General features: G+C 37.5%; 2 protein-coding genes across 2 annotated transcripts; both read left to right on the top strand.

Annotated features, from left to right (window-relative positions):
• Positions 1-1615: 1615 nt before the first annotated feature.
• Positions 1616-73482, top strand: LOC115425277 (breakpoint cluster region protein). The gene is made up of 23 exons (XM_030142700.1): positions 1616-3702; positions 36326-36489; positions 40677-40781; positions 42992-43177; positions 46230-46337; positions 46558-46618; positions 46739-46791; positions 46886-47026; positions 54247-54368; positions 54849-55014; positions 56099-56218; positions 56427-56502; positions 57978-58082; positions 58169-58243; positions 59751-59848; positions 59977-60108; positions 66832-66891; positions 67282-67391; positions 69410-69549; positions 69650-69784; positions 70700-70805; positions 71966-72125; positions 72207-73482. Exons 1-23 carry the CDS (start codon positions 2370-2372, stop codon positions 72294-72296), a joined length of 3846 nt encoding a protein of 1281 aa, XP_029998560.1. The 5' UTR covers positions 1616-2369; the 3' UTR covers positions 72297-73482.
• A 2983-nt stretch (positions 73483-76465) lies between these two features.
• On the top strand, positions 76466-102303 carry specc1la (sperm antigen with calponin homology and coiled-coil domains 1-like a). The gene is made up of 16 exons (XM_030142794.1): positions 76466-76645; positions 85839-86001; positions 86106-86244; positions 87049-88673; positions 89514-89721; positions 89838-89911; positions 90115-90290; positions 91250-91413; positions 91525-91646; positions 93000-93090; positions 94204-94293; positions 95623-95782; positions 96559-96661; positions 99247-99363; positions 99448-99507; positions 100994-102303. Exons 2-16 carry the CDS (start codon positions 85876-85878, stop codon positions 101081-101083), a joined length of 3345 nt encoding a protein of 1114 aa, XP_029998654.1. The 5' UTR covers positions 76466-76645; positions 85839-85875; the 3' UTR covers positions 101084-102303.
• Positions 102304-104690: the final 2387 nt, after the last annotated feature.

Genomic DNA, 104690 nt, shown 5'->3' with positions numbered 1-104690 from the left:
ATAGCTCCGGACAGCGGACAGTTTCATTTATAAGCAAAAGATAACCAGATATTTTCGTTATGCCCGAGCTACCCAGGGCCCTTCAGACATCGCGGGCCCCTGGGCAATTGCCCAGTTGCCCAAATGGTTAATCCGGGCTTGGGCTGAATATAAACATTTTAAAGGACTTTATTTGTAAATAAATCACATTATACAACGAGACGGCCAAAACATTCGGCCACCACTGTAAGGTTTAAAGAGGTACAGGAGGTTTTTAGATTAATTTCATTGTTGCAGGAATGCATATGTTGCATTTTACTGCTGTGGAGCTACGTAGACCTCTGGTTGTTTAATCTACAGCAATGCATCATATTCAGTAAGGTTTACACATGTTAATGGTGTCTCTGATAAAGTTTTATCACATTTGCCAACCCATATAATAACATCTTATCCTTTAGGTGTTGGTAAAATGAATATATATGGAGATATGTGTTTTTCACTGTCCAGGAGGAAAATGAAAATTGAAGCTGTCAGAAAGCATATAGTGGAGTAAAATGTACAATATCAATGAATCAACAGGGACACACTGAGGTGTAAATGAGCCAGAGTTTGCAAACATCCTGATGTTCATCTGAGATGTAGCGGAGTAGAAGTACAGTACTGCATAAAGTCTCAGGTCACCATTAGGGCTGTTGTTTTAGTAAAGTTAAAATGACCATATGCATTTGTCAGTCTCTCTATCAAGTTACAACTGGAATATACAGGAAATATGTGAGCAACAAAAAACAATTCACAACAGAAATATGAGTATTATAGAAACTGTACTGGTTCAACTGAACACAGAACACATAAAAAAAGCCCAAATCAGGAGAGAAAGAAGGTTGGTGTGATAAACCATAAGATTAAGGTTAGGGGTAGGTCTGTAAAAACTTTCAAAAATAGTGGACTCAAGAGTTCAATATGTACTAAATTACTGTCATAAACTTTTGTCTGTAGAACTCATTTGGTTCAGTTTTCTTCCCTTCTTAATAATGAGTACATGTATTTTTTTCCCTTGCATATTTTTGTTGTATCTTTATGAAGACTCTCAGTAAATATCAAAAATTTGCCTGCGATTATTTGACTTAGATAAAGTAAATATGTCACCTTGCAGAAAAACTCTTAGATTTCTCTGCAACTCTGGAGAGAAAAGATGTCATTTTAGCCATAAGAGATAGTATTTTTAATTTTCTTTCTTTCTTTCTTTCTTTCTTTCTTTCTTTCTTTCTTTCTTTCTTTCTTTCTTTCTTTCTTTTTTGGCACAACACTGTATAAAGTTGAAATAAATATAAATTAATAATAATAATAATAATAATAATAATAATAATAATAATAATAATAATAATAATAATAATAATAATAATTTTCTACTACATCATGTTTACAGTATTTGAATAAAGGTACTGATTTACGTTGCACCATGCATTTACGGCTCTGCACCTGAACGCACCACGCTAAACCGTCAGGTGGCGACACATTCACGGGATGCGGCTCAACGTTGCAACACAATGAACTTTGGTAGATCCGAGAGGATTATACGGAGTTTTCAGAGCGTAACAGCAGGAGTGTTGGGTGAAAAACAAACACACAGAGCTGCAGCAGGAGAAAGGAAGGAGAAGCGTGTTTTAAGAGGTAAAAACGACGCGGAAAGTAAAACGTAAAATGTTTGTAAATCTGGGACGTCGGGGTGAGGTTGTCCAGTCCACATCCACCTGAACTGGATCTGAAGACAACAACTTCCTCAGTCCTAATTTTCATCGTTGGACGTTTTCTGCCTTTAAAATGCGAAAAAACCCACTTTATCATTAGATTGTCTGTTTAGTATTTGTGTTTACATTTTAGTGGGAATATATATAAGTGCTGCGTTCACTGTAATCTGCTCTTCCTGGACAGTCTGCTGAGAAACAGGGCTCTGGTGGATAATCTTTGTATTTTTTCGCAGATTTAGTGTTATCTTAACTCTCATCCATGTGGCCCCTCCTCCTTGTGCTGCGACTGTAAAGGCTGACGAGGAGCCAAAACACCAGAGGACTGTGAGTCAGTCTGACACCAAACCCCGAGGAAGACACAGAACCTCCAGAGAATACAGGAGCACAGGCATTTACCTCACTGTTTGACGACTTTATATAAAGGACTGGAGAGTTTTCACCCTGATTTTTTCCCTTTTAAGGATTATTTTTCTCCTGTTTGTGAGTAGAGAGTTCTTTTTTCTTGCAGGATTCTCTGCTCTGATTTCCTTTCTTTATTGTTGCACCATGGAAGTTGTAATTTATAGACACATAAGCTTAGTTTTAGGATTGTCCATGTTTATGTTCTTGGTTGATTGATTGTTTTATGTCAGAGTAGTAAGAATGGTTGAACCGGTGGGGTTTGTGGAGGCATGGAGAGCCCAGTTCCCTGAGTCAGATCCCCCCAGCATGGAGCTCAACTCACAGGGAGACATTGAACAGGAATTGGACAAATGCAAGCAATCCATCAGGCACCTGGAGAAGGAGGTGAACAAAGAGCGCTTCCGGATGATCTACCTGCAGACTTTGCTTGCAAAAGAGAGGAAGTCGTACGATGGGCAGAGGTGGGGGTTTAACAGGACACCACAGGCAAGTGATGGGGATCAGGACAGCCAGATGTCCCATACAGATGAGGGGTCGGTGCAGGAGCAGCAGAGAGGGGTTATCAGCAAGCCGGTGAGGTGTAAACCACATCCAGAAGCAGAGGTGGATGGTGCATCCCCAGCTAAACAGAAAGATGGGATGTCTCCAGTCCGTCAAGACTCAGAGCTGCCGGATTTCCCAGTTGGCTCCGTGGCAGCGCTGAGATCCAACTTTGAGCGCATCAGGAGAGCCAACTCTCACACAGCTGGGGATGGCAGAGGGTTGTCAGTGATGGGTGGTCCAGACAAACCCTTCTATGTAAATATGGAGTACCATCACGAGCGAGGGCTGGTCAAGGTCAACGACAGAGAAGTCTCAGACAAGATTAGCACCCTGGGGTGTCAGGCCATGCAAATGGAGCGTAAGAGGTCCCTGCACTCGCTTCCAGGGAACCTGTCTGCTGCCACAGGGGACATAAATAAGTCTGTTCATAGAGGGAGGTCCGCTGAGGGGAACTGCAGCTTCAATGGGTCATATGACGAACCAGAGGTCAACAGCACAAACTTCCAGAAAGACAATGTGGGCCGATCAAATGGTGGGAAATCCACAGAGTGTCAGCCCTACACTACTGTATACGTTGGGGGGATGATGACTGAAGGGGACACCCGGGTCATCCACATCCGGGACCACGGTATAGACGAGGACGCCCACCTCACCTGGCCGAGGCGCTCATACTCTCCCGGCAGCTTCGATGACGTAGGAGGAGGCTACACTCCAGACTGCAGCTCAAACGAGAACTTGACATCCAGCGAGGAGGACTTCTCCTCAGGCCAGTCCAGCCATGTGTCTCCCAGTCCCACCACTTACCCAATGTACAGGGACAAAAGCCGCTCACCTTCCCAGCATTCCCAGCAGTCCTTTGAGAGCAGCAGCCCACCCACGCCTCTGTCTCAGAAACGTCTGAAGCAGCAGGTGATGGTGTCCGAGGCTTCCATCATTGGAGTCCGTAAAACGGGTCAGATCTGGCCCAGTGATGGGGACTCCACCACGTCCAGCAGGACCTCTCATGACAACAGTGTTCAAGGAGATCTGGGTAGGTCTGAAAAACACACTGCACCACACAGATGTCCCACAAGCCTGTAATTAGAAGGATTAGACCAGAAAATGGATGGATAAATGTATGAAAAAGCACTAAAAGACACATTAAAGACCCCTCTAATCACAAATGATAGATGTCTGAACTTGTACATCTAGCTTTGATCCAAAATAAGTCACTGATGTGTAAAAATGCACCTGCAACCTCTTTAATGAACACTTTGACCTTAAACACTAAATCTATACTTAAAGGCATTTTATTTTTGACACGTTTTTGTCTGTTTGTGGTTTTCTTAAGTAGAAACGAACTTCCACATGATGGATGTGGCCTACAAAAAAGGAGGCCAGGTTTGATTAAATCCATCTTTTAGTCTCATTAATGAGAATTTATTCCATCCGCTCAGCCTTCATCCATAATGATTGTGTTGGGGGAGTTAACTCTTCCTTGTTTTAGATCAGTCCAGGATGGAGGTGATGCAACAGATATGTGTGGTGGAGGAAATATTCAGATCCTTTTCTGAAGTAAAAGTGCTAATACCAGTAAAATAATCACTGTTAATATGAAATTTTTGGATTTATTTAACTCCTGCATTAGTGTCTATGCTGCTTTTTACTGCTCTTTATCTTTAGTTGAGCTCAGATTTGAACAAATTTATAATGCTGTTGGTAGTTGAGACTAATATGGTATGTTTTTTATGATCATGTGTCTGTAGCGTTGCTGTCCTGTGAGAACAGTGTACAATATTTCTCTCTGAAATTTAGTGGAGCTAGAAGTATAAATAACTACAGCTGAGCCTAAAACATCTCCATTAATGTTCTGGAGAGACATTTTTTAGATGCATCAATGTATCTCCATAAGAACATTGGTCTGTCAGTTGCTCGGTCCCCATTACATTAGAAAATGTGATGCTTCAGGAACAGTTTAAGAGATTGTCTTAAAATTTGGTACAAACATTCACTTGGACTTGAGAGTTAACTGATTAGGTTTGTTAGAGTTGAGGGGCAAGGTTGCCATGAACTTACAAAACAAGAATTAAGATTATGATGCAAGAATATTAGGATGCAATAGATTGAACTTGCTAATTTTTTTAGGATTTTTTTTTAGAGGCTTTTTTAATTTCTTTAAGAACTATGTTTGGGGACAGGAAAAAGCCTATTAATGGCCTATTAATCAGCTCATATCTTGCTTCACCCTTAGAAGATTTTGACACTGAAAATGCATTATTCCTGTCTGAAATTGACTACTTTCCTTTTATTAAAAAAATACTGTGAACATTTTGTCTAAGTAATAAGAAGATAAATCAATCTGAATCACACATCAAAGTTAAAGCAATTAATAAATAAATGTAAAAATCAACATCAAACTAATTGTAAAACAATGTAGGCAAGAGCAATTTTAGTATCTTTTGAGCTAGATTTTATTTCTCCTCAAAGTCAGCATTTCCTGTTGAGAAAGCTAATAGCTGCTATCAGCTCCAACTTCAGCTGATACCAATAGTGGGGGAAATGTTGCTTCAGCGTTTTTCACCTCAATCTTTTAACGGGTTATGAACAAGTGTTAAATGAAGCGACATCTCTACAAGTTCTGTCATGTTGAAGCAGTGAAGACATTAGTCCCTTTTACACAGCACTTCTGTTATGCGAATGTTTAACTTTTATTCTGGAATGATATCTGTGTAAACAAAATGGTGGGATCATTTGGTCTCACCTCTATCGCGGCTTTGTAACGCCTCTGGAGGTAGCAGCAGAGCCGTGATGAAGGTGGACTCATGATTCTGGAACTAAAAGGAACATCTCTGGTTCAGCAACCAAGGTGTGACGTTTGATGACGTATTGCGTGTGTGACCCTTGCACCGGGTGGATTTAAAAATGAGTGCAGGCCATGTACAGTAAACAAACGTATCAACGCAACCAGAAAGATGTGAAACTGGGGAGATGCCGAGATCTGCAAGCTGTTTTCTCTTTGGGCGGAGGACTCTATCCATGCTAACATTTCTGGAATGGTGAAAGATGGGCCGACTCTGGAGAGGTTAGCTAAGAAGCTATGCTTGGAGTGTTTTCGATACACAAGTTATATGACACGCTGTATGCTGTGTCACCGTCCCTTTGATTCTGGAACGCAGGTCTGCCGTGTAAAAGTCCAGGCTGTCTCACCTCTGGTACTCTTTTGGGCTTGGCTGTGGAAATCAGTCAGTGGTGGAAAAAAGGAGGGATCACCATCTGGCCCTTTTTCCGGGATCTCTGTGTAAAAGTGGCTGTTGTCATTGATTCTGGAGGAAGTTATGGCGATGTCACTTCTGCAACTTTTTAATTATGTTATGCCCCGGCCTAGGGGTTCACCAGGGCGAACATAAAATAGTCAATCTTGTCCCCTCTCAGCTCCCAAGCACACACGTCAATCACAACTAAAGTTCACAGTATTTATTTTTTTTAAAGCAACTAAAGAAGGGTTAGGGGAGGGAGCGGCTAAAACAACAAACAAAATATCTTCTTTACAGTTCAAACTAACTTACCTAATCAAAAATAAATGCACGAAATCAAATACAGAAAAACGTACCTAACTTCCTAACCAAAAAACAGGAGAAAATGGGAAAACAAAAGAGCCGACCTCCCCTACCAGAAAAAGGATCGAGTTTCCAAAAACATCAATTTACAACTATATACAATCGAATTTAACACAGCAACGCACGAAGACTGACGGTCACACACACAGCACACAGGGTTGAGAGCTGGGAGGAGGCAAGAGAGAGGACGAATGGAAGCTTCAGGGCCATTTTTAAAGGGGCCGGGCAATCTTGTTCCACCAGTCAGCAAACTGCAACACAAACCAGACACAAAAGGGCGCAGCACACCTACAGGATGGGGGAGAACACACACACTAAATAGAACACACATACATATACATATAAATAGACAAATTATGACCTAGGGTCATGACAATGTGTAGTCTTTCTGTTTACATACTTTCAGTCTGATAAACATCACGTGTAAATGGTGGCAAAATTAAAATGGCATCAAAAGTTACTTGCTCATCACCATTGACTATAATAAATCTTTTTCTGAAGTCAAGTAGGACAAAACTACAAAGGGCAGGGCTTCACCTCTTTATGATTTAGGTGCAGCACCCAAGCTACCTGAACCAAATTTATATGAAAATAATGTTCACACAAACAACAAAACATAACTTTTCCTAGCTCTAATGGTTGCCTTTTGATTATTGTATAATGTTAAAGGTAAATTCACTTTATTTTTTGCATCAACAAGTTCAGTCTCTGCATTTTACCCATGCTAATGCACACAGCACCTAGCATTAGCATTAGCATTTAGTGTATTTGGATCAGTGAGCTGCCATTAAAGACACTCAGATACCAACTCCATCTTCATCTGTGCCCAGTCAAAGGCACTAACGGGAGAATTAACCTATGTTCACCTGTTTTCTGATGGGGGGGGGGTGTTGGAGGATGCTGAGGAAATGTCTGGTGCCATGTCATGTTGCCATCTTTAGTAAGGATAATGATTGGAAACAATGTGATAAAATATAGGAAGTTAAAAGTTAAAATGACCAGACCCAGACTGTAACTAATCCCAGTGAAAACCCAGGACACATCCTATAATGCTGGAGTAAAAGTAGTTACATTCCCCACTGTGTACATCTACTGTAACAGTAAGCCAGCGGTTCTTTGAGGAGGGCTTTCTTTAGCCTTTGTGAACGGGTCTGCGCTCTCTTTCTTGGCCCCTTCTGCTCTTTGCCCACTGAGTGCTGTAGCTCAGAGATGCCCTGACTCAGACAGCGGTTGCCCTCAGGCTTCCCAGTCGCTCGGCCTTGTCCACCCTGAGTGTTTTTGTGTCAGCGCACATCAGCGTTGTTGTCCTTGGTGCAGAGTAATTAACTTAAAGGGGTTTGTCTAGCGTGATAAATTTAGGGAGGCTCTTTGTTATGGTAGGCGGCTAGGAAAAAGCCCTGACAACTCACTCAAAAAAGAGGATCGAGGGGGCTTAAAGTGTGTCACGCGGCTTCCAATCAAAAGGCTTTTCCTGTTGTTATGTGTGAACACAATAGGAGAATCGCTCATCGAGAATGAGTATTGACACAGTAACAATATAACAATGTTAAGTGGGATAAGTGGGAGAGTGGTCTGGGCAACGTGGTAGTGCCAAGGACAGAGGCAGAACTGCAAGAACATTTGTCAAAGAGAATGACACGAGAAAACATGCATTGTTGCCGATTTGTAAAACAGCAGATTTGAGGCCAAATGTTCAGCAAAGACGGATTGGGACACAGAGCACGCATTAGGATTGGAGCATGAAGGTTTTCTACCACTGCCCTCCCAAAAAAGTGTTATCCAGTGTTGGTCAGATTAAGCAGATGAGCAGAATAGTGTGTTGTTATATAAGGTGATCGAGTCCAAAGCTCTTTGACACAAAGCATGTGACAAACAAGCAGATAGTCTGTGATATAATCAGCATGAAGTGTAAGCTAGCACGCTGCTCGTATGACTGAAATGTCCAAATCCATTCGATCTGGGTCTGTGTCACATTACTGTGCCATTTGTCACTCGCAGTAATGCAAAGGATGTATTGTCAGGATGTTTTGGGTATCTTCTTTCACACTGAAACTGCCTCTTCCAGTCATTGCTGAGAAAAATAACCAAGAGTGAATACATAGGAGACTATTCAATGAATAAATGGCTTTAGGGCAGACGTTGCTAACATACCGCAAACACAGACAGTCTGAATTTGGTTAAATGAAATAAGGTTTTTTTCTTTAGCAATTTAGTGTTAGACATTAAATTTATGGGTTGTTTGGATAGAGAACTAGAAAAGGGAGATATTTTGACTTTTATAGCTATTCCATATGGCGTTTTAAAAAGTTGCAAGTCTAAAATCCAATAATCTGAATTGTAAGCCTTCAAATTTCAGTGCAGCAGGTCTCAAAAATTAACTGGATTATAAATGGCACATTTATAACAGTGTAAAGATGAAGTCTGGTTATAGGGCAAATTTTGTATTTATTGCATAGCTGTGTGATATGGACAAAAAATAATTCTTTGTTTCCCAGTGTTTTGGAGGATTTACAGTTTTAACCTTTTATTTACAGGCTACATGAATTGAAGACAAAACTTCTGTCAGAAATACTAAAACTATATGCTGTATATGACTGGAAAAGCATATTCACACTTGATATATTACAAAAAAGCAAACAGGTTGCATTTAGATTTTTTCTTCAGTGGCAAAGGTCCCTACAGAAACAATCTTGATTTTGTAATTTAGGCATTTTTGATGATTTTTGGAAATTAAAATCTTGATAAGTCAAATTAGATCAATGTATTACCTCGTGTTAATTGAAAGTTGTTGAAAATAAGGCTGCACAAACTGTTTAAAGTCATGCTGCAGTTATTGTGGACAATGTAGGCTAGTTATTACAATTTGGGACCATTTGCTTGATTATTGAGCAAAATGCATATAGTGATGCACTGATCAGTTTGGGAAATGTATAGTTCCAATTCAAACACACAAACTTAAACTACTTAAACTGTAGTCAGTTTTATTTTGCATTTTTACATAGTATCTTTCTGTATTCAATACATATATTACACCTTTTTATCTCAATTTTTTGCTCATCATGTCTATGCTATACCTGTGCAATGACTTGAATGCATGCATGCCATACATAGCACAAGCTGACTTTGTGATTGCACCTTGATGAATTTTGCAGCTCTAGTTGAAAATAACAAAACTTTATGGGAGAAAAGGCTCAAATAATTTCAAGCATAAAGGTGTTGGAGCCATGTGACGTTAGAACACCATAAAACTGCTATAAAAAGCCACCAGCAAGCTTCAGATTTCATGTAATGTGCAAGTAGTTCTGTGACTCTGATTCTGTTTTATATCCTTGGTGCTGATTGTGCCATGATGAATCTGAAATAGGGCTTAAATTTTATTCATCAGTTTTAAAAATGCAACTTGTTGAAACCTGGAGAAACTGTTTTTCCATATTGGCTCCATCTATGATGAATCCTACATCTTTTATAATGCAGTAAATATAATCTTTCTGTCAAACCCTACCTGACTGTAATATCTCTCACACCTCAGTTTGTAATAAGAACTTCCTGCGTGGTGTTATTTCTAGCTTTCTGCTGAAAAACATCACAGGTGTGATTTTCTCAGACCTGACAGTCATCCTGGAGATTTTTCCGAGCCTGACAAAAATGGGAACCTATTTGCATTTTCATAGATTTTACAGCATCACAACAGTTTGCTGCGTTGCTATGGAAATGAGGTCTGAGGATGAAAACTGACACATGTGGCTGAATAAATGGAAAGTAAATGGGTATAGTGGGTTTATTACAATCGCCTGTTTTCACAGATTTAGCACAACACATCCATGGACTGACCTCAGTGGAGATCCCCGATTTAATGAACCTTGTCCTGTTTTACACCAACTGTTCAGAAGCCTGAGGTGTAGTTTTTGTCCAGGCGAGACTTGTTGCTGACATAATGGTGCAGCTGCTTCATGTGGACCTTGCTTTGTGGATTACCAGAAGTCTGGATTTATCTCTGATGTTGTAATAACATTACCCTGTGTGCTTCTGGATTAGGGCCTCTGGCGGGGAGCTGGTTTGTGAGGCAAGTTTTTGTAATAAACTCCTCTTTGTTGTGGTCGGTGACTTTTAGGGAGCAGTTTTTTTTTCGGTCGTGTTTGTCATAAAGCAGTGTGGCAGTCCCTGAAATCTATTAAAGTCTAGTAAAGCAAACACAGTCACAGTCGTGTTAAAGAAGCTTTGTGCCGTTGTGTCACTATTTGAGCTTCATAAACTGTACAATACAAGACACATTTAGTCTAAATTAGGGTTTCTGGACTGAAAAAAATTAGTGTGTATGTTTATGTATCATGTCATGGAATATGTGAGTGATGCAGAGGGTGAGCGTTGATGCTGCTGGTGAGTTTCTTCTTTTTTTTTGTTTCTGGCGTGGTGACAGACTGCTTCTACTCGGGATAAATGACTAACCGACCATCAGAGACACCTACTAACTGCCACAAACAACCCCATACTTGCTCTGCCACCACTCAGCTGCATTGCTCCGTGTAATCTTTGTGAAATGGCTGGTCTAAAACTGACACATCTCTAGGGACTTTTTTTTTCTATGAATAGAAGAATAAGTGTTGTCTCCTTGTTTCTGGTTTCTAGGCCAATTGTCAAGCATAGCGGCGAATGGAGCCGCTGATTAGCTGTGGGCCTTTAAGGAGGCCAGCTCTCTGATGGGTCTATTTTGTCATAATTAATTATCATCATGACACTGACATGCCTGTGGCCACAGTTTCCTGCTGTGCATGAAAAGGGTTTGAATGTATGGAGCTGTGCCTTATGAACATATATATTGTCTGATGACAGAAAAACATTGTCTAATAATGCATTCTACTATTTATGTCACTGCTGCAAATCACCGAGCAGAGAAGGAAATACAAATATATACCGTAGATTGTCATGGGGTTGTGCTTAAGAGTGTGATATTTCAAGCACAAGGCTCCTCCTAAGACTTCTGATAAACACCATCTACATACCCACAATCTATAAAACAAAACCCATATGTTATATCACTTGTTGTTTATTGGTGTTGGGGCTCCTGTAGACTGTGAATTTTCTGCAGTTTGATAGGTTCAGTGCAGCTGCAGTGTGCAACTTGGGTCTAATAAACTAAAATATGACGTGTATGCAGACTGTGCAATGGTAACTTTGAATCTCAGTACTGAAACTGAGTCTATGATGCGGGTAAATGTCCAAGAACAAAACATCATCAGTGCATGTCGTCTACCTTTGCTGCTATAGTTGTGAATAATGAAGCTAAGCTAATGATTGTGCTATTTATATATACATCTGTTACTGTGTTTTTTACCCACAATCAAAGATATTATTGTATTTTGTCATCTTTGGCATGGGATGGCCCAAAATTGCATATTTGATATCAATCTTTAGTCAAATAGTATCAGAAATACACAAAAATACACAGTCTGGACAGAAAAAGTCTCCACCTGGATTTAACTTAGCAAATAGGTAATAACTGATGCAATGAGTAGCTTCCCAATTCTTAAACAACCATCAGCTTGATAGGGAGCATAAAGATTGAACTGTGTTTCAATGGAAAAAGGTCATGTGGTCTGATGAGTCCAGACTGATACTGGTCCAGTACAGTACAAGCCTGTAGGGGCAGTGTTATGATCTGAGGTTGCTTCAGTTGGTCAGATCTAGGTTCAGCAATATCATTTGTCTAAAAAATGGTGGAAATCCATGCCAACAAAATATTAGACTGTTGGACTTTTTTGTTTAGTCAGGCTGCGTAGAAAGCCATCACCAAGCACACAGACTCCACCCAGGCAGCTAAATTCCCCACATATCATATCATCAACATATCGTCCCCAGCATCAGCTTCAGCGTCATGGAGATAATGATTCAGAGCAGTTTCCTGTTGTGCTCAGTCTCCATCAGCCCAAACCTGCCCTCTGAGCACAGGCACATATTAATCTAAATTATGCAAATGCACACAAATATGATCAAAATTATTATTTCAAAAATTAAATATGACAGAAAAGTGAACACTACCTTTCAGGCTCTAAATCTTGTCACTGTAAACGTATTTGGTTAATCAGAATAAAATCAGATCAGTTTTGACCAGGATATGATTTTTTTTTATTTTTTGTAAATTCATCCTACAGTAGCAAAGAGGATTTTTTTAGACCTTGACATTTGACCTAGAGCAGCTAAAATGGGATCATCAGGTTGACCGGCTAGACTGCTAAACAAAATAACAATGATAATAGTGAAGTAAAGTCCTTTCATCCACTGTTGCCCATTAAGTTGTAATAAAATATATTTGCCACTTCTCATGAAATGTTTGTCGACAGTCTGATTTATCTTTGATGGATAAGGTGTAACTGGGACTCGGATGTGTATAAATTGGATTAAAAAGAGGAATGTGTCTGAAATGAAATTATTCCAACTTTATGGTCAACAAATAAGACCTGTAATAGTTCATCCTCCATATTATATGCTTTATGTGAAATATACTTTCTTATACTTTCTTCTTGGTCAGCGCTGTTTAAGTAACTTGAAGATGAAGATGAAAAGCGTCAAGTGCAGCTAATCACATTCGTTCTGTCATTCGTTTGATGCCTCATGTTCTTTTACACGGCACAGATTCAAGCAGGAAATTTGCATGAAAGCAATACAAACAAACATAGAAGAGAGTGAATGTGACAGAAAACAGAGTAATTCTGAATTTGAGAAGGAGACATAACAAGTTGCTCCCTCATAAAAAATAGAAAACTGCTATCACATGGATGTGGTTTGGGTCTTAAAAGTCTGACACGGACCAGCAACCACAAATGGTGCGTCAGACCAGTTTCCCACAATAGAATCAAATGCCTACGTAATAGTCTTATCAAATAAGATAGAGAGAGGCATATTTGTTTTGTACTTTATCCGTATCTGTAACTTCAGATACTGACTTAGAGGGACGGTAGTAGCTCAAAAAATGAAAATCACTCAGTCATCTTTATTTTCTAGGTTTAGTTTGACATTTGGTTACATTTTAATTGAGTAATTGCTTTGAAGTGATTCATATTTACTTGATGTTTTTATTCATTATTTAACATAAATGTTCAGTTTAACAGTAATCTGATTACCAAAAATGTTGTCATCGATTAGGTTTTTCCTGCTCAGAACTTATTTTATTTTCCTAATATTTTCTAGGGGTGTAATGGTACAGAAAAATTTAGGTTTGGTATGTTTTTAGCTTATTAGCTTACCACCCGACAGGCATCCAGCGTCGTCATCGTCTGTCGTCGTCCGTTACAAAATTTTCAATCATCTTCTTCTCCGCAACTACTATTTTGATTAACTTCAAACTTGGTATACAGCTTCTTTATGATGATATCAACAAAATCTAGTGAAATTATTTGGATCCAAATCTGATTCTGGATTTGGTGCGACTTTTAAAAAATTCCCCCAGTATAAGAGATAGGAAGTGGATCGATGCAACAACTCCGTAAATATAAATGATATCAAGTTGCAATTTCTACAGTACAGCCCTGATGGGTAGATGAGCAAAACATAATGTCCACGTGCTGATCAGGATCTTCTTCTGGATCCGGGAACTGATGGAAAATTTAACATGGGCTCTTACGGGGAAAATATTTCAATCGTCTTTTTCTCCAAAACTAGTTCTGATTGACTTCAAACTTGGTATACAGCTTCTTTATGATGATATAAACACAATGTACTGAAATTATTTCCATCCGAATCTAATTCAGGATTTGGTGTGACTTTGAAAAATTTTTCCATTATATCAGATAGGAAGTGGATTGACACAATAAATCAGTAAGTATCAATGATATCAAGTTGGAATTAGAATTTTTTACAGATCTGATTGGAATATGAGCAAAACATGGGCTATTTCTGTAATATAATAAATACACAGAACTGGGTGATAATAAATGGCATCTGGATGCATTTCCCAAAGCTTTTAATTGGGCCAGTAAGCTACAGGGCCATTGGTCCTATTTTTGTTAAAGGGGTCTTCAGTTCGATGCATTTTCGATATGTTTTCGGTACAGTGAAGGAGACCAATTTCATTAAAAAAAAAAAAAAACTTTATTGAAGTAAAAAAGCAACATATTCTGAACAATTAAGTGTCACTCTACAGCTTAAGTTTTTATACTACTGTGTGGGTCTTAAATGTGTTTTGAAATTTGACGTGTTACCAGAAATATAACCAGTCCTCACGAAAACAATATCAGCACACTGCTCTTGTTTTGTCGACTTATCTCTCTCCATTGACGTAACTGACAGGGAATCCAAATCTGAAATGCTCTCAAATCAAAGACCTTACAGAAACTGGAGGGTCTTCCAACTCTGGCTTTGTACCTGTGATGCTGCCATGCTGGTTCACCTTCAGCATGTGTATGGTGCGTGGACCGTTTAAAGGTCCGTCTAGGATATCAAATATTGCACATTGGTTCTGCTTGTGGCCACCCTGCTCATACTGTGTGTGTTCTGCTTCAAGGTTCATGTGGAAACTTAAGGCGAGTGTTTGCGTTCTTCACATAGGCTTCATGTATTTGTTCAGTACACCTCTGTGTTGTACTGAATGCCCCTGAACTGAAAATGTTCGATACAAACGAGTGCACCGGTACACCCCTAATATTCTTCTTAATTTGCTAAGTGTTTAATTGAAAATTTGCACAAAAGTAAAAGAAGAAACAGTCAAATCAAATTATATATCATTGTCTTTTTAATACAACACAAACCTTCCCAATGTATTAACTTTATTTATGCTAATTATCATTGAATGTAAAGAAAATCTCTCATTATCTGTGTGTGAAATAACCTATAAATAACCCTTTTAACACTAATCTACTTTATAAGAGGTATTTCCAAAAACAGTGAATGTTTTTCAGCTCCCTCAAAGCTATTGCTATTATGTCAGTTTTTAATTATAATGGCCTGACTTAATTTTCTATTTATGTTTCTATATTTTTGTCATTACTATTTTTATAATTTGATGAATGCTGAAGTGACAGTTTACAAATATAAATAACCAGATGTGATTATGCACATTTTATTTGTGATTTAAACTTTACCATATCTTCACTTTATATAAGCTATTTATTCATTGAATGCACAGAAAATGTGTTATCTGTGCATACTGTGTGCTTCATAGTTAGTGTAGCACAGTGAAACAGGTCAGCCAAAAGGGAAATAATAAATCTTCCATTAGTCAAATTATAATCCCTCTGGAAAAATCAGGAGATTGTTTTTTTTTTTAGGATGCATTATCTGATCCGGCCTCAGATGGGACATGGCACAGTTTGTGTAGGTAGACGGGTCTGTCTGGGACCTGACATTAATAGAAAGTGTCTGTGTGAAAAGGTGATGAGGTCTGTCTGAGCGTCCTGGCCTCGGTCCAGAGGTTGGCACGACTTGCCGCCTCAGCAGGACTCAGAGCGGTGCCTGTCCACACTCACCGTTTAATTGCAGACTCATGAATATTTGAGGTCTCTCAAAGGAAGCCCAGACAGGCCTATCATTGTACCTGGATATCAACATCTGAGGTTTGGTGGTTAGCATGGCTCAAGAATTCAGCCTCTCCCTTTCCTAGAGTAAATGTAGGGCTACAAGAGGAAGTGCAGGCAGCTCTCATGGGCTTTGCCTCTGTATGTGTGTGTGTGTTAGTGGAGTACATGTATTTGCACTATTTCAGATACAATATATGAGTAACTCTGATTTATTACAGTCACAGGTGCGTAGTTACAGATTTCTTTTTTTTTTTCTGTGTAAGTCTGCATTATTTACACTGAACTCTTCATAGGACACTCACTGAAATACTCTGAAATTCAAAATTTCAACCTAAGTGTGTTATTTGAGGACATAACAAGATTTTATTGCTTTTGTGAAAATTTTCTTCTTTTTTTTTTATTATGTGGAAAATCAAGGTTAGTGAAATTACCATATTTGGTTCCTGACCCATAAATGGTGAAAAAAAAATCCAAGAAGTAAATATGAAAAATACAAGAAAAACACATGTAAGGTGGAAGGAAAATGTATTTTAGAACATTAGAACATCACTTTTAGAACATTAGACCAACATAAGTGCTGATCCAAACACCTGTCCACATCCACATTATCCCTTTGAACATCATTCCTTACATTAGTACCATTACTTCATGGTACCTAACAAAACAGGTACACTCACTGTTCATGCAGAGGTGGACCTTACAGACCCTGTAGACCACACTGGACCTGAGATTGTTGACTCACTGTAACTGTTGCTATCACTGTCTTGTAATGTATGCAGAAAGTACCAAAAATAGTCACTTGCCCGATAAAAGGTTAAACAAAAACCCCATTATTTGCAACAAAAGCTTATCTTTACCATGTGTATGAAATGTAAAGTAGTATTGGACGTGTAATCAAATCACCAGTGGATATCCGTAACTCTTTTTAATGCATTACAAATGGAAGTACATTTTGTTTATGTTGTACACAGGTCAGCCATAACATTATGACCACCAACAGAAGTGGTAATAATGTTATGTTAGTACATTGGCACATGTCAGTGGAATACATTAGGCAACAAGTGAATATTTAGCTCTCAAATTTGGCATGTTGGGAGTAGCAAAATAAGCAACATTTAGATCTGAGTAACTTTGACAAAATCCAAATCATGATCGTCAAATGACTGGGTCAGAGGATCTCCAAAACTGAAGATTTATTTGGATGATTCTGCCAGAAGTGGTGTAAAGAAAAACAATGAGATCGCAAACCAATCACACATCTGTAGGATGTACTAGACAGCTAATCTGTAGAGTTCCCATGTCACAACATCCAGGACTTCAGGGATCTGCTGATAATGCCTAAGTCTGGTGGAGTCCATGCCTCGAGTCAGGGCTGTTTTTGTGGAAAAAGGGGGACCTACATAATGTTAGGAGCGTGGCAATAATGATATGTTCCCACCAAGGTTCTAATAGTTTTGGATTTTTCATTATAGTTTAGTTTTATTTAGTTTTGACTTTTTTTTTTTCCTCTAATTCAGTTCATTTTAATTAGTTTTTAGAGCAGGTTTGCTAGTTTTTCTTAGTTTTTGTTATTTTCTAAATGCTTAGTTTTAGTTTAGTTTTAGTTTTGTCGTCTCTTTTCTCTTCTTCTCCGTCGTATTCAAATAAATCCCAGACAGGACTCTGCTGCTTTCTCCCAACTTTAGTCTTCATGTTTCCAGGTAGAGTGGGGACCAGAAGATGACTGGAAACCACAAGTGAACACAAGTGACGGACCGTCAAGTGTCTTATGGTGACAGCAGAGAACATTGCTTGAGGGAAATAAATCGATTTTATATCAATCTGACATTGACAAAGACGAAAACTAAGGAAATTTTATCCATAATTTTTATCCGTTTTAGTTTTGTAAACACACAATACAGTTTCAGTTATGTTTTTTTTTCTTTTAATTATAATTTTTATTCATTTCAGTTAACGAATATGTGTTTACAATTCTAGTTTTTGTCATTTTGTTAGTTTTCGTTAACGATAATTACCTTGGTTCCCACATATTCTCTACTTGATTGAGATCTGGTTATCTATCTCTTAGGTATAGTCTAACCACTGCAGACCAGGAACACGAAACAAGACCTGCAGTGTTGGAGATGCTCTGACCCAGTATTTAGAGATCACCATTTGGTCCTTGTCAAAGTTGCTCAGATCATTGCATTTACCCATTTTGCTGCTTCAAATACATCAGCTCCAAGGGCTAAATATTCACTTGTAATAAAACGATTTACATTATTACCACTTCATCTGTCAGTGGTCACAATGTCATGGCTGATCAAAGTGTATTTAATGCTCTGCTGCTGTTTAAATAATTAAAACACAATTGTTAAAAATATATCCATGAGCTGTTAAAATGAGGACGTAGTACATTTAGATACATCTCAAATCACTGAATCATTAACAGGTGAATTGTCGTCAAATCTTGAGGCCAGTGATGACCCGTGTCTACTATCAACACATGACACAATACAGTTACAATGGGAAACACATGACATGTTCACTATTATTTGTATTTTATCTTTTCTTTTTCACCGGTTTCATAAGAAAGAAGGTGAAAGCAGCCTTTTCTGGTGGTATTTCATCACACTGCATTTGTGTTTACTTACATAAATGCTAATATACATTGACACTGACTCCTGGTTCAGTTTACTTTAGGTTATTGTGTGATTTCTTCATTCATAAACACTGTTGAAATAATCCAAAGCAGTTACAATACAATACTCATGACAAAGGACCACAATGTTATTATGCAAAGCAGCCTCTGTTTGCCAGGATGAAAATCTGCTTTCCTCACCCAGGCAGCAGATCTAATTAACAAACAAACCAGAGATCAGCCCATTGACAACTGATGTGCAGTGGATTTTCCATGAATTAGCCTATTTCTTTCCAGTATACCTACATGAATGTTTCTCAAAAACTGTCAATCGTATGACACCCTTAGATTCATTCCACCTTAGGAATAGAATGAATTCTACATTCATTAAGGGTTTTTTCTACAGACATAAGATACAGAACCAGAGATGAGAAAACAGAAAAAATCTACTATGATATCTCAGCCACTTTGGAGAGAAAAGATATTTAAGAATCATGACCAAAAGTTTTGACACAGAAATGTTATTTTAACAAGTTTTTTTTGGATGTTTTTTCACATTGTTGTGGACTTTCATTGGCAAATAAATTACATTTAAGCAAAGAGTTCCTTTGTTTTGCTGCCCAAACTTCTGGCCACGACTATAGTTCTGGTTTTGACTTTGGTCTACTCATTGGCCTCATGTGTTTAAAATGTGTTATTGGTTTAACGGAATATCGCACAATTTGGCACAAAATTTCACTTGGGCTCAATGATGAACTGAAGTTATTTTGGTAGCCAAAGCTCAAAGGTCACTTTGACATAAAGTCTGTCAATTGTTATGAATTTAATATCTCACAAAGGAATTTAGGGAATTTCTTTGATCTAAGACTTAAGTTGGACTCAGGGTTGAACCACTTTTAATTGCTAGTAAATGAACAGATAGTGCTGCATCCGATTAAACTTATAGTTGTCTTCTGGAAATTATCCTTTTAAAAGGGGATCTTTATTGCGTATTATTCTAATCTTTTAAATGGTTGTTTTCTAATTTGGCATTATGTGTTGAGGTCATCTTTGAGCAGATTGGTTTAGTGTTGAGGCTGTTAAAGACCCAGTGCTACTTTTGTGGTCATTCCCAAAGGGTTTTTTCTCTCAAATGAACCTTTGTTAAGTGGTTTATCATCATTTATTATAATATTATCCTTTGTATTTTATGTTTTTTTTTCAGTGAAAATTATGTATTTTCCCATATTTAATTTACTGATCATGTCAGTTTTCATAAAAAGCTCAGATTAAAGTTGACTGTTATTATATCAGAAACAGAGAAAACTGAAGAAAAAGTTACTTTTACAGCAAAGATGTCAGTAACTGATAGAGGTATAATGGTGCACTGGTCTGTACCGAATCATTTTGGTTTGGGGCCTTTGATACAATATGGAGGTGTACCAAACAAATACATGTAGCCTATGTGAAGAACGCAAACACTCTGGAAGCAGGGTGGACACAAGCAGAACCCACGTGCAGGGTTTCCTCTATTTATGTTCAGCAGCAATGAATTTTCAGCAACGCTGCAAAATAAACCAAAACATGACAACAGACAGTATGACAGAAGCAGTGTTGGACATTCGAAGCATGTTGTTTCACTTTCGGTTTTCGGTATGTTGCAGCTTTGTGGCACAAAAGAGTCCACAGGTTCCTTTATAGAAAAAAAGTTTTTATTTTTTTAACTCAAGTTGGCAAAATCAAGTGAACCTGCTCCCCTTCTCCTTCACTGTGTTTCTGCTGTGGTGTTACTGTGAGGTCACATTCACAGCCCTCCGGGAATAGTGTGAGGCCTTCAAAAACACTCAGTAAATTACAGTGTTTGCCATAAACAAACATTGAACATTCAAAAATACAAAAATACATAATGTGGGGTGCCTGTTAAGGCACAAATGACAGGTAGTTACAGAGTGCCCCCCCCTTCACTGGTCTCCTTCACTGTACCAAAAATGTATCGAACTGAAAACCCTTGTACTGAAAACTTACCAAACCTAAATTTTTCTGTACCATTACACCCCTAGTAACTGAATATAAAAACAAGTGTCTCCATCCACTGTCATTGATCCAACTCCATGGGTTTTACTAGTGAATCAATGTTGTAGTAGATGACAGTGTTTCCATGTTCACTACAGAGCCTCTTAAAATCCAAATGGGTCATATCTGATGAGCATGAAAAGATGACAAACTTTATTTTACACCAATTATTTACATGTATTGATAGGATTTAGTGGATCAACAGATATTAAACAGTTTAGTTCAGTAGATGCTTTTGGTTGATGGTGGATGTTTTGGTCTTTGTGGGTTAAAGTGGTGATCATATAGATCCAACATGATGCATAAATGCACACTTGTCAGTTACACAACAACAAAAAACACCAGCAAACTGTACAGACCTATGGAAGACACCTCCTCATGCAATAAGAATGTAAGACAAGTAATCTTAAGTATGTAGACCACATTGGACATTACGTTTAAGTGGATGTACCCTGAAGTCTGCAGTGAAATACATTTTTAATCCCACCCTCCCACCACTGTGTGTAAGACACCTGTTCCTCTGTGCAGTGTACTGGGTAAAGTGGTCCAAAGCTGGCAGGCCATCAGTACACCAGGCCAGCTGCTCTCACAGTAAAAACCATGAATAGCCTTTTTGTTCCTGTCTATCTGAAAACAGAACAAAACCACTTGTGAAGAAACTGCACAGGACCGCTCACACTACGTTTCCCTGTTATCCGCCCCTCTCTATTGACACACTAACACTCACACTCCCATAGATAAACCTTAATAGAAAAAATCTGTGGTATGTTTATGAGCCTACAGGCCTCCCCGGGCTCGGTGATCCTCCCTCGTGCTCGGCCTCAGCCCTCCGGTCCTGCAGTCTCAGCTCCCCTCCCTGGTCCCACTCAAAGGGCCCTCTGTGCTGCTGGCTGGCAGGCCAAGTGTTTATGGAATGTCTCAGCTGCTTGATGGGTGTGGGGGGAAACGGCTAATGAAACGTAAAGTGTTGTATGAGTTCACCTCCCTCACCCATGGAGCTTGTTGTGTCACTGGCCGGCAGAGTTTGTTTTAGACGTGTTCTCTCCGGAAAGTGAGTGTCTGAGGTATGTAATGTACCAGACGAGAGGAGGTGAAAAGGAAAACCCTACATTTACCTGTTTTCAGTCCGTAAAGTCGCAAGTTTGAAATAACAAAGCAGGATGAACAAAACTGGAAGCCAAGGCATTCTAATTCCAGTGCCTTGTACAGGTCAGACCCCAAAAAACCCTGCACTTCTATAATCCAGCTCATTAGTGTTTCTTTATTAAACCCTTTTCTCACTTCACTTTTTTGTTTTTCATTACTCTTCTCTCTCTCTCCTCTTATTTCCTGTGTATTTTATTCCACCTTTAATGTGTAAATTGGTTTAACTCCTTATTTGAGCTCGTTTCCTTGTTATATGAAGGCGTGATTGACACTATCAGGAAGGAAGCACCTCTGCCACCTTCTGAACCAGGAAGAAAACCCTGAAAATACCTTGAATGCAATAATATTATAACCTGTGTTGCCGGGCAGATTATATCTGAGTGAGTCACATTAACGCCCATCAGGTGAGGTCTGTTCAGTAATATTTAATTTATCCAGACATGCAGATGAATAATTGATCTTACCTGGGTGTCTGGGATAATTCATGTCACATTAAGGTGTTCATCTGCCTTTAGTAAAACATGTCAGCAGTTATCAGAGTGTAACATGGAACAGAAATCAGTTATTGAAAACAGAATAATGCATTTGCTTTGACCAAATTAAGCGAAATGAATGCTTTGCTGTTTAGACATGCTGCACTTCAGTGAATCCAAAGTGTGCCTAAACTTATTGTGTTTATTTTCACATGCTGAAATGCTTACTGGGCTTTGATTCTTTCTGTTATGCAGCATTATAAGCAGTAGCCCGTCTGACCACCCTAAGCTATTTTGACACACTCTGATTAGTAGGTGTGTTTGGTTGAGCGGCCCAATTCTGACCTCCGCTGCTCAATGACTGGCACTAATTTTAGGCTGCCCTACAGCAGATCAGACGTGAGTGCTGGTGGGCCTCTGTGCCTGCAGTGGCCCTGTGGTTTGAAGGGCCTCCTCCTCCAACAGACACTTCAGATGGCCCAGGATGTGATGATGACGTGTTGGATAGTGTGTTTAGGGTTTGTAAAAACACACAGCTCATGTTGCTAAACTTGCCGTAGTTACACTGTGAGGTTAAAGGAGCTTTTCACCAAATCTGACATGTCAAAATCAATTCACAAACCACTGGGAAGACTGTGCAGACCGTGAAAACAAGTGCATTTCCTGTGATTCTGGACAGCAGTTTTCAGGTCTTAAAAATAGCCAGTTTGAGGGCCGTCGCTCAAACCAGAGCTTAGCTTTTCAATGGTCAAGGAACCGACTCTCAGCCAGGAAAACTGGACCAAGGCACTAGCACTTTGTTGGTCTAGAACCAAGAACCACTGACATCAGGGATGGTGTGGATGTGACCAGTGAGAAAAAAACAGAGCTAATGTAGTGTCCAATTGGCTTAATTCAAAGAAGACGTTTGGATGTTAAGTTAAAACAGCAGTGGTGGAAAACAGAGACATATAAAGACATATACGATGATGTAATATCATGACTCCAGAGTTAATGGAAAATGTTCATAGAAGGTTTGAACGTTTGAATGGTAACTATAGCCCCAGCCCAGAACTAGCAGTGAGTTCACATGGGTGGAAAGGGGATTATTAGTGATGATCTGAGGGTTATCCTGAGCTTGAGAGACAGTTTTTGCCCTAAAAAGCCCAAATCTGTGCTTCAGTCTTCGTATTATCACAGTGTAATTTTCACAATACAACTATTCAGCTTTATTTGAGGAACTGCAAGACAATCATCTACGATACTTTATGATTTCTGTGTGACAAAATGAGATAAAATACCCCATGAAAAGACAAAAAGCATCATGTTTGTATTTATTCAATGCAATGTGGTGTCAGTTTCACAGAATTTGGCAACTAATGCCGCATTTCCGCTATGTGGAACCGGCTCAACTTGACTCAGCTTGACTCGACTCGGGTACCAGGCACTATTCCTGGAGACCGTTTCCATTGCAGGATACTACTGACTTTAGAGTACCAGGACGTCACAGCAATGCGGCGCGTTATTTCTAAGTCATCTGCTCAGAGAGTTGCTGATAAACTCGCTCGTTGCATGTTGTCTCGTCAAGCTCATGCTGAATTTTTATGTCGGCCACAAAGACTGAATCTCCTTGACCGACCATGGTGTAGTTTTCGGGCTGTCATCATGTGGATTAACCTACCGCTATATTTACTGTAAACTTCCACATCTGTTTTCGGAAAACACCGGGTCACAGAGACAACTCTCTGACCAATCAGTGGCCTGCAGTGCTAACACGTCACGTTTTAGTATCTGTTCTCCAGTCTTGGAACCTTGGCTGAGGTGATACCAAAAAACTAGTACCGGGTACCAGACTCCAGGTCTTTTTTTGTGATGGAAACGCAAAAAAGGTTGAGTCGAGTTGAGTCGAGCTGGTACCATGTAGTGGAAACGCGGCATAAGATTGGACCCTGGAACTTCTGTATCAATGCCTGCCATGAGATTTTAATTAAAATATCGATACTTGGCACTAGTGTATTGATAACTTATCACAAGAGAAAGTCCTATAATATATTCCTGTATCAGTGTTTTTGCTCCACCCCTGATGTACAACCTGATTGAAGTGTAATGTTTGGAGTATATAATTGCAGAAGAGATGTGTGCTAGCTTACTTTGAGTTTTCTGGCTTCCTCTGACATGATGGTTGATCCTCAGTCATGGAGTTAAAACAAACCATGTGCTGCTGTCAGGATAAGAGCTGATCAACTTAACATGATCAGCTGTGACGGTCAGAAAGCCCCTCGTCAGATGTGGTGTGATTCATGTCGACTCTTTGTAGTCTGAAACATTAAACGCCTAATCTAAATCTCCATGAAGCGAGTGAAGCGATGTACAGCGGCCTCAGTCCAGAGTCTCCCTACATTCAACTCCCCCACGTTTGCCTTCACTGTTTCCCCGGCGACCACACAGTCCAGAGGAGAATCTATTTACTGGAGCCATGAAGTGCTGCTAAGCTTTTAACAACATCTCACATTGGATTCCTCTGCTGTTTTCTTCCCTCAGAGGTGCAACTTCTCACTTCAGATCTATACAAGCATTACAGAGGCGACAGGAAAGCTGTCCTTCATTGCACCTTTCTCTCTCCGGTAAATTATAGATGTTTCAATCTCATTTCCGAGCCTTTCTGCATTGGGTCGATCAACACATTTGCTATGCTGGTGCTTATTTTTGGCAGCGTGTGATCTAAATTCTGTCCATCAGCTGAGTGGTCTTTGAGTATCAATATAGTCACAGTGGGAGGCAATAAGTTCACTCTGATTCTCTCTTTGTCAGACACTCAGAGTGGGAGTCAGAGCCCACTGGGTTATATAAACACACTGATCAGTGATCAGACACTGCCCCGGACTGGGCAGCATTTAGCCTACCCCTAATGGTGAAATGGGGAATTATGGATGTCACTATTCTAGATCCATCTGTTTTAGGTCTAAATCAATAAACCTTTCTTATTTTTGGGAGGTTTTCCCATCAGTTGATAGATATACCTGCCCATCTTTTGCTATTTTTAAATGTCCTGCTGTGAATTGAAATGATTCTGGTGCCAAGGTCATGTGGTGTAATTTACAAATAAGGCAAAAACAGGATCAATAGTCAACATCCAGAATAGATAAAACCCATAAACACATTACAAAAGACTAAAATGCAGAGTACCAAAAATCCTCTTGTTTACATGCACCATATTCACATTGAACATTTTTCTGTGTGTTGTTTGTGGTTTTGTCTCATTTTTTGACATAGACTCGTCTAAATAAATATAGGCACATCTAAAAATGTGTATTTCATTCTGGGCATTGAATAAAATGTCAGGTGAATGAAAGTCCTCATGGTAATGTGTGTAGTATAGACACACTGCCAACTTTGTGCTATATCTCCATTGTATGAAAAGTGCTATATAAATAAAGACTGACTGATTGATAGATGTTAAGGAACTTGCAGTGGGTACTGAGACACACAGAATGGAAGAAATTGAGTCATTTATCCTTTTTTAAAGCAAGGAGGAACCTTGCATTGTCTGAATGGTCCAAAAAAAATCCACTATATGGATAAAAATATTCACATATAACATCACACAGAGGTAAAATGCAACAAACACATTAAAGCAGTTGTAAAATTAATCCATATCGTGTACTATATGGATGAAAATATACAGCTTGTAGGACTTCCCATTTCCATTGGTTTGAAATATTATCATGATAAAAATGTTCATGTCAGATGTTGTCAATTATTAGCACAATAAATTTCAAATCAATATTTCTTTTTAAGTTTAAAGTCTAATTTTTTTCTCCTGGCTGAGAACTAAAGAAATAAGATTGTTACTTGTGGCCTAAAATGTTTATGATCAGAACATGACAAATATTTAGGAAAACTATAAAGAATATAAACAAAATTAATCCCAAAGACGAGTTAAGATGAAGGTATTTATCACAATATAAATTTGTATTATGACATTTGTCATGCCCCTATTAGAAATGAAACACCTGAATTCAATGTATCCCAATACTTAAGTCCATATATTGTAGTTAAATCAACACAATATCATTCTGACTCTGTTGGGCCTTCTGTGTATGTCCATGTACAAAAAAAAATTTCATCCCGATGTCATGTCAAAACGTATACAAGCATTTTAACAATCAGATGAAGCCTTGGAGTAACTGATGATGATTTCGTGTTGATTTTTGAGCCTTGTTTGCTGAAATGTTAACACACATCTTTCACATTTTTCACATATTCCTTTTTCAAGATCCAGAGGAAGTTCCTGTTTTTCTTGTTTGTGTTCATACTCGATGAATTTACAACAGAAAAAAAGCTGTATGTTTATTTCTGATCGTGCATGTCTGAGTCTGTGCACATCTGTCGCTCTGTCTCTGCCTGTTTATCGCTCAGCGGTTCATCTCTATGGATTAGGATTAGGGCTGTGAGTGTGTCTTTGCATTGTCATCAATAGGACATCCTGCATGTATTAAACAGCTGTAATGGCCTGCTGAGCATGGGTTTGTTTGCATGTTGAAGGAAGGAAGAGTGTCTCATGATGACTGATTACCCTCCAGAAAAGGGACTGGAGAGTTTGGAACTGGCTGTTTGGCCGACTCCTTATATATCCTTGAGTCCTATTTTTAGTTTGTGTGCTCAGTTTGGTTGTGTGGGAAAGAAAAAAAACGCCTCACATCCTGTATTAAAAGGTGATTCCAGTCAAATCTTTTTTTATGATCTGAAGTAATCTGACATCTATAAGACCTTATGGCTTGTGGGAATAAACTCAGATGAAAATTCTTGAAAAACATTGACTTACAGAGTTCAGATTCAGTCCAAAGCAGAATCTGCTTCCCTCTGATCCGACACCGCAGCTGTTGGCAGCAGCAATCTTATGTAATGTCATTACAATGTATTTATTACAGCTTCATTGCACAGTTGAAACCATTTTAAGCTGCAGCTCATCGGTTGCGGGACAGGGATGACAGCCAAGACTGTAATATTGTGTATTTAGTAAATTAACAGTTATTCATTACAGCAGAGGAGAAACATGGATGAATGTAATCTGTCAGCTACAGGCTTTAATGGGACGACAGTATCATCACTAGTGAATATATAATAAAACCTGACTCATTAGCCAGACTGATTCTGATTCATTAATACAATGAATAGAAGGGGATTTGTTTGATTAGATTGTTAACAGGCTACAATGGCAACACCAAGACTGTCACCATGTTAATACTCTATAAATATATAGAGTTTAACCCGTAAAGACTCAGTACTGCTTTTATGGCAGTTCCCAAATGAATTTTTCCTCAATATTTAACTTTTCTTAAGTCATTTAACACCATGTTATATTATCATATTTATGTCATATTGTCATATTATCTTATTTATTTTGCATTTTTTCACTGAAAATCTGGTATTTTCCTGTTTTTAATTTCCTGATGATGTAGATGTTCATAAAAGCTCAGATTAAAGTTGAGGGTTATTATATCAAAAACAGAGAAAACTGAAGAAAAAGTGACTTTTTCAGTCAAATCTATCATGAACTGAACATAAAACTTAGTGTCTCCATCCACTGTCCTTGATCCAACTCCATGGGTTTTACTGGTGAATCAATGTTGTAGAAAATGACAGTGTTTCTATGTTCACTATGGAGCCTCTGAACATCCAAATGGGTCATGTCCGATGACCATGAAAAGATGACAAACTGCATTTTACACCAATCATTGACATGTACTGATAGGATTAGTGCAGGGATGTCCACATCTGGTCTTTGAGGGTCAGTATCCTGCATGTGTTATTGTGATATTTCCCTCCTCTAGCACACCTGAAAGCCATTACATCATTATCAGGCTTCTGCAAAGCTTGATGATGAGCTGATCATTAATTGATCCAGGTGTGCTGGAAGAGGGAAATATCTAAAACATGCAGGATACCGGCTCTCGAGGACTGGATTTGGGCACCCCTGGGTTAGTGGATCAACCGGTATTAAACATTTTATATCAGTAGATGCTTTTGGTCGCCAGTCGCTGTTTGGGTCTTTATGGGTTAATGGAATTAAAATGATGCAGAACTTATCAGACAGCGCTAATCATGTTGTGACTTTTTTTGGCAAAGATAAAGTATAAGTAATGTGTGTTTGGATTTATTATAATATCATGATGCATATGCAATTGCAATTAATTTATTTCTGAGTAAAAGATACAAGACATTTCATTAGTGATTTATGTTAAAAGTGGAGTTAAAATAAGCAATAGTGAATGTTAAGATTATTTGCATTAAGATAACTACGTTTCCCATGAGGCTTAGCATTACCCATGAAGCTTAGGAATTTCCACGGAAGTAAGTTAATGTATGGCATGAGTTGTGAAAGTTGTATGTGTGTTTTTTAAGTTGCTGCAGAAAAAAGGAATGCGTCTTTTTAAACCCAGAGTGTCTCTTCCTTATTTTTGGACGTAATTTGGATAATTACAACAAATCACTGCAATACTTCCTCCTACACTGTTAACTTTATGCCCTCACTATATTGTCTAATAGTCTAATTGTGCGTTCACCTTATTAAGAAGAAAACACATTTATTGGCACAGGATTTTTGGAATATATATACTGCCTTATTATTGCCACGGGAGCGAAAATCAAGGGGGGAAATACCAAAATTTAGTAAGTACCTCTTCAGTGTTTTCCTCTCAATCCAAATAAATAGAATATTACAATAGTGATACTATAGAATAAACACTGTATAAAGATGGATGAACCTGATACTGTTTCATGTTATTGAAAAATGAAGCCACTTCAAGCTCCTGCATTGAGACACAGAGTTGAGCTTTAACATCATGTCCAGGATGTGTCTGATGGATTTTGACTAGACATTGGTAATTCCAGCAGTCAATCATATATTTAACCTTCCTATCTGTCTGAAAATGCCTGTTATTAGCCACAGTATGGATCAGGGGGCAGATTTACTACTGAAAACACAGGTAAAGACTAGATGCAGAAGTCTCATGTCCTCTAAGTCGACCTAAATTACATTACGCTCAAGGTATTGATAGAATTTTGGCCCATTGATGCTAGAAAGCTAACAGGTGCTGCAGGTTTGATCAACATTGAACAGGGCAAATGTGACATTATGTATTAACATAACTTCTTTTATACAAATGAATGGAGACAATTAGCATAATTGTGATTTTCTCAAATAATTCCTATACAGCCATTGGATACTGCCAAAGATTGTGGCAGTGACACTGCAAAAATCTAATTCATTTGTCAAGTCTGTCATTCTTCTGCTATGAAAATAATAGGGTCAAAACACAGTAATGTCCCGTCAGAGAGGGAACTTTAATTGACTACCATTCCAACATTTATTTCAGTATAAAGTAGTTACTTGTTTTGGATAATCCCCTATGGTCCAACTAAAACAAAAATGAAGTTAAAAGTAAAAATGTGGGTCATTTAGCAACACTAATCTGTCAGATTGTCTCTAAAATGTCCCGTCAGAGAGATTTTGAATACCGTGTTTTGACCCAGTAACAGACCCCATAGTCAGGACATTGCACTACCCACTTTACTTAAAAAGACTTAACATAATAGTCATCACTGTCACCTGTATATTCTGCATGTTTGACACTGGACTCACTTTTGTGTGTGTATACGTGTATGCTGTTTTTTTTTTTTTTTTTACTTGACTGTTTTTATACCTACATTGTCTTTTTACTGCTGTTTATTGTTTTATTTTTATTCTTGACTGGTTGCAATTGATGTGTGTATTTTACTTGAGCACCTTACAGAACGTAAATCTAAATTTTGTTGCACTGTACAATGGTATTTTGCAATGACAACCAAGCTTATTCTATTCTATTCTATTCTATTCTATTCTATTCTATTCCTCATAAAAATGTGGAAATCAATCTAAAGAAACAGAAGCAGCAAAACTTGCAGAAACTGAATTTACATCACCGACAGAACCTTTGGCCATGAAAGGCCTACGCATGTTTATTTATTTATTTATTTATTTATTTATTGAAAGCCTCATACAGATGTGCTTTATTCAAAATTTCTCGAAGCAGTACTGTTCTTCTACAAAAGCCAAACCAACTAAGGGCACTTTCACACCTACCTCCTTTGGCTCAGACTTTCAGAATTTTCAAGTTTGATTTGGACAAAACACGTGTAAAACACTACCCACACAATAATATTCGGTCCAACTCATAGAGATCTCTCACTTCAGATCAAACCAAACCATGTTGTGGTAATACAATGAACTTTCAGCCAGTTTTATTATATTTGAGTTATGACAGTTTAATGAGACAAAAGGTTTCTGCGTTACTGCACAGTGAAGTGGTGAGGCTCTGTAAAACCCTAAACTGCTGGAATGTAAATATGATAGCCGTGACCGTTGTAAAAGTGGGAGCTGTTTGTGAAAAGATGACCTTGTGCAGAAAGCCTGTTTCCGCTCCGAAGCAGATGAATTGCTGAATTTTCCGGACAGACCTGCCCGGACACTTCCTTAGCCGTGGTCCGTGTGATCCCTACATCAGCGTCGCTCACTGAGGCTCTATTGTGATGTCCACTTTCTCACAAGTCTGCACCAGAATGAGCCCTTGTATGTGTGATAGTCAGCCTGTTAAACTCACAAAACTGCCTGGTATTAACAGAGCAGAATGCAAGTTACATCCTCAGTATTGCAGAATAGAATAGAATAGAATAGAATAGAATAGAATGGGCTTTATTGTCATTACACCAGTTGTGCAACGAAATTGCAGGTGGTCTCTGCCAGCGACAATGCACTTACATCTAAATGGTCATAAACATATCTCTCCACTATGCACTTTTCTGATATGTATCCACCTCCATGTTAGAGAAAAATTACATGTTACTTTGCACATTACAATTTATTTTTGCACCTTACTGTTTGATCCTGTTTGTCCACATTTTCTGCAGTTCTTTTTTATTCTTTGATTTATTTTGTATAGTGTTTATTCTTGTATTCTATTTTTATGTTCTATTTATACCCTTGGCCCTCGCTGCAGAGTATTGTCATCATTTTGTCGTCTGTCTGTCTATCTGTATGGATAAAAACTTTGGTGTAGACTGAAGGCAGAGGGTTTTCAAGTGCAGACACGTTATGTTTACTGTTTTTAATGCTGCTGCACTACAATTTCCCTTTTTGCGATCTATCTATCTATCTATCTATCTATCTATCTATCTATCTATCTATCTATCTATCTATCTATCTATCTATCTATCTATCTATCTATCTATCTATCTATCTATCTATCTATCTATCTATCTATCTATCTATCTATCTATCTATCTATCTATCTATCTATCTGTCTATCCATCTATCTATCTATCTAATCGAAATATGTACAAATTAGAGGTATCTGCATGAAAAGGTAAAATAAAAAATATATAAAAGTAGTATAAAATGTGCAATTGTAACAGTGTACATACATGTAATGGTGTAATCCTGTGTTTTCTAAGATGTGACTGTTTGGTTTTTGCTGTGGAAGGAGGTAGGTTGTGCATTGTGGGCTGATGCCTGAGAGAGAGAGAGAGAGAGAGAGAGAGAGAGAGAGGATCTGTTATTCATCCAGTGTCTATAATCTGACTGGAACACAGAGTGGCCTTTCACATGGACTTCCCCTGTGCTCTGAAGCTGTTTGGCCTGTGGTTGCCTCTTCCTCTGCCAGTCAATACAGCTCCCTGCGCCTCAGTGTTTGTTTGAGTCTTTTGTCGCAGCCTCTGTGGATGTCACTCCGCCCGTCGTCCAGGCCTCTCCAGGGTGACTCCGCACTCTCCTCCCCCAGTTTCCGGAATCCTCTCTTTCCTGTTTTGCAGCCTCTTATGAACATACCTCTCTCCACACTGCTAGACATGTTTTTTTTTTTGTTTTTATATTCTTGGTGTTAAAGATCCTCTGCCGGCTGCCACATCTGTGACGATGATAATGATGATAATGACGATGACGGGTGCCAGTGAGTCAGGGGTGGCTGACGGTAATTACAGGATGCAGAGCTTGTTGATTCTCATCCTCCGGGTGTCCAAAATGTTTGAAATCACAGGGATGAGCGCATGTAACATATACTTCTGAGTTGTTACACTTGTTTTTCTGGCACATGTTTGCTGTTAGTGTGTTGTAAAATGTCTCATAATGAGCATTTGTGTTGTTTAGTCAGAGGAGTCTTTCATACACACATTCTTTACTCAAGTCCTTATACGTATACAAAAATAGTTTAGTAATGTTAGAAGTATTCATATATGTTTAAAGGGGTCATATTTTACAAAACCCACTTTTATGAGTCTTTGGTACATTTATTTGTGTATTTGGACCCTAGTAGTTCATAAAGTTTGAATTTGAACCCTCCAGGTGCTGCAAAGCTATCTTTATATTCATTTTGGCAAAAATCAAGTGGATTTCTACAACCTGTTTTAATTTCTTCTTAATTTGTTACATCTATCACTAGTTATGTCACAACATTTGCACATATAAGGTCAAGACTTCCGACAAACATTTCTCCAAGTACGACATAATTGTTTGTCACCAGCAGCGGTTGTAGTCCATACTGAAAATATGTCCAAACTTTGAGCGGATGACCTAAAATGTTCAGTTGTTGGTTGAATGGAACAGAGCAGCACAGGCAACAACCTGGAGGGAGTGGGGTATGAAGTGGCTTATTTGCATTTAAAGGGCCAGCGCTCAAAACAACCTGTCTTGTGTCATTACTCAGAAATAGGGTTGAAGATGGACCTGTGGAGTTGAATTAATGAAGAATTCAGACCCAAGCATAGCATTTACAGTTTATGTAGACCACAGGGACATGTTTTAAAATGCATAATTCCATTAAAAAAGCAAAATATTACTCCTTTAAAGTAAGAAGTCCAGGATCTGAAATGTACTATAAAAAAGTATACCTTATAGGAGCTGTATGTAGTATTTAAAATATTCAAACATGACTTAAAAGTATCATTAGAGTGTTTATGATAGAGAGTCCTGAAGTTCTGCCAAAGATGTCAGTGTATTGGATTGTAGAGAATATATTTACACCGATGGACTGGGTGATTTATGTGACCACTAGAGGGAGTAGTGAGTCACTCTGTTGGTCTCCCGCAGTGAGCTAAACGAACACCACTTGGCGTTTGACTAAAACATTAGAAAGTGACCAGATTGGATGAGAACTGCAAAGAAACAACTTTTACAGTTAAAGAAAGAGATAACGTGATAAAAGTTAGAAGCACTGTTGTTGTTTTCTCCACTGGACACAGCTGTAAATGAAAAGAATGGAGTTTGATACTGAAATGGCAGCTTTTCTTCTACACGGATGAGTTCTATTATAACGCTTACAAAGGTATACAGTTATGATGTGATGTTATTATCTTTGCTAAATTGCTGTTTGTTGATTCATCGTTCAGAGTTCTGACCTTGTTTGTTCAATTTCAAACAGATCTTTAGTTCAGCTACTGACAACAAACCGTACAGAAAACAGAGGTGATTTGTGGTTTTACTGTGGCTGTTTTCAGTCTAAAAACAGAGCTAAGCTAACAGAGCTATAATGTAAACTATCAGCAACACAGCATGTAAAGATTACACTGGTCAACAACAAATTTATTGTTTAAGTTTTTTGAGCTGATTTAGGATAATTTTGGTGTGCTGAATCCAAAAATCATATTAATTTTGCTCAATCAGGTCAACTTTCTGAACTATGCTACATATTGGCTTTTTAACATTTTTGCTTACATTTATGGGCATTTTCACATCATATGATACAAAATTCTTTCATATTTCTTGCAATAAACGAGTTCTGAAGATTTTACTTTTGCCAATTTATGATTAATGTTTTTTTTAATATTACAGGTGAATGAAATGGCTTCGACTAGAAGATCTTGCAAAAATAAGCCTGATGTATTCTGCTACATCTGTGGTGAATACACCATTGTACCTAACAGGAATCAAGTCACAAGTTTCATAAAGTGTGCTTACCAATCTTATTTGGTATTAATTATTATATTTTGTGAGAAGATCAAATTTTTCAAAATCAAATTAGCAAGAAAACCTGACCTGATTGAGAAAAACAGATGTCATTTTTGGATTTAGCGGTGCAAAATGGTCCTAATTCAATTGAAAAAGCCTAGACAACTTGCAAAAAACATTTTTTTGGAACCCAGTGTTATTTATTATTTTGACCAACTGTCAAACTAATCAGCTCTGAGTGTTAGTCTGAAAAAGAAAACTTGATGATCCCATATTACAGATGTGTGTAAATAATGAGCTTTATACTTTGTTTAGTGAGTGATACAGTCTGTGGATACATATCATTAGTTTGTTGGTGGTTGTGGTTGTTCTAAGTGTGTTCTGTATGAGACTTCTCCATGCTGCTCAGTGTGTGGAATATCAGTACCACACAGAACCACTTTAAATGACATTTCTACACACAAGTACTTGCTCTTAGTAGCTTTCCCCTCTGTGTGTACTGATGTAATGCTTTTCTTGTCCCATTCTTTGTTGTGTTGAAAACACGTCATTCCTGCTGTAAAGGAGATGTTCAGTGCCACAGGGCTGACATGAGCTGAGCACGTGAGTTGTCCATGCACTTCCCCAGGCTTATCCACTCGGCTGGCACGATTGCCCACTGGCTGGCGCAGACGGAGTAGTAGATTTGTGTAGGTCACAGTTTCATGAAGGTTAAAAGAGGATTTGATATAAAGACAAATAACAGCGAGGGGTGACTGCTGAGTGTTTTTAGCTGTTGTGCTGTTGATATGACGGCTCAGTGCATTCGCTGTGTGTTTGGAGGGTCCATTAGGTGCAGTTATACATAGGCACAAGGGTTTTCAACGTGATGATTTTTCTACAATTTTTACATGTTAACATTTAAGATCTCCAGATTTTTTTTCTTTCATTTGATCTACCGGCTGCAGCCTTAAAAATGTCATCTGATACAACTGTGATTTATATTATATAGTAATGTAAAGTAGTTATAGTAACTATTAGCCTGTATTTTGAGTTTTTGTAAATATGGTGTTATATTCTATAGCCTCAGATCTCGGCTGAGGTTCCTGTATCAATGCAGAAATTGTTGGTTTTTTCATCCCTGACACACAAACATAGACCACACTGAACTACAGATGTCATCCGTTAGATTTCACTTGGTTTACATTTGCAAAATCCTGATTCACACACAGTCATTAGTGGTAACAGTAGTCTGCACAGCATCATTCAGGAGAAAAAAAATACTAGTATTATGTTACTGTTACCTTAAACTAACATTTGACTGTTTTCGGTCACTTGAGTGAAGCATAAGAAAGTGTAATTTAAAAATTTCCTAATATAAAATCTATAAAGCTAGCCAACTTATTACATGACTATCCTGAATTCTGAATTTTGGTCAGTGATGTCCTTCTACGGTCTATTATTTCTATGAAGTCTTCTGGTTGTTTAAACAAGTAAAATCACTAAAATCCTTTTTTTTTTTTTTGTCAGGTTACTCATTTGTTTAGTAATTAGCAGTGTAATATGAGATAACGTGCATCAAATCAGTCATTATTGTTAAATAAACCTTCAGGGTCACAGTACTAAAGTCACCCAGCCTGGTTTTATTTATTTATTGATGTACATTATGCTTTTCATTTTACCAAATAGAATTTATCAGGAATTATGGCTGAACAAAAAAAAAAAAAAAAAAAATTGCACTCTGCTTAAGTGCAATATCATAAAGGTGAAATATTTCACAAAATACCATTAAGAATGAGTCATTGTGGTGCTAAACAGGCAAACAAATCATATTCTGCTTTAATTTCCTGTAAAATTATAAATCTTATCAATATTTGTCAAAAATAATGAAAAAAATATTTATTTTGTTTATGTCACTAAGATTAAGTTGAAATTAACTCTTGAAATTAAATCTGTAAAAACATTGAAACTAGATGTAAACATGCCTTTTGTGTCACTACAGCACAATAAAAAGTTGACGGTTCAACCCTCAGCTACTGGCTGTATGTCAAAGTGTTGAGCGACACATCAGAGTCCATTTACCATTTACATGTTGGTCAATACCATGATATAAATTTCCTTCCAACTAAATGCTGCTGAAGGGAAATATAATGTATTTAGGGTTTTATCAGTTGACCTACTACTGGATTTTGATCGAGTAGCGACAGGAAATAATGTGTCAGTGTGCTGCTTTTCTCATGACGTTTCTCAGTTTTACTACATGCAACAGTTTAATGAGCACCATGTGACCGTTGTCTTTTGTTTGACCATTTCCCACAGAGGCTCCATACAATGAGACCCCTCCGTCCTATGGATACGACCTGGAGCCCTCGGAGGAGCACCAGCCCTTCACCGGATCTCCTTCCTCCTCACCGCGACTTCGCTCCAAGAGCCGGAGCAGCCGGGACACCCAGTCTTCAGGCTCTCTGGAGTCCACGCTGTCGGTAATGTTACTGGGTCAACTCCCTTCGCCGCCGTCTGACACGTTAATGTGTCTTCAGTTGACAGTGCTGCTGCTGTCTTCTCTCTGCTGCTGCATTGTCCTGTGTTGTCCTCTCCATATTCATTCAACACTGTCAGAAGCTGCAAATTTATGGCCTGACGTTGTTTCTTCTTTTAGTTTTTTGTTTGTTGAAGCAGAAATAAAAAGTCACTCCTTAGAGCAGGGGTGACAAGCTCATTTTAGTTCAGGGGTCACATACTCCCCATTTTCATCTCAAGTGGGCCAGACCAGTAAAGTAATAACATTATAACTTATAAATAATGAGAACTGTAGTGCAAAAAAGTAAAACTGAACAGCAATGTTTACATTTACAAACAATCCTTTTGCAAAAAACTGTGAACAAGCTGAAATATCTTAAGAAAAATAAGTGCAATTTTAGCAAATATTATGCCTCAACTTATGATTTCTACATGTGCATTAAAGATCACAGTGGATCTACAAATGCACAAAATATTTAGTAACAGGCATAATATTGTAAAAATTTTGGAGATTGGAGTTTGGAACTGGAATGAGTTTGACATCCTTGACTGTTAAAGTCTTCAGTGTAATTTTTGCCGGACTGGAACCATTGGTGGCCGTTTTTGGCCCACAGGCCATATATTTGACACCCCGGCCTTAGATCCTTCAGATTTAGACAGATCGGTCCTGAATTATCTCTCATTCCAAAAAGTATATTGGGAAGATATGTCGAATCTGTCCCATGTAGTTGTGGAACAAATATCTTTTATGAAGTAAAATTACTAATACCTCATTGGAAAAATACTCTTCAAGTAAAAGCTATGCATTAAAAAATCAGTTACAGTATGAAAAGTAGTAGATACTGTTATGTACTGATACTGTTCAGGTGTTTTATTGCTTACAGAGGGCTGAGCGAAACAACAATAATGATAAATGTCACAATACTAATTTTATACTGTGATATAATCATTTCAATAAACATTTTTACTTTGTCTTTAGGATTGATTTTTTTCTGTATTATCATCTAAAACACCTACAAAATACTTCAGTTTGTTTTTACTTAATTTTACTCAGCATAGATTTTTAAAAAATCAGTATAATTGTTCATTATAGATGTTCTAATTCTAGATTTCTGAAATATTGAAGCAACCATCTGGTTTCTTCAACTCTCACTCAGGAAGATAAATCAGCCTTTAACCTTAAACAAAACATTTATTTGACATTTATGTTGATAATTATTGACAGTAACTGACATCAACATTTTTATCATGATAATATTTGAATTTAAGTATAAAGGGAAGTCCTATAAGCTGTAGGTATGATGTGTCTGAGTATTTTTGTTCATATAGGGACATATTTATTCATTTTGCTGATGCATTAATGTGTATGCTGGATTTTACCACAGTGTATTTTTAGTGTGAACTCATTTGAACTGTTTTAATCTGCATAATGCATCATACTCTGTAAGATCATCATATGTTTGTAGCGCCGCTGTCCTGGGAGACACATTTATCTCTGAAAAGTCAACAAACAAGGCCCATTTTCATGTTCGTGACGATGCATTTCCTCACAAATCCAAGAAGGTTTTTATAGAGTTCACTTGGCTTAACAGGGAGAATTCCCTAATCCATGTAGAAACAGTGAATCCTTTATGTTTATCTCAAACATTCCAAATCAACACATTTGGAGAAACAGGGTTTTTATTGGAGTGGAAGGGGATTAAAAAGTGTAATCTGAGGTCATGGAGAAAAGTGCATTTGCCTCTGAAATGTCATGGAGGCGTAGTAGGGTAAAGTACAAGTACATCACGCTCATGTTCACGTCGTCTCATATGAGTCAAAGTGAAAATTAGTACAAAATTGCACCAACATTTCCTTAAGCCTTCTGTTTTTTTTGCTCAATAGATAATGCTGCAATTACCAGTGCTTCATAAACATGGTGAAACATCTACAATCTGTGTATTTAATCATATATTTTTAAAAGATTACATTTCACTAATGTTTTGTAATATTAAATAAACTCAAATGCAGGGGTGAGGCTGCTGTACCTCTCAGTAGCCATCTTTTTATGTTCTATTATGTGAATATTTAAGACACTATCTATATTGGCTTAAAAATGCCAATCCAGACAAAGATCATGGTGAAAAATGCATTTGCCTCTGAGATGTAGTGGGTGTAAAGTATAACACTACATTCTAAAATTCAGTACATGAACATCATTCTTCCAGTCATGTACATAAATTCTCTTACACAAGTCAAAATGAAAGGAAGAACAAAATTGCCCCAACATTTCCTCAAGCCTTCTGTTTTCTACTGCGCAATAAATAATCCTGCTGTCTTTAGTGCTCCATAAACCAGGTGGAACATCTACAATCTGTGTATTTTCTCATATATTTTTAAAAACAGCATTTCATTAATGTTTTCTAACATTAAATCAACCTATATATTCTGTATTTAAGGTGTCAAAAGCAGGGTTGAGGCTGCTGTACCTCTCAGTAGTCATGTTTTCTTTGCTTTATTATGTGAATATTTAAGAAACTCTATATTTGCTTAAAAATGCAAAAGTGCATTTGCCTCTGAGATGTAGTTGGAGCAAAGTATGATGTTACATTTTTAAAAAAGTACGTTGCATCGTCCCATATGAGTCAAAGTGAAAGTTAGTGCAAAATTGCCTCAACATTTCCTCAAGCCTTTTGCTGTCTGTTGCACAATAGTTGATGCTGCATTTGCTCTTGCTCCATAAACATGGAGAAACATCTACAATCTGTACGTTTTCTGATGTATTTTTAAAAGACTGGTTTTCACTAATGTTGTGCAGTATTAACCTCCTAAAACCCAGCTATGGGTTTTCTGTCCACATTTGTGGACAAGAGTTTCACAACTTTATACAAAAAAAAGAAAAGGAAACTGTCCACCACAAAGGACATTCCATAAAAATTTTAAAAACTTCATCTGAAAAAACTGTTGCATCATGATGCTTCCAATATGTGCACTTATTTAATAAAAAACAAAAAAAGTTTGTACTTTGCTGACATTTCCAGGGTCTTAGGAGGTTAAATAAACTCAAATGCAGGGTTGAGGCTGCTGTACCTCTCAGTAGTCATGTTTTTTTTGCTCGATTATATGAATATTTAAGAAACTCTATCTATATTTGCTTAAAAATGCAAAAGTACATTTGCCTCTAAGATGTAGTTGGAGCAAAGTATGACATTGCATTCTAAAAAAAAGTACGTCACACCATCCCATATGAGTTAAAGTGAAAGTTAGTGCAAAATTGCGTCAACATTTCCTCAGGCCTTTTGCTGTCTATTGCACAATAGATAATGCTGCTATTGCTATTGCTCCATAAACCTGGCGAAACATCTATAATCTGTACATTTTCTGATATATTTTTAAAAGGCTGCATTCCACTAAGGTTTTCTCACATTAAATAAACCTATAAGCCTGTGTTATATGAGGTTGAGGCAGCTGTACCTCTCAGTAGTCATCTTTGTTTTGTTCTACCATACAAATATTTAAGAAACTCTTTCTATATTTGCTTAAAAATGCTGCCACTTATTAAGATGCTCAAATGTGAGTGTGTGTTGCAGCTGGTTTAATCCATCTGGCCTGACAAATCTCTCAAAAAACTGCCTTTCAGCAAAGCATCTAAATCATCTGAGTGGGTTTAATGTCCAACTATAAAAAATGACAAATGAAAAAATGATAAGTTTTCAGCCGTCAGCTCTATGTGGGACTGGTTTTCAGTCTGAAACAGGGCGTTGCTGTAAAACACTGTACATGCTCAGCAAACACACTGTGGGCAAACAGATGTAAAAGCACCCCTCCCCCTCTCTATTCTTGTCCTATCTGTGGTATTCTTATCCTCTGATGTGTATACTTGGTGATCTTCAAAGCCTGCATCATATATGAGGGTGGGGGCAGCTTTTTAACTATGGTTCTATTATAATAGCAGAGTTCAATGCTGCCATGCTGGTGATCCTCTTCTTGACATGATTGATGCGTCGAATAGCGACTCCAGACTTGAAGGAATCTGAAACTCCCACAGTTTTAATCAAATTTAATCCAGCAGCAGCAGTATATGTAGACAGGGCTGAGCCAGTGTTCGTGGGGGGTTTATTAAAAATCACCGCTTGTTTGTCTGCTGTTAATGTGTTTGTTTTCTCTCCAGGTCGAGTTGGATCAGGAGAAGGGGCTGGAAATGAGGAAGTGGGTTCTATCAGGAATCCTGGCCAGTGAGGAGACATACCTGAGCCAACTGGAGGCCCTTTTGATAGTATGTGTAACTGGAAGCACACAGCACTGCTTTAACCCATAAAGACCCAAACAGCCACCGGCGACCAAAAGCATCTACTGATCTAAACTGTTTAATACCTGTTGATCCACTAATCCTATCAGTACATGTAAATAATTGGCGTAAAATACAGTTTGTCATCTTTTCATGGTCATCAGATATGACTCATATGGATGTTCAGAGGCTCCGTAGTAAATGTGGAAACACCGTCATCTTGTACAACATTGATTCACCAGTAAAACCCATGGAGTTGGATCAATAACAGTGGATGGAGACGCTTGGTTTATGTTCAGTTATTGATATATTTGCTGAAAAATTTACTTTTTCTTCAGGTTTCTCTGTTTCTGTTATAACAGGGTTTATGCAGGTCATTAAAAAGTATTAAAAGTCATTAAATAGATTTTGTGAAACTTAAGGCCTTAAATGGCATTAAAAAGCATTAAATTCGATGTCCAGAGGCATTAAAAAATTAAATACACTTGATGGAAAAAAAACATTGTTATTTATGATTTATTTTGATTATATCAACATTTATTAATTTTGATCAGAAGTATAGTGTGGTGATTGACAGGCGGAACCCTTTAATTGGCTATTGTTTATGGCCAATACACGAAGTCACAACACCAGATGCTTGGAATGCAATGTGCTGTGAGTGTGCTCATGCCGTGGCAAAAGGGCGAAGGGAATATTAGCAAATGTTGTCAAAATGGGAAAATACAAGTTTCAGCAGAAGTGATTGGAGGAGGAACTATTCAGAACCTGGTTAAAGCCTGTTGACAGTAAACCATCATGTATGTATAAAACTATATATACAACTGTGTCTGCAGTTGGACATGGGCATTAAATTTCTTTAAAGTGACATCAAAAAGCATTTTATTAAATTTGCTGATACCTCCAAAAACCCTGTATAATAACCTTCTCCTTTTATTCTGAGGTTTTGTGAATATCTACATGATCAGTAAATTAAATATAAGAAAAATGCCTTATTTTCACTGAAAAACATAGAGGATAAAATTATAATAAATTGTGATAAATCACTTAAGAAAAGGCAAATATAGACAAAGAAAATCATTTTGGAACTGCCAGATACGTAGCACTGGGTCTTTATGGGTTAATACCACTAATGATACCAAAACAAAGTACGCTTTAATATAATGACGGCAGTTCAGATCAGTTTAGATCAACCACAAGATACGCTGCCTTCAGGTCTGCAGTGGATGTTCATTGTGTGTTTCATTAAACCCTTCCTGCCTCTCTGTGATGATATTATCTCAAGGTATTTTCTCAGACTTTATAAAGCTCATCCAGATCCACAGAAGACACAATAAAGCTGTTTTCACAGGTAGTAGTTCTCCTGCTGGTGATTGAAATTAGCCTCCTTTGGGTTTTGGTCCAATTTTGGAGTTAAACAGCAAAACCCTGTTTTCCAGCTTCTTTTGACCTGAACAACCACAACAGAGAAGTTGGAAAACAAAAAAAGAACAGAAAAAAACAAACAACCTTGTTACACCACAATGACATTTTCACTCTGGTTTCGTAAATATTCTCCCGAAATTCCTAAACCAGATACTTAAATGAAGTCCTAAAAAAAGTTATTTTAAAGGTAATTGTCAATTTTTAGTCAATTTTATTTAGTTAAACCATAGCAACAGAAAAATATTGGTCTCTAAAACCCATTTCTTGTTTTGTAAATGCTGTTAAAATCGTCCCCTCTATGGTAATATTGGTCAAATTTGACCCAGTTGTAAATATGGGTTATTTACGCAGAGAAATAAATATTAAATGCTGCCGCAACATCATGAAAACAAACCTTAATGAGTAAATAGAGCAGAATGTGCTGGTTTTAAACCATAAACCATTTGCTTTTCGTACATATTAATTCAACTGAGTCTAATCTATTTTCTAGATATATATGTTATGGTTGTGAATGAATAATAAAATAGTTAGCAGATAAAGATTTTATGATAATTGACAATTTTTTTGCAGATCTTTTTTAATTAGCACAATAATATTTTAAACCCTCTTCCAATAAAATCAAAGGGTTAAATGTAGGTCATTGCCCCTTTAAATTAGTTTTACTTTGTGGTTCAGTACATCAAAGTCAACGCCTTTATTAAACAACACTCTTCTGTAACTGGAAATTCACGGTTCTTTGCCTTAGTTAACAGTTTGTCTATCTGATTATTTTTCAGCCCATGAAGCCTCTTCGAGCCGCAGCCACCACCTCCCAGCCGATGCTGACCATCCAGCAGATCGAGACCATCTTCTTCAAAGTGCCGGAGCTTCACGAGATCCACAAAGACTTTTACGACGCGCTGCTTCCTCGAGTCCAGGACTGGAGCCACCAGCAGTGTGTGGGCGACCTCTTCCAGAAACTGGTACTATGTTCAAAGCTGTTAAAGCTGTGCAACCAAACCAGCAGAACAAGAAGCACCTTATGTTAAGAATGTGTGGAATTATTTCATGTAAACCTCATTTTAAACTTCCTGTTTGTAATATAGGTCATACATAAACCAGAAGGACAGCAACCGTGGCTCAGTAAAGTCACAAATATGACAGGAAATGACTTGGTTCTATGCATGTTGTAACAGTGATTTGGAGTAAAACAGCAACAACCTGTTTTCCGACTCATTTTGACATGAACAAACATGACAGAGAAGTTGGGAAGCAAAAAAAAACCCCCAAAAAACCCAACAACCTTTGAGCTAATGTGGGTGAAATGTCTTTTCATAGTTTCTCTTTGCTTTTAACAGTGTTGAAGGGGCACATTTTAATTTAGTTTCATTTAGTTGTAGCTTTAGTTTTAGCTTTTCATTGATTTATAGAAGCTGGAAAGCATAGGGAAAATAGTTCACAAGGTCAAATATTTGTAGAACAGCTATGTCTAAATGTACTATAGAGTGTAAAGATATTTATATATGAATCAGTAATGTTTGACACAAATGAAGCACATTTTATCTGTAGTTTTGCTTCATTCTAATTTGTTTGGCATTGTTTTTAAAAAAAAATTTCCATGTCTTTATTTGTATCTGTACTGTCAGTTTCAATAATCACCTTTAACCAGGTGCAGTGATTACATACTGAGTCAGTTCCACTTTATCTATCAAGAATAAATCACATTGTCACAATCATTTATTTCATGAGAGGAGGTAAAAATATTTTACTCCAACTTTACTGGCAACAGTGCATTCAAGATTCCACCAGTCAGCACTTAAAAAGAAATATATATGAATAAATAATGAATAGGACTTAAATAAATAACATATTGAATACAATTTATTTTATCAATTCATTTGACCCTTATTTAACCAGGTAGATCAAAAGAGAACCCATCCATGAAAAACTAAAAACAAGAATAAATAAGTAAATAAATTACATGTGTACATTTTACTACAGACTGTGCAGGGTGGTAAATGCAGCACGGACAAAACTGTTTTCTAACCCCTTTTCCTGCAGGAAAGGCACCTAAAATCACTGTGCAAAGGATGGAATTAATTATTTAACTATTATTTAGCTATCTATTGCAACTGTGTAGTGTGCAGGGATGTTAAATATTATTTAATTTGGTGTTTTTATTTTTATTTCAGACACTAAACTTGTTTTTTTACTGCTGGTTTTAGTTTTACTCAGTTTTGTTTAACTATAATGCAGCTGATTTAATCTAAAACAACTTCTTTAACTGTAGAGTTTTGCTGACATGTTAATTTCTGTTTCTGTTACATCAGTCAAATGAATCAGTCAAATCCTCCTTTGGAAAGTGGATGAGGGATCCGATATCATACGACTTCATCAGATTGCATGTTGGTTTGTCATCAAACAGACCACCACTCGTCAGGTCGCTGGCTTTTAGACACTGATTATAGCCCTTCTTAAATGCGAGGCCTTGATCGTTAATGGTAGTTTAAAGTAGTGAGACTTTCAGGGTAGAAAGGTGGGAGTTTGTGGCTGTTAGTAATGCTCCCTGGATCTTGTAGGGCACATGTGAGTAGACTGCCTGGAGTCATCTCCCGGCCAGATAAAAGCCTCGCTTCACCACATGACAGCCAGTAAAGGAGAACAAAACGCTCTATAGGAGGCTGCTGAATAAGAGCAAACTCAGTGTTAGCTATTGAAAGATGAAAAGCACACACGTGTACATAGATTTATACATACATATATATATGTATATATACACAGACACGTGAGCGAACCTTGAATTGAATTGAAGTCTTTAATTCCACCAGTGTGACTGTTCTGACAGATCATGCCTGAACACAACTTTCACTGAAACTGGAGCTGAGCCAGTTTCGTAATACACCAGTAAAATCTACCTACTTTATTTATTTATGTATCAGTGCTGGAATATAACAAAGTGCTTTTAATCCAGCACTGTTATTAACTACAATTTTAAGTCACTTTAGTTGAGTATTTCCATTTATACTAATATTTCACTACATTTTAGAGGCAAACATTGCACTTTTTACTCCTCTGAAATAATTTTAAAACTATTTTATAGAGATTTTTGGATTTATTATATCAATATCCACCACCAGTACTGAAACTAGGTCTTGATCGTACCAATTTTTTTAAATTTTCACGAAAGAAAATTACATCACACATTATCCTATTGAGCCTGGATGCACATAATCTTGTGTCAAAAGTCAAAATGCTGTAGATTTTTTTGTTACAGGCACAAACAGACAGACCAGCCCTTATTTGAGTGAGGGTAAAATGACAATATAAAACATAATTTACAGTTGTGGAAAAAGTTTTGGGAATGACTTCATTTATTTGTCATTAAGTTTAATGCTTCTAATTATTCTTCAATAATATATAATAATAATCCATTTTGCAAAAACAAAACTTTTCCCCACAAGTCAAGTGTAAAAAACATAAGGTAGTTTAACTTCAGTTCTGTGTTTCAGCTCTTCAGTTTTATTTTCTGGCAATTTTCTCCTCAAAACAGTTTTACAACATAAAAAATAAGACCTTTTACCATAACTTGAAATTGTCTTTTAACATAATACCACAACTAATAATAATAATAATAATAATAATAATAATAATAATAATAAATATATAATAATAATAATAATAATAATAATAATAATAATTATTATTATTATTATTATTATTATTATTATTATTATTATTATTATTATTATTATAGAAAACTATTAGCATATAATAAAACATGATAAAAGTGCATTGTTACCCATTGGTATAATTATATTTTTTAGACACATTCCTCTTTTTATTTTTATTTGTACACATCAGTAATCATACATACTGAGTCCCAGTAAAATAAATCACATTGTCACAATCATTTAAGAAGAGGTAAAAATATTTTATTCCAGCTTTACTGATAGCAGTATATTCAAGATAATTCCCCTTGAAACACATCCAGAGCTTGGGGTCAATCCTAATCTGTTCTCTCCTCGTACCCTGTAGGCCAGCCAGCTCGGTGTGTACCGTGCCTTTGTGGATAACTACAAGGTTGCCGTGGAGACGGCAGACAAGTGCTGCCAGGCCAACTTGCAGTTTGCAGAGATATCTGAGGTATGTAATCACACTGGATGCGGTGGGACTGCAGCGGGCCAGTGTTTGATGCTGTAAAGCTGCAGTGGGACAAGTGATGACAGGGCAGTTTCAGCCAGTCCTCACGGTGCAAAGAGCCGTGCAGCTCTTTACAGCAGTGCTGATAGGTTTAATTGCGCTGTGGGGCATTTGCTCTGAATTAATGAGGGTAGTCAAACTCTACTGTTCTTTTTTCTGCCAGAATCTGAAGGTCAAAAGCACAAAGGACTGCAAAGATCAGTCGGCTAAAAATTCACTTGAAAGTAAGTACTGAGTGAAATAAATGTCCAGCCTCCACATTAGTCAATACTGCTATAAGTAGTTGAGCAGCGACGAGGTTTGTTGAACTGTTTCCTCCTCCTCCTCCTCCTCCTCCTCCGCAGACCTTCTCTACAAACCTGTCGACAGAGTGACGCGCAGCACTCTCGTTCTACATGTAAGTCAGTCTGTCTGCTGATAATATCCAGCCTCGTTCTGAGCTCCTCCATGTTTTCTGAGTTGATTTTGTCTCTTTTTTTTTCACATTTTAGGACCTTCTGAAGCACACGCCCTCCAGCCACCCAGACTACCCTCTGCTCCAGGACGCCCTGCGTATTTCCCAGAATTTCCTGTCCAGTATTAATGAGGAGATCACCCCACGCAGACAGTCCATGACCGTTAAGAAGGGAGAGGTCAGTGTGGACGCCCTAGTTACTGCATTGTCTCGGCTTTAAAGATTAATTTTGGGGCATTTTTGAAAATATATTTTGTAGGGCATTTTACCTTTATCAGAGACAGGAAAGGTGGGGAGAGGTGACATGTAGTAACGTGGCTGTAATAAGGCCGTGGACCATGTGGTAAAAACTATCAGGTGAGAGAAGGGGAAGAGGTTCACCTCTATTGTATCAGATCTAATGTCTGCAAAGCCAGGCTAATGAATCCTCCTCTGTAGAGAGATGCAATAGAATAGAATAGAATCATTACACCAGTTGTACAATGAAATTGCAGGTGCTCTCGATATCAGCGACAGTGCACTTACATCTAAAGAACAACACAATAAGATACAGACATATATTAAAAAATATAAAATAGTGAGCAATTGAAATATGTGCAAATTAGAGACATACTGTATGAAAGGGTAAAATGTAAAAAATATAAAAAGTATAAAAATGTACAAATGTAACAGAGTAAACATACATGTAAACAGGCAAATGTTTGCACTATCACTTTCTATGATGTTGAAGTGTGATCTTCTGATTTCAGTCGATTCTTTTCGATTCATTTCTTACTATAATCGATGGCATACACCAAATGTATAACTTTTTAAATGTCAAATTTCATAGCTTTAAGACTTTTAATGTAAAACTGTACGAGGTGACAGGACTTTCTTCAAACATTGCACTTTTTGCTACTCCACTTTTATTTTACAGCCTTTTTTACAGCACATTTTAAAGAGATTTTAAAGTTTTACACAATAGATCTATCATATCATTTATCGATATTCAATACCAATGTTGATATTGGTTATTGAGTGATAATTTTTTTCACTAAATGTAAAAATAAATTGATTTCCTACTAAAGCTGATGGCATACACAATATTTTTATAACTTATCCTAAATGTAAAATTCCATAGCTTTAACTACCTTGTAGTATAAAATTGCACTAGATGACCTTCTCTCACTCAAACAAGTATCAAAATTAAATGCTTCAGGTCACTGGGCAGAGTTCTTTTTGTTCAAGTAAAATCCAACTCCAGTATATCCCACTTTATCTAACATGCTTCATAAACACCGTATCAGTGACTGAGTGTTTGCTTATGGTTCAACCTGTTGTCGCTACAGCTCAGACGTATGACATTAATTTCACAAACAACCTTTAAAAATTCATTTCTTTACGTCTGTATTAGTGAAGATCTTCCTACACACTGATAACATGTTTGCGTGTGTTTGACTGTGATGTTAGTGCGTGCATCACATGAGCTGTGATGCAACTCATGCGTTTAAATTTGACTGACACAAAATCAGATATATGTGAGTCTGTGCAGCTGGTCACCCGTCACGCCTGATCAACTGGAAAGCGGTCAGTCAATTGGTGCTTCTCTGGTTTTAATTATATTCACAATACAACGACAACAACCAGCCTGGATTTTTTGAGGGGTTTTCACAGAATTGCTAGAGTTTTCATAAAATATTTGGTTTCAGTAGAGGACGAGAAGAAAAATTAACCCTTAAAGACCCAAAAGCATCTACTGATCTAAAATATTTAAAACGTCCTTTGTTTTGTATTGCACTGAAAATTCAATATTTATATGATGATATTCATGCAACAAACATTCACAATTATCTTTTTTTTTTCTTTCTTTCTGTGAGCAATATTGATACCCTTTTTTTCTTTCTTCAAAAAAGAACAGTGTACATTGTATCAATGATGTTCTGTGTAATATGTTGTGAGACTGTTTTGAATAAGAATTGGAATTTAAAAAAAAAACAACAAAAACCTGTTGATCCACTAATCCTATCAATACATGTAAATAATTGAGGTAAAATGCAGTTTGTCATCTTTTCAGTGGCATCAGATGTATTGTTCAGATTCATCCATGGTCTCCTTAGTGAACATGGGAATGCCGTCATCTTCTACAACATTGAGCCTGTTTACATAACCATAAAATTCCAATATCTGGGAGTAATCGGATAATTGTAATAATCAGATCTAAGACATGCACTTAAGAAATGCGATAATTAAAAAACCCTGGTTTAGATGCTCCAGTCCATTGTCTGATTTCTCTTGGAGTTCGTACCTACGTAGTGATGGTAGATTTTTAAACTTCCTGTTGTCTTCCGCTCATGTTTGGCGACATAACTTTCGTTCTCTACTATTTTTAATTGTGTTTACACATGGACAGACGTAAAAGAATGAAATAAATCAGATTAACTTGTATACATGTGTGAGTTAGTCTGATTTCTCATAATCAGATAGCTGCTGTTATCAGATAAAGCCTATCAGATTATCCTGTTTACATGATCACTTGAATAATCGAATAACTCCAGAAATCGGATAATGATACCCCAGTACTCCGGTATTGGGGTGCATGTAAATGGCTCATTGATTCACTAATAAAACCCCTTTAGTTTGACAAATTACAGTGGTTGTAGATGCTTTTTTTTAGTCATGATTTCTTCAGTTTTTTTCTATTTTGATGTAATAACCTTTGAATTTACTCAAAGCTTTTATGGATAACCACATTATCAATGAATTAAATGTAGGAAAATACCTGTATTTCACTGAAAAAATGCTAAATGCAGTTGATAATATTGTAATAATTCTTGATAAATTACTTGATATGGGTTAAATTTAGACAGAAATTAAAAATAGTTCTGGGTGTTTATGGGTTAAAACACACAGAAGTTTCCTCTGGCCAGTATAAAAACAGCAGCAGCTCCGATGGTTTGATGATGCAGACTGTGATGCCTCTTCATACCATCTTTGGCTGCACTTTCACTTTCCTTCTGAGCCATCCTTTCAGTTTTATAAACCTTGGGAACAGTTCTCTTTTCTTATACAGACATTTTTAAGTACCCACCATCAAAGAAAAATGCCAAAATGACAACGAATGAATAAATTTTTCGTTCATCACATATGATAGTGAATATAAACACTACAGACAGTATAAACATTGTGAGCGTTCTATGCATTAAGTGCTGACTGAAAAAGCTCAGGCAGGAGCGAAATGCTTATATGTGCCTGCCAACATTCTTATCATGTTCACAATTTACCCTTGAGAAATAAGATAAACAGAAAAGAAAAATGATCCACACTTATAACGCTCATAAGTAGATTTATAGACCTTGCTTTTGAGGAACAAAGATGTGTGTTGGCATTGTTTTGTAATTTAATTTCACTTATTCACAGTCGCTTATTGAATTCTCTCAATCAGACTCTTCATTGTTGAGATTCAGGACTTTATCTGCCCCCTTAGTTTCCATCATAACTTGACTACTGACAGTAAAAGGCTCCGAGCACAAGGTGTCTGGAATCTGTAATAAAACAGTGGTGTGAGTCAGGTTGGTGCTGACTCATCTCAGCCTGTCTGCTTTAGTCGTGAAGGAAGTGGAGCGTAGAGGAAGCTCGTGACAAAGCCGTGTAAACACTGGAGGCAGTGGGGGTCCGTGGCGCAAACCAGGAAAACACTTCGATTACCTCTGCGATCCCTCCCATCCTTCCCTACCCGGGGTCTCAATTCCTCTTCCCAGAAATGACCTGCAGACCGGCTTATCCAGTAACCACCTCACCGGGGTTGTGTGGTGGGTGTGCACTGGTTCACCCATGGTCACTGACCCCACTGCCCCCCCCCCCCCCCCCCCCCCCAAATCGGATCTCACAGCTCTGATTCAGATGACCCAATGGAGAACTTCCTCTTTTTTCTGGGAAATGGCCCAGCCTACCAGCGTGGGATATTACATCAAAGAAACTTCTTGGGAAAACTGTTTTGTATATTGTCTAGAAAGTTTAAACTCCCACACAAAGATTGACAGATACCAAGCCAACATATGACAGTCACTTTAAAATATGAGTTTGTTGTCATATGTGATTATCTCTTGCTAAATTAGCACTTATTGTTAAAGTTTTTGCACTGCAGCAGTCTGTAATTACAAAACCATTTAAAGTTAACAGAGTGTGTAGCTTCATATTGGGTACATGCCTCTGTGCTCAACATGTCATTACAGTAAAAAAAAAAGAAAAAAAAAAAAGCAGATTCCAGTGTCGGGAGGGTGTGAGCGATGTTGATTTTTCCATTGGATTATTGAGCCTCTGTGGCCACATTTGTGTCACAAAACAATAAGCGGATGTAACCCTGCTGCATCTTTTTGAAACCAGGACAGTATAGATAGGTTTGAGAGCCTCACCACTGCAGAAAACAGCTTATGAAGCCACACTGCAGTGATTTCCTTGTTTTTGTCCAAGTGTGGTTTATGTGGGAGTGCAAAGTCCCACATGGGCACTGTCAATATAAACAGCTTCAGCCCTGAGGTCAAAAGGCAGAGGGGAAACTGAGACGCTGCAGGAAGAGTGTGTCATAGCATCCGCCTTTAAACACAGGGTGGACACGCTCTGAGGATCCATTAAGAAAAACATATGTGTCAAGTACATGTCAACTTGTATCACAGCTTACAGATAGAAACCGCAACTGATTCAATATTCACTTTTCCTCAGTGCTCCCCATTTCCCTCTTCATGGTTTTCTTTAAACTCTTCAGATGTGTCTAATTGATGTTAAGTTTAAGGTTAACTCACTTTATTATCCCTGTGGGGGATGTTCAGTCTCAGCATTTTACCTGCAGCAACTAGCGTTAGCATTAGCACTTAAGTTATGTCTGATACTCAGGTAAACCGCATGGATTTTCTCTTTTTGTGCTTTAATATGGTTTTACTCTGTCATGCCCGTTAATGTCCTGATCACTTCTGCAGCTTCACTCAAACCTAATGCAGTTGGATCTTAACATTTGCTCTAAGGCTGCACAATTAAACACGAGTCTTGGCAATAATATAGAGCACAGGTGTCAAACATGCGGCCCGGGGGCCAAGTCTGGCCCACCAAAGGGTCCAAAATGAATTTGTGAAATGCAAAAATTACACTGAAGATATTAACAATCCATGGTGTCAAAATCATTTTAATTCAGGTTCCGCGTGCAGACACATACAGTCCAATTAGATTTCAAGTGGTGAGAACCAGTAAAATATTTCTCATAATAACCTATAAATAGTGATAACCCCAAACTTACTTTGTTTTTTTGGTTTAAAAAGTAAAATATATATGAAAATGTTTACATTACCAAACTATACTTGGATAAAAAATATGAATAACCTAAACAAATATGAACAAACGGAAATGTCTTAAGAAAAGTAAATGCAATTTTACCAATATTCTGCCTGTTACTAAATCTTTTGTGTGATTGTGACACACGTGTAAATGATAAACTGACAAACTGAGGCAGAATATTGTTAAAATTGTTTTTCTTAAGACATTTCAAGTTATTCATGTTATTCAGATTTTTAAGGAAACTTTGTAGATGTAAACCTGATCATAGTATAATTTTACTTTTTTGACTTATTATTTTACTGGTCCGGCCCTCTGGAGATCAAATTGGACTGAATGTGGCCACTGAACTAAAAGGAGTTTGACACCCCTGCTCTAAAATATAGAGAAAAGTTTGGAGTTGACATTATTTATATATTATTAGGTTATTATTTTTCTGATCCGGCCCACTTCAGATCAAATTTAGCTGAATGTGGTCCCTGACCTAAAATGAGTTGACACCCCTGATATAGAGCCTCGACATAAAACCTCATGTTTCATTGGACCACCTTTAGCCTTGAATACAACATGCATTTGCACGAGCATCTTTTCTGTAAGCTTATGTCACAACATTTATGTCTGTCATTTTTTAGACACATAACATTGCTGAACCTAGACCTGACCAACGTAAGCAACCCCAGATCAAAACACTGGCCCCACGGGCTTGCACTGTAGGCACAAGGCATGATGGGTAATCACTTCATCTGCCTCTCTTCTCACCCTGATGCACCCATCACTCTGGAAAAAGGTCAATCTGGACTCATTAGACCACATAACCTTTTTTCTATTGAAATACAGTCCAGTCTTTATTCTCTGTAGCAAACATGTTTAAGAAATGTGAAGCTACTCACTGCATCAGTCAGGGTTAAACATATTAATCACTTTAATAATTATCCACTGGAAGGATCTCATGTATTTGCTTTGTTAAATCTGTGCCATCTGTGTGTTGTCACAAAAGCCTACAATTTAAACATCCAGATTTAGAAGGATTTAGAGAGTGATTCAAATACATAAACTGGAACAAAATTAACACAATCTCTGATGTATTGTTGTATTTTAAATTAATTAACATTGACTATAGAGAGGTACTATTGCAAAACATGCAAAATGAAAGTCACACCATTTTTTTCTTGTTATTTATGCTACTTTAATTTTGTATGTTTGATTTGACATTTTTTTTGCCCACAATAATCACAATATAACTTACTCACCAAACTGTGCAGCTCTAATTGGCGGCATCAACCACAAAGCTTGAATCTCCTCTTTACAAACACTGACGTCTGTGGTTTTGGACTAAACAACTTCTTGGGTTTCCCAGCCTTTACTCCACAAACTTCTGCTGAAGAAGTGATTTTTTTCTTCTTCATGTTTGCAGCTCTAGTCTGAGGAGCTAAAGGGTCCATCAGGCTGTTGGTTGTGTGTATTTCTACTGTGGTGTGGAGAACCACAGATATTCAGCAAATTAGTCAGCTGACATGTGAAAAAGTACCCGTGGATTGAACACGTCAGTTTTGCATGTGATTGCACATCCAGCTGGATTTTATCCTATTAATAAATGCTCTATAAGGCCTGGACATCGTCATCGGTCCATCTGTTGCATACTTTCTTCTGTTACTCCATGGTTATGTGTTGTGGCACGATGAAAGACTGTATATAGAGCTACAACTCTCAGAGAGAACACTCTATGAGTATGTGAAATGAGAAATTACATGAATGAACACAAGATATTAACCAATGTACAGGGACTTTCTGGGTGAAATAAAGTCCCCTAAAAGAACTAATTATAGACCCTGGTTCCTCTAAATGTTCTTGTGGAAAATTCCTGTGGTGGACTTAGTCTACAGTCCAGCATTTATAGTACATGATCCGCTTTGGTTGCCACTTACATGATTTATTGTGTCAGTAGTTTTGTTTTCTTCTGGATAGATTGCATTCATTCCCAGCAGCAGCAACAACAGAGGCTCCACAATAATAACAAACAGCAGCGCAGTCATTGTCTGAAAACCCCGTATTGTGTTCTGACTGAAGTGTTGGTTCTGTTTTCTTCTTTCCCGGCAGAACCGGCAGCTACTTAGGGATCGCTTCATGGTGGAGCTGGTTGAAGGCTCCAGGAAACTTCGTCACGTCTTCCTCTTCACAGACCTGCTGCTCTGTGCGAAGCTGAAGAAACAGGCTGCGGGGTGAGTCTAGTCCTTAACCTGGAGGTCAATGGAGTTCAAATTACTGGAGAAGAAGCATTGAATGAAGGAATGTCATAGAGAAAAGAGGAAAAAACTCAACAGACAAATCCTACAACTGTTAATTCTCCAAAGAAGAACATTGTCACTTATATTCTAATAAGCAGAGATTTGATCTGCTTTCATGATGCAGTGATTCACATTTACAAAGTAGGACAGGTTTCTTCTCTATTTCAGACTTTTTGCTTTGTATTATTTTTCTATTTTTATTCCACTGTCTTGATTTATTCCTCTTTTCTGTTCACATGGCATCCATACACCTTAAAGAACTTAAATGTCTGCTTTTATATGCAAACAAAATATTAAGGATGAACAGCACATACATATTAAACATATTTATGTATCTATGCAGCTTCATGTTAATTTGGCTCTAATGCAAATATTTATTAATGTATTTGCATGCACATCTGCCTCTTACAATAGGAAAGGACAGCAGTATGACTGTAAGTGGTACATACCCCTGGCAGACCTGACCTTCCAGACCATCGAGGACTCTGAGTCCACTCCGATCCCTCTGGTTCAGGATGAGGAGATCGATGCCATGAAGATCAAAATCTCTCAGATCAAGAATGAGATCCAAAGAGAAAAGGTGGAAACTTAAAAGCGCTGCTAGTTTTTAATAGTGGACCTTTATTTAGATCTCAAACCTAAAGGGAAATTATAGACAGTGGCAGCTTATATTCACGACTTAATGTCATTTTATTTAACCTTTATTTAACCAGGAAAAGTGACACATTGAGATTAAAAATAAGTTTTGCAGGAGTGTTCTGGCCAAAAGAGCATCAGCAGAAGGTTATAGAACATAGAAATTAGACATCCATCTACACTAAAACATAAAATAAAACACAGTACTAAAGCATACTTATAAAACACCACCAATAATTAATTTGCAACTGAATTGTGTAAGAAAGAAAGATAGAAAGAAATGTATCATGGTTTGGAATTAATGAAATAATGTAAAAAATGTGTAGAATTTTCCTCACAATCAATGCATGACAGGATGACAAAGTGATTATTTATAGAGAATATGTGATGATTCAGCTAAAAACAAAGAATAACTTTGACTTAATAACCCATACTTCAGTAGCCCATGTGTATTAATATATTCTATTCTGAAGCCTTTGCACAGTCCTACTTTTTCTTTAATACTCTGTGATATTTTTATTTTATTTTATTTTTTTCTCATACAGTCCCTTTTGCACTAAGTGTTTTGCTGCTAAATTGAACTGAGCTGCTAAACTGATTTTCATTGTTCCTGTGACAGTGACAATAAAGATCTATTCTATTCTATTCTATTCTATTCTATTCTATTCCGTTAAAATGTTACAAATGCTGTCTTAACACCCAGTAACTGGACTTTTTAAGCTTTTTTTTTTTTAATTAGTCCAATTATTCCAAAGTAAATAGTAATAAACAGGTAACTTACAGAATGTATTTGCACTGCTATAGTAAAAAAAAATTGCACACAATCTGCCAACACAAACAAAAACAGCAGTGACACAAAATACCATAAGCACAGGATCCATGATACTATTTGAAACATTGGTTAAAACTAAAATAAAAAAAGAGGAACTTCTCAGTTAGCATGTGAATGGAGCAAAGTGCAGAGCAGAAGTTTGTCTAGACTTCAGGCCTTGTGTGATTATATTAACCCTGATAATGTTCATCTGCAGAGAACGACCAAAGGGCCCAAAGTTATCGAACGACTGAGGAAGAAGTTGTCAGAACAGGAGTCGCTGCTGCTTCTCATGTCGCCCAACATGGCGTTCAGAGTGGCCAACAGAAATGGAAAGGTGAGGCTCTACACCCTTAAACAGGTTCAAGAATGAAGGGATTTTAATTTATAAAGGATTCACCAGTAAAGATTAGATGGAAAAGGTTCTTGTATCACACTATAGCTTGTGAAATAATCAGATTACAGACATGTTGACTTATACTGCCCTCTGCTGGTGACAAATATGAACTGCAGCATGAAACTTCAATAATTTAAATCTGTTTCAGGGTTTTACATTCCTGATTTCCTCTGACTACGAACGAGCAGAGTGGAGGGAGATCATACGAGAACAGCAGAAGAAATGTGAGTTTCCTGTACGGTTTATGTAAATAACTGCACTGAAGAAACAAGGTCAGAACAGTCACAGTTTAGTCTGAACCGTGGATCAATAAATAGAAACAACATAATCACATAACATTGTGACCTCCAGTGACTACGGAAAGGTCGACTTAAGAAAAACCATTTCTGTCAGCATAGATGGACATAACATCGGACTTTTACAACATGGACAAAATAACTGCGTTGGTACGTCATAGACTGGAACCTTTTGCTTCATGTTGGGAGAAATGGGTTCAATATATGATAATCCAGAGGCCTGAATCACACAGCTACATGGTCACATCTCCTAAATATTTATTGTTTAAGATCTGTTCTGTTTTTTATCTTCTTTCTATTGCTTTATTTCAATTATCCTTTCTATTGGCAGTTGAGAAACAGGATATATTAGAGATTTAGGCGTGAGAAAATGAGCCTACAGTACACATGTAAAGATGAACAAATGTACAGTATGTGTGTGAATATCTGTATGCACCTAAGATGTACATGTCAGTGAAAGATTATAAAAGGCAATAAATAAAAAAAACAAATAAAAAAAACAAAACATAGTGATCCTTTACCTTCTTAACCATCATAATCATACTCACAAGTGTAGATTCCTCAAATGTGTTGACAATTTAATGCAGTGTTTTTCAACTATGGGGCCGCCTGGAATTCAAATAGGGTCGCCTAAAATTTCTAGTAAGTGATTTTAAAAAACACAAACAACTTACTAATAAAAAATCTATGGTGAGTTGAGAGAGACAATCCCAATCCATAAAAGACACGACAAACCGTGAAGCTGAAATTGAAGCACTGTGGTACTGTTTATCTTTCAAATGTTTATTGTGGTCAGTTTCAGATGCTGCAGCTCTTTTATAATTCATAGTTTGAGTTCTTGTTTGTTCAGTATTAATTGTCAGCCTTGTAAATCCAAGCTGGACTGACTGTACATATCCTGACCAAGGAAAATAAAATTCTCCCTTTGTGCAGTAATCTACACCTGGCTTTTCTGCCTCCGTCCATAATAATATACATTATATAGACTAACTGTTGTCTAAAATTAACGTTTATTTGCAACATAGTATCGCAAACTATTACATGATCAAAAACAAATTAATTTTGGCAAAAAAAAAAAAAAAAAAGTGTCTGTTTTGAATGTCTTGGGTCACCAGAAATTTGTGATGTTAAAATGGGGAAATGAGCCCTATAAAGTTTGGGAACCACTGCTTTAATGATAGTTTTAGGTCATGTTTTAATATTGTAATGTAGAAATACTACGTACAGCTCCTTTCAGACATGATGTAACATGTATTGCTCATAGTGTCTGTTTCTTATTCTGAAGATCTGTTCAGTTCTAAATGACCCTATGTTAAGAATAAGAGCTGACTACTATAGCCCAGTCATTTGTTACCAACACGCCTCTGATAATTGCTTTTGTTTTTTCATTCACTGTCGTTCAGGTTTTAAAAGCTTCTCTCTCACATCTCTGGAGCTGCAGATGCTCACTAACTCATGCGTGAAACTCCAGACTGTCCACACAATTCCAATGTCAATGAATAAGGAAGGTAAGGCTCGTCCTGCTTTTCCTTCTTAAGGACTTCGATGCCTTCACGTGCTGTGCATAACTCTGTCACGTTCTTCCTTCTTGCAGATGATGAGTCCTCTGGTCTGTACGGCTTCTTAAACGTCATCGTCCACTCTGCGTCAGGGCTCAAACAGAGCTTAAGTGAGTTGCTTTTACTAGAAATCATACCACTGCTAATTCTGGCAGGTTGGCATCCCATCATCCTCTCTGCCAGGCCAGTCTCATCTGATGTACCCGCCCCCTTCTCTCACTCTGTCAGCTGGGACGGCAGCTGCACAAGAACAAGTGGGATTAGTCAGGAACACCGTGTACAAGCCATCTCAAATATGTCTTAACCATCTTAAATCGACACCTACTCACATTTTGTCTTCATGTCAGCAAATACTCAGCAGTGTGTTTCAGCAAATAGAGTTTTACACTAGTAGGTAGTTAAAAAGTCACTGTGATGACATTTGAAATGTAGACACTTCTGGTGGGACTCAGTCCAAAGCCAGCAGGAGGTTTCACTTTGATTTAATTAAGTGACCGAGTGACACGAGTGAGTCTGGAACCGAGCTGTTGACTCTGTGGACATTTTCATATTGCAAGGTTTTTATATTAAGTTAAATTGAAAACTGTCCTCATATGTTAAACTACATTTGATACAATAATTTAAGAAATTAAGAAATCTGTGGTTTTAGTTTTTCAATAACTTGTTAAGACTTATAACTGCTTTAAATTTTTGTATGTTTTCATTCATCAGGGTTTATTTTCAATGTATAATTTTCATGTTTGTGGCTGTGGCTTTGTTATAATAGGATTAATCCCTCATTTTTATTTAGTTATTTGATTGTCATTTCTGGGTGGTAGGTAAGAGTCCCACCTTTTTTTTTTGTTTGTTTCTTAAAAATTGTCCGAAATGCCAAAATTTACAAAATCATCAAATATTCTAAATGAAACCAGTTTTCTTTTTTAATATATGAATTATGAGTATGTTTACACAGTTACACAGAGTTGTAGTGAAAAACATTGTATTTTTCAGTCATGCTTTGTCTTCACTTCATGTAGCCAGAAAATTGATTATCATAAATCATCCATACCATTGAAAAAAAAAAAAAAAAAAAAGATTAAATTTTTTGGTTATATCACTCAGCTGTAAGTGTTCACATTGAAGCTTTACTAATATTTTTTTAATCTGTAATGTTTGCATTAATCTTACAACTAATATATTGATATTGACAGCTCTAGCTCTAATATTATATTAAAAATTACTATAAGTAAATGTAGATGCACCCAAATATATATGTATCAATGTGACTTTAGTGATATATAAATAGGGACCAGAGAGGTAAAGTGACGCGTATACATTTTGCTTTTTAGTGTCAGATGAGGATCAGACAACAGTGAATAAACACCCGGACCATGTCATTCAGTTCATTAAATTGTAGAACATGGAACAGCACTTTGAAGACAACAAAATGAGTAAAGTTACAGCTCATTTTTCAACAAATAGTCTGTCAACAACTTTTTCTATTTCTTATGTTATTAGATACTTGGACAGTTACAAATGTTCTGTTAGAGCTCGATCCAAAGCCAGCAGGAGGTTGTGTTTAGGCTAGTTTTTTGTATTGATTGTTCTGTTAAAACCACTTGTACTCCTGTCCTCTAGACCTTTACTGCTCCCTGGAGGTAGATTCCTTTGGCTACTTTGTCAACAAAGCCAAGACACGTGTTTACAGAGACTCTACGGAGCCAAACTGGAACGAGGTGAGCGTACAAATAAAAGAATGAGGCTCTGTACACTTTCAGACAGCTGTTCCCACGACAAAATAAGTCTGTGTAATAGTGTGCACTGGGCTGAAACCTAACACACCTTCGCTCTTTTGTCATTCAAGGAGTTTGAGATCGAACTGGAAGGCTCTCAGACGCTCAGGCTGCTCTGCTATGAGAAGTGCTGCAGCAAAACAAAGCAGAATAAAGAAGATGGAGAGATCACGGACAGGATCATGGCCAAAGGGCAGATAAAGGTAGAGAGAGATTAAATGTGGATATTGTCACTTTAACTGTATGCGTCAGTGGCGGCTGCTCATCTTTCAGAGAGGGGAAGCTCATTGTTGGCTTACATCAAAAAAAATTGTCAAGTTATTTAAACATAAATTTGGCCCTCCATTCCTTTTTAAGAAAATGGCCAGTGACCTAGTCGTGCCAAGTAAACAAGAAAACGTTGAAATTATGTTAAATTGAAACAAGGAAGTACAATGAGTGTGTCTTATTTACAGTGCAAGAAATGAACAAGTAATTTGGTAGTGGTTTCTCTCTCGATTTCACAGCAGAATGCGCGACGGTATTAAACTGAACTGTGTCAGTGAAGGAGTATATCTCAAAATAGCTGTCAATCAAATGGGAGTCAGCCTTTCGACTGATCCTCCAATCAGCATGTGGAAGCTCAGCGTCCTGCCCAGCCGAGGTCCACCCACAGCTCCATTCACCCCCAGAGACACTGAGCATCCGGGGGCGGGGCAACATCGTGGCATTTATCCAATTACCGTCCAGTTTTTAGGCAATGAAAAAAACTGTTCCACTCAGTCCCATTGAGGTGCACGGACGCTGAGCGTCTACGGGCAAATGCACTGAGCAGAGATCGTATGAGAAAACAGCGCAACGGGAATGTATGAGAAGTGAACAACATCGAGTCTGTTGATTTGTGATAAAGCTGATTCTGAACGAACTCATCTGTGAGATGAACGTGTTCTAACACATTTGTAGTCAATGAAATGTCAACACAACCGTACATATTTGACCATTTAATTTTCGTAGTTTTAGGGGAAGCTGAGCTTCCCTTGCAGTCTTTGAGAAATCGCCTCTAGTATACATAGGGTGTTTTACAAGCGAGTATGCAAAGTAACCACTGTAGATCAGAAATGCCCCAAAAGACCTGCAGTTTTAGAGACGCTTTGACCCAATCATTTGGATGATATACCCTTGTCAAAGTCGCTCAGATCCTTATACTACCCTGTTTTTGACTAAATGTTTACTTTATATTCCACTCTTTAAAAGTTGCCATTGTAATGTAATTATCAACATTATTGAAAAGTTTCCACGCTAACACATATAGGACATTTTCTTCATGTTTTTTTTTTTTTTTTAAATTCTGTTCATGTGACCTTCATCTCCGCAAAACATCTCAGTCCACATGACAACCCAAAACGACTACAAACTGGTACAAATGCTCTGTCAAACCATTGTTTCTGGTGGAAACTGTGATGATACTGGACGTAGCAGACGCAGAGGCTTTAATCCATCATAAAGGTGTTGAAGTGTGTTCTTTATATGATGTGGATTTATCCATAACGCCGTTCTGGTCCGTCTCCAAAAGATATCTGTGCTGACCTTGATCTACTGCAGGTCATACCCTGATTTATACACCTGGATTTAATGTTTCAGGTGCACATTTATCACTCAAACTAATAATAGACATGCACAAAATTGGGTGTGATGCCATTGTTTTACGCATTTTTTGGGACACGTTAAATTCAGCTGTTTCTTTTCTAACAGGGATCTGGGATACAAAACAATAATAACAAATGTAATAATATAGCTTTATATTGGGATAAATATATTGATTATTAATGTTAGTGTGTATATCTCAAATCAGCATGAACAGGACATCTCACAGCTGTAGTCATGACCAACAACAGTCCCATTATTTATGGCCATATAGTTTATAAGCATCAAGCATCATTTCCTTAAAGTTTAATGGTAGATTTTTCTTCCCAAGTGAGATGTGAAGAAAGTAAATGGTTAGTTGTGGTGGTAAGTGATTATTTACAGTTAGAGCACAACAAATATTTTAGAAATTTAGAGGTAGAACATTTAAAATCACACTCATGGATAAATTAATAATAATTAAAAAAAAATCAATGTTGAGAAAAATTAAGTAAAAACCATCTCTGAGGCATTTTGGAAGCAAAGATAACAATTAAAACCGAACTAACCAATGCAATACAATGATATTTATTACAATATAAAACTATATTATGACATTTGTCATTATTGTTTTGTATCCCAGACCCCTGTTAGAAAAGAAATATCCGAATTTAACATGTCCCAACACTTTTGTCCATATAGTGTATGACTCAGGCAATTATGCTATGAGGCTAACGATATTAGTTTTGCAAAATAACTGCAATAGTGTGGATGGGACATTATGTGATCATTATTTTATGTCTGATCAGTGCACGGCCCATGTATAAAATCTTTAGATACTCCATGTGACCCTGATCTCTTTGATTTGACTTATATTTATATGAAAACACAGGCTTTGTCCATGTGGAATCAACTCTGTTACCATGTGGTGATGTGAGAATGAGTCACCCGTCTCTTCCCTGCTGAAGTTTGTGGGCTAATCCTGCCCTGTGGGACTCGTGGCCGTTGAAAGAGAATTAAACCATCAGGTAGCCGACGGGTCACTTCAGCTTGACCTCAGATAGAGAGTTGTGACAGAGAGCGGATTAGACTTTGGCCCGACCAAATGCAGCCCTTGGCGTCGCTCCAGAGCATGACACATACACACTGAGTCGTCTTTGATCAGCTAGGGAAGGGATTTCCCTCCTGGACAGGTGGGTCAAAACACCGCCGCATCTTAGAGGCCAAGAGCATGTGGATGCTCAGTGAGACATCGAAGAAGGTCTGCAGCATCCAAAAGCCTATTTTAAGACACTTTCCTGACCTGTGGTGTGATTGTGGCCTTTGTGCCTGTTCTTGTTATGTCTCATTAGTGGAATAGAGGCTGCTTTAACTTGAACAGAATGAACCTGTGGGTTAGAGTTCTGACTCTTTGCCTCTGCTGGTTTTGTATTAGACATGTGTTAGAGTCAAATAAATGTCAGAAAGCAAAAAGGCTATGACAAGAATGTGCCGACTGCTGATCCCTTCATTAAATATTCTTAAAACATTTTGTGTACATTTTACTGAACAAAAACCAACTCGGTGCAGCTGTAAAAACAACTCGGAGAAAATCTATGGTAAAATTTATTTATTTATTTTTGTTTTTTTTAAACAATATCTTTATTGAACTTTATATTACACAATTAACAATATACTCAACATCAAGCAAACAATAAGCAACATATTCCCCCCAAATAAATAAATGAATGACAGCAAAATAAATAAATAAATTAAAATAAATAAATAAAAAATAAAATAAGCATAAATAAACAGCATACAGCTCCATAAATACAATGTTTTTATTAAAGTCAAAATGCATATCATAACTATTGTTTTACAATAAATTTGGCAAACGTACCTCAAATTGCTGACCATCATCCCATATTTGTTTGCTTAAAGCAGCGTATGGCTTTCATCATAAATTTGTTTCAAATTTGTAAAACCTGAGTGAGTTGAAGCACTGTCAGAATGGGAATTCCACACAGCAGCAATTTAGGGGTCTCTCTGTGAGTGCTGAAGCCAAATGCCCCCTTTACCTCCATCCACAGACTATACTCATTCTTTAAAACAACCCTGGTGGACTGTATAATTTTACGTTGTAGCAATCTAGCTCGTTTTCTTGGCGAATCTGTGAGAAACTGCTTTTGCTTGGTCACGTTCCCACAGTACGTAAACAAGCGGACTGTGTTCATGATGGAGTCATCTTTAAAGCTGTTCACCGTGAGGGAAGTGATTCAGGTGTGTAAGCACGGAAAGACTAATGGAGTAGTGATAATTAGGTGATGACTAGGGTTCACACATTTGAAAAAAATAACTGTGGTGAAAGTCATATGCTGCTTTAACAAAAAAAGAAGAAAAAAAAAACAAACAACCAAAACCAAAAACAACACAAGATATTATTGGCTTATCATATGTTAATTTTCCATAGTACATTAGTTTGTTTATATCAATACAAAAAATCCAGTGTTATCTGGATGATTCCTTTGACGGATAATTTTTCATCATAATTTTAATATGAACATGTAGAATGAATGCATTGCAAAATATTGTCTGAATCGCAATAAGTAAGAATAACAGTAAAAAGAAAAAAAAAAAACAGAACAAATGCTATCTAATAGTAATAAGCTTTGGTGTATCTAGCTTTATAATAAAAAAACACATATGAATTATCATTTCCCCATTCATGTAATTATCCACACACAGGTTTGCTTCTTTTCTTTGATGTCTTTCATTTCTCTAGATCAAGAAATTGTACTTTTTATTTGTAGTCTTCATTCATCAGTTTCTAATTTCAGTGTCAGTTCAGTTTTTTGTTGTCATATTTAGCACAAACTCTTACAATATAATACTATTTTCTATATTTTTAACCAAGGCGTGATAGATTATGCTTAATCATCTCAATGATATTCACTTGATCAGAAGGTCATCGAAGAATGAAATAAACACACCAGCCACTTTAATAGGTTCACCTGTTTAACTGCTTGTTAATGCATGCATTTAATCATCCAATCACATGACAGTAACTCAGTGTATTTAGTCATATAGATATGGTCAAGATGATCATGATGTGGAGGAAATGTGACTTTGAACATGGTGTGGTTGTTGGTGTCAGATGGACTGGTCCGAATATTTAAGAAACTGTTGATCTAGTGAGATTTTCATGCACAGTTGTGTCTAAGGTTCACAGAGAATGTTCCAAAAAAAAAAAAAAGAGCAAATATCTGTAAGGGGCAGTTCTCTCAGTGGGAGTACCATGCTGATACCAGAGGTCAAAGGAGAATGGTCTGATTAGAGCTGATAGAAAGGCAACAGTAACTCAAATATCCACTGGTTATGAAGGAGGACTGCAGAAGAACATCTCTGAACACACAACATCTCAAACCTGGAAGCGCATATACACTCACTGGCCACTTTATTAGGTACACCTGGTCCTAGCTGCTGTACCTAATAGAGCAACTTAATGCTTGATTATTTACATGTAATTAATAAGATCTAATAGAGATAGTATAGTATATTAACCCTTTAGGTGCCTGAGTTTTTTGGGTTTTTTTTTTTAAATCAATTTTGACATGTAGATTTCAAAAAGCTGTCTGTTTCATTCAGTTATGTTGCTTGTCGCAATATTGCAACTTTGGTGCTTAAAGGGTTAGTATTTATTTTTCTCATCATTGTTGTTAAAAATATCGTCCATAGCATAGAGTTTCACAGAATATCAAATAAAACTAAATAAACACACCATTTTATACATACATAGATTAGGTTGTGTTAGAAGAAAAAGGTATTAAGTAAAGTTCAGTAACAGTTCATGAAAGGGTTTGGATTTCATCTGAATGGTGTTTAAGATGTGGTACAGATGAAGCACATGTAAGCTCAGGGGTTAAAGGTCACTAATACTAATCAGTTACTGTCCCTGGAGGAACTTGTGTCTGTTACCGGCTTCCCTCCTGCAGCGAGCGGTGGCAGGAGCGAGCACGTTGGTAATGAGGGTAGGAGGGGATTCTCAGGAGTTAATCCCCCAAATCCATCTGGGAAGTAGAACAACACAGTGGCAGCGTGGTCACTGCTTTGTTCCCTTTCTGATTCCCTGTGGATTTAACGTCCAACAACGGCAACATGTGAAGACGATAGAAAGTTTTGTTAAGATTTAAGCGAGCTGCGTCGATTATTTCCCATGATTCCTGAAGGAGATGTGATATACTGCTGGAAGTAGGAGTTTCTGTACATATCGGTGGAGTCATTTAAGAAACACCGGTGAATCGTTAGTGGATCAGTGCTGGTTTCTTTGTTTTTTTGTGTGCTGGCAATAGTGATATTTTAGAGATAAGTCGAACTCAAAGCAGAAAGATGAGTGAGTTTAATCCCACTGGAGAGAGCGTGGAGCAGGCCACTGAAGAAAATGTGGATCAGGCCAATGAAGAGTGTTTGGATCAGGTCAGCAGCAGCGTGGAGGAAGACGGAGACATAGTTCCCAGGAAACCCCCGACTACAGGGGCCCGTTTATGGGACAGAGTCCGGGGCAGTTTGCTCAAACCAAAGGTAAAAATGTGGAAAATGATCTGAGGATGACATCTTGGTGACGCACATTTGGGGGACAAAAATATTCCTGATTACTTTTGTTTTCAAGTCATGTATAAACACAGTCTATCTATCTATCTATCTATCTATCTATCTATCTATCTATCTATCTATCTATCTATCTATCTATCTATCTATCTATCTATCTATCTATCTATCTATCTATCTATCTATCTAAAAAATAATTTATAGTTCTTTTTCAAATTGATCTTTTTTTAAGATTTAGAGGCTGCCATTGTTCTGATTCTTTTTTGGCTTTTATTATGTAAGAAAATTGATTTTTGTTGAACAAAGGATTATCTGAATGAGATTTGCTGATTTCTTGAGCGAAGCAACATCTGCCGTGTTGGACAGGGACAGCGGTGGGAACATGATGTTATCACGTTACTCATGCTGTAGATAACGGATGGCAGTTTGGTATTAGTCAGATTACTCAAATGGATCAGTGACATGAGGTAACACTACATGACCAGATGGAGCTGATGTTTATGTGAGGCTGAACAGAGGCGCGACTTGTATTTACCTGTTTTTAGCCCAATGGGAAATTTAGATACTCAGATTTAATCTGAGTTGGGATAAATCATACATGACCACCCTGCACTTTTGATTTTCTCATAATGTTGGTGTCGGTGTAATCAAATACTTGTCTTCTGAAATGAATTATTTAATTGGAATTGATGGAATGACCATAGTGTTCACTGCTTAAAGCTTTTTGTTTTTTTTTCCAGCTGGATCCCCAGACACTGCAAAATAAAGACTGGCAGAGGACAGTTATCGCCATGAATGGGGTAAATATTTCACATAATAGATTAATGTAACAAACGGTAAATTGTAGAGGATAAATATTGTCAATCTGGTTGGAGTGCTTGGTTTATTTGCTCACATATAAATATAAACAGTAATAATTTTGAAAAAAAACCTTGAACATTGTGCAGAAGAAATCATACTAGAAAAAAAAGAAAATTCCATAAATCATCAAAAGTGGCATAAGAGTGTTTATATTATTAATACATACTTTAAAAAAAAACAAAAACACACACTATAACATATCAGTGCCATTACAGATAAAAAGTTACATTTATTTACAGAAAAATCTACTCTCACTTACCTCTGGGAATTTTCTTAGATTTAATTTTTCTCTGGTATAAGTATCTTATTGGTTCCTTTACTTGTTTCAGATTGAGGTGAAGCTTTCGATGAAATTCACCAGCAGAGAGTTCAGCCTGAAGAGGATGCCTTCACGGAAACAGTCGGGTGTGTTTGGAGTGAAAATTAACGTGGTGACGAAGTGAGTACCTGACCTTTCATACATCTCAACATCTAGAAGAAGTACTCATTATTTGGAAAATGGGTTTTAGATGTTGTATTTTTTATTGTTTCTCAGTATTTAATTACTTAACTTTTTGTTGGGGCACATCCTTAGACTTGAATAATGTTAAGCTTATTGTCTATATTTTAATGTAGAATCCTTAAATCATCAGAAAACACAAGTTGCAAACAAATGTTAATATATACGGTTACTTGAAAACGTAGGTGGCCTGCTTTATTCATAATAGATGCATTTAGTTATTTATTGTTGGCCATAAGGAAGCATCTATATAGGGAATCTACTGCAGGTGATGCTGATCTTAACTCACAAAAGGGTGGCTTTATATTTTTTTGGGGGGGGCAGCAAATAGAAAACCCTCGTGAAGGCAGGAACATTTTATTTTGACTGCACTGTTGTGTCTGACTTTTTCATTTCGCTGCACCAGCACATAAATTATGTACACTCTGAATTTTTCCCTGAACCTTTCAATTCCACTATAACACATTTCAAGTCGTGTTTTGTCTGTTCCTATATATATTTTGTTACAGAGGATGAGGTTCTTGGAAATACTGTGCTTTTTTTTGGACATTTCTTTTCAGAAATAGGGGCATAGGCTGCACTGATTGCAATTGGAAAGTAAAAAAATAAAATGCCATTACATTCAGAGACCTGACAGATCCACACAGCAGCTGCATTCTCATCCAGCTGCTGTTTCTATTTACATTTTCAATTTGTATTTATAAAAAGTCTGAGTGGAAAAGTTTGTGTATTGAAAAGGGATATATATAAATAACTGCAATGAAAACAAAGACTTTGTCAATAACTATTATTAGCGTAGTATTAATGGTAGATGGCAACAATCACCGAATTAACCCTAGAAACAAACATAAATGCAAGACTATATGTTAAACAGCCAGGAAATGCCACCGTGTATGGAGAGCTGCAAAGATTTTGATAAACTGAAAGAATTCGAAACGGCGTCATATTTTTCCAGACCAGGTTTATTAGTAGTAGCAGTAGTAGTAATAGGATTCTACATGTATCAGGCGGAGTTTTCAACCATGATGACAATGATGGAATAGCAGCAAATGGAAATGCTCATAAAATTACATTTTGTGGATTTTCTTAAAAATGTGATTAAAATTGTGATTAATGTGGATGGAAACTTGCCAAATATTAGTGGTTACAGAAGGATAAGTGTAGGTGTTGATGACATTAACAGACCCTACAGTTATATGCAAATGGTTTTTGTGAAAATCAAGACAACTGCTAATTTTGATATCTTAAGTAATGTGTATAAAAATACAAAAAAAACCAAAAAAAAACAAGCAGAAGCAATAATAAGCACAATATTTACAGGAAATATGATACATGTGACTGTAATCATATAAGGATCATGCAAGTATCAGTTTGGATAGTTGTATAACTATAATTAAACATTATGCATTTGTTTTATGAGGTCACAGAACATCAGCTACAGCAGTCTGTTCAGTATTACCTTCTAATAAATACCTGAGTAGTAGTTTATGTATGTACAGGTTTTGTTTTACCCCTGTATCCAAAAGCCTGGATTTACACACTGATGTATTTGTCTCGTATTGAATTAAAACAGACATTAATATCAGCACATACATATCTTAGCCCATAAATACCCAAACATCCACCGGCGACCAAAATCATCTATCAGTAAATTAAATATAGGAAAATATCTGATTTCCCTGAAAAAACACAAAATACAGAAGATAATATTACAATAAATGGTGATAAATCACTTAAGGAAGGTTAAATATAGAGAAAAATTCATTTGGGAACTGCCACAAAAGTAACACTGGGTCTTTATGGGTTAATTGGAAATTGTGTCATTTGAGACTCATTAACTGGTTGCTCTTTACAGATAAACTAGATTAACTGACAGAAAATAACACTTGAGTGCTTTGAGTATTTAAATGATTTGTTTCAGGATTATCTTTCAGTCAATTTGTGCGTGTTTTCTGCAGACGTGAACGCTCCAAGGTCCCCCTCATCGTGAGACAGTGCGTGGAGGAGATTGAGCGACGAGGGTTGGATGAAGTGGGAATCTACCGGGTCTCTGGTGTCGCAACTGACATCCAGGCGCTGAAAGCCGCCTTCGATTCCAGTGAGTTTGACCTAAACAGCTCTCGTGAGAGTCGTTTAAAGCTCATAGTTCGACTTCTGCTCAGCGTCAGTCACTCACTGCCGTCTCGTTGTCCTTCCAGACAATAAGGATGTGTCTGTGATGATGAGGGAGATGGACGTAAACGCCATTGCTGGAACTCTGAAGCTGTATTTCCGGGAGCTGCCGGAGCCTCTTTTCACAGACGAGTTGTACCCAAACTTTGCTGGAGGCATTGGTGAGTCCCTTATTTGGTAGTCCGACCACAGAAATGATCCAGTGTATGTTATGGTTTATTCACTGAGTCATTTTGTATGACTTATGCCTTATGTCAGAAGAGTCAAACTCATTTTAGTTCAGGGGCCACATACTGTCCAATGGGATCTCAAGTGGGCCAGACAGGAAGAATTCATTTATTCATTCATTTGTTTGTTTATTTCGAGCATTTACAGAATACATACAAATTCAAAATTAAAAAAAAAAGAGAATCATTCATCTATACTCGAAAAGGAGTGGGAAGAAGAAAAACTTATTTAATCCCACCCCTATTCTCATTATCAAATAACTTAACATAATAACATTTTAAAATAACCTGTAAATAATGTGATTTTTCTCTTTGTTTTAGTTTGAAAAAAGTAAAATAATTTAGAAAATTTGAATAACCTGAGCAACCATTTACAACATGAAATGTATTAAAAATGAATGCAATTTCATTAATATTATGTCTCATCTTATTTTCAACACAATTTATAGATCACAAATTCCCAAAATATTTAGTGCCAGGCATAATATTGTTAAAATTGCACTTATTTTTCTTCAGACATATTGTTCATATTCATTCATGTTCATATTTTATTGTGAAAGGATAGTTTTGCAATGTAAATAATTTCATAAAGTAATTTTACTTTTACACATTAAACCAAGAACCAAATTTGGAGTTGTCATTATTTTACTTGAGATCACATTAGGCTGTATGTCTAACTTGAACTGAAATGAGTTTACCACCCTGAACTGTGATGTTACTATGAGTGTCAGTGTAATTTTTTGCTCTGAAGGGCCAGATTGGACCATGTGGTGGGCCGGTTTTGGCCCATGGGCCGTATGTTTGACACCCCCGCCTTATGCCTTATGCCTTTTGCCTTTTGCTTGGCAGCTCTCTCTGACAGCGTGGCCAAGGAAAGTTGCATGCTCAACTTGCTGCTGTCGTTACCAGAACCCAACCTGGTGACTTTCCTCTTCCTACTTGACCACCTTAAAAGGTAAGAGACTCAACAGGTAGAATATTCTATTTTATTTCTCCAGAGGATTATGTTTTTGGTTGTCTATTGAACTCTTGTGATTGTGATATGAGGGGAATATCTGACATTTGGTGCAAATGCTCACTTTGAGATGAACTGATTTGGGTTTTGTGTGTAAAGGTCAAGATTAGTTTATTAAATCAAATTAATTTTTCAATTCATTTGTATTTTTATACGCTAATATCACAAACCACAGGTCCTCCTTGAACTGCTTTACAGTCTGCACAAAATACAACACCCTCTGCTCTTGGTTTAAGTAGGAAAACTCCCCCCAAAAAACTTTTGAAAAAAGTATGAAAAACATTGGAAGACCCGCAGATTGTTTAGTGAAAAATAAATACAGAAAATACATATATATTATGCAAAGAAAATACATTTTGAGAATATAATAATTAGAATTCAGTAACCTCATAAAAGATGTTTTGGCCATGACTAGTCCTGTACTAAATATGTGAAAAAATATGGAATATGATAAAATGCTGAGGTCAACTTCACTGTGATATTTTAATGTTCTACAAACACACAAACTCAGTAGCAGATGATATTTTACATTTGATTGGATACTGAACTGGGGACTTCATTTATTATTCATTTTATTGTTTAATCAAGGTTTTTGCTTTCTGAAAATCATGAATAAAACTTAGATAAAAAAATCAAGATTATTCCTTTAGAGACCTTTCTTGCACAACAAATATTCTGAATGCAACCTGTCTGCTTCTTGTAATATATTCATTGTGAATATGTTTCAATAGTCCCATATGGCAGAGTTTGAGTAAAGAATGACTGTTTTCCAATTATGTTGAGTCTTTAGTTCACGTAGACAGAAAATTGAGTAAAATTGTAAACCATCCATAACACTGAAAAACAACCTAGATTAAATGTTTCGGTCATATCACCCAGCTGTAGCAGGTGCCCACACTGAAACTCTGCTTATTATACTGTACGTAGATATTATTTGATGCCGGAAGATGTATATGAGGAAGCGAATGTTAGAATTTGTAGGTTCTTTTATCAATTTGCAGAGTGATAAAATGTCTTCTGTTTAGCACTGATCGGAAAACAAGAGTATACTAAAATGTGCTGTTTGGACTGACTGGATAATTTTCATCATCATTTTACAGGGTCGCTGAAAACGAGAGCGCCAACAAGATGTCTTTGCACAACCTGGCCACTGTCTTTGGTCCCACTTTGCTTCGACCGTCTGAAAAAGACAGCAAAATCTCAAACAGCTCCCAGCCCATCTCCATGAACGACAGCTGGTCTCTGGAGGTCATGGCTCAGGTAAAACTCAGGACAACAACAAATACGAAAGTAACGATCAGACCATACGTTGCTCTCATCGCCTCTGTGGTGTCTCTTCAGGTGCAGGTCCTCCTCTACTTCCTCCAGCTGGAGAGCATTCCTACTCCGGACAGCAAACGTCAAAGCCTTCTCTTCTCTACTGAAGTATAACACAAGTACAGACTCGTCCATAAATGAGGAACCGAGGTGTTAAACAGAAGAGCTGCGTCCAGAGGGGCCAAAGCTGGTTTACAGAGAAGATGCTCCTTTTGGCCACCAGGGGGAGCCATCAACACATGACTGGAAACAGGGTCACCACAAGAGATGAATGAGCATGTGTGAGGTGTTTACTTACCTGCTGTGTCAGTGAAAGACTTTTCCTCAATGGTGTATGGACGAAATATATCATTCCTGCTTTTAATTTAACTTAAATTTAACTCCATTGTTTAAATACTTGGCCCTTTTCTGTCACTGTGCACATTAGCTCCACAGGAGGATCTGTGTTGTTGCTGGATTTTGTAAGATTTATTGCTGTGGGTGAATGATGGATGAATGTTGAATGTTTGAATATATTTTCATGTTTCTCCACATGAAATGTTTGACTTGGTTGAAAGCTCGCCTGTGCCAATGTTTCCCTGCTGATGACCAATAGAACATTTCAGTTAACCTAATGTTTACACTCTTAATTTTCACTTAATTTTGTACAGATTTGAAACTACTAAAGCTGTAGTCGTCACACAACATGCAGGCATGTTGACCGAACCTGAAGCGATTTGTATAGTGACCTTTTTGCAGTCCACGGGTTCCTCTGGTGGCCTCCAAGTAGATGGTTTATGTTTGGAAGGAGGTAAAAGTTAGAGATAACAGGACATCACATAGACGAGGCCTAATGCTTCCATCCACAAACTGAGTTCTCTGCCGTGTAATATTTTAATTTGACTTTTGTCCATGTTTGTTTTTTCGTTTTCTCCACGTATCGGTGTTATATACTACATTCCTCCCCTCCAGTGTTCTTCCTTTAGGACAAAAGCACTGCTGTAGAAACAAGAACACCTGGAGATTATACTTATCTGCCATACCAAATGTTCCCTGACCGGACTCCTGAAGCGCGATGATTCACTCATATCTAAGCCTCCCAGATTATTAACAGGTTCATCCTCCACATACCGAGTATTACTTTCAGAGTTGTGTGAGAGCACATGATGTGATGCAAGTATTCAAATACGTCTTAGCACAACCTGTAACCTTAAATGCTTGTGATTCATGCAAAATAAGCAATAAGTATTGATTCCTAAGGTAAGCAATGAACAGTGTGTCTCATATGTATGATTTATGTAAATAAAACTAGGTAATATTACTCTGGCACTGTGTGTTTCTTCAGTATGAAATTAAACATATTCATGATGACGTGCAGATTTCTGGTTCAACTCAAACTGTGTATTAAAGTCTACCTGGATGAGGACTGCAGCAAAAGGTCCTGGGAAAGCCTGATTTATTTACTCATGGTTTATTTAGTCTTTATTCTCCTCTTCCATCAAGTCCCAGTTAAGAAAAACAAAATCTGACCTAATACACACACAAAATAATGAGAAAAACTGACACCTAATCTTACTTAGTGTTGAGAATCTACTGCATTTGGCCTGCCCAACTTTCATCAGGTACTTCTTTTTTTCCCACTCTTTTTATTGAAATTAGGACAATGACAATATAAAAAAGGCATATATAGTATCCAATATATGTGTGTCAGAATAAGAACACTACACCTGCATTCACATGTACACACACAAAAAAAAGGGGGGAGGAGGTCTGTCTACTTAATATTACAGTAATCTGTAAAGGGCTGCCAAATTGAATAAAATAACTTTACAAATGTAAGTGTTGCATAATGTCTTTCAACAGAGCCTGATGTGTTGGAGGGTGTTTGTTCTTCCACTTTAGCAGAATAAGGCGTCTGGCCAGTAGGGTTTTATCAGGGATTTCTTCTTGACTTCAAGTTTAATCTTTCATTTTTTGGTGTGCAGAGACATTATATTAAAAAAAAAAAAAACCATATAAAACACAAATAATCCATAAAAGTGACAGAAGTGAAATGGTAAAACAGTGGCATGTTGTTTATACCAATGATATCCATAACACATACACCCTGAAGGATTATGTAAAGCAGCAACATGTTTCTATTACGACTAAAATACCTTCAAAGGTATTCAAAGAAGGGGATGTGTCTATTGTAATGGTATTCGTAAGGTTTTTCCTTCAGGGTGCAAATAACGAAAGTATTTTATTAAGCTCTGAAAGTAGCCTCAGGACAATTAAAATAATTTATATAATGGATTTAGTGCTGTAGTTGCTGATTTGACAGGAAAACATAGAAATGTAAGTACTACAGCAGGAAATTACACACGTGTATATGTAGAGAAGCATCTTAAAGATTCATTAATGGTGAGTGTGACCAGACATCTCATTAGCATTTAATGCGCTGGGACATATGGTCTTGTGTCCTCTTTAATTTGTTAATCTGTTGGTAAATAGTAAAGTGAACTTAATTGAATAATTGCTTTGTAAATGTGCTAATCATTTAAACCTGAGAAGAGGTATTAATGCATTTAATTTCTATTCTTTCTTTGCTTTTGATATGCTTTCAGATAGTCTCAGTAGTGCAAACTTTATTATTTTTGCTGTGGGGAATTGACTACCTTTCACTTTAGTTTTCATTTAGTTTTAGTATTAGTTTTACAGGTATCATCAATGAAGCCTTGATTTATAGAAAGAGAAAAAGTTAAATGAAACAATTAATCAAAAAACAATGTCTGTTATAGGTTGTATTGGGCTAAGCTATATTATTCATGCACACCGTAAAGCATGCACACAAGATAAATGAAGCTGATGTTACATGCAATATATTTAATTATTTAATTGTGTTCAGTTTTTGTGTAGGAGTAGTAATCCACTGAAACCGCATATCTATCTATCTATCTATCTATCTATCTATCTATCTATCTATCTATCTATCTATCTATCTATCTATCTATCTATCTATCTATCTATCTATCTATCTATCTATCTTTATTTATTTATGTTCTTTAAAGAACTATTTTTAAAGACTGATTCTCATCATATAGTTTTAATCAATTTTAGTTGACTATAATAATCTTGGTGTAGGCTAGAATTGAAGAAAGCACCATTTGTAGGATTAATATAGAACTCTAAACAAAATCAACAGTATGAAACAGTATGAAAGTTGTGTTCAGGCATGATCTGTCAGAACAGTCACACTGGTGGAATTAAACACTTCAATTCATTTCAAGGTTCGCTCGTGTGTGTGTGTATATATATATTTATAGTGTGTATATACAGGGTGGGGAAGCAAAATTTACAATGAACATTTAGTTGTTTTTTTCTCAGCAGGCACTACGTCAATTGTTTTGAAACCAAACATTTACTGATGTCATAATCATACCTAACACTATTATCCATACCTTTTCAGAAACTTTTGCCCATATGAGTAATCAGGAAAGCAAACGTCAAAGAGTGTGTGATTTGCTGAATGCACTCGTCACACCAAAGGAGATTTCAAAAATAGTTGGAGTGTCCATAAAGCCTGTTTATAATGGAAAGAAGAGAATGACTATGAGCAAAACTATTACGAGAAAGTCTGGAAGATACTATTAAAGAAGAATGGGAGAAGTTGTCACCCGAATATTTGAGGAACACATGCACAAGTTTCAGGAAGTGTGTGAAGGCAGTTATTGAGAAAGAAGGAGGACACATAGAATAAAAACATTTTCTATTATGTAAATTTTCTTGTGGCAAATAAATTCTCATGACTTTCAATAAACTAATTGGTCATACACTGTCTTTCAATCCCTGCCTCAAAATATTGTACATTTTGCTTCCCCACCCTGTATATTTATATCCATTTATAGGTGTGTGTGTGTGTTGGTAAAATGGTATTTGCTGTTTATTCTAGCAATGACTGACAAGATATCTGCAAAATTCCAAATAAAAGCAGTCCTTTGGAGCACTAATTTTCAGAAAATGCTCTTCAGCAGTGTTAATGCACAAGTCACAATGCTTTTTCTGATGTTTTCTCTCAGTCCTGGTGCAGAAACACACCCACCTCTGCTTTGTTTCATGAGTCTGACTGTGTCCATTCATCTTCTTATTGGTCATATTCAGGGGGTTTCAGTGGGGTTCAGGTCTGGACATGTGGACTCTGATTGTCTGATTGTTCACCTGGAGGTGTGTATATGTGTTTATGATGGAGCAGCGGTGTGTCAGGCATCAGGAGGCGGTCTGCTGAGCCCTGTGTGGGGTTTTTGGTGGAGGGTGATGCTGAGGTGATGCAACTAGAGGAGGGGACAGATGATCATCCGCTGCTGCCAACACAAACGAGCTGACATCCGAAACCGATGCTGCCTGCTGCCTCAACTTCTACGTTTAGCGACCGGTTAAGGACTACAAATGAAGGTTTATCGGAAAAATAACCCCCTAACTCACTGAAAAAAACTGGAGAACCCCAGGTATGAAGTTTGTTTTCTTCTTGACAGAGCGCTGTGTTTTTGCCGGCTATGCTAACACTGTTAGCCTGTCCTAGCATTAGGTTAGCGACTTAGCTTTGCCAAAGCTTTTTGACACTTTAGGTGAATTAACGTACCTAAAATGAAGAGAGGAAGCAAAAGCTGGAGTTATATTAAACAGACATACCCACTTTGTTTGTTTTGTTTATTAAGAAATTAAGATTAATGCTGTTTTAACTCTCAAGCCTGATTTTAGTACAGTTGTCAAGTTGTAACACACTAGTATCTGTGCTGTTAATCCTTTCAAAATAAAAGACCGTGATGACTAGTTTTGACTGTAATCCTTTAATGCGTATAAACTAGGACGTAACCAGGCTCTGACATATATTTTAGTAATTATATATAATGCAGTGATGTTAAACAAATAAATGCATTGTTAAAAATAGGTGTCATTATGTTTAAATGAGGCCAAAATGTTTAATTTAGTACTGAAACTCATATTTATGGTACATATAAAAGTTTTAGCTCTAATTCTTGTAGGAAATCTACTTATAAATTGCAAATAAATGTATTTGTAGTATTAGATTAGATTTAGTGGGTACTATGACGGGCAGGGTCATAGTGCCAAAAAAACCCAATTCAATCATGGGTTGTTTTCACTGACGTAGAGAAAAGACGTCATAGTTTGTTTTCATAGTTTATGAGATGAAAACAAAACATTATTTTAAAAAATCTTTTTATTAACTCTACAGGATCACTGTACTGTTAACAAAGAACAGCACATTTGAGGGTGTCTCTGAATTATGAGATGGATAATACAAATGATGTGTAAAATAAAGCACCTCTTGTAAGCAATGATTAGAGAAAAATGTGTATTAAAAATATATTATAACAAGCAATCAAGTTACATTTTGATTTTTTTTTTCAAGCAAGAAAGGTCTCTAGAATTGATTCATCGAAATGGTCCTTTAGGCATTTTCTCATTACTTACAAGTAAAAATTTGATTCAACAACATTAATTCTGTAGCTATACTGCCTAATACTGCCTTTTAAATGTACAGAAGTGCTTTGCTACTATGCTGCATATTTTCCTACATAGATAGATGGTTAGATAGATGGATTAACAGATAAATAGATGCTTTATTTATTTCCATGTGTCCACGGGCTTACATGTACTATGTTAAAGATAGATTAGATAATATATAAATGGATAACATGAAACAAAACATTTTAACAACAGTAAAAAAATGCGTAAATTAGAGCATATTGGAGTATAGACACATACATAACAAACCTATATGTTTAACTTGTTTTTTGATTAAGTTTTGTTATATGTCTGTTAGCTTTTTATAAATTATTCATGTAGTTGATGGTTTTTATTTTGAAAAAAATTTACCAAACAGGAAGTGAAGTAACTGACGTTCTCTGACCTTTTGGCTAAAGCTAACTAGCCTGGTTATCACCTCAGTTTTAAGTTGCCATTCTGTCTCTAATGTGACAGCTCAGCCTTTGATGATACTGACAGTAGGATGTTTATCTTTATCTAAACGTTTGTTTGGATGAACTGTGTGTTTATGCGTAAATGAATGGCAGACTGATGATGCTAATGCTAGCCGTGCTGCTGCTATTGTAGGTGTAACCAGAACAATGTAGATCTGCAGACCCCCGTCAACAGTCAACAATGGACTGATGGTCACATTGACAGTGTGTTTTGCTTTGTATTTCAGAGCTATGCATGTGTGCTCTGCTCTCTCCTCTTTGCTTGCGCACATTTTTGATAATTTTTGACCAGGAGTAACCACAGATGTTTCTTAAGTTTACTGGAAAAGCTTGGAAGCAGCAGTATTTCCCAGCCCACCCTTTAAAACTGTGTCCAGGAGAGATGACTTATGACTTATTCCTACTCGGCTCCTTCATACCCTGAAAAAGAAACAAGAGAGAAATGTGAGGCCAGTATAAACCCAGAGGTCAGGACCTTAAAAACAGGATCGGTTTGGAAACATTAAGCAAACACAGTCTGGTCTGTAGTAGTTGTGTCAAACTCCACAGTAACTCCATCAATTCATTAGTTTTCAACTGTTAAATGAACTTTTTTAATGGTTGATTAATCGATTGGAGTAAAAGCCTATTAAATTAGAATATTTTCTGGTTTCTTTACTCCTCTATGATAGTACACTGAGTAGCTGAACCAAACAAGATATTAGAAGACATCATTTTAAATTTTCAGATCCACATTATTTTATGTGTTGGATTAACTGAGAAAATAGTTACCACAGATAATAGCAATAAGTGGCTGTTAAATATGGCCAAAACATTAAATCTTGCTTTTACTTGCATCCTGTGCTATATATGACTGGAAAAACATCTGTGTAAATGAATATATATCAAGAATGAATTTTTTTCCTTGAGAATTTCTTTAGCAAGAAAGACCTCTAGAGGAATATTGTTGATTTTGCTAATTTTCCCAACATTTTCTCACAGCAAAAACTCATTTAATCACTATAATTTTTATATTATTCTTTGTTTTATCAACATGAACTCTCTAAATGGTAGGTTTATTCAGCCTGATACCTGCGTTGTAAAAAAAAAAAAAAAAAAAAGATTGCCATGATGAATTCCAGTGTGTGCTTGTGTATTTCTACGGTGGAATCTTTTGGAAAGAGAAATTCAAGGTTTGATAGTGTCTGCTCTGTCTCAGGCAGACTGGTGCCTGCTTGTCCTTGTACACAGTCATCCTTTTAGGGTATACAAGGAGTTTTTTTACTGGAGACGCCACCACAGGAAGCTGATGTTATGGCAAGGAAGTACCTCCCCGCAGTTAAACCAAGAATAAGGAAGGCGAGCAGTGAGGGGGTATTTATGAGTGACAACACCCCCACCTCCTACTTTTTTCCCAGGCGTAACTCGGCAGTTTCTTCCTCGGCCTCGGCCTCAATCCTGGGCTTTTGTTCAGCTGTCTGTAAACGAACACTACACACATTTGTTCCTGTGGTCAGCTTTGGATCAGATCCATTGCATTCATTAAGACTGAAATTAAACACTCTAGCTCTATTTAATTTGAATTAGGACAAGTGTCAGCAGCTCCTGGCCTTGTGAAGAGCAGCTTACATTCTGCTCTCCGTGATTAAGTCAAGGTTACACAGTATTATCATGTCTTGCAAGTGTAAATAATACTGTTAACTAGTAAGCTGTCCCAACTGACTGAACAGGTCTGGATGTACAGTATGTGTGAATCATGTTTTTACTGTATGAAGTGTAGACGTGCATGGGGGGGTTGGTGCATGCTGTTTTGAGAAGCAGCTCAAAAGGCAGCTGACTCTGCCCCATTTAACAGCGCTGTCAGTCCCCGGCCTATTCAGACCCACTGAAAAGAGGCTGAGCTGCAGCTAGAAGCTCACTGTTTCAGACATCTGCTTTGACACACATTCAGCTATTCAGAAAACTCTCCAGTTGTTGAGTGCACATGTCAGTGCTCGGGGAAAACGCCCTGCACAATTTAAGCTGTTACAGATACAGGCGGTTGACAAATGAATCCATCCTGACATTCTTCACAGTCTTAAAAAATGCAAGTCAGAGCGCACAGGTTGAGTTAACTCAGGTCAAGTTATTTCTTATTCCAAAAAGGGTTTATTTTAATGAAATGGCACAGCAGTTTTCTTAAAAGTTCTTTGATTTGCAACAGAATGGTCCAGAAAATGTAGGTCACTGATTCCTAGAGCCCAAGATAACATCCTCAAATGTCAGCTGTTTAGTTCGCAACCAAGAGATTCAGTTTACTGGGTTAGGGTTAGGGTCAAAAAACGAGTCAAAAAACAGGAAATTTTCAACATTAAGAAGATCAGAATAACATTAATAAATTTACTGGCTGACAACTAATGCATTAATTGGTTGATTCTGCAGCTCTGATTTGCAGTTTGTTGCTTTAGATTCATGCTTTTACAAAACCTCACCAACATTTCCTCAAATCCAGTTGCACCAAAGATCTTGCAACTTGTTTAGTGAAACATACATTTTTATTATTAATAGTTAACTCATTCAAGATGATAATACGGTTCTTAATTTTGTATGACAGAAATGGTTGTTTTATTAAGACTAGTTCATTTAATATTTCACACTTATGTTTACAAAGTATTCAGTGACAACTGTTTTATTGCTGTTTCCGTTTTGGGAGAGTTTCCGTTTCCAGTTCGGAGAAGTGCTGTGTCTGTTTTATCAGCGGATGCTCTTGACTCATATAAAAGTTATGAGAACAAGCTCAAGTGTGTGTATGTTTCCACTTAGGAAGTACACACTTACAATATGGTGAGTACAGTAAAATCTGCACGTTTTTTGACATTTACTGGAAAAACCTAATGGGAATGGTTTCTTTCATGATGATGATACTCCCATCTAGAAGACATAAGGGTCACTCAATGACTTTTATTATAAAAATTCTGCAAATTGTATGCCTTGACCTTTATAGTCACCAGATTTCAATATGCTGGACAGTGCTCACCAAATGAGGGAAAATCATTTGCAGGAATGGTCTTCATCCCTTTAGAGGAGTTCACAGAGTTTAGAGTCAGAGCCAAGGTGCAGTGAAGCTAGAGGTCGACGGAGAGTGAATTCTTCAAAGCTGATATCATAAAAATAGTTTGGAGCAGAAAAAGCCAATAACTGACTGATCATTAAAGGCTTTAGAAGTAAACATCTAAGTAGAGGGAATGAATACACATATACACAAAGTAAACTGTTTCTCAGCAATTACACTAAATCTGATACTAAACATAAAACTAGCCCGAAACAAAATGGTGATTAGTTACAGTTTTTTGTTCTAAAATTTCAGCCAAATGGGTTCAGCACATGATGGACAACATTTTAAGATTCAGCACCAAGTAAAGACAAGTGAGGTTACGAAGAAATGTCAATCAGGATGTGATAGCTTTTTTTTTTTTTGCTAAACCTTTTTTCCCCTAAACACAGGGTGAAATGAATAAAACCATTAGAGCACCAGCAATTCCATAACATCTTTTAGATTAGACTTTATTGATCCCACAGCAGGGAAATGCACTGGTCAAGGCAGCAACAGATTAAAGTGCAAGAAAAAAAATGTGCTTACATAAAGATAGTGCAAAAGACAAACCATATAAAATAAGAATAATAATTATAGTAATAAAACTCAATAGGCTTTATACATATTTACAAAAGAGTGAACAACTTTTTTTTCTAATCTATTATTTACTTGTCCATACATAATCGTCCTCAAAATTATTTATACCCCTGCCATTTTTTTTTTTGGTTTGTTTTTTGTTTTTGTGATAAAATGAATGAGTTTCATTAAGTTTGTGACTTACATGTGATACACAAGTGAGGGAATAACAACAAATGATACTTGAAGGAGTATTTTATTTTTATTTTAGGAGTATTTTATTAATGGATTTCCAAAAAAATAATATGTTCAAAATGATTCATACTCTAGGTTTACTAAGTCCAATGTCTTCTCTTAATAGTCAGTAGAGTAGCCTTTGTTCTGGATGATGGTTCCTGTTAGTGTCCACAGGTTCTCTTATGTCTCCTGTAGAATGTTGGTCCACTCTTCCTGGGCCAAAGCCTCCAGCTGGGTCCGGATGGATGGTCTTGTACCCATCACTCTGGTCTTCAGCTCCCTCCACAGATTCTCTATATGATTCAGGTCAGGACTTTGACTGGACCATGTCCTTGAACCACTGCTGCACTATCTTGGTGGTATGCTTGGGGTCAGTGTCCTGCAGGGACATCCAATCAGGACCAGTCTGGAGTTTCTAAGCAGATGCTAACCATCACGATTATGTTGCCATCACCATAACAAAGTTATGAGGGAATCATGGGCAACAATCCAGCAAGTATTGGACAGAGGAGGTCTCCATGGATGCAGACCCAGGAAGATGCCACGACTCAGGACGAAACATCAGGAGGCTCTGGCATTTGCTAAAGCTCTTCTGAACCAAGATCCTAGCTTTTGGTCATCAGTCCTGTGGTCTAATGAAACAAGATGGAGTTGTTTGGCCACATGGATGTTGTCTATGTCTGGAGGAAGCAAGGAGAAGCTGAAGAACACAGTTCCAACCATCAAGCATGGTGGTGGCAACATCACGTTATGGGGTTGCTTTTCTGCTAGTGGCACCAAGAAAGAAAGGAGGATTATATCAATATCCTGGATGACAACGTGAAAGCATCTGCTGAGAAGCTCCACATTAGTCCTGATTAGACATCCCAGCAGGACACTGACCTGTAGCACACCACCAAGGTAGTGGAGTGGTGGTTCAAGGACATGGTCCAGTCAAAGTCCTGACTTGAATCATACAGAGAATCTGTGGAAGGAGCTGAAGATCAGAGTGATGGGTAGGAGACCATCCAGCTGGACCCAGCTGGAGGCTTTGGCCCAGGAAGAGTGGACCAACATCCCACAGGAGACATAAGAGAACCTGTGGACACTAACAGGAACCATCATCAAGAACCAAGGCTACTCTACTGATGATTAAGAAAAGACATTGGACTTAGTAAACCTAGGGTATGAATCATTTTGAACAAGGCGTTTTTTGGAAATCCATTAATAAAATACTCCTGACATAAAGTATTTCCTCAAGTATCATTTGTTGTTATTCTTTCACTTGTGTATCGCATATAAGTCACAAACAAACTTAAAGAAACTCATTCATTTCATCACAAAAACAAAAAATCACAAAAAATGGCAGTGGTATGAATAATTTTGAGAACGACTTTACATACATCCTTGACTACAGCCTCTTAGCTTTGCGATGTATTGTCTGATATTGCAGATGTTGTGCTGTCAAATCTTTAGAATTTATTTGTTCATGTTTGCCAAAGATAATGTATGCTTGGAAATGAGACAGGATCTTTTCTGGCAACAAAAGTTTGCACATTTCTTATGCTTTTTTTTTTTGTTGTTGCTGTTTTAACTTCAGTACATGAATAATTCAAGAGCTGCTGTCATCGTATGATGTGTTGAACTGAACAAACATGAAGAAACACATGTTTGCAATATATGAGTATGAAATAAAACTCCAGATAGTGGAATGGATATGGAGTGTATTTCGTCTCTGAAGTAACTAAAGTATGGTTGTTGGTCTGTATGGTCTGTTTAATGGTGCTTAAACAGATATATTGGATGTGGCACACTTAAAGATTTTTTTTTAAGCATTGTTTCAAATGTGACTCATCTGCTGACCTTTGATCTGCAGTTTAAATGTTTTCTTTTTTTCAAAATAACAGCAGCAGAGTTTGACCATCTGAGATGCAGATAAACATTCTATTTTAAGCAAGGAGTACAATCTAACTGTTCATAACAGCTATTTTTTTTTCTTTCTTTCTTGTGGTCATATGGATTAGGTGTGGCTAAACACTTCTCAACTTCTGCATCGGTAGAGGGTACAGTTAACCTGACAGAAAAATGAAACACTTTGAGGTTTTCGAGGTGAAAGATTAGCCGCTGGATGACTGCTCTAAAGTAACACCTGCATCTAAAAAAAAAAAAAACCCCAGATGAAATCTCCTGGAAAAGTTTTAGTTTCGAAGTGAAATGCAGTCATGGTTTAGTAGCAAGTTATTTTGGATTCATTGGAAGTATCTGGGGAGTGAGTGCAGGGAATATTTTACTCAGAAGTGGGTTATTTTCTGCTGATCGCCCCCAGCTCCAGATGTATCTGATTTTAAACATTGATTCATTTTCATAGTGTGTGTTTATTTATCTAAGATTCAAAGAAAGATTCTCCTTCAGTGAACTATCCAAACATTTGCGCTCGTGCTGCAGCACATTGGCCTGCCACAACGTTGTATTTAAAGTCTGACTTACTGCTCATATTTACTTCCATATCCAAACAACAAACTCCTGCTTAGGAAAACAACAGAGTTCCAGCTCAGAGGTTTGATTGTAGTCGGGTTTCCTGTGTACAATAAATCACTTCAGCTCACTTTTTCCTCTTACAAACCTCAATGCAACTTCTGTAAGAGGTCCAGATCTGTGCTAAAGTACTTACTCTTTGTCTCCAGCTGTGTCCCAAATCACTTTTCATGCTATCGTGGCATAAAGTCAGATTCTCCAGAGCAGACCTTGACACAAAATGTGAACAAAGCCCTCTATATTCTACAGTTTTATAAAGGTTTTGTTATTTAGTTACAGCCAGCATTAACACCTCAATCACAGCCAAATGAACACAGTTTTTGGCCAAGCAGAGTAAGTATTTTATTAGAGCATATCATCTGTTACGAATCATCTGTTCAATGTACGTTTCAACAATGCACATTGAAGAATTTGTCTCATTAAATTGTTAACGGGAATCTTTTTCTGAGTTGTCAGGTTTAAATAGAGGACCGCTGATTGCAAACTTTAATCTTGAGCAAACATGGCATGATTTCTTGGCAGATGAAATGTGGTGCATTAGAGCGTTGCTAAGTAACCCACTCGCATTTTTGCAGCTCAAAATATGATTGCATTAGTCGAGTTCTGTCTTTGATCTGTGATGGAATCTGCTTCTCTGTTTGGCTTGGGTATCTGTTGGCCTTTCTTTACCATCTTTGTCTTCGCTAAAAAAGTAAAACCTGAGCAGAAGATGATCTTTGGCTCTGTCCCACATGCCTCCTACGAGTAAATATATACCATCGGCAGCAGCCACCCACATAGATTTGACTAAACATTTATCAGTGTCTGCGTTGTTGCAGCTGACACCTCAGAGCTGGGAGGCTACTCTGACTTTTGCAAACACACGAGAGCCATCTAGTGGAGGTATTGGTCGACACTGGAAAGCCTGTGGTTCAGTGTTTATCTTGCATTCCTGTATCTGGGGTGGTCCTCTACAGCTGCTTTCACAGCCCCCAAATGTAACTGCAATGAAAAATCCAAATTGTAAATACTATTTACAGCTTTAGTACCAAAACAGTGCATGAATAAACAATGTCTACATCAAGTATCTGCACTAATGTGTCCTGTTATTTTGTTTTTCACGGTTACAGTTAATCACTTTCTACCCACTGAGGATAAACTCTACTGTGGCAAATCAGAGGGAGAAACTGTTCATTTTCTAGGAGCGTTCAGCTGCTGAATGTGATCTCAGTGTTTTGGGAATAGCCTCTGTGGAAAGAATTCCTCTTCCATGGAAAACTGGAGCTATCAGTCCACGCGCTGACATACATTACCTTTCTCCTCCCTCCTCACACGCAGATCGAGCTGTAAATGTATCGGCGTCGGAGAGCTCAGTATGAAGAAGTCGGTTCGGCCTGTGGCGAGTAAGGTGAGCGGAGAGCGGGGGAAGGCGGAGGCCACGGTAAACACTGGCACTGGAAAACCTGCCGCCAAGACCGTCGGCACCACACCTCTGTCTAAGGTAAAAGTCAGTGTGTAAGGGACTAATACCAGCTGATGCATCGCACCGTTTCCTCTGACTGACGGATCTTAAACTGTTCACTATTGTTTATTTTTGTATCTCAGGTGAAAAGCAATGATGATCTTTTAGCAGCAATGGCTGGAGGAAATCCTGCGTCGAGTAGTGCTGTCGCCAAGAGCAAGAGGACGGCCTCCATAGGGACGAATGCTACTAATTTAGACAGCAAACCAAAGACAGCAACAGGTATTTATGACTGTCTGCCTAGTTTACATCAGTGTATCTGTGTGCAGTTTGAAGCATTGCAGGTTGATGTAAATGTGAAAAACTGAGAGAAAAAAAATTCAGTTGTCATTTGAGTTGTTGCAAATGTTTAAAAAATATATCTTAATGCACTCATACAGAAAAGGTGTTTCCATCTCCATATAAGTAAACATTTACCCTATGTGACTGATGAATTGTTTTCAGCACCTTCTAAGATATTTCCGAAAAGCCTGGAAAAAATATACATATATAGACTGTATACAGAATTATGGTAGAAATTTTGGAAGGTGATTCAAACAGCAGCACTCCTTAGGATGTTAAAATCACCAAAACTGGAAAATACTGGTCCAATTCGATTGAAGCTAGAGTTACATGATGAGGAAATATGTGCATAATTTGACAGCCTTATTGTAGTCTTATGGAGCGACCTTTAATGTGTTGAGTCTTTGTCTTGGGTTGCATGTTGTCCTCATTGAATCTGTTGTTTTGTTTGTATGGAAAGTCCTTACATATAAAAAGTTAATAATTAAACATGATTAAGTGCAATATGGTCATGAACTGATGGAAATCTTGTCCTAATGTGTTATAACTCAATATTGTGGTGTAAATAATTATCCTGCTATTGGCTCCAAACCAGTTGAAATGTACTTTTTTTTTCTTTAGTTTTAAAATTTCACCCCAGTTCACATGATGATTGTATGGAAGCATCCATCGAGGTGTTTTCTGTATCATATGATGTTTATGATCCCGTGCGAGAGTTGTAAAGATGTTTTCTGTCTATACCAGCTGCATCTACCAAGCGTACAACATCTGCAACTTCAAAAGAGCCAAATTCATCACGAGACCGCCTCCGGACGTCCAGGACTTCAGCTGCCAAGAAGCAGCTGGTTTCAGGGACTGCAGCGGGGGATGTGGCCTCAGGGAAGCGATCTCGCAGCCAGATTCTAGCAGAGTCCGAAGGCCGCATGAGCAAGTCTAAATCAGACGGCCAGATCAGCGATAAGGTGGCTCTGGAGACCAAGGTGAAAGACCTGCTGGGTTTGGCTAAGAGCAAAGATGTGGAGATCCTGCACCTTCGCAGTGAGCTGAGGGACATGAGGGCCCAGCTTCTTCTGGGCGGGAAGGAATCACTACAGCAGGATGGAGCTGGGGACGAAGGGAAGCCCCAGGTTTCAGCCATCACAGCAGCTGATGTGGAGTCAACTCTGCTACTCTTACAAGAGCAGAACCAGGCCATCAGGGAAGAGCTCAATCTGCTAAAGAGTGAGAACCGGATGCTAAAAGACCGGCTCAATGCATTGGGCTTCTCCCTGGAGCAGAGGTTGGATGGTTCAGACAAGCTGTTTAACTATGCCTCCCTGAGCCCGGACCTCGCTGCAGGGCAAAGTGATGGAGGTGGCACAGGTACGCTGACGTCTTCGGTTGAAGGGTCTGCCCCAGGTTCTCTGGAGGATCTGCTCACAGGACACCAGCATGGAGGCTCTGCAGACAACCTGGACAGTGAATCCAGTGAAGTGTACCAGGCTGTCACCTCCAGTGATGATGCTCTGGATGCTCCTTCTGGAGCTTCCTCCTCATCTGAGTCAGAGTGTACACCCAGTAGAGAGCGTTCACGTAGGGGCAGCAGTGGCAATGCCAGCGAGGTGTCAGTGGCCTGTCTGACCGAGCGCATCCACCAGATGGAGGAGAATCAGCACAGTACGGCTGAGGAACTTCAGGCCACACTCCAAGAGCTAGCAGACCTGCAGCAAATCACTCAAGAGCTGAATGGTGAAAATGAGCGGCTTGGTGAGGAGAAGGTTATCCTCATGGACTCGTTGTGCCAGCAGAGCGACAAACTGGAGCTCTACGGCCGACAGATCGAGTACCTGCGGTCTTTGCTGGATGAACATCATGTATCATATGTGCTAGAGGAGGACATTAAGAGTGGCCGCTACATGGAGCTGGAACAGCGCTACGCAGACCTGGCAGATAATGCCCGCTTTGAGAGAGAACAGCTTCTGGGGGTACAACAGCACCTGTCCAACACATTGAAGATGGCCGAACAGGACAACGCTGAAGCCCAGGAGATGATTGGAGCACTGAAGGAGAGGAACCACCAAATGGAGCGTATCCTGGAGTCGGAGAGACAGGATCGGGCTGCCATGGCAGCTGCTCTTGATGAGTACAAGGTGGCGGTGAGCAGCGATCAGGCAGAGCTAAGCCGATGCAGAGCCCAGCTGGACCAGGAGAGGCAGAGGGTGGCCGAGCTATACTCCCTACACACTGCAGGAGACAAAAATGACATCTGTCAGCTGTTGGAAGGTGTGCGGCTGGGAAAGGAGGAGGCTGAGGCCAAAGCTGCAAAGCTGCAGGATCAGCTAGAACAAGCTCACAGTGAACTGAATCGGATGCAGGAGACTTTCAGTAAGGTTAGTGAAACACACAGTATATCATCCCTGCCAGTAGGGGTCCCTCAAACAAAATTACAACAATATTTGATGTGATAGATGACATTATGAAACAGTGTAGGATCATGGACATTTATGTTCTCACCACTATTACCAATAAAAATCTGATGACAGTCAGTTCAGAAATCAGGTTTACAGACCAGCCAAAGCATTAACATTTTATTAACATGTTTGTATACACATGTTCACCTTATGTCATTTCACTGTAATTGTTTTAAGTTTTGACAGGGGATGAAATATAACAAGCCTTTACAATGAATACACTTACATATTTCTCTGAACTTAAACATGTCAGAAACACTGACATAGTCTTGGTACACAAGTCAAAAAGAATACATTTACAATATATTATAGGCTTACTCATTTTTAGAGTTTTTATTGCAGTCATGTAACACATCATAGATTTTAAGACAAAATAAGAACACGATGCAAGGACATGGAGACCTCTATTTCTCAAAGGAAGCTGATGCTAAATAAGGTTTCTGGCCTACATACAAGTAGAGCTTGTGTCACTTTTCTAGGTCAAGAAAATCACTGCCTAATTGAGTCCTGTCAGATCTTAATTTGTAAATATCACACATTCAGACATCAGTTCCTCAGCTGTAGCCTTTTATAGCATGTGTATAGTCTCTAATTTACCAGCATATCACTACACAAAATGCACATGTTTATTTACATACATTGTGCATTTATTTTTCCGAATTACAAAATGACACTTCCTAGTGTTGCACATTAATTAGCTAATTGCCTCGTGGCTTGTTAATAATTAAATGAAAGATGCTCTGCTTCCTGTGTGTGCAGCTGGACAGGGAATACAGGGACTTCCAAGAGCAGGTGCAGCAGCAGATGGCCGAGCAGGAGCGAGGCCTGGAGAAGCAGCGAGTGGAGCTGCAGGAGAAAGAGACTGAGATCGCTGACATGAAGGAAACCATCTTTGAGCTGGAGGATGAGGTGGAGCAGCACCGAGCTCTTAAACTGCATGACAACCTCATCATCACAGACCTCGAGAGTACGTTTGCAGAATTCATACTCTGAAACCCTTAAGGACAACTAGAGTGTGATACTTCCACACTGTGTTCTGAGCTTATAGTAGTATGACTAACCTGAATGTGCCTCCTATTTCAGACTCAGTGAAGAAGCTGCAGGACCAGAAACACGACATGGAGAGAGAGATTAAAATTCTTCACCGCAGACTGAGGGTAAGGGTGTTGAAGAAAGGCTGTGGTCAAAAAGAATTTTAGCAGTTATGTTTTCTAGGACACAAGGAAGTGGAAAAACCTGGTGGCTGCTGGTTTGAGCCAATGTCCACATCTTCAGCTTCTAGATTTACAGGAAGACAATGTAGTTTTATCCTCCTGATCTGAGATATAATTCAGCTCATATTCTGTGTGTGTGTGTTCAGGAGGAGTCGATGGAGTGGCGTCAGTTTCAGGCCGATCTACAGACGGCTGTTGTCATTGCTAATGATATCAAGTCGGAAGCACAGGAGGAGATCGGAGACCTGCGGCGCCGGCTGCAGGAAGCCCAGGAGAAGAACGAGAAGCTGAGCAAGGAGCTGGACGAGGTCAAGAGCCGCAAGTAAGTCCCTTACACAGGCATGTGGAAGGGCTCCAGTGGTCACTGTTTTATTAATCTAAACGAAATGAAGAAACAGCTAGCTTCGGTTATGTGACTTATTCATCTGTACCAGGATTTCTACTGCTTTGCTTCTAATATATCCCATGAGAAAGTGTCATTTTGAGATGATAAATGATTTTTATTTTTAATGACATGTTCACTGTTATCACCAGAACCACATAGTAACACATTTCTGGATAAAGGCTATGAATCAGTGGAATCATCCTGGCTTTTACCTTTGGTAGTGATGAACCAGTTACATAGAAGCTGAGGATACATTGAACACATTGTGTAAGGGCTGTCCCAAATTCAGTGTTTTGGACTTTGAGTTTTGTTGATAAGTAATAGTGCACATATGAAGTTTCAGACTGGGGGAACAAAGTGTGTCCTCTGTATTTAACAAAACTCAGATATGTATGGAGCTGCAGTCCAGTGCCTGGGGACCAGGAGTCAAAACATACACACATACAGTGTGTTTGTGTTATAACAGTACACTGTAATATAATAATACAAGACAACCCTTAGAGTGAACCTGAGAGTTTAATTCTCTGACAAAGCATTCACAACTCACTCAGAAATTTAGTTATTACCAAGAAGTAGTGACACATTGCCTGGCCAAAATAGTGTATTGATGATGGAGTGTCCGACCACTGTGACCTGAACCCCATTGAGTGGACTCTAATACAATGCCATAAATAGTTCAACAATTTGCTGACAAAGTGTATGTTACAGTTCACTTTTATTGTAAACAAACCCAAAAAACAAGCAAACGTATTAAAAATAAATAAATAAATCAAAATCTGAATCCGAAAGCTGACGCTTGAATATCTACCCATTAAACAAATATCTGTTATGTTCTGGTTGTACTTTAAGAAGCACTGTTTTTCATTGACTAAGTGGAGAACTATACATGTTTCCAGGCAGGAGGAGGAGAGAGGCCGAGTGTACAACTACATGAATGCTGTGGAGAGGGACCTGGCAGCGCTTAGACAGGGGATGGGTCTCAGCCGGCGCTCGTCCACTTCCTCAGAGCCCTCACCCACTGTCAAAACACTCATCAAGAGCTTCGACAGTGCCTCTCAAGGTTTGAATATACACTTCAGTTAGTAATTTTGGATTTCCCAGGTTTCACGTTGCAGTGACGTTGTGTTTGGAGTGGCTTTAACCTGAACTTCCTTTCTGTGTCTTATCGTAGGTCCTCCCTCCAACGGTGCCTCAGCTGTGGCTCCGACAGCCTCAGCTGCTCCACTACCACGAACCCCACTCAGCCCCAGTCCTATGAAGACCCCCCCAGCAGCCGCTGTTTCACCCATACAGGTACTGAGTCACAGGCCCAGGTCTCAGCCTCTAGCAGGGGAATCCAGTAGGTAAAATACTTGGACACTAGGGTGTTAAAGGACACTCAGTACACTCTCTCTGTGTTCTTGTTAAGGTTATTATCGTTAACGAAAACTAACGAAATGACAAAAACTAGAATTGAAAAAACATTTTTGTTAACTGAAATAAATAAAAACTATAATTAAAAGAAAAAAATGATAACTAACTGAAACTATTGTGTGCTTACAAAACTAACTAAAATATATTAAAATTATGGATAAAATTCCCTTCGTTTTTGTCTTTGTCAACGTCGGGTTGATACAAAAGCGATTTATTTTGCTCTAACAATTTTAGCTAGCGGCACCATATGGTACTTCACGGTCCGTCACTTCTCGTCACTTGTCATTTACAGTTGTCTTCTCGTCCGAACTCTGCCTGGAAACATGGAGACTAAAGTTGGGAGAAAGGAAAGTCCTGTACGGGATTTATTTGAATACGACGGAGAAGAGAAGAAAAGATACGACAAAACTAAAATCAATACTAAAACTAAACTAAAACTAAGCATTTAGAAAAAAATGAAAACTAATAAAAACTAGCAAACCTGCTCTAAAAACAAATTAAAACTAACTGAATTAGAGAAAAAAAAGTCAAAACTAAATAAAACTAAACTATAATGAAAAACCCAAAACTATTATAACCTTGGTTCTTGTTAGTTTAAATGACACAGTGTGACGTGTTGAACATCAGGTTTTTCTAAAATATGATTTGCAGGTGTTGGATACATTGCTGGACTTCCCTTTCTCTCTTTCCATTGATCATTTATTTATTGAATGAATTTTCCAGCATAAGATCAGTTTGATCAGTGTTTCATTTTCAACATCACTCTCAGTCGTTCTCAGCAGAAGCCTCTGTACTTTATTGTAATTTGTTCTAGAGAAAAGGGAAGTGTATAAACACTAATTATGAAACCCTTCATGGTGTTATTCTATACTCCTCTGCCTCCTCTACTTCCTCTGATCATCTCACATATTCATTTAACAACTTTTCTATGTACCTTTATTACAGCGCTGAATCTTACATTCTTCATAGTTAATTGTAATCTCTACTGATTGTTTAAATGTTTAGGATGCAAACTCAAATATGCTTGTAATTTTTTCGTATTCATTTCCCAAAATGCAGCCCCATTTGGGATTAAATAAACACAACTGATGTGTCTTTAGAAGATAAATCACTCTAAAATAAAAACAGTGGACATACATTGTTTTGTACAATCTTATGGGGTCAAGACACTGGATTTATGTCAGTTCCTGTTAATATCATTTGTAATGTAACTGGTACATTGTGGTTTTGCAGAGACACTCCATAACTGGGTCGATGTCAGCAGCCAAGCCACTCTCCTCTCTGAGTGACAAGAGGCCGAGCTACACTGATATCACCATGCCAGGTGAGGAGTTAACTATTTAAATACACTCTACTCAATCTGTAGTTTAGAAAAGTACCTAAGGACAAATTTAAGGCACTTCTTGAATATTTCTACCTCTTTCTTTCTACACTTCAGGGAGAAATGTTGTTCTTTTTACTGCATTATATTTATCTGACAGCTGTAGTCATTTTAAGATGATGATTTTTCACATTGAATAGTATAACAAGTTTATAAAATATAATATATTGGTAAAGTTTTTGTCTTCTGGTATCTTACAAAGAGCAGCCAATCAGTTCACGTTGTCTATTCACAGCTCCTGCAAACTATTTATTTTCCCTCTAAATTCCTCATATGGTTTCCTTTTAATAAATGTTAAAATCATCAGATTTGTGAACCAGAACTTTTCCACTAAGTTCACCTCAAACAGTAACTTCGCTATTTATGTATAACATTTATATTCAATAATATATCATTCAAAGGGACCAAACCAGTGCTTTTATTTCAACACTGGAGCTACGTTACTTCTAATACTCAGGTACTTTTACTTTAGACAGATTTTTCATTCATAGCTTTTACACACATAAAGTGTAGTGGAATATTTGTACATATCTGTATCAGTATTCATAATACTTCTTCCCCCGTTGCTGTTCATTAGTTTGACACTGAGCCTCCCTTCGCTTCACTAAATTATTTTAACAATCAGAATGGACTGCCTTCACTCTCATGAGAAATAAACAGAGTGCTTTTTTCTCATCAGTTGAAAGTAAGTCGGCCTACTGTATGTTAAGTTTAGGTCAAACATGAAGCCGACGCCACAGCAGATGATATGGCGGAAAATAATAAGCCACCACATACTGCAAACTTTCCCTCAGTTCACTCTTACCAGCAGTGAGTTCAAGTGCTTCATGTGAACGTGCGTACTTGGCCATAGCCTCCAATGTTCCGTTTATTTTTCTCTGATTTATTATTTTTTTGTTGAGCGTGTCAGCTCTGTGTGTCGGTCTTCCCTGAACTCAGAGGGGCTGGAATGTTGCCTCTTTCCTGACCCCGATGCATCTAAATTCAGAGGAAGTCTTATATACAGTAGAAAACACTTGTGCCATAAGTGACTTGAATGCTGTGATGTATCCACAGCTGAGCACCTTCTCAGGGGAACGACGTCCAGCCGCCCCCAATCTGTCCTCCAGAGGGTCTCCAACATGGACTCCACCAAATCAATTTCAGGTTAGAAATGGTTTTTAAAGCTAAAGGCACTGAAAAACAGACATATAACAAAGTTACAAAAGGATATTTTTTTTCTAAGTACAAATTAACCTTGTCAAGCATGTTTTTATTAGAAAACTATTTTGATTTTAAAGAAAATACCTTCTCTTAATAAGGTATTTCAGTTAAAATTGGACTAGATCTAAATGTACAGTATGCAGTTCTTACCATTAGTCATTTCTCAATGAAAATAACAGCAAAAGATTTCATTTACTGTGCATTGCAGATGCATGACCTCTTATTACCTTTCAGAATAAAAGCCCTATACATATACGTTGTGACTACTTCAGTAAGAGGCAACATAATAAAGTAGCTCATAACTTTATTCACATTATGTTTAGTCATGTATATTCAACTTACATTCAACAGGTGAAATAAGGACAAGTATTGTTAATGTTGGTAAATGGGATATGACACCACTGACAGGACACTACATGAAATAGATTGTATATGATGAATAAATACCCGCATGTCAGCAAAATACACACAAGTTTAGTAAATTTTACAAATTATAACACACAAAGTCACGCCAACTTTACAAGTGCTTTACGTAGTGTCAGCTAAAAGTCTGCAAACACTCAGTATTTTATCATTAATAGATAGAGATATGTATGTTCTTATTTTTATTTGCAGAAAAATAGGTAAATGTACACATTTATTTTGACCAAACCATCAAACAATTTCCTCTTTTATTTCTTTTCATGGATCAATGCAATCGATCATAGGGTCTAGGGTTTTAACCTATATGTTATTTAATCAATAGCATGTTCTTCAAACCTGCGACAAGTATTTCATCCACAGTCTAAGCTATTTTTTTTTTACCATTATCTGTGCATTTACAGATTTATTTGTCAAAATTAGTCTTGATACTGTTCAATTATCTTTGGCACCGTAGGAACATGTGTCTTTCGAAAAAGGATAAAAGACTGTTCACAAACTCTTGACAGGGTACAGCCAATGAAAGCACAGGTCCTTAATACAGTAATATTCTTAAACTGAGAAGTTGCTCTTATTAAGCCATATTATTTTAGCTTGTTACTGGTTAAACACACAGTGCAATAATGAGCACAACTTTTCAACATTTTTCTCATCCTGTTTGTTATGGTCTTTCAGTGATATTTATTCAAATTTTACAAATTCTAGCTAAACAAATCTTGCTTTTCCTATAGGACTGTGTTTGCTCAATACAGGACAATTTGGTATTTTTTAAAGAACATTTGGCTTCTTTTTGATAAGGTTGATGCAGCAGTTAAAATATGAAGTCCACATTTGATTTCTCTGTTTGATCAGTGTCCCGCCGGAGCAGTGAGGAGATAAAAAGGGACATATCTGCTCCAGACGGGGCCTCCTCGACCTCCCTGATGGCTATGAGTGCGGCCTCCTCGCCTCTCTCCTTGTCCTCATCATCTCCCACCGCCTCCATCACCCCCACAGCACGCAGCCGCCTCAGGTACTGACATTCACACTAAGAACCCAATGACCTTTACATCCATTTTCCCTCTACACCAGTGGTTCCCAAACTTTTTTGGTACGTGGCCCCATTTTAACATCACAAATTTCTGGCGACCCCAGACATTCAAATCTGAGACATTTTTTTGCTAAAATTAATCAGTTTTTGATCATGTAATGGTTTGCTGTACTATGTTGCAAATAAACATTAATTTTAGATGACATTTATGGCTATATAATGTATATAATGCACCTTTTTGATGTCTGCTTCTCAGTTTCTCTTGGAGATGTCTTAGTGGGGCAAGGCAGGTGAAGAAATCTTTGCAGTCTCTGTTTTATCCAGTTTTCTGACTGCGACTGTGTCCGGGCAGGTTGAAGCATATTAACAGATGTGGTCACATGATCGGGTCAATCAAGATATGCCCCCTCAGATATTATGCCCTGCAGTTTATTTTAACTTGATTTTTATTAGGAAAATTATGTGGTGTTTTAATTATACTGAAGTATATATTGAATCATTAAAAGATATTTTTTATTAGTAATTTTTAAAAAAATTTTTATCAATCACTAGAAATTTCAGGTGACCCCATATGAATTCCAGACGACCCCACATGGGGGTTGAAAAACACTGCTCTATAGTGATATAACATACAGCCCTACAGATGTTCGCACCGCACTAGGCAAACACGCTAAAGGTATAATCAGTCTACCTCTAGGATCCGGTAAATCCTTCACACCTGTAATAGAGTGTTTTATTTTTTTGTGTGTCTATTTAAGAGAGGAGCGAAAGGACCCGCTATCTGCTCTGGCCAGAGAATATGGAGGCTCAAAGAGAAATGCTTTGCTGAAATGGTGCCAGAAGAAGACTGAGGGTTATCAGGTAGGTTACTGTACTGTCAGAGAAACGTAGCAGCTGATTGAAACTGCTCAAAACAAACTATAAGTAATAAAAAGTAGCCTGAATACTAGTCTAGTTTGAAGCCAAGACTTCACAGCCAAAGATTATTTTAATATATGACACTTTAAATGTCACTTACATGTTTTACTATATATCCTAGGCCTTCACAGTATTGAACACAAGTCTACACAAACACTGAATTAACATTACCTGGTAAACTGAATATATGCTGATGTGCATATGATTGAGGATGTAGGGACGTGTATGAGTATTGTGTTTTTATTTTTACTTATTCTAATATTCTCTTTTTACTTCTCTTTATTTTACTGTTTATTATTAGATGTGTTCGGTTTTTACCCTGGGCTTTGAATTTAGTTGTATTTTTATATACAGTGACTATAACAGGAAATCTATCTGTCTTCTGTTTATTCTCTTCATTCTATTTTATCATTTATCTCTTTAATATTAGCTGTAGTTGGATTTGTTAGCACAGGAATTAAACTGAGCGGCTTTGCTATCTCACTTCATGTTTGACCTTGTATTTTGATGTATATCATTATCTTCCTAAAATAATTGCCCAAGTTTTTTCAGGTTTTTCAGGAAACACAAAAAAACTTAAGCAGTAATTATTTTAGGAAGATGATGATATAACAAATAAAAAGCCCCTGAACCTTTGAATCTCATAAATGCCATTCAGCTAGATTTTACTCGTTATTTTGTCATGAAGCTGTATTTTCACTAAGGAATCGGGATCTGTCAGATGTAGAAAGCAGCAGTGACATAAGAAAGTTGTGAGGGGAAACACGGTTCAAACGTTCATCCATTCCTTCATGGCAGGATGGATTTCCCTGGATCAGATGAAGCCGTATAAATGTGTATTTTGTGGCACCGTGCCAGTTCTAGTCCAAAGCGACAAGATGAGCTGATGTTTTCATCAAGCCAGTGATAACTAAAGAAAACAGTCAGCAGCACAGAAGGTCTGCACAGTTCTCACCCTCACTGCTTTATGAATTTTCAGAAATAATAATGTTTGATCAAACCACAATAATGGATAAGATTTAAAAATGTGCTGCAGCTCCATGACATGCGTCCAAATTAGGCGTAATTGTCATGTTGCTGAGAGGTAAAAGAAAAAAAGATGTAAAAATGTAGACTGAGTGAATTGTATGTGATATTCAGAATTTTATGGTCATTGTTATCAGTGTTTTAGTCTGATATCCAATCAAATTAATGAATTTTAAAATGCTGTTATGTCTCTGATTCAACTTCTTTGCAGCATCTTTAATCATCAAGACTGAAATCTGTTAATTTACAAGTACTCATTTCTCTTGAATCGTGCTTCAGTTTACCTTAAAGGCAGTTTTGCAAAGTTTTCCTGTAGAGATTGAAAATTTCACACAGGGATTTTAATTTTTACTGCAAATCACATCAGCTCAAAATATTAATTATCAGCCTCTTTGGTCATGAATAATCAATAGTGGCCCATAGCGGAAAGAAAAGTGTAAAAATGACCTGGAGCAGGGCTATTTTTTAAGCAGTCAAAGTTACCTGCTGTAGTTTCATTTATCTTGGCTCAAATAAGTTTAAACTAACTTTGTTTAACTGAGCTTAAAGTCACATGGTTGAGTTTTTTACCTTCTGATGGAGCCTGGATAGTTAATTCTATTCTCTATGTTTAGATAAGCTGCTCACTCGCAGACATTAGAGTGGCAGTTATCTTTTAATTTAACTATGCAATAGAGGAAATAAGCACCTCTCCAAGCATGTTAAATTGTGTTTAACTTGTTGTGCCACTTTACCGTTGTAACTTAACTGTCGTATGCATGTTATTTTTCAGCTTTTGTGTCGACTGCAGCCTCTTCCCCCAACTCTTATCAAAGGTGTGGCTCAATAAATGTGTCTGCACTGATCTAGAAATGACTTGCACTTAGCTGAAAATCAACAAGTGTGTCTTGTCACTGCAGTGGAGAAGTGATGTTTGATGCTTTTAAGTCGTATAGGTTGTGGTTACCATGGTATATTTGGTCCTCTCCAGGAAGTATGCGACATTTAACACATCCCCCGAGTTTCCTATCTGACAAAAACAAGCCTTTGTCTGAACCACTACACTACAGACACAGAAGTATATCTTGACTTGTATCATCATTTTGTGGGTACAAGTAAAAACTCTTTTCAGATGTGTGAGTAAACATTGGTTTTGAAAAGGGGAGAAGACGGTTAAACTAATATGACTCATATGTTGATGCTTCCAAGGACACGACTCATAAGACCGAGCTGCTGTTCTCGGCTTGAATCATTTTAAAGAGTTTCATGACAGCTGGATTTATACCGACCATAATGCTGTTGAAAGCTCAGTAAAAAGCCCATAACGCGCTCCGTCTGTCAGTGACGTTCATGACCTGGGATAAAATGTTACGTCCTTGTAGTCCTGGTCAGCCTTGGAAATTGGTTTTCCATTGATTTTTTTTGTCCTGGTCGGTAATTGTTCCATCCAGTGAAATCAGATCGTAAATGGATCATTGTGCTGTTAAAATTTGTTTTCATTTGTTTATTTATGTATTTTTCAGAACATCGACATAACAAACTTCAGCAGCAGCTGGAATGACGGCCTGGCGTTCTGTGCCGTCCTCCACACCTACCTGCCTGCCCACATCCCCTACCAGGAGCTCACCAGCCAAGAGAAGGCAAGTGGAGCTCCCACAAAAACCTCATTTATCACCACTGTCCAATGCTTTCACTGTTTAAATTCAACTCTTTTCTTTCCTCAGAGGAGGAACTTCACCTTAGCTTTCCAGGCTGCGGAGAGCGTAGGGATTAAATGCACTTTGGTAAGTTTTATATGAGGCACAGTGGTTATAAAAACTATACCCCTAGTGCATTTACATCTACAATACCTGTGCTTGGATTGTTTGTGTAGATGTATATATTCAGCTAATTTCAGTGTCATTAATGAACACATGTATTTTTTTATTCTTGTATTCTATTTTTTAGTATGTCAAATACTGCTGCAGCACTGCAATTTCCCAGATTGGGATTAATAAAGTATACTACATGCTACAATCCAAAACATTGGTATCTTTTGCAGAATTTAATGGGTCTTTATTCTAAACACTGTAATGGTAATATTAAATCATTTCATTAAAGTAAACTAAAAGTGGGATTTCATTTATTTATTCATTTATTTCAGTGATAGGATGAGCATCTTCTAGTTGCTTTTGTATTAAATACTAAGAGAAGTTTAGCTAAAGTCACACTGATAAATCCAGAAATTTAATCTATAATCATAGTTGCCTAATTGTGATTCCTAATGGTTATCTACCATGGACTAGGTTCAAGTTTCCTAGAAATCTGAACTGTTTAAATTTAGGAGAATCCAGTGATTAGCTGTTAATCTCATGATAGATTATCATTCATTCATTCATTCATTTATTTATTTATTTATTAGTATCCCCATTAGCTGATGCAGGACATCAGCTGCTCTTCCTGGGGTCCTCCCATTCATTTTCATTCAAATGAATACATTATATAAACTAGAAGCACTCGGAGAGTGCAGACCTCCGCCAAGGCTGATCAGTGGCCCCCCCCGTGGCCCCCCCCACCCCCGATCACCACCAAAATTTAATCATTTCTTCCTTATCCCATTTCCAACAAACTCTGAAAATTTCATCCAAATCTGTCCATAACTTTTTGAGTTATGTTGCACACTAACGGACAGACAAACAAACAAACAGACAGACAAACAAACAAACAAACCCTGGCAAAAACATAACCTCCTTGGCGGAGGTAATAATTGTCTTTATTTGTTTTTTTTAAGTACACTTTTGTTTATGGACATGCATATTTATAGTCCGTAAAATCTGTTTATTTATCATATATTTATTCTTTACTTAAATAATGTATACATGTTTTTTACATTTTCAATTTTAATATTTTGGTCCTGAGTGAAATTTGAAGAACCTGGCTCTTATTTGTGGTTGCATATTATTTGCAAAAGATGCAGTAGGCTGACATAAGAAGAAACAAGACAAAAAATAACACGCAATGAAAAATGTCCTGCAATTTGAGATCTTATTCCACAAAATTTACCACAAAACTAGTAAACAAAATAGGCCCTGGTGGAAAATAGGCTGCTATTATTATTAGTAGTAGTATTGGTGGTTGTAGTGTTACTATTAATGTTACTGTTCATACTTTGCCTCTGTTCATTTTACTGTTTTTATTATTATGTTGTAACTTGTCTGTTTGAGTAACTTGTAATATAATTTCCTTCAGGTTTAATAATGTTCTGTCTTTTCTGTCTTTCCTTCCTTTCAGGACATTAATGAGATGGTGCACACAGAGAGACCGGACTGGCAGAGCGTCATGACTTACGTCACAGCCATCTATAAGTACTTTGAGACCTGACGTCACCGTGTCCGTCTCCAGCTCCACCCCTCCTGAGCTCTCAGCAACCTTCCAACCCCACAGTCAACTGTTATACCTCACAAACCCCACCCCTTTGCAAACGCTAACACCCAGTCCCGCTGCATGTCGGTCACATCAGCCTTGGATGCCGCTTTTCTAAGTATTTTCGCTAAACACTAAAGTCACACCAGAATCTGACTGGAGACACACATGCTGCCAGTCCAAGGGCTTGTCTGTACGTCTGCTGTTACACTGGTAAGGCATGAGGAGCGACTGGAGTGAAAACCTGCTGAAACGAGAGCAAACAGAGCAGCAATGAGAAGCTGCAGATCATCGACTGAAGGTTCAGCACGAAAAACAAACTCAGTGCCTTTTTCCTGACTTTTCCCTCATGTAATATCCCTCTACTCTTTACCCAGTTTCCAGCGTGTTCAAGGGGCATTCCTCCAAATCTGACGTAAATTTCCATCTTTGTTTGATTGTGAATATTTTACGGGAAAACCTCTGCTTCTGTTGAACCAAAAGTTGGTGATGTTGGAATCCCCCTGAATCCTGAAAAATCCCCTTTGAACGGAGGTGAGACAGCCTTTTTGCACCAAGTCTTCCAGACGTACGATACCGATGCCTCTCTCTAAATGGATAAAGTGCCTGTGTGAGTTTTGATGCAGGAGAGCAAGAGGCAGTGTCTTTACACTACACGTTATGAAGCTGAAGATGAGAGGAGTTGCCAAAACACGTTTGAGAGCCTTCGAATTTTGCTCTTCAGGACAGACGGACGGATGCAGCCTCTCGTCAACCAATAACTGTTTGCCTCTGAAGCACAGAAATATGCTACATTCACCACAGACACATTTTCTCACACAACACTAACACTCTCAATGATGTTTTTTCTAAACTTATAGCTGTATAATGTGAGTGTTTGCATCTGTCGTGCACTTTGTGTACAAAATAGATCTTTCATTAGGCACATACAACTCGCAGCATCACTTCATTATAACCAAAATCTAAAAGAGTGAGTAGAATGTAGGTTTTTGTTTTGTTTGTTTTTTGATCGCTTGTGGTGTGTTTTGTATTAGGGCTACACTTGAGATGGAAAAAATCTGTGAATAAGGTAATAATATTTCACCTAGAAAGTAGTAATAAATACTTGTGAGGAAAAAAATTTAAATATAAATAAAACGTAGTTGTAATATTTTGAAGCAAAACAGTTATACAAGACATAAAATCACCACTTTCCAAGAGTAAAGGTCTGATTTTCTGTCTGTTTGAAATTTCTTTGCAAGGCAGCAGTACTGGATGCCGAATCTGCCCTGAAGCAACAATTTCTAGTTAATGAATCTTAATAGAAATTAAATAATAAAGCCTCAAATAATGTAGCTTTAGCTGCTGGGCTCACTGTGCTGCATTGGCTTTGGCTGTAATAATATTACAGCTGCAGAAGTTGATAGTTTTTTAGTGTCACTGGACAAAAAGTCCATAATTCCTTATTTACCTTTCAGTAAGACTTCTGCATCTACTCCTCTGTGTTTTCAGGCTGCAGAAAATCTACCCTACGACGCCCTGATTTGATACAATTCCAAGTTTTTTCAGGCTTAAATGCATGATTGACAGCGGTAATCACCAATCACTGATCAGTTTCTGTCAGATTAGACCTGATGTGGTTGTACTGCTCTACTCCTATGTTTGACCACAGAAGCTTTAAAAAGTGGCACATTTTTCATCTATATTTATAACACTGGTCAACAACAAATTTATTGTTTAAGTTTTTTGAGCTGATTTAGGAGAATTTTGGTGTGCTGAATCCAAAAATCACATTAATTTTGCTCAATCAGGTCAACTTTCTGAACTATGCTACATATTGGCTTTTTAACATTTTTGCTAAAATTTATGGGCATTTTCACATCATGTGATACAAAATTCTTTCATATTTCTTGCAATAAACCAGTTCTGAAGATTTTACTTTTGCCAATTTATGATTAATGTTTTTTTCAATATTACAGGTGAATGAAATGGCTTCGACTAGAAGATCTTGCAAAAATAAGCCTGACGTATTCAGCAAAAAAACCTGACCTGATTGAGAAAAACAGATGTCATTTTTGGATTTAGCGGTGCAAAATGGTCCTAATCCAGTTGAAAAAACCTAGACAATTTGCAAAAAACATTTTTTTGTAACCCAGTGTAATTAGTTTTCTGATTAAGACCAAGAGGAGAGAGTTGCAGAAGGATCTTATGTATTCTCAAATCCTGCAGCTTTAACCCCTTCTTCACATTAAAATTCAACTTCTTTCTCTGAATATTACGACTTTTTTTCCCTCAAAGTATTTAAATTTAAGGACTTTTTCTCTCAAAATATCATGACTTTATTCTCTGTACAGATTTTGTCTCTAATCCTCGGTGTGGCCCTGATACGCCTTCGTAGGTTTTTGATTGACAGTTTAAAACAGAGCTTAGCTTCACCAGCCTCGAGCTTCAATTAGACGATTAGACTTCCTACGGTGAAATGTGCTCTAGAAACCCACAGACAGATTAATGGACAAATACACATTTTTGTAGGTCAATGCAGCAACATCAGCAAATGTTGCACAGCAGAGTTACATTTTTGCACATCCTACAATCTGATCTCTTTGTGCCATGGACTTTTATTGTGTGTTAATACTGATGCTTCTTAATGTGACTAATGGCTTTAGAGATGCTCTTCAGCACACCGTGTCATTTAATTAGTCTAAATGCAGTCAGGTGTCTGACTGCTGTGTGCCTCGATACCAGTATCACTGTATTTATTTGCATGATTTCCCATCGTTGTAGTCAGGTCATAGATGTCATATAGTTCCTTATTTGTGTTTCTGAGGTGTATATGAATTTACGTAGCTGCACTGAGATAAGCTTTTTTTTTTTGTATTCCACACTTATTTCCTGCCTTAAAAATGTTTGAGAGTGATACTGTGACACTTCAAATTGTGGTTGTCTCTCCCCTCACCAGGCAAATGCAGTACAGTGCAAAAGTCTGAAGGCCACCTCTAGGTTTTTGTTGTTTTTTGTGGGTTTGAAATGAGAACACATTTATTTCTCATTCTCTTTTTGTTTAGATGCAGCTAGAAAATAAAGAGGATATGCACACAGCCGTACAGGACACACAAAAAAAACGGATCTAAATGGGTTGCAAAGGTTAAATTTGCTATTTAGTGTGACCCCTGACCTCATGACAAGAATCAGCACGAACAATTAGAAACATCTGACGTGTTGAATGAAACCTGGTATAAAACATGAGAAAATTAATGCAATAAATCTCATATTGTCTGAATAAAAGGGTTAAAGGCATGTTAAATGCAAAAGGGTCACACTAAATAAGACCAGTTTGGTTTACAGAAGCTGTTTTTTCACTGAAACTTTTAGTTTTTACTGCTGTACGTACTTTACATATATCCTGGTTGGATCTTAATGCATAAAGACCCAAACATCCACCGGCAACCAAAATCATCTACTGATATAAAACGTTTAATAACTGCTGATCCACTAATCCTATTAATACATGCAAATAATATTTTCATGGTCATCAGATATGACCCATTTGGACGTTCAGAGGCTCTGTAGTTACCGTGTAAACACT

This window comes from Sphaeramia orbicularis, chromosome 9, assembly GCF_902148855.1.
Source record: "Sphaeramia orbicularis chromosome 9, fSphaOr1.1, whole genome shotgun sequence".
NCBI lineage: Eukaryota > Metazoa > Chordata > Actinopteri > Kurtiformes > Apogonidae > Sphaeramia > Sphaeramia orbicularis.
Note: the sequence above shows the minus strand (reverse complement) of the source record. Positions and strands in the feature narration are given on the sequence as shown.

Coding starts and splice junctions, on each gene's coding strand:
- LOC115425277 (XM_030142700.1), top strand. CDS start 2,370: ATGGTTGAACCGGTGGGGTTTGTGGAGGCATGGAGAGCCCAGTTCCCT. Junction 46,619..46,738: donor GGCTAAAAATTCACTTGAAA/GTAAGTACTGAG, acceptor CCTCCTCCGCAG/ACCTTCTCTACAAACCTGTC. Junction 56,503..57,977: donor ACGAGAACAGCAGAAGAAAT/GTGAGTTTCCTG, acceptor ACTGTCGTTCAG/GTTTTAAAAGCTTCTCTCTC.
- specc1la (XM_030142794.1), top strand. CDS start 85,876: ATGAAGAAGTCGGTTCGGCCTGTGGCGAGTAAGGTGAGCGGAGAGCGG. Junction 93,091..94,203: donor CACTGATATCACCATGCCAG/GTGAGGAGTTAA, acceptor ATGTATCCACAG/CTGAGCACCTTCTCAGGGGA. Junction 99,364..99,447: donor AGCTCACCAGCCAAGAGAAG/GCAAGTGGAGCT, acceptor TTCTTTCCTCAG/AGGAGGAACTTCACCTTAGC.